At 31.3% G+C, this 144,179-nt stretch overlaps 5 protein-coding genes and 5 long non-coding RNA genes across 25 annotated transcripts; 6 read left to right on the top strand and 4 right to left on the bottom strand.

Annotated features, from left to right (window-relative positions):
• Positions 1-50,472: 50,472 nt before the first annotated feature.
• LOC139905518 (uncharacterized) lies at positions 50,473-53,752 on the bottom strand. The gene is made up of 3 exons (XR_011780359.1): positions 51,442-53,752; positions 51,249-51,388; positions 50,473-51,186 (listed from the first exon to the last, which is right to left on the bottom strand). It is a non-coding gene; the product is annotated as an uncharacterized lncRNA (long non-coding RNA).
• Positions 53,753-54,458: 706 nt separating this feature from the next.
• LOC139905519 (uncharacterized) lies at positions 54,459-56,365 on the bottom strand. The gene is made up of 2 exons (XR_011780360.1): positions 56,220-56,365; positions 54,459-56,137 (listed from the first exon to the last, which is right to left on the bottom strand). It is a non-coding gene; the product is annotated as an uncharacterized lncRNA (long non-coding RNA).
• A 215-nt stretch (positions 56,366-56,580) lies between these two features.
• LOC121119931 (solute carrier family 2, facilitated glucose transporter member 8) lies at positions 56,581-62,259 on the top strand. Of its 3 annotated transcripts, none has more exons than XM_040714782.2 (10): positions 56,581-56,819; positions 59,741-59,847; positions 59,905-60,046; positions 60,103-60,273; positions 60,352-60,519; positions 60,845-61,056; positions 61,115-61,255; positions 61,311-61,496; positions 61,551-61,763; positions 61,834-62,259. In XM_040714782.2, the coding sequence occupies exons 2-10, from the start codon at positions 59,779-59,781 to the stop codon at positions 62,059-62,061; spliced, it is 1,530 nt and encodes a 509-aa protein (XP_040570716.1). In that variant the 5' UTR covers positions 56,581-56,819; positions 59,741-59,778; the 3' UTR covers positions 62,062-62,259. The 3 variants fall into 3 exon arrangements, with proteins under 3 accessions (XP_040570716.1, XP_040570709.1, XP_040570724.1); XM_040714775.2 differs by having other exon boundaries at positions 56,604-56,819; positions 59,590-59,847; XM_040714790.2 differs by lacking the exon at positions 56,581-56,819 and adding an exon at positions 58,422-58,547.
• Positions 62,260-81,874: 19,615 nt separating this feature from the next.
• Positions 81,875-99,789, top strand: LOC121119914 (facilitated trehalose transporter Tret1). Of its 4 annotated transcripts, none has more exons than XM_071888882.1 (9): positions 81,875-81,996; positions 82,057-82,198; positions 82,257-82,427; positions 82,488-82,655; positions 82,716-82,930; positions 98,763-98,903; positions 98,961-99,146; positions 99,225-99,437; positions 99,500-99,789. In XM_071888882.1, exons 1-9 carry the CDS (start codon positions 81,925-81,927, stop codon positions 99,647-99,649), a joined length of 1,458 nt encoding a protein of 485 aa, XP_071744983.1. In that variant the 5' UTR covers positions 81,875-81,924; the 3' UTR covers positions 99,650-99,789. The 4 variants fall into 4 exon arrangements, with proteins under 4 accessions (XP_071744983.1, XP_040570688.1, XP_040570679.1 ...); XM_040714754.2 differs by lacking the exons at positions 81,875-81,996; positions 82,057-82,198; positions 82,257-82,427; positions 82,488-82,655; positions 82,716-82,930 and adding exons at positions 97,601-97,759; positions 97,817-97,953; positions 98,021-98,187; positions 98,248-98,415; positions 98,475-98,689; XM_040714745.2 differs by lacking the exons at positions 81,875-81,996; positions 82,057-82,198; positions 82,257-82,427; positions 82,488-82,655; positions 82,716-82,930 and adding exons at positions 97,601-97,759; positions 97,817-97,958; positions 98,017-98,187; positions 98,248-98,415; positions 98,475-98,689.
• Positions 82,997-84,040, top strand: LOC121131738 (putative metabolite transport protein YncC). Its single transcript, XM_071888892.1, has 4 exons — positions 82,997-83,137; positions 83,193-83,378; positions 83,457-83,669; positions 83,734-84,040. The coding sequence occupies exons 1-4, from the start codon at positions 83,120-83,122 to the stop codon at positions 83,884-83,886; spliced, it is 570 nt and encodes a 189-aa protein (XP_071744993.1). The 5' UTR covers positions 82,997-83,119; the 3' UTR covers positions 83,887-84,040.
• A 7,108-nt stretch (positions 99,790-106,897) lies between the features above and the next one.
• On the top strand, positions 106,898-110,453 carry LOC121119892 (solute carrier family 2, facilitated glucose transporter member 6). Of its 3 annotated transcripts, XM_040714716.2 has the most exons (10): positions 106,898-107,015; positions 107,720-107,819; positions 107,878-108,019; positions 108,079-108,249; positions 108,301-108,468; positions 108,526-108,743; positions 108,808-108,948; positions 109,634-109,819; positions 109,875-110,087; positions 110,188-110,453. In XM_040714716.2, exons 2-10 carry the CDS (start codon positions 107,748-107,750, stop codon positions 110,356-110,358), a joined length of 1,482 nt encoding a protein of 493 aa, XP_040570650.1. In that variant the 5' UTR covers positions 106,898-107,015; positions 107,720-107,747; the 3' UTR covers positions 110,359-110,453. The 3 variants fall into 3 exon arrangements, with proteins under 3 accessions (XP_040570650.1, XP_071744977.1, XP_040570656.1); XM_071888876.1 differs by lacking the exon at positions 106,898-107,015 and having other exon boundaries at positions 107,582-107,819; XM_040714722.2 differs by lacking the exon at positions 106,898-107,015 and having other exon boundaries at positions 107,606-107,819; positions 107,911-108,019.
• Positions 110,454-111,186: 733 nt separating this feature from the next.
• Positions 111,187-113,209, top strand: LOC121119907 (uncharacterized). Its single transcript, XR_011780335.1, has 7 exons — positions 111,187-111,296; positions 111,355-111,525; positions 111,808-111,963; positions 112,081-112,220; positions 112,278-112,463; positions 112,542-112,754; positions 112,817-113,209. It is a non-coding gene; the product is annotated as an uncharacterized lncRNA (long non-coding RNA).
• A 4,204-nt stretch (positions 113,210-117,413) lies between these two features.
• Positions 117,414-120,577, bottom strand: LOC121119885 (uncharacterized). 3 transcript variants are annotated; one of them, XR_011780329.1, is made up of 4 exons: positions 119,146-120,577; positions 119,005-119,061; positions 118,089-118,946; positions 117,414-117,938 (listed from the first exon to the last, which is right to left on the bottom strand). It is a non-coding gene; the product is annotated as an uncharacterized lncRNA (long non-coding RNA). The 3 variants fall into 3 exon arrangements; XR_011780328.1 differs by having other exon boundaries at positions 117,414-118,946; positions 119,146-119,478; positions 119,550-120,577; XR_011780327.1 differs by having other exon boundaries at positions 117,414-118,946.
• A 50-nt stretch (positions 120,578-120,627) lies between these two features.
• LOC121119879 (uncharacterized) lies at positions 120,628-125,352 on the bottom strand. 7 transcript variants are annotated; one of them, XR_011780325.1, is made up of 5 exons: positions 122,764-124,953; positions 122,156-122,278; positions 121,837-122,007; positions 121,036-121,125; positions 120,628-120,858 (listed from the first exon to the last, which is right to left on the bottom strand). It is a non-coding gene; the product is annotated as an uncharacterized lncRNA (long non-coding RNA). The 7 variants fall into 7 exon arrangements; XR_011780321.1 differs by lacking the exon at positions 120,628-120,858 and adding exons at positions 125,012-125,100; positions 125,232-125,352 and having other exon boundaries at positions 121,035-122,007; positions 122,764-124,923; XR_011780322.1 differs by having other exon boundaries at positions 121,036-122,007.
• Positions 125,353-125,374: 22 nt separating this feature from the next.
• LOC121119859 (trehalose transporter 1-like protein) lies at positions 125,375-128,550 on the top strand. Its single transcript, XM_040714676.2, has 8 exons — positions 125,375-125,594; positions 125,840-125,975; positions 126,033-126,203; positions 126,277-126,444; positions 127,212-127,426; positions 127,483-127,623; positions 127,679-128,077; positions 128,141-128,550. The coding sequence occupies exons 1-8, from the start codon at positions 125,532-125,534 to the stop codon at positions 128,354-128,356; spliced, it is 1,509 nt and encodes a 502-aa protein (XP_040570610.1). The 5' UTR covers positions 125,375-125,531; the 3' UTR covers positions 128,357-128,550.
• Positions 128,551-144,179: the final 15,629 nt, after the last annotated feature.

Raw genomic sequence — 144,179 nt, 5'->3', positions numbered from 1 at the left:
AGGAAAAAAATAAAACGGAGCATGCCTACGGCAAATAAAGTTAAGATTATTTCCTTTCAATCAGTTCGCTGGCATTTAGCAAGTTCAATTTACAATTTATAAATAAATAGCGGTAGTAGCCCGCATTTCCCGGAGTAATTAAGCTTAGGCTAAATGAAACATTTAGCTTTAATAATATAGAAGTTAATTAAGAAATCCTCAGTCGTACTCTCCGTTTTTCATGAGCACACTCACACGTAGCTACTCAATACTTATATCAATTCATATATGTTATCTCCTCAAGAAGGAAAGAATAACAATAAATGTTTAAGAAAAACAATTTAATATTTTGGGAGAACAGATGAATACTTTAGTCTCTAGAGCGCCCACTAACATAAACACAATGCAATATACAAAACGGCTGCGGAGAGTTAGTTAATTTTTACACAGTACGCACTTAGTTTAACAAATTTGTACCAGTGTTGTTATAGAAGATTTCTTCACTGTTACTCCTGATCCTTCTTTAACTCTTCCCTCAAACATGCCCCGTATCACCAATAACCACCGGCAACCCACAAAGAGTTGAGAGGACGTTTCCACTTTATCTTTACAGAAACTACTTTTTCTTTCTTCTTTCTTAGGGTGTTTTGGGAATTCGTATAAGAGAGCCTGTCGCCAATCGGTATTGAAACAGCTTCTGATTGGAGTTTTTGAACGTGTTATTCAAAATGTGTTTTGCATTGTTCTGAATGGAGTCGTCAAGGACGCCCTGACTATGAAGCAGCTGTTTCTTCATCAATCCTCTGTCGTTGTTATGCCTTAAACTCCTTGCTATTAAAATTTTGACTATTCTGCTGGGAACATTTCCAAAGAACAAGAGACAAGGAATATTGGTTTTAGAAAAGCTTTCCTTATATTTGGAGCTCTGCCAAAGCACCAAAACGTGACCTCTTACCAGGAAGATAGTACTATAGTACGCCTATAGTACGAGGTGAGAGCTGGTTTTTGTTGTTTTCTAAGTTGGTCGAAATAGGTCAGTCCCTCCGACTTGAGTAGTTTGTCTTGGTTTAATACTCTATTGTTGTAATTACGGGGCTCGTGTGGACCAAGTAATGTGAAAACTATTGGAAGAATCGGGTTCCAAGAGTAGGTCATTCTCTGCCAGAAATTACTACTGATTTGGTAACTTTGCATAACTCCTGTGGACCTATATGGAATCGTTCTTTTAGATGGTAGCCCAACTACTCGTAGTTTTTTTAATTCAAAGTGCCTGGAAGTCCTTTTTCATTTATCATTTTATTCCATAAGAAGTCCTCTCGAATCGTATACCATTTTTTGAAAATATCCTCTCTGAAAGGAGTGTACTTCATACGGTGAATTACTTTTGGGAGTCCCATCAGATTGAAAATGTTAATGATAGTGACTTAGAGTCAATGTGGTGTCTGTTCTCACCACATTGCTAGCCTCTCGACTATGATATCTGGAGTGGCATCGAAAAAAAATTATGGGTCACCTTCCATATCAATGTAAATGCCCCAAAAACCGCTGTGGTGAAGGAGTTGGCTTTTTTGGAAAAAAAAGGGGAAAAAAATTCACAAAATTCACTGGTTTACAAAAAAAAAAAAATTTTTGTAAAAAAATTTCAAGTATTAAATTTTTCCGAGAAAAATTTCAGAAATCTGGAGGTGTTTACAAAAATGACATTTTTCCAAAAAAATTTAATATTAAATTTTTGAAATAAAAAAACATTTCTAAAATTAAAATCCGTAGCTATTCACAGGCAAATAAATGGTTGAGAAAAGAATTTGAAAAATTTAATAAATTTTCAAATATTTTATTCTCTAGTAAGAATAAAAAATTTCTTAATTTTTGTGTTTTAAGGGGAGACTACAGCCCCTCCAGCCTCCCCTTGGGGATGCTCCTGGATCTTGGTCATGGTGGAGGCCAACTGTGGCCACCATGCAATTTAATTTAAAAAATTAAAATCAATATAGAAATTATCATTGTCTCTCCTCTTTTAATTTTTGAGAATGTTGATAAAGTTCAGCTTGGGAAAATTATTTCACGATTCACAGGGACAAACTGTAGATATGTCCCTACGAATTGTGAACTAATTTTACCCAGCTGAACTTTATTTCACGATTTGCAGGTACACACTGTAGATATGTAGACATTTTTGAACGATAACATAATTATCTGTAGTTATCCGAACAACAATCTATTTGTATATCTAATGAATACTTAAACAACATTATTATAAGGACGATATTGTGTCAATCACCTCAAAGTTCTTAATGCCATTTAAAAAAAAATTATAAGAGTTGGAATTGATTTAGAATTTTAGAGAGGAAAATTTCGAAACTGGGATGGAATTGCATTTTTTTATAGATGTTTCTGTCTCTGTTAGGATCTTTACGGCGAATTTTTTTAGTATCCTCATATTCAAGTTTATAATCAGAGGAGATAAAATGAAGTTCACAAAGGGAGAATATTTTGAGGGTTCCAAATTATGATTGAATAAGGCTTGAATCCAAAGTTTTCTTAGTGACTCGTCCTTAGGAAAACATATGAAAATGTGGTTTTATTATGTTTCCAGGGCCAGTTTCGATACTTTTGGACTTAGTTGCTCTGTAGCTACTACAATAATTTAATATTAATATATTGTTACATGTATTTGGAATATCATTGAGTCATTGAGTGAGAAGAGGTTGAGAGAACCTTCATAGCGTTAGTTGTTCTGATATACTTGGTACATCATTTATAGATGAGGAAAACTCCATTAAGTCCTGACAAAGTATATCTGAATAAGAGAAACACATTCCTACAAAATTAATTTTAATTTTTTTATATTGAAGAACAAAACTAGGTAGGTAATTGATATGAACTTATATAAGTTTTCAAACAAATTCATTTTCATAAATCTGCAAATCAGTATTTTCTAACAAGGTTTAAATAAAAAAAAAAGTGTGAATCATCGAAATAAATTGAAAATCCAGTTAATTGAAGCGGCTATAAATGTATGCATTCTTAATTTTCTATCTTTGTAAAATAATTTTCCCATTAACTAATTAAAGTATGATGGATCTACTGAGTAGCATTATCTACCAAATCATTAACCAATTGCTAAAATAGAACATTGGACTGTTGCAGCTCAAACAAAGTTGGGTATGATTAACAAACTACATAAAGTTTAATTGATAATAATTAATGATGAAATGTATAAATAGTAACCTTGAGACAAGACCCATTTTATTTGTAGGTATAATTATAGTTAAGCATGTGTGTATATATATATTCTATCAAAAAGTATGCATTAATGACGAATGATGCCTATTTTCAAGTTGTTTGTTGTAGTAGTTAAAAAGGTTCAAATTGTATAATTAACTTTGCACCTAATTAAAAGTACGTCTTCCCAAAAATGGACAATTGTACAAAATAGTCAAAGATTCGCACGAACCAAAAAACATAGATGCATCGAATTATTATTTTTATTATTTTTTATCTATAAATTATTTGACTTCTAACGTCCTTGAGACGACTTAACGATATTTTCTGAGGCAGTTGTATTCTTTACGAGAAAAAGTGTGAAAGATGAAGAGCTATGGATTTTTGAAATTTTTCTATGCAAATTTAATATTCTCTCTGGAAAATTATTTTTGAAATTTTTTTCCGAAAAAATTTATATTTGAAATTTAGTTTAATAAAAAAATTCATTGTTTGCTAACTAATCTGGATTCCGGAATTTTTTTCCCGAAAATTTCATTTCTCGTGAATAGCTGTGGATTTTCTTTCAAAAAATTAATATTCGATTTTTTAAAAAAAAAATCTTATATTTGAAAATTAATTTTAAAAATTTTCCTCTACAAAATTTCAGTTTTTCTAGACAACTCTAGATTTGTGATTTTTTTTTTGGGTAATTCCTGGGTATGTTCTTACAAGATACAGAATGGGATTTGTTTTTATTTTCTTCATTTCATAAATGGTTGCGTCTAATATAATTGAACGGCAAGGTCCCCATCTCGATTTTCGGGTTCTTTTATTTTTATATAGAAGCGGGTCATAATTTAACCAACTCTACCGATAGTGATTGATTTAAATTTCTGCTGAAAGAAAAAAACAACAACATATTAATGACCTGACCTGTAGGTTTTTATTCGTGGTACAAATGGTGTATATGTGCATTGTTCATATCGGGGATTTTTTTTACAATCTATAATTTATATATAATAGATAATTTTTTCACTTGACATTTTATATTTTACTTCATAAATATATCTTTAATATACAGATTTTATTTTAGAACGCAATGACATATTGCTAGAGGTCTGTAGTTTATTGAAAAATTTGGGAAATATTTGACATCTAGGGATTTCACCGATGAAAGTTCGCCATCACTTTTTAGTATCTACTAAATACATACATACCTATAAAAATAGGTTATGGAAAAAGTAATTTTGTATTTCTCCCATTTTTTTAAACTAGTTATATCTTGTTCATTATTGGTCACATCGGATCATACGATAAGGTGTTGTAAATGTGTGTACTACAAACACTTTTGGAAAGTATTGTGCCTGACGGGTTAAGTCGTAAATGATCATGCGTCGAGTATGGAGGTATCGAAGGAAGAAATTCACCTTATTTTACATTTTTACTAGCTGAAAGTGAAAAACAACCAAGAACATTTGCAATGTATACGGGCATATACTCTTTCGCTTTGTGTTATACAATAGTGGTTCGAGCGATTTCTTTCTGGTTTAGTGGAGGTGAATGATGCACCGCGCACTGGCAGGTCTGTCGTCGAAAATGTGGAAAAAATTATGAAAAATATCGAGATAGCCTGTCATTTTTGCACCCGTAGCATCACACAGGAGCAAAAAATTTATCAGAAGCCCGTTTTGAACCATTTGCAGAAGACTGGATACAAAAAAAAAAAAAAAAAAACTTGAATAGGAGATGAATCGTGGTTCATCAGGACAACATCAGGCCACACACATCTTTGATGACGCCCTAAAAGCTCCGGGGGCTCTTATGGGTCCAACCTAAAGTCGGGATCTAGCACAAAGTGATTATTATCTGTTCCTGTCTATGACTAACGCGCCGAGGGGTAAAAATTTGAGCTCAATCGAAGCCTGTGAAAATTGCTTGTCCGATTTTTACAATAGGGACAAAGGCTTCAACGAAAAGGTCATTATGAAGTTGGAGCCTCTTCAGCAACAAGTTATCAAACAGAACAAGGCATACTTGGTATAAATCGAATGGTTATAACACCATAAATATATATTTATATATATTATAATACCATTATTATAAAGTATTAAAATAAGCAAAAATAAGAAATTCCTTTTCCCAACCAAATATTAAATCTAGATCTAATAAATGACCAATTAGTGATGTGCCGCAAGGTGAATTTTGCTATTCTAGTATTTTCGAGTTTAAAAAACAAACAAATAAAAACTACCTAATAAGTAATAATAAGATTCCCATTACTATTATCATGAAGTTCTCAAGATTTTTCTCTAGAATCTTATCCCTATATTCATCAACATTCTTAACCATCTAGGATGAAGCAGATTTCTTTTTCCTGTTAACGCAAAACTTTTTGAATTTGAATAAAAGATAATGTGCAAATGTGCTCGAAAAAGAAAATAAAAAAAGGGGGGGGGAATCACCAGTTTTGACAAGTTACGAGTAAATACTCGCCTTTCAGATCCATTAGCCGAGTTTTTGGTGTATTTTTTATTACCTTCTTAAAACTCCAGTACCCATAAACGAGCTTTGCTCGTATAACTATGAATAATATATCACTTAGCAAGGTTGTAAATGTTCTAAACTGATCTGTAATATATACATAAATAGTGATGAAATAGTCGCCCGTATTTTTGGAATTGGTAATTTGAAGAATGAACTTTCTTTCCCTCATCTGTAGTCAATATTATTTAATTATTGTGAATTGTAAACTTCATTTTCTACTACATTCAATTATATTCCAAACTTGATTAAACGTTCTTGTTGCTCATAAAAGATAGAGAGTAACAATGAGACTTTTTTGCAGAGTTATAATTGTAAGGACTTGTAAAATATTGCTTAAGTAATATAGAGTAAACATAAATTTTTACTTTTTAAATTTATGTCTTCCCGGTGACGTCACTATAAATAGAAAGAGAGAGATTTATTTAATAAATCTGCTGTGCTTGCCCAGCCATTTTCTTGTTGACTAACCTTGTTCTAGTAACATTGCATTGAATATGCCAATGCACATGAGGATTTGTTGTGGGCTATAAAAAGTCCTTGTTGCACTTAAGGTCGAATTGAGGATCGACATCGGAGTAATTCTTACCAAAGTCCTTGTGTATTTCCTTCTCTCTATCCTACTTTGTTCAAGTTGCTTCTAACTTATCTAACTAAATGTCATCACAGCTCAGCGGCTCTCCTCCGAAAAATTATTCAATGTGTCAGTGTTATTTTTTTTTATATGCCCAAAATACACATTACCATGAATAAAATATTACTTAGTAAGATTATAAATTTTCTATATTATCTGTAATAAGTATATATATATACATAAATATACTGCTATGCTTGAAGTGACTAGAATGATAATTCTTTTTTGATTAGTGGTGCAGACTCAAAATGGAGTCTCTTTTATAAATAAATATCTGATTAGATTACCCTCACTTTTTGAAAAATGGAAATTGATAATACAATACTTAATCAGGAATTCGTATTTATGTAGTTGTAGGCATATAAAGGGCGTTGTCTCACAGAACGGTGTGATCCACATGTGTATGTTTTTTTTCATCATATTGTCCCATAAGTAGTAGCATATCTCCAAAATAATTTGCTAATTCATAAATATATAACATATTTATAAAGGCCTTCTGAAAAAATCAAATTATATATCTATGTACATATGATTTATCTGCGTAGACAATGAACACCCAGTAACACTTTGCAATCTTTCTAAAGCAAAAAAGAAAAGAAAAATATTCCACTTGATTCCAAGGACTACAGAAGGAACAATGGGGGACGGCCCTTGAAAAAATTAAAGGAATAAATATTACATATTATATCGAATGAAAATAATTGTCTCGTTACTGAGCTGCGGTTGCAGCTTTAATTTGCTTCTTGTTTCCAATTTCATACAAAGAAGGAAATTATTTAGAAACTAAACAACTCACTATGAAATAGTGTCATGGTTTTATCATTTAACCTCCTCCCTGGTTTTCTCTAAATATTAATTTCACGTCTATGGTTAGTATAATAAATCACGATCTGTTTGCTTAATGACTATAAATTGTAATAACTAATTCAATTTCAATACCAAAACCTCTTCTCCCTTCTCTCTTTATGTATATATATCTCTGTCTCTTCTTTCTTCTCTTTCCACATCCCTCTCTCTGTCTGTTTCTACATCCATCTCTCTGTCTCTTTTATTTTACCTTCATTTTTTGCTTCTATTCCCCCCCATTCATTCCTGCGCTCGGATACTCTCTGCTAGAATCTATGTACATATTATAAATCTATTTATATAACTGTGTTGATAATTTTTGGGGATAAGCCCCTTCCCCCCAAAACATATACCGAAAAAAATTCCTTTAACATCAACTTGTTCCAAGAAACAGTTTTTTAGATCATAGATGCATAAAATATGACCTGCACGAAGTGTTGTGTCAGTCCTTATTTATTCGATCCAGTCTGGTCTTAGGACTGGTCCTTAAGACCTTCGGTCCTGAGGACTATGTGTACTAGAACGTGTACTAAAGTTGAGTGAAATCATCAAGGACCGAACGCTTTAAGTTTTTAGCGTTGATATGCAGTACAGAACTGGACGACACCGAGGCTGAAATAGGAAGAAAGGAGATTACCTACCATAACTTTTTATGAAATCAGCTGGAAGCAGCCGTAATAGGAAGAAAATATAAGTACAGTAATCCAAGGAGTGGAGGCAGGCCATACAAAATTTGTTATTATTTCTTAGGACATGGACTCGCACTCAAACTCATCCAAATTTAATGCGAATCCAGAGTCCTTCCTTCTTTTTTTATATTATTAAAAAAAATTATTTTATGATAAATTGATAAAAGTTTCTGTCAGTCTGGGGCCGAATATTCAGTTTTTAATTACAATTTATGTAGGTTTGGAAACTAAAGGGTAGTTGCATGGATAGGTTACTTTAATTCTTTTATTTTCACATTAATTAGCCGTGTAAGCCACTGAAAGTATCTTATCCAATCGGAGTTCTTAAAAACAAAAAAGCCATAGCAAAAAAAATACTATAAAAAGGGACTTCGTTTTCACTTTAAACTTTAATTTTGTACATCCAACCTATTGCATTGCAATTTTGTCCTAAATTCATCGATCGTCACTTTTCCCAGAATCAACTAAAATAGTACTTTGTAAATATACTTTAAGTTTATATTAAGCTCTATTTCATGCTGGATAGTCGCATTAAGCTAAGAGGAATTGTGTATGATTTACCAGCGGGGTTCAAGGATTTTTACATGTCAGAATCTATCTGGACTTGAATTACTGAATTGAATTATTTCCTTGAACTTCCATATTTAATTACAGTAAAAATCCAAACAGAAAATTTGGGTCAAGGATGTTCTTTAAAGAAATCGGAGTCATTGAAACAGAAGTTTTGTTCCTCAAAAGGTATATGTGCAGACGAGATTCTAAAGTACATTATAAAACAAAAAGAATAACTTTTGTGAAATTCAATATTCTTGGCATAAGTTTAGCTTGATGCTAAATATCGTCTTCAACTAAAAGAATCTCATAAGGTGTTGGCCAGAAAAGCTATCATGGAAACAGTGATAACGTATAAACGTTTAAAATTAACGGGGAAGAAGGCCATTAGACATAATTGTACTCTAGAATAAGTGACAAGGAAGAAGAAGACGGGGTGGAGAGGAAATTAAAAAGTCTTGCAACACATTCCAAGAGAACTAGTCAAAAATTGAACGCCAGGACAAGAAAAATATCATCGAAGGATGCAATCATCAATGTCTAAAATGGACCTGGACTTCGAGGAAAAACAGCCTTTGACGCAATAGACAACGATGTATTCCTCAGACGTTCGTTCCATTACGTACACATTAGTTTCAATGTCATCATCACAAGTGAGTGTCGAATGATTGTTCCCTGCAATGAAATTCATTATAAGTGGGCAAAGGTCATCAATGAAGGAGGATCTACTAAATGAAATCATTTTTTCAAGAGCAAACTGCGATGTGTAAATACATGTTAATTGTATTTTTAATATATAATTTGTAAATCGAAAGGAAAATGTTTGTTTTAAAGTTTTTTTTATGTTCTTTATGAATAACAAAACTATATTACTTAGATTTCTATTGTTCATATACTATTTTTTATGTGATAATATGAGAGTATTTTTTATGTTTTAATAGTAGTGTTCATGAAGATTGATAAAAATATGCATATCTATCCAAGTTTTTGACTTACCCAATTCGGAACTCAGGCTTGAAATTTTCTTTAGACTCGGGACTCAGCCTTTAAGTTCAAATAGGAATCGGGAGTAGGTCTTAAAGTTCAAGCCGGACTCGAAGCTCGATATTAAAGTTCAAGCCGGACTTGGGACTTGGACTCGCCCTGAAATTAAAACCAGTTCACAGCACTGATTTTGTCAGCATTAATTCATTTTATGATAGCAAGTATTGTCATATAGACAAAATATTAAACAAAGATTTAATCGTAGTAGTCGCTGACCTATGTGAAATAAATATGGAATATTTATTTTCAATAGAGTGAATATGATCAAATTAATTACATTTTTGAATAGCAAAAACGTCATTAGGTGGAATTAGAATGAACATAATAGACTCAAAAGGATTCTAAAGTTTGAATGAGTTTTTATTTATCGAGCTCAAAATTTTTTAGTCAAAAGCCATAACATATTTGGTTTTTTTTTTATAGATTCAAAGCTTTTTTAAGCACTTTTGTTATAAATAGAATCAAATCCTATGAAGATATTTCGAAGGCTAATTTTAAAGATAACAAAATCACTTTTGTAACGTCTATACAAGTTTAAATATAGACCCCCGTCAAAAATGCTTTATCTTGGATTAATAATAGGGCATGAGTAAGCAATAAAAAGTATTATCCGTAAGGTGGTGTGACAGTCTATAGCTTAGGAGTACAATATTATTATTTGAAAGCCCCCTGTCATTCAGTGGTATTATTTTCCCACAAAGTGAACAATAATTTGCATGTTTGAGATCCTATCCCAACAAAAAATTAGTTTTACTTGAAACATCGTATCTCGTCTCGAGTCTTTTTCGCAGAAGCGCTCTTCAAGGACGACCTGGCAATCTGCAAGGAGTGTAATAAAAAACAAAAAAATATGACATAATTTCAGGGAGCAGCAGCTCCCTGAAGTACATAATATAAGAAATTAGCCAGGATGTTGAGTTGAAATGGTCTAGGAAGCCATCAAACCACGAACTCGTGTATTGTTTTGGGGGAGCTGGTGATCTCGCCCGATCGACCTCGAAGGTTAAGCGTTGGATTAAAAAACTGGATCATCTCATCTCCCCTTCTTCGTTCTCTCCTGGCTATAATGAGAAGTTATTGACACAAAATGTTTTATCAAATTTAGGTTTTATTTTTTTAATAGTTTAAGAAATTCATGTTTTATTTCAATAATTATTATATAAAAAAAGTAGTATTATCCTCAAAGTGGTATGACAGTCTGTATCTTGGGAGTGCAACATTACTTTTTCAAAGTACCCTCTATATACATAAGTGACATGTCTATATTTTATATTAAATAATATTATCATTCAGCTCTATTATTTTGCAACAAGACGGCGCCACAAACTGCCGCTTTGATAACAAACTAATTTAAGTAAGCAAAGCTCATAGGCCATTGTGAAAGGTTGATAATAAATACAAAATCTAGGGAGTTAATTGAAACTTGATTATTTCATGAATTGGCAAGAACTGATTGGAAATGTTTGGGAAGCATAAGCCTATAATAATTTGCCTTATAAAAAATATTTTAAAATACTAGGAAATAATGAATGTTGAATTATGGAAGGGTATTGATTGTATCAAATTATCAACACCCGATAAAATATGGACTAATTATACTTGACTAATACTTGATATCTATAATTATTTTCTAAGAAATATGATAATGTGATAGAAAAATATTTCTTGCTGTAAATTGATATATATCGCATACATATTGAAAGTAAACTGATTGTACATATCTTTAAAATTTAATTGTTGTTATTTTTTTCCATATATTTAATATTTGAAATTTTTTTTAACAGCTGTGAATTTTTGCACTTTTTATCCAAAAGTATTTCTGTGAATAGCTTAAGATTTTTGAAATTTTAATATTTGAAATTTTTTTCAAAAATTTAATAATGGGAATGAAATTTTGAGACGTTCCTGATTTGCTAGTGAGGGACCAAACTATATAAAAACGATTTCATCAGAAGCACCTCTAGACCTTTCTGACCAAATTTGACAAACAAAAATTAAGAAATATCCACTATATGAGAAAAATAAACATTTTCGAAAAACTTTTGACTAATTTGAAAGAATAATAAGAAAATAAATAAATTCTGGAAAATCTTGACATTTAAAATTATATAGGCTAGACAGATTTTTTTATTGTTTTTTAATTTTACCACTGGCCTCTCTTCTCAGAGAATTTAATTTGAAATTGTGGTTGATTATAAAATCACTTAGAAACAGCGTCGCGAAGCTCAAAACATTGTGTGATGAGGTAATGTGATAGAAATTGAGCCGATTAAAAAAATATGAAGTATTTTCGAATTTTTAAAATTGAGTGCATAATTGTACGAGTTGACACAACATTAATATATATTCATACATTAAATTTTGACAACAAAATAATCAAATGAGAAATTATGATTGTCATAAAATTATGCATTATGGGTACACCTCATGTAACAATTAATCATATAATTGTTAGCAAACAATTCGGTATTCATAATACGCTTGAATGGACTTGTGGCAAGAATGCATTGAGGCTATGGTTGTGTGTATTACAAAGAGTTACTTCAACAATCGTTAAGTTCTATTTTAAATATATATGAAGATTGTACGGAAGCAAAAATGAAAAATTTATATATATACTTGTATCTTGTATTATAGTTTTTATTTACATGCATCTTTTTTATGGTATCAGCGCGTTAAGTAGTTCAAACTTGAGAATATTTCTATTTTCTATCTACATCCCAGTTCATGATGGAGTCCAAGAGGAAGCTGTCTCAGATCTTCTTTACGCACAACTCTCCATTGGACATATTTGCCATTGTGTTCAAAGCTTCTGGCTACTGTCAAAAAGTTTAAGAAGGGTGGAGAAGTCAACAACAGGTATGAGACGCCTTACTTAGGAGCTCTTAGTAGATTCTAAGACAATTTGATCCGCTGTAAAGCTATATTACACATAATCTCATTAGTCCAAAATCGGTGCATGAAAAACTTGGCAAGATTCTGGAAAAGGGAAATGTGGGCTCTTACATCCCATGATCTTCGTTTTCCAACTATGTTTTGTGAGTGTAATTGAGAGAAAGCTTATGCGATATCTCTGAAAATCAGGTAGATCTTAAATATGCAGATAAGAGGGAGTGGGCCAGTTTCTCCGAAAATTTCGTGATTTCGTCGTCCAAGGCGTTCAGGGGCTGGCAATGTTTTCTGCAGGGGGTGAAAAATTATTTTCGTATTTACAGTTAATTCCTTAAAATAAGAATTATTGATTTAACTTTTGTGGTTTATGAGAATCAGCATGTGATAGTTAATGGGAATAATTGAGATTATAATAAGTTCGGTAAGCAACGATTTTCTGTTCTACCTGAAAATTTACTATTTTAACGGATGACGTCATTGGGTCTCTTAATACAAGAAAATAACGATAGAAAATAAATAAAAGACCTAAATTTAGGGTTAATCAACAAGGAATCAATGGGAAAAACAAATTTGAAGTCACTCTTTTTTTCTTATCTTGTATTATATTCACCCAAATTAATGTGCTAATGACGTCACCAGAAAAAGAAACAAAAATAAAGTTACTTAAGAAATCTGCTCTGTTTATCCATGAATTACTTACCATCTGGATAAATTATTCACTTTTAAAATCCCGCAATCTCTCCATTATAAGTATTTCTGTTTTGATGGAATAGGTTATATAAATTTATTCTTTTATCGTCATTTAGTAATAAATAAATATTCTCTTGCATAGAATTTGATTATTCTTCCTAGACGTGAAATATGCCTTAAAATTGTGGGGTTCCATGGTGCCACACTGGGTAAACAACTGATCCAAAGTTTAATGATGATAAAATAAGAACTTTGCATAAAGTCCCAACATCAAACATGGAAATTCTAAATAAATGGAAATCAGCTATACGATAAACTAGAAACCTGGTAAAAATACTATATATTTATGTTAGTGATATTTAATGAGTGTTAATATACAATTATCATTGTTTATATAGATGGTAAATCTGTTGATGTCTCTATCAAAGTTATTTTTCTCTTCATTTTAAAGAAAAAGATCTTGAAACAGAAACTAAATGAAAAAATGAAGAACTAAAAGACGTATCTTAAGAAAAAGTACTATACTATCCTTGGGATTAAAAACAAAAATGACAATGAAACAAAGGACCACCAGTATAGTGTCAATTACTGAAGTGAGGCTTAATCGAAAAAATGATGAAATATAATGAAGTGTGCAAAAGTTTTTAATATAAAACGATATTTCAAATTTTTCTGAGCTTAAACAATATCAAGATATCAATTGTGTGCCTACAAAAATAATAATAGATTAAATGGAAGATGAAATTCAATTTCTGTATGTACATAACGAAATCAGATTCAGATTAAGGTATTTTGCACAACATACTTTTTGAGGAAATAATTAACTATCATTTTAATTTAATAATATATTTTCATTTAAGTAATGATTGGTAATTAGTTTTAATTCATTTTAGGTTGTCCAGTTATTGGATTTAGTTTAATAATTCAAAGAAACTTGAAATATCAAATGTAGAATACTGCAAATAAGATTTTAATCAATAAAACAAGTCAATGGTGGTCAAACCATTTCCGATCTTGCTCAATTAATTTCTTATGAAAAATATCATTTATTTTCGAGCAATACATGAAAAAAGAATAATAATTAAAGAACTGAACAAGAAATAAGTTGATTTATTACTTTATAGGTGAATTACCTTACATCGAGTGATCAATGTAATCATAAGTTATTCTAATTAAAGATTCATAGCATTCATATGTAAATATAATGTAATCAGAGCGTTAGTCCGCTCAAGAAATCCTGAGCGTGCTCCCGCTAAGTTACTAATTTTGTGAACACACTACCGCTTGTTTTGTAAAGCATTGAGTGCGCTCCCGCTCTCCCTCATGAGCTCATTTTTCCTTCGTATTTGAACTTGACATCTCTTTATGTATGTATGTTACAAAAAAATCCAATTCATTTTTTTCTCTTTTAAACCTGTTTTATCAAAGTTCTCAAGTTTTTTAACTTAGGCTTGCCTGAGATTTTGAGATCTGATGTCAATTTACAACATAAATATTAGAAAATCGTATTTCAGTTTGGAAAATTCCTTTCACAAGAAAAAAAAAAAAGATTTATCTTCCAACGTAAGTTCCACACACAAAAGAGATGGTGAGGTCTCTATTATCTCATAAAATGTAGAAAACTCAAAAGTAATATAAATTTACATAAATGAGCAAAAATTCGAGCAATGTTTTCGCTCTTCTAAAATGGCGAACGCGCTCCCGCTCGTTATTCAAAACAATGATCGCGGTCTCACTCGAGAATTTTGAACGGCGCATATTAATGCTTTGAATGTAATACATAAATATCTAGAAGAAAAAGTTGAGCTTGCAGTTACAATAAATTACCAAAATCAATTTAAAATGAAATAAATATCAAACCAATTAATTAGTCTTCAGTTTAAGTAGTGGTGATAATAATGATTCGTTGCATTACAATAGGCAAAGTATGGACTAATTCATGCCTAAAATGTTGAATAATCCACACTTAGGTTCTGTATCCATAATATAAGTTTAAAATTACTGAGGTTAAAGGTACATATTCAACCAGATATCGTTTTTATATATATATTTATATATATGTACAGGGGAAGATGAGGCATCGTTGATAATATACTCTTCAAAAATGAACAACAAGCATATAATCATCTGGGAAATCAAATCAGAAACATTATTTTTAACACTTTTAAGGAATAAAAAACGGAGATCAAATTTAAACACAAAAGGTAAGACAAAAATTACTTAATGAAGTCATCTATAAATGAAAACAGGCTCATTAAGAGACACTCTTCTCCAATACAAGAGAAATATGTTGAACTACGAAGGAACTGACAATCTCATAGTTATGTTATCGATATTCCTTCAAAAATGTCTTCCTTCGATGTAGATTAATAAAAGGTTCCTTCTCCATTCTCACTAATAAAGTTGATCTGCAATTAGCAGTTAGATCTGAAATAAATAAAAGGAAATCTAAACAAAATTATTTATTTCTTTAATAGAATTGAATCATACTTGAACATTGCCTTTGAAGGACTCTTTCCAATTTCACATCCACAATTCCGTAATTGATTACTTTAATCACAAATGAGGGGTTTCAATGAACGATCGGATAAGTCCCTATCCCTGCGTTCATGATTCATCACTTGTTAACAAGAATTAATTCTTCTCTTATACAATAGTTATTTAGCAGAATAATTATTATTATTCATTTTAAAAGTTCTAATAATGAGGTTGTATGGGTTGTGTCTATCAAGATGTTAAGTAATCCAAAATATCCCCTACGATTTTCTTGTTGTTTAACTTTGTTCTAATAACATTGATAGGAATAAAGGTTTCGTATTTGTTTCCCACACTATACATAAAATTTAAATCTTTATTTGTGGAAAAAAAAAAAAAATTAGTCAATAAATCATAGATTTTTTAGTAAAAGTCATTGGATAAGTAGATTGGTCTAATTAGAGCTACATTCTATTTACATTTCTTATAACTACTTACCTATGTTTAAGCAACTACATATTTTTTTAAACATTTCCGTGAGAATTTACATTTGAATGACAGAAATTCGCAAGTGCAATTATTACATGGATAAATAACAGACATTTAAGAATGAATGTATGTACGATATGTACTTCCTTTAAATCATACATAAATGTTTTTTATACAAAATATGCACATCGTCTGTTACAAAGGTACATCATAATATTTACTTATTGTTCATATGTGTTCATATAATTGTATCTAATACTGCTGATAAATTATCAGCAGTATTAGATATTATTTCATGTTCCATAATTTTTCGGGGGTAAGTCATTCGTAATCTAAATGACTTTTGCCAAGTCCTTTCATTAATAAAAACAAACAAGTTACTAAATTAGTTTATAAATTACTTAATTCAATAACTCCTTGTTATAATTTAACGTTTTTAGTAATAAAAGTCTAAGCAAATAAGTAAAATAATATAAAAGGTATACCAATCTGATTTTCAAATTGGTATTAGAAAAATTGTTCATAAATAAAAAATGGAGGTAAGTGGTAATGGAGGTATATTTCCAAAATATTAATAAATTTTGTGCAAAAAAGGCTAAATATCAGAGAAAATAGTATTGATAAACGGGAGTTTACAATTTTAGTACTGCAGTCCACGAAAATAAATGTTTCTCCTGACCGACATTTCACTGGATAATCTTGATACTTAGATAATAAAATATAAAAAAGTATTATACAAAAATGATCATATTTTAGTTTAATACCCTTTTTGATATTCAAGTGTGTGTTTTATCTAGACTATTTTTCAAAAACTACGCATAATCTAAGGCATTTTGGAAAAACTTTAAGGCTCATGAGGCAGGTTATAGGACATATTTAGATCCTTAAAAAATGATTTTCGATCTTTTCACACCTTAAAGCATAGAAAAAATGCAGAAACATAAAAAAAGTTTTGTCCCAAAAAAAAAAATTTGGTTATTTTTTTTAAACTAATCCAACCCCCAAGCAGACGTTCCTGATTGCATTCAATATTATTTGAAATTAGGAAAAAGTATCCTCTACTTCCAGATGATGTCCATTTGAATTCATAACAAAGCATTATCATCATCATAATTTCTTAAGATTAAAGACACTACCCATGCATTAGGCCTTGGTATTAGTGTTTTTAGTGCATGCCGATAAGCTTAGAATTTACTTCGAATAATCTTATAAACATGTTCTTCTAAAAATACGAATCTAGAAAAACAAAAAAAAAAAAAACACATAACTTATCATTTAACAGGATATTTCGTACTCATTTAAACATCTTATTATAAGTATTTTAAGGAGGAGAAAGAATTTATGAATGTGGCCAATCAAAAGCGTCCCCAGGAGGTGGGTTGATGGGGTTGTAGCCCCTTTTAAATTAAGGGATTTTTGCTCTTTACTAGAAAATTTAATATTTGAATTTTTTTATTTAAAAAATTTTCATTTTTCGTGAATAGCTATAGATTTTTGCAATTTTTTTCGAAAAAGTTTTCAAATTTAATTTATGAAACTTTTTTCCAAAAAAATTATTTTTCTTGTAAATAGCTATTATGTTTTTTTCGAAAATTTTCTTTAAAAATGTAAAATTTGAAATTGCTTTTCCAAAAAATTAAATTTTTTGTCAACAGAAGATTTAGAATTTTTTTTCTAAAACTCTCATTTTTCAAATTTTTTATCAAGAGTTTTGGATTTTATAAAAATGCCAAAAACCAAAAAAAGAAACATTTAAATAAATAAATATATATATAATCCTGCGGACCAATGCAGTTTTTGAAATGACTCTGGTGGAGTCCACATTTAATGGCCGATTTAACTCTTTTTTGCAAAAATGCTATATATAAATATTCAACCTATTTCAAAACAAAAAAAACATTCTCCCCATTTTGCTATATTTAACACATTAAAGGACTTTTTTCTATATGTATTAAATTAAACAATGACCTTGGGGCTGAAAGCCCAAAAAGAGGAAGTTGTAATGATTATCCTTTTTTATCTATATTCATGTGAATTGGTTAAAGTCACAATAATGACATGTAATTAATGTATTTTCTTAATTTTGAAATTTATTTATTTTTCTAATTATTTATTATCTTAAATCTTTTGATGGACGCTAGATAATTATTGCTAGTTAAGTAAATAAAAGCTTTTTTATTGAGGAGTAAATGAGTGGCTTGAGCAGCTGAATTGAACAAGTGAAGGATTTTCAGGAAAAACCCGTCAACGCCCTTAATTTAGCAGTTCATATCGTCGTTTGTTTTTATTTTTCTCCAAAGGCAAACTAGTTTAATCCCACGACCAAAGCTAAAAACAAATGGCTACATGATCAATTTTTGTCCAAATTTTATACTCTTTTTCCGGTTGGGAGTATTGAGACGGACTTTTTACGGACTACGCAACTTCTATAAATTCACAGGGTGAATCCCCCAAAAAAGCACAGATGAGGAACGAAAATGATAAAGTGACGTCATCTTTGCTATTTCAAAATTGATATTTTATAATAGGGCAAAAGTTTTTTTGCTGCAAACTAAATTTGAACAAAAATTTGATCACAGGGTCATCGTTTCGTTTAAAAAAATGAATGCTTTAGAGGAGTCCTAGTCCTTGGAAGACAAAAAAAAATATTCTCAACAATTTTTGGGCGTTAGTCAAAATTACATGATGAAAATATCTTTACGGCCTCACATTCATTCAAATTGAAGGGCCTCTTGTGAGTTCTATACATTGTGATGAAAATAATGTGTATTTTTCAGCTTATTTGGAATTGGTTATCTGAAGAAATAATTTATTTTCCTCAGCTGTTGTCATTATAATTTAACTCCTGAGTAGTGAACTTCGTTTTTTGTACATTCATTTATATTTATATTATTGTTTGACCATTATTTTATATGGCCGTATGATATGCACTTGGGGGCTGGACTTTGTTCGCAGGCCACCTGTTGTGAATACTTGACAAAAATCATATTTGCACATCGAAGTATATTTGAATTAACCTTTTATAATACATGGGCTGAAAAGTCCCGGCCTTAACAAATAAAACATGTTGAATAATTATTATTATTAATTTAATTTTGTATCACTTTTTGTATTAAATTTATTGAGCGGAGTACCCGTAACACTTTTCAAGCCATTGCTATTTTAGCCCATCAAAAGGCAGTGTAAAATTAAATCACGAAATGTATTTTGGTCCATTGTTTTGGAAATAATACAAGTAAGTTCAAACTAAACACAGCAAATAATTTACAAACTACAGAACAGATTGTCATGAAATTTTGACAGCTCTCTTTTGAATATTGGTAGTAATTGAAAATGAAGTCAACTAAAAAAATAATAGCGCCATTTATATCTTAAACCCGGGACTTTTCAGTCCAAGTGTTAAATGTATCATCACAAAAAAAAATTGCAAGCCCCTTTATGAAATCCACAACTCGACGTAAGAAAATTCAAAAGATGTAATATCAGAACTCGTACATATAACTATATCCTTGACCCTCTCCTTCATTATCCTTCAAGTTCATTGCCTTAAAATATAGGTACATATGTATATACATATAAATGTCTTCGCTCCTAAGATTCTTCCATGTCAAAGAAAGATTTATTGTGTGCAAAATATTATTAAAAATATAGGAATCTTTAATTGCATGACATCTTATTTTAGAGGATTTTAATGTTTGAATATTCAATTTATTTTAAACTTTTTCTTACATCCGCTTATATTCAATTTACGGACCCAAAGGATATAATGGAATTAATAAAACAAGATATAACAACTTTTGCAAAGCAATTTATATCAAAAATACCTGAAATACTCTCTTCAATAAAAATGTCGTTTTTTATTTATTTTTTTACTTATGCATTCCTCTACACACTTTAAAAACTTGGTCATTAGTCTATCGAATAAAATGAAGATTAAAGAATTTTTTGAAAGTGTTATATGGATCCTTACATTACATGCATTAGTCATAAATGTGTCTATCTTGGATGCAATCACCCTTGTTTGTGAACGTCCTTTTTACAACGCAGTCGGTGAACTAGGTAACAAATAAACCCCAAAAATATGACGTATTTAATTACATAATAGACGCTTGAATATTTATAATAATTACGTCCTATAAATTTTGAAACATTTTTTTACTACTCCATTCATTTTGTTCTCATAAATATCAATTATATACTAAAAACATTTGTATAAATATAAAATATCGAGAAAAAATTATTTTTCAATCAAAAATAATGAGTTCGGTGTTGAAACAACATAAAGTCTGATATTATTTTAGTAAAAACATTATTTTTTTATTAAATTTTCTATGAAATATTAATTACTTTATATCTATTTTGGGAATCAAATTAATACCTATTAGTTTTTGATGAGGTTACGTGTCTTATATAAAATAATACTAGATTATAACAATTTTGTAGCAGTCCACATTAAAAAAAAAAAAAAAAAAAAAGAATCCAAGAAATTGAATTTTTGAAAAAAATCTAACAAAGGAACGACTTTTAATCTAAACAGTTAATTAAATTTAATAATCCTAGATTAAAAATTGGTAATGTATGAGTAAATTCTTAACAAGGTATTATCAAGATAAATAAAAAATTGTATACATTCTAATATAATGTTTCAGAAGTATACTAAAAAAATTTGAAAAAAAAGTAGGTAGATTCAAAAGAATAAGAAGCTTTTTTATAAATTTTGTGAGTGTATAACATGCCAAGTCACAAGCTGAGAGATAAAAAACAAATGATCCATACAAGCTCAAAATCATTACGTGGAAATCAATGAGTCTTAAAGAACAGGGTTGATCTAATCTAATTGTATACATTTTATTATTTTCAATCCGGAATGACATTGGTGCAAAATCACGGAAGAGAACTACAAAACATTTTATCTCTGAACAGAGTAAGTAAGACAGTTGGAAAGAGCAAATAATATTCTAAATTTTCTAAAGGCCAACAAAAATTTGGTCAAAGCTTTACTCTATTCTGATGAAAATTTGTTCAGCATTGATGCCACTGTGGGTAAAGAGTACAGCTGCTACATCACAACTGATAATGTATCTGCTTCAAAAGAAAAAATCCAGTAGCCAGCACAAACGAATTCTGCCCTCCCATTTTTTTGGAGAGAAAGGAGGGGCTCAATCCACATTCTTACATCGAACTTTCGGATAAGAAAGTGCTATCTTGGGCCAGAGAAAAGTTCAGAGACAACTTTTTTTCACTCAAGGCGGAGTTCCGTGTCATCATGCTGTAAGACCCAGGCCTTCCTGAGGAAACACTTTTGGAAACTTAAAATATGACCGCCCTCCTCTCCAGGCGCAAACCCCTTGAGCTATTCTATCTAGACGTGTCTATAGGAAAGGTTGTGTGCTTGTTTAAAAAAAAAATAATGACCCATGCTGAAAATAATCTTTACGGCACTGTCTTTGTGAGTTACACACATTATATTATATTTATTTTTGTCGCTTTGTTCACTCCTATAATTAAGCAGAACTAATGCGTCAAAATTGATTATAAAACTAAAGAAACTTATTATTACAGCAGCTGTTTTTTATTTAATATGTGGAATATGATCGACAGCAGCAATAAGTCTAAGCAGAAGTTGTCTAAGTGTTATACATATCAGCTTTAAGAACTCTAATATAAGTTAATACGACGTTATCTCGCTAACACAAAAATACTCATAGTATTTTATTGTCAGCTGTCGATTCTCTCGTCTCACTTGAAACGTCATTGCTATGTCATAATTTATTATTTTTATAAATATACGAAGTAATACGATATTATTTACCTATGGTCCGTTTCCAAAAGAACATCAATTCCATTTTTTGTTTATTTATCGTCGTATATGTATACATTGGCCATTTTATTGTTTCTATGAATACATTTTGGGTATCATATATAAATGCAAATGTATGGCTGCGCTTTTAATTCTCTGTTAGTGAACTGTGATATTGTACACACCGAGATTTAAAATATGTAGTGCTTGTTTGTCATTTAAATCTACATTTTATCACCAATACTTTTCAGTATGTTATCTAATTATATATAATTCTTTCTTTATCTTGATAATAAATACCTTGTTTAGGTTTTATTCGTCTATTTAATCAAGGTTTAGTGAATTACATTGACTATTTCCTTCAAAGTCGTTCATAAGTATTTCTTTAGATTTCTTGGACTCTTTTTTTTTTATTTCAATGTGACCAAATGTAATATTATCACTATTAGTTTATTATAATACATGTTACCTCATCAAAAATGATGAGAACTAATTTGATTCCCCAAATTCGCATCCAACCAATAAATATTTCACAGAAATATTCATACTAAAACAAAAATAAAACACATATCGTGAAAGTAAAATTTAAAAAAAAGTATTTATGTTTTTTTCCGATATCTAACATTCATAAAAGTATTTTTAATTTTTTTAATTGATATTTACAGGTGTAAAAGGAATGGAGTAGTAAAAAAATGCTTTAAACTTTAAATGATATAATAATCGTTCAAATGTTTATCATGTAATATCATACGTTTTATTTTTTACTCAGTTCACCAACTGCAGTATAAAAATGATTTAATAAATATTATTTTTGTAGATAACAATAATTTTGTATACAAGTTACAACTTGTACAAAATTACAACTTCTATACTTCATATTTACATTTGAAAAATAATGACATATTTCAGGTATTTTTTCTGTTTATTGTTATGATAAAGGTTTTGTGATACAATAAAGGTATCGGCGTCGTAGTAAGAGTACACAAATTGACAGCTAAAAAAGAAAATTTACTTTTCACATTTCAATGGGATCACGCCAAGTGCTATGTAACACACGGCCTGAAAAGTCCCAGGCTTAACAAAGAAAACAACTTTTTTTCTTTAAAAATTGTGTTTTTAATTTTTATTCACTTTACAGAGCGGAGTCCCCATAACACTTATGAAGCCATTGCCTAGCTTGATCAGTATTTTTCCCCATTAAGAAGCAGTGTAAAATTAAAGCACGAAATTGTTTTTGATCCATTATTTTGGAAAAATAGCGTCACACTAAGCACAATAGATAACTCACAAACTAAATAACAGATTGTCTTGAAATTTTGAGAGCTGTTTTTTGAAGGTTGGAACTAACTAAAACATGGTGAATAATAATAAAAAACCATCTATATCTTAACCCCGGAACTTTTTAACACATGTTTTATGTACGCGAGTGTTTGCACCCCACGTAGCTCTGTACGTACATTGACCCAAAACGGAGCCCTATTTAATTGATGTGGTTGAGTGGATTTAGAAGACCTTTTTTTCAACCCTTGGAATATTTAACTCTTTTTATATAATATTAGCCCAACTTATCTTAATTTGCAAATTGCCTTTGACCCTGTTATTTCAACAGCGATTACTTCCTTATTAAGATTAATATATACACGTCTAATGTCTAATATTAAATCTCTCTTTTTTTTTCTTCTTCTAATGCATGACGTTAGTAACAAAAACGATAATCTGATTGATAATGTCAGAGATGACAGCTTACTAATGCTCTATGTATGTTGAAGTTAAAGAAGATTAAGAGTATGTAGAAGGCAAAGAGGAGTTATTATACTGGGATTCATTTTATTCCATCCATCGGTGGATTATCTACTAATATATTTACATTGGTATATTAAATATATACATATGATATCTACTAATAAAGGTATATGCATATTTCTGAGTTTCATAAGGTCATGGACAAGCATGGCTTTATTTTATTTTGTAGGGTTTGCATTCCTTGATTTAAAATATATATATATTGACTGGAGTTTTGTCTTGTAAAGAGATCCTTTAAAAAATTGAATGCATTTACTAGTATATGTATATTAGACTGTACCAAAATGATAAATGTTCAGAACTTCGTATTTGAGGATATTCAAAGTTGAACGAAGCTTATGTTTTTGGCCCAGTTTGTTTTTAGTTAGTTTTTTATACGTAAGGTTTACGGCACACGTAACAGATCGATTTTGATAAAAACTTGGTACAAAGATTAAATATAGTCATGAATTTTTGTGATGTCAAAGTCAAAGGTAAATTCAATACATAACATAAATAATGTATAAATTGACCATAATTTGGGAAAAAATTAACATACATAAATCAATTTGATTTTACGCGGAGGTATTGATTGCACTTTAGTTTATTTTGCATTTTGTTCAAGTTAAAAAGAAAATATGGTTATATAATTGTGTCTTCTTGTTATTTGTGATTTCAAAATCGACATTACATTAAGAGGGATCAAAACATAAATAATGCAGCGATATTTTATAAGTACCTTTGGGATCAATTTAAAAAGTATATTCCAGAAAATACTACTGCACAAAAACATTTCCAAAATGAAACGGAGAATAGACCTGCTTTGCTCAATTCACACATCCATCATATTAAGAATTTTATTCGTTTATAAACCTATATGCCTAGTCATTTATTTATGAATCTCAATTTTGACTCTATATTTTCGACTATTTTTCCGTTGTAATTATTACAACAGTTGGTCATTACTAGACATATTTTTTTTTTTGTAAGAGTGCGAGGAGAAGGCTAGAAACGAAACATATGGTGGACCTAAATTAAGACACTTGCTAATATCAGCTGCTTGTTGTATGATTTTTGGGGGAGAAAATGAATTATTGTTATAAAGAGGAGAACATTTAAAATAGAGTTAGTCCAGGTAAAATTTTATAATAATATTTAAGTTCATATTATATATATTAATTTTATTATACATTTTTAAATCAATTTACAGCAAAAATAGGAAGTTTATCTACATTAAAAACCCCACGACTCCTTAAATATTACAAGTCAACCAAATTAAACTTTTTTTCTCATAACGAATTTCATAGAATTTTTCTAAACACCAAGCTTTTCGTAGAATAAATCTAATCAGGTGACTGTTCATGGCAGAAGACCCCATTAATTTCACATTACAGAAATAAAAATCATCATAAGGATTTTTTGATTCCCTCTATATTATTATCACAACAAATTACATAGAAGATTTCTTTTTGTTAAGCCAATTCCATAATCCATTTGAACGACACAAACATACTTATATATGTGACGCCCATGGTTTACTTAGGTCCCCTATAGGGAACCCAAGTATAGCTAGTATATTGTCTTAATATTGGATGCAAAACTTCGTTGATGTGTGTTAGCTGTGAAGTGGCCGTATACGTAATATAGCTTGTCCGGATGATTCTTACAATATTGAGGCATGTTGACTGACCTGAGCCTGATGATGAGATGATTATATATATGAATTTTTCGTAATTCCATATCTGATTCGACTTTTTGCTTAGCACTAATGGTTTTTACATTAATACCGGATTTCAGATTTTTTAACAACGCTATTTAAACCAGTTTTAATATTTAATATATCTATGAATAAATAATTTATGTGAACTTTTGCTTTTGCTAACAATGCTCAAGATTATATGAATAATATCTAATTATATTCTTCTGTCAAAATGAAGTACATTCAGAATAAATATTGGTAGCTATATTCACAAGAGCAAGTTCAGAAAAGACGAGTCTGAAAACGTAACGACTTTTTTTTTTTGTTTGGCATATTTTTTGAAATATTATACTTTATTTTAGAAAAATAACAGGGTGAGATGTGTACAAAATTTGGGACTCGTAAAGTCATTTTTTGTTTAAAAAAGTATAAATTCAAAATTTATAAGATATAAAGATTCACCACAAATAAGTAAGAAAACTTATAAAAACTAACTCTATTTTAAAAATTGTTTGGGGTAGAAAAAATATAGAGACAAATTTGAAATTAGTGTTAAATATGATTCAAGATATAATAAAAAAATTGTGGTGATAATTTTATGTTGACCTGTGTAATGAACAAAAAGAAGAAAGACCACATGCAACAATCGTTCTTCATCTTTTAATAGTTATAATCAGTTTTTTCTTCACCTCCCACCCTCTTTAGTCATGGCATAAATAAGAGTGCGAGGAGAAGACAAGATCAAAAAATATATTAGGATGAAAATAAGACCTTTTTTAATATCAGCTACCTGTTATGAATTACTGGTATAAAGAGAAAAAACTTCTACAGTTAAAATAGCATAAGTAGAGGGCAAATATTATAATTTCATTCAAATTAATATATAATTATTTCATTATACATTTTTTATACAATTTAAAGCAAAGATTGGCAACGATACTTACTTCAGAGGTAGAAGTTAGCACCACGTCAACCGATTAAATAATGAACAAAAAAGAAGAAAAAGCACATACAACAACCATTTTTCCTTTTTTAATTTTTAAACTTAGTTTTTTCATTACAAACTACTCAGCTATGGTCATTACAGCTATAAAAGCAATAATTGTTTGATTGGTTCTTTTTCCTTTTGGATAGGTATTCCAATGCCTGGTTGGGGGTTTGTTTATTTCAAATATTGAGGAAATATATAATATTGATGAATACACGAATGGCTAAAGATTTATTTTGAACCACTAAAAAACCTTTTTCCTTTTGAAAGAGAGTTATGTTGCATTTTTCTTATATAAAAATAGAGTGAATTCAAGTTATGATGTGTGAAAAATAATAAGGTTTTGATTCCATGCACTGTTCTTTAAAGTGGAAGGGAATAAAATAATTTTTTTAAACGAATTTTTTGTATGTATATTATAATTACATATTCTCAATCAAGGAGACAGTACCTGTTGCGCTGCCCCTAATGTGGCATGAAGTAGATATATTGTAGCTTTAGGAGCTTAGCTACAGTTGATTTTAAAGGGGTGTACGCAGAGGAGGGGCTACGACTATATCCCTTTTCCTATTTTTTAAGAATAAAGATTCAAGTCAAAAATTAGTAAAGAAACTCAAAAGGAAAAAATAATAAAGCCCCACTAAAATAAAATCTGACGGGTACACCTGCTGTGCTGTGTAAGTAGGTACTAGTATTCAACCCCACATACTTAAAAGTACAATTCCATATAGAGCCAAATCCAAGTGAACCCAGAGTTTCTACAAATAACTAAAATAGACATGTCTGAGTAGTAGTATTAAGGAAATTTATAAATTTAAAACAATGAATTGTTAAATTTTATTGCACCTGGTTTATACTTGAAACAAAAGTGGATAATCGTTTGCCTATTTGATAAAAAGGATCAGATATAATTATATTCTTTATCTCTCATATGTGCTCAGTTTCAAAAATATCGTGATAGATTATTCAATTTTGGATTATATATGTCGTTTTACGTTCGCTCAGTTTCTCAAACGATCAGCATTCTATTCACAATAAACCTATCCAGCACTCTGTGGTTTTTGACAAGAGTCTGTCGAGACTAATAGGTATGTCTGTGTCTGACTTGTTTTAAGCCTTTCCGATTCAGCATGTCCTAATTGCAGGTGGTTCCGAGTCCACGTCAAGTCCGACATCATAAAAAGTTGGTTCTTGTCTAGACTCTAATACTACAACTATAAATGCTATTGTTGAACACCAGTTAGAAAAATATAAGGGATGATAGATCTGTCCATATTTTCAAATCATATAATGTAATAGTTGACGTACCATTGAATAGAAGAGCTCTAATTGGGTTGAAATATTTTCAAGGAAGGACTTTTTTATTGCTTCCAAAATATATCCTGTAACATTGTATCAAAGGTCTTACTGAAGTCAATTGCTATTATTACACCAAAGTTTCTCTTAAATTATAAAATTCCAGCTTGAATATTCATAAGTTGAATTCTTATGATATCTATATTTCTTCAGCAAAACTTTTCCTAAATTTTAATTCTAAAGTCAATCGAACATTACAACAACTATTACTAGTATTATTTTACCAACTGTTGACTTCCTATAATGAATGTTCTGAATGTTATTCTTCGAATTTCAAATTAAATTTTAGAAAGTTATAAATTTTTTTATTTTCCAAATCAGACAAAAAAAAATATGACATTAATTTATACGTCGTTTTTAAGCGCGTCGTGTTTTTGACCTTTTTTATATCTCTTAATAGATTAATTGAAATGGAACGAATATTTGTATGCTTAATCACTTCAATTTTTTCAAGCAACTACAAAAATGGGAATCAACTAGTTACATTTAGACTTAATATGTAGATTTAAAAATTTATACGTCTCGGAAAATGTCTCACGATCTTAATTTTATAGTTTTTTCACTTATTTTCGTAAGTTATACTTCTATTAATCCTTTAATTTAATAACTTATTTTTGTATCCAGACAAGTTATAACAATTATATATATAACTTTCGAAACATATTTGATTGCAACATTATTTTTATAAAATATTTTTTATTTAATAGTAAATATAAAGTATTTGAAGAACAATCATATGTTAAGTTAAAGTGGAGTATGCTTCTTCTGTTGAAATGATAATGGCTCTCACTTTATCATTTGTAACAAAGAAAAATTCTTAACCACACCGTTGAAAAACGTAGTCTTAATTTTAGTTGTATACGTATTAAGTAGAGATCCAATAATCTGATTTACTAGATATTGAAGAAGATACAACTCCTAATTTTTATCAAAAAGTAAAGATTTTAGAGCACACAAAGAAAAAGTTCAGAAATTTTTGCTCCAAAACATTTCATTTTGAGGCTTCAAACTGCACATAATCCTGATGGGGTAAATCTTGAGAAATAAGTGAGATCTCGTTTTTTTAATAAATAGAATGATTTAGCTTTATCATTATATTGACTAATAATTGTGATATACAGGGCGGAGATTTTAAATCCGAAAAGTTTAAGGATACTGTATATCACAATTAATTTACCAAAAGTAATTCAGCAATTCACAAATCTTTTTCCCTTACATGTAGGTGTGATCCATAGTGAAGTTTATCACTCAAAACAACGCCCTCCAGCTTCAATTACAGCCTCTAACCTGGTCCAAAATATTTTGCAGAACTTGATGAGGAACTCCTTGTCCATATTGACCACTGCCTCGAGAATGGAAGCCCACATGGTGTGAATAGTATTTTATACCAGTTTATTGGATTCTCTTTCCAAGACAACCCGCACATTGTTCCATTTTGGTTCTCATATGGTGAGCTATAAGACCACATGCCCATTCATTTTAATGGTCAACTCCATTAATTTATTATCAGTTATTAGCTCAAAACGATAATTAGTCTTCATTGCAGGTGTTTTACACACATCAGACTTCTTGAAAGCCTTGTCAACATCCTCAACAGTTGATTTGGGGAGCTTTATAAATTCAATAATCTACTTGGGGGTGCGCCTTCCACGAAAGCACTCAATAATGGCTGCATCGATTTAGTTTTTGTACTTATAAAAAAATTTCAGTTAAATCTGTTATGCACACTTCCATATATATTTATATGAGGGCTGCCAAGATATTGATATCTAAACTTGTTCTGGACTTAAAAAATACTGATATAAAGTACTATTCCTTGCTGGTGCTGAATGTTCCCGAGATAGTTTTAAAGGTAGTAGATTTTCCATGTTGTTTTCCTTTGTATCTTTCGGAATGGTCACTAGTCATTTGATCACATTGGTATGGTCTTATGTTGGGAATCAGCAAATCATGCGTTTTTTGACATTTTTGTCTTGGCTTTACTTGCAAACAGGAGCTGAAATCTTGTATACCATAAAAAGCTCACTTATAGCTTATAATAAATAATTATATAACTTCCAGTAACCATAAAATTTGCTCAAAACACTTATCTTATCAATACTGATATCGATATTTGATAAAAATCATCTAATGAAAAAATAGGGAGAGAGTAATTAAGATATTGCTTCTTCGGTATCCATACTGGTATCTTTATTTCAATATGGATATTTGTCCCTAATAGAACATTCATTTTCTTATATGGGCATGTATATTATGATAAATTTATCGATTAATGTGGCCCAATAACCTAATCCGCTTATAGACATGCCTACTGAAGAATAACACATTATTCATTCTTCAGTTCCAGTGCTTAAATAAATGTATGTACTGTATACAAACATTTATAAAATATGTTTATTTGTCAAATAAATTTGTTTTTTTTTCTTCAGAAAACGTGTGGGTGAGACAACAGAGTGCATAAATCTGTGCATTTGCTGTTTTTTTCTATTATTATTATTAACAAATCTATTTATTCACACACAAGCATACAGACATATTTGCTCTTCGACTCGCAGACAAAATAATATTACTCAAGATTTTTTAATTTTGTTTTTCTTTGAGTCTACGTCGTTTTTTTTTTTTGCAAAATACATACTACAGATGAATCTTAGAAACAATTAATTTTTTTTTCTACATTGGATGTGTCTCGGAGATAAGATGCAGAGTATTTTATATGATGTGAGAGACTTGCTACATAATAAACTTATTATTTTATTTTTATTTTTTTTCCTTTCCAAAACAACATTATTCATAAAATGTTTCCAGGATTAAAGCTAAATGCTGATACAAACTTTATAATTACACATAGATCAGGGACATAATAACGGGGGCCTGGGCCCCTCCTACAATTTTTTCATTATTATCATCTATAGGTCTATTAATGTTGAGTCATCCATTGTCACCACAGAGATGTCTCTCAATAACAAAACTGTGATTACGGCAATGTAGATACATACTCAGTGATACATAAAATATGTTCTCCCGGTATGTAAAAATAAAAGAAAGTGAAAATGAATTTAATCATCCTGACAATTTGAAAAATGTGTAGGAGATCAGCTCAGCTGTCGTGACGTTCATATTACATATAAATCCAGAAAGACAGCTCAAAATTTGTGATATGATTAAGCAATATAATATATGAACATATTCAATATGTCCTCCTTCACATGCAATAACGGCCTCGACACGCAGGTGAACAGATTGACAGCTCTGGACGATGAAAGCACTTTCCATAACGTTTCACTCTGTCATGATGGCAGCTTGGAGCTAATCCAGATTTGGATGAGAAATAGGGCAGACATTATTCTCCAAGGCACCCCAGAAAGTAAAGACGAGTGGGTTGAGGTCAGAGAAGGAAGTCACCCATATTGTTTAACAAGAAGTTTTGATTTTTCTGGGGCTGTAATCGACTTCATGATGAATAAAACATATTTATTTTTGTTTCGACTGTTATTTGATAATGTAATGAAACCCCGTGATTAAAAATAACAAAGATAAGATCGTAATTAAATTTTACTGTAAGTTTTGGGTCACAACTTTATAGATCAGCTGCAAGTATTTATGAAAGGAAGGAAAATACCATAAATCCCATTATGTTTAAAGCAAGGACATACATATTGATTGTAATTACTCTGATGGCGATCTTCAATTCTTCCCCGAGTCCAACAAGGACTTGCAATTGTTACTCCCAATCAAAACTTATATTTTTAATATCCGTCTTTCATGAGAACATGAACTAGGCATTACTTTATACTTCAATATTCCCCTTCCAAGAATTAAATATTAATGAAAACAGCAATAGAAGATTAAAAAATCTGTTCAGAAAGGTAGAGAGATACAATAAAGATCTTGGTGTTATTTGAATTTGAATTCAATTTCCGCGTTTATAGCACAAATACGATCAAGAGATAATAAAAACACAGTGTATATATTAGGGCATGTGGAAACTAAGAAATAAATATTATCCATAAGGTGGTGTGACAGTCTGTAGATTGTAGTTTAAAACTTAAGGACACAATCGAGCGGCAAGAGCTTTGGTTTTTATATTTTTGAGTGTTCAAATACAGCAGTTAGAACCATTACCAACGCCAGCGTCCTTCTACAGACTTCTTTAGAAACATTTATTCTTGAGCCTAAAGCAAATAATTTATGTACGAAAAATGAGAATAAAAATCCGAGTGACACCCTTCTAAAACAATCCATTAATTTAATTTTTACATTCCTCACATAGTAAAAATAGTTGATTATATTACTGGAAAAACTCTCGTGTCTTTGTTTGGAGTCCAATTAGCACGTTTGATGACATTGATTCACAACTTCCTTCTATTGATGTCTATTGGCAAGGTAAACATTTTTATAAACGAGAAGCCTGGATAAGTTCTATCCGTAGCTGATCTCTTTTATAATACACAGCACTACACATTTGACATACCCATTATGAAAAAGGTATTGCAGGCATATGCTAATTATAGCAAATTATTAAATGAAGTCCACAAAATAGTAAATAAAACGCCTCTTAGACCTTTCAAATAGATATTATGGAGGCTGACAATTTAAAGCCAATTAGGGACGAGAAGAAAAAAAAACTTGTTCTTCTTCTACTTAAACCTGTAAACCAAGCCGTAAAACGAATACCAACGTGATCAATAGTTTGAAAAATGACTTCGGGCAAAGAAACTTTATTTGGCCGCTAGAATGACTTTTTAGTTATTATTTGGAGAGATAAGTAGGAGTTATGATGTTATCGAATAGATTTTACTTTTTAAAAGATGCTCATTCAAGGTACGGAAGACAGAAATTGAATTTTGCAGCATAAAAGGAAAGATATTGTTGGTTATCTTGGACCTTTTGAGATGAATGATATCTTAACTTAATTTTTGAGGAGCTCAAGTTGAAGTATGCCTAAAAATGTTTAGCGTTTCTTTGTAAGAATGCCCCGCACTTAATTTAAATTAGTAGTAAAATACTCCCTCTAGCGGACAAGAAAAATACATTTTCAATCAGACATTTCAGTTGTTGATCACGTGGGTTCTCGTTTCGCTACTCAATTTAAAGGTTTAGTTTGAACTAAAGTAAGATTTTTTACAGGTCCTTTTATGTGAGCAACATACAACTATAAATAATATGATGATTCAGGGATTTTGCATTATTTTACAACAAGATGACACTACTTTCTATCACTTTGCTTACTAATACATAAGCAACACTCATGCCCCATTCCTAATGTAATAACAATGAAAATATCAGTAGTATTATTCTAATAGCAATTTTCAATGAGTCAATGAAAATTATGACATAGGGCAAGATTGTAAAGTTGCTCTTCAAAACTTGTTGTTCTCATACCCATATGGTATCCATTGCCTTCTTATTTTGTAGCCAAAGTTCAGGACATTATTTTTATTATTTTAAAAGTGGTTACATTTCATCTTTGACAGAAAAAAATAATTATTAATATATGTATGTATACATCCCATCCTGAATGTGATAACTTATCTAAACAATGGCTGGTTCCATCAGTTTTCACCTGAACATAAATAAATACTTTTCTTTCCGGTTAACTAAGGAAGTAATATCCTTGATTAAATGAATTCTGTTAATACAATTCGAATAAAAACGGAGGTTTATTGACAATAAAAAGTAACTACATATTTTTCTTGTCTCATTTGAAGTCGCATAAAAGGAATGCTAGTCGAAGGCGACATTTGATAAACTATTTCTAATGAAGTTTCTTTAATCTATGAGGAGATAGAATAGGCATGTAAAGTTATGCTAATTGGGAGCCTTTTGGGGATATTAAAAAAATTAGACCAAACATCAACACTGTAATCAATGTATAGACCGTTTTGAAGAAAAGAAGCTTAGCTGTCGTCCCATTTCACTTGATCATCTAAAATCAGCTGTGACGAGGAGGAAGGAGGAGAAAGAAATAAACAAAGATATAGACTAGAATTACTCCAACGTCGATCCTTAATTCTACTCTGAGTCTAATAAGGTCTTCTTAGAATTATAACTCTCCGACATATCCTCAAGGGTACTCTACGTGTTTTATGAGCACACACAAATGTTTTTTCAATCAGATTTGTATACAATTGAAGGCAGTTCACTCCTCGTGAATTAAATATTAATGACAACAGCTTCGGAAAAGAAAATTCACCCCTGATTTTCATCACTAGACATATACTTAGTGATGAAAATCGAGAATTTTTTTTAGCTCGATCATTTATGGGGAGTTGGTAAATGGAAGATTATATTTTCTTTTCCTAAGCTGTTGCCATTATTATTATATTCCGTAGGAGTGAATTTTCTTTTCTACTACGTACAAGCTGCCATTGATATACACGAAACCGGATGGAACTTTTGCGTGAGTAACCCAAAGGTTTTGTTGTAGAGTTATAATTATAAGTCCTTGTTGGACGTAGAGTAGAATGAAAGATCTGTATCTGGGTAATTCTTGCCCATGTTCTTGTTAATTTTCTTCTCCTCCTGCTCACTGCTCATTCTATGAAACATTATGACAGATAAGCTGCTCTCCTACTAAAAATTATTCAAATTGTTAGGGTTAGCATATTTATTCTCAGTTTATTTTTGTTTAACATATCCAAAATGCTACCGATTAGCATTGTTGTATATACTACAGTTTCTAACAAATTTAACGAAAAATCTACTCACATCTATTTTAAAAAATATCAAATTATTGGTGCTCAAACACGATAACAAAAATTTAGCCAAAGTAGTACAGGGATATGGAGGTAAGTAACATGGACTAGGTATTTATATAAATATAGGTGCAAAAAAAACTAGGGGGCTTTTAAATATCTATACGCTGGCCAAATACGGCCTAAATTCTTTTTTCATTTGCCTAGTTCATTATTTACAAAAATTAATAATGCATTCAGATACATATTTTTTAAGCGTCCATGATTATTTTGACTATTTTTTTTTTTTTTTTTTTGCTAATAATTTATCGACTCAATCCAATCCTTAATTACTCGATTTGAATGCACTCAAGCTCAAAGAAAACTATCCTAGACAAGAGTTTTTTATGAGTGAGATCATGCATATTAATACAAATTAAAATCTATTGAACTAAACACCTGCATGTGTTTACATTATCATTGCCATTTAATTTTTAAACTTTTCATTCGACCATTAAATCAAATTGAAAGGTGAGTAATTTAGTTATATTTTAACAAATATGTTTTCATGGCTTTTAAATTATTCAAGACAAAACATAGAAAGTAAACAACGCTTATAGTTTATTCATTCATAGAGATAAAATACATAGATTGATGATGTGAAAAAGTAGTGGAGGCTGTCAAAAAAGAAGACATATTTTACCGAAACATTTGAATTAAAATAGTTTTTCTTTAATAATATAGAAGATAACTCATAAAAAATCTTCAATGTTACTTTCTGTTTATCATGAGCTAACTCCTACGTAACTATTCAATACAATAATACTTATATCAATTCAAATGACGTGTATCCTCCTCAAGAATGAAAGAATAGTAATAAAAGTTGAAGATATTTTTTATAAATATTTTGGTATGAGTAATGAATAAAGATGGGATGCATGTTAATAGAAATACTATGTATTAGATAAGGAAAAAAGGTTTATGCGCGTGCTCTTTCTTCATTTTTATTCATTATGTAAGAGGTTGTATGATTGTTAACATCTCCCTCTAAAAGAAGAATTATCCAACAACTATTTAAAACCTACAAACATGGGGGGAATAGCGACAGCTGACAAAAGTACTTGAAAATAATTTTTTGTTATGTAATAAGTGATTTTAGGGGCTGGGTGTAAAGGATACAACCACCTAAGTCCACATGGGGTCGGGTAAAAATTATGTGAAAAAAGAACCACGTCGTTTATAAATAACCCTTTATTTAAAATTAAATAAACGAATTACATTAACATAAAAAGAGCTTATGATAAACTACAGTGTGGGAGGTAAAACTGAGGAATTATTTTAGGTTGAATAATTTAAAATACTTGGTTGCATTTTAAAAGTAGGGACTATTCCAGTTAATACACAATAAAAAACAAACTTTCAATAATCAACAGTCGTCAGCATGGAGGCGAAAAGGATTTGCTCCATTCACAAGTGAGTGTCGAAGAAATCATGAAGGACGTAAGGTGGTTCTGGAGTCTTGTTTATACAATTAAAAGTACGAGGGCTTTAAGTCAGGGCCTTGAGAGGTTCTGAGTAGGAGTAGATGTCGTAAAATTTGCGATCATGGAGGGGTCGGTTTCATAGTCATAAAGGTTTCAAATAAGTATAGGATTTTCAGTCTTCCAAGAAGAAACTTTTAGGAGTCCAAAATCAATGGTTTGTTTGCCAATTCTCTCCTAATAGCTATGTAATTTTTATTCAATAATCGTTCACGAGTTAATTATAATGGACATGAGCGTTGTTTACTTAGTATTAGTTTGTTTATATACCCAAGGATACTGGCGCCACCTTGTGTCTAATATAATTTATTTTAAATTTGTATATAATAACAACTGCACCATTTTACAGATATTTATGCTTAATTTATGATTTGCTCATCATACCTTATTTATGGAATTCTGGACACATGGAAGTCTATTGATATCATTTTTTCCTTCTTTTTTTCACTACTCGATTCCTAGATCTTTCTTTATATATATTTTCTCAATAAACTTACAATTCTTAGTACACAATTTGTATTTAAATATATTTTTCGTTGGTAGTTTTTTAGAAATAAACACTCTACGAAATCCCTTCTTATTTAAAATTTTGCCAATAAATTTTTTGTCAAAAATAAATGTTAAGATAAAAATTTGTAATCCAAATATATGAGGGGGGATTAATCTTTACTAAAATATGGGGTTTTACATTCAAAAAAATTTTGAACTAATATATTTGGGCCTTATTTTACTATGATATATTATTGTATATAATATTAAGAAAAAAAAGGATTCGTTAGGTAACGGAAAAATGCTGTCCTTATTCTAGGTAACTTGAGTTTCATGGCCTATTCAACCAGTCATTGTTCAAAAATTGATGAGGACAAAAGAAGCAGACACATTGACAGCTAACAATAAAATAAAGGGTTAATTGTTTTTTTTTTGTGAGGCAACATCATGTTTCTTATCTTTGTTCCAATTATTTCTTGTAGAAAACATAATATACCGTTTATCAAAGAGTGAGATATATTGACGTAATTGGCCAATTACCTATCAAATGATTTCATGTCTTTTTTCTTTTTTTTAATTGGAAACAAGATGAAAGATGCAATTGAAGTCCATATGTGTTGATAATGATCAATAAGAATAATGCACACTTGTTTTCAAAAACAAAATGTACATATTCTTATTACGTAAATATCTATTTAAACATTTGAAGTTTGTAAATTTCAAACTGAAACATAGTTTTTGCAAAAAAAATACCTCAAAATAAATGGAGAGATTATCTCAAGCGTTTATTTCTGTTATTTTCTTATGAAAAAGGTCAGCATTGAGCAAATTCCTTTAAAGCTTAGTAGATAAATTATAAAAGCATCACTTCGTATTTGTAAACTATAATTTTGATATTAGAATTTGCCATATCTAACTAACACTTTTAAAAAAAGTATGGGGAAAATATTGTAAATATAGAATTATGAGACTCCTTGTTGCAAAATCTTTTCCAATAAAGTAGTTACTGTTTAAAGAAAAGTATATAATCATAATATTCATTTAAATATTGAAAAAACGTCAAAATAGTTTACAAGGACAAGTCTTTTGCTACATCATATAATAATTTGAATATGACATAAACCTTAATCTCATGCACGCGTAGAAACTCAAGGATAAAATTATTGTGCCTTAGAGTCTTTAAATGCGCGTTCATTATAAATGAATAATACTATATGTATAAATAGGCATTCACATAATGAAACCGTTTCACTAGTGGCATTATATGTAAGTATTTTAGCATTATTTTAGTTAAACTACGTATATAATAAAGTTGTTATATGAACAATTTTTGTATGAAACTTTTGTAATATTATCTACGTAATTTCTAAAAGGTTAAATATGTATATAATATACTCAATTATTAATTATATTATATTTTCGAACACTTTTTAGAGTAAAGTTTCTGCAGATAGTGTTTTATTTCATATGATATTGCTGCAATCTAGGATGTGGTTCGAGAATTTCTATCTCGAACCAAGTAGACACCGGTAGTTTTGTTGCTAGCTCCTCCAAAAACTTTATTGTATATATATATACAGGGACACAAGGTATAAAAACGAAATCAAGGGCTTTTGATCTATCTATTTTGAATATAGATTGTTTTTAAGTTTTATTAAAAAAAAAAAAAAAAAAAGAACAGAGCAGAGCAGCAGATAAAATCATTGAAGATATTTTTCACTCAATTTAATATTCGTTTGGCTCAATAACGGCCCTGATTCAGGTCCTGAACCACGCAGAGACCCTGGAAACTAGAGTTGATCTAAATTCTTGCATTTGATAAGGATATACTGGAGCAAGGACTTCTTGGTGGTGTGAAGACCTCTGTTGACCTGTTGTTCACAAAAATCATCATAATTACTTACCTCTGTTCTGTCTCTAAAAATTTAATGGCCTTGAAATCTTCTGTTGTTGACTCCATGGCTGTTTTTGACAACTAAGAAAAACGTATATATGTATATTTTACCACACAAAACATTGTACAATTTCGTTATCATATATGGAGAAAAAATCCAGAATCTGCAACGCCGGATTTCTTAGTTACACCCTGTATATTATCTAAAGATATATCTTTTTATACATGTAATTATATTACGATGCTGATAATTTTTGAGGCTTTGTCTCCCTCTCCCCAAATAATGAAAGCAAGCATCACCCCCGGACACAGGTAATTGTACTTAGGATTTGGATAGAACCGTTTATTTACCCTGGTATTTTAATAACTGTGAGTAATTTGTATCTATAATTATAGTCTTAATGAAAAATAACCTATGAAAGTAACAGAATAATTCACTAATATACCTAAGGCCACTGATTAGTGGTTAGTGATGGACATAGATGACGGAATAGTGGGAGCCAATTTTTTGAACAACAATAAAATGAAAAGTTGCGTGATAATGTTTCTTTTATTTAAATGTTTATTAGTTTGTTAGGAAAAAATTGAATTCCTTTTTTTTTTACACAAAAGTCTAATTTTTATGAGCTTTTTTTAAACAATAAAAAATACACATTTTCTGTCAATTATCTTTATTTTAGTAATATGTATCGAGTGACTTTGTTTATGGGAAAAAATTGTATTTTTTAGGTTTCCTAAGCTTTAAAAAAATATTTTCAGTCAAGAGTAGGACGGGCCCTGCTATATATTTTGAATGAACCATGAATATTGATAGTTTTCACAAAATTGGGGAATGTTAATTGCACACCTCCTCTCCTTATGCCTATTAAAGATAGGGCAGATCCACATTTTCTCGGATCCGAGTCGGTTTAGACGGAAATATTCAAGTAAGTTTAGGGTAACCGAACCTTCGAGTCTAGATCCAATACCAAAAAATCATAAACATGCATAATCCCTCAGATCTTTTTTAAGATGCCTAAAAGCTCAAGTAGCCAAAGCCTGTTCGCAATCCAGATTTTGGATAACATAAGCTATACACTAAACTTTGGATTCTGTATCAAAGACCCGTCCTATCTTTATGTAGTAACAATATAATATTTTTGAGATCCGGAATATCCATTTTGTCTTTTTTCAGATCCGAAAAATATTCGAGTTACCGATTGCGATTCGGTCTTAGATGTCAAAACTTTTCTAATAATACAAGTTTACTGATACTGTTCCCGAGTATCTTGGATCCGTGTCCAAGTCCCGTCCTAGTTTTTACATTGATGTTCTAGCTACTAGTCCACGAATACCAAGTTTAACTAGACCCATCTCTTACTTCAAGCAGTATCTAGTTGCATTAGATTAGGGTATTACTTTAAATTGAAAAAAAAAAAAAAAAAGACAAAGTCGACAATTTGCTGAAACAACAAAAATTTCCCTAAATATTTTTGGTAAAATTAGACTTTGTTTCAATTCGAATAATTAAAATCAAAACTCGGTACATTCGAGTTATCCTGAGTCCAAATTTTCTAATATCACTTAAAATTCTTACTTATTAAAAGAAGACTTGATGATGTATTTATTCTCAGAAACTCTAACCCAACCAAATTTGAAGGTTAGTGTATTGTCCTAACTTGAACCTGACTCAACAAAGAACGTGTCGTTACTTATATTGTATCAGGTAACCTTTCCTCCAAAATGAAACGGAAAAAAGAACATAGATCATCTGGTAGTTAGCCAAATAAATCATTCGTAACAACTGCTCTTTATTTTGTAAGTCCTCCCAGACAATTACTATAACACTATTTATCCACAATGTTTAAAATGAATTACAAATATATCTACTATAATATAATGCTATAGTTGTATGTATGTCCGTCCGTCACCCGGGTTAGTATGTTAGTTTTACCATAACATATATAAAACGGGTACATCCTATATACTATAATATGATTATATATGTATATTAAATACGAATTAAAATAGGGAATTGGGAAGAGGATTAGCGAGTTTGTCTTACTATGTATTAATAAAATCATTCGAAATAAAATCTATAACAAGCGTACATCCTAGTATTTCATAATATTAAAGTCCTACATAGTATTTTATTCTATATATGTATATTATGTTATTTTATTAGTATTTTTATGCAGTTGTCGATGTGGTCGTTCATAAGAGGAATTCTCCAAATCATTCGCATACCTCGTCATACTCTAATCATTGACATTAAGAGCCGTGGCATGCTGCATCATCTACTTTGGTGGACTTATGGGGATCGTAATGTCCACGTCCTCCGTGATCCTGATTTTCCGGTATCTACTACTGTCATGGGGCCTCTCAAGGCCCTGACCTGTAGCCTCAATGCAATTATTTTCGTAAACAATACTTCAGGAGTATCGTACGACCTTTATTACCTCCTCGACACTCACTTGGGCGTGGAGCAAATCAGATACCCTATGCCTTTTCGCCTCTATGCTGACAACTGTTGATTTTTGAAAGTTTGTTTTTATTGTTTATGAAGAGGAATAGTCCCTACTTTAAATAATGCAGCTTAAATAATATTAACTCTACGATATTCCAGATTGATTCAAAGTAAGTCCACGATTTTATCTTAAGGACTGTAGTTTCTTAGTTTCAATAGAAACAATTTAATTCTTAAACAGAGTGTAACTACTACTTAATATAATTATCGAAAAATAGGTATGTATTGATGAAGGACCCAGTACAACAGGTATTGGACCGATGAATGCTGTCCATGCCAATATTATATATATATATATATTTATAGGGATATATTATGTATTTATACATATGTACGACTCAGTGTTGAGAGTAAGAGAAAATAAGCAAAAACTTGAATGGACTTTAGTATAAGACAAGGTAAACGAGATAATTGTATACATATATAAATATTACATTATTATAAACTCACTAGGCAACCATAGGAAATTGAAAATAGGCATAATATGCATGTGCAGATTGCATTTGTATATTTGGAATTTAACTCAAGTGAAACAATATAATATTTCAGATTCATTAAGAAGTAGGTAGTTTTGGTAGGCTTGATGAGCTAATTATTTCTATGCATAGAACTCTACTAATATTGCTATGAAGTATACTGAATTATCTTTGCTCTTTATAAGAAGCAATGTACAGAGGTGGGACCCAAAACTTGCAATAACATGACTAAATTACAGAAAACGTAATTTCTATGGATGTAATTACTCGATTATTAATCAGGGAGACAATTTTTTATTAATCTTTATTCTAAAAAAAAAAAAAACTTCTTCATTATGATTTACAAATTAATAGCAGCAGTTTTTATTCTATGATTGATAATGTGACCATTAGTATGTATCAGACGCACTAATTTTCTTTGATTTTCTTGTCTATTCTCCTAAATTTTTGAATTAGTTAAAAAAAAACATATGTGCAAAAATCGGAATTGGTCCTGGGTGACCGCCGAGCCCTTGAAGTTTTCGAGCTAAAATGCATTATAGTAAAAATTCCGTATCTCACTTTCCGTAGTATTACATTCCTCGGTATCCAGTATAATGTTTTATAGTTAATTCTTTTATAAACACGTTGATCTGATTTCCCGTTGATGCCCTTTGTTTGAAACAAAGGAGAAGAAGAAAAAGTAAACCCCTCTGATGATGTCTTTAAAGTTGAGAAAAACAAACACTTATTCACTAACATTTTTCCTATATACTTGCGATTTTTCTTTTGAAATTGTGCCCATGGGGCCTCCCAACTTGTTGGCAGGTACTTAGATGTCTGATGTGGCATGTTCAAAAAGAAATTTAGTAAAGAAAGCAAACGCAGCCATTCAAGTGGAAATCTGCTAAGATCGTCTTCATTCAGATGAAAATTTTCTCTCAATAAGGCAAATATTCCTATATCTTCGGATCATCAATGCTGTAAATTAATTCTTGATCTTCTCAGTGAAAACAGCAAATTACGTCGAATTCCAGTATCTCGTCAGGGAAATCAAAATACTTTGACAAAGCTCGATTCAAGTAAAAGCACGACTTCACAAAACATTTTTGTGTGTGGATTAGTAATGTTATGGAAAAGATTACTAATGAAGAAGATAAAGCATTTTTGGCATCTATGAAATCAGATCGGTTGGTATAATTTGGTTTTTGTAAACAGAAACAAAGCAACTATAGAGAGTAAAAACGAAAATAGAACAACATGAATCTTCAAACTCAAAGTATCTTCCAAACCCTGTAACCCTGTTTTGTGAAATCGACTCTGAGTCTTCTGGGAGATCGGATAAGATCAAGGAAATCACCAAACAAAAGAAACGTTGCCACCACAGATGAACCTATACCGTTACTTCTACATTGATTCCTCACAACATATTAAAAAGGCCATCGGTAGTCTCTGTTGCGACTCGTTTGGATATCAGTCCTGCTCAACAGGCTGCACTCACCAAAGCGGTGATTGGGGAATCGGGAGGTGATACCTCTTGCATTGCTAAAATCCTACTCAACTGTAGACAAGGCTTCAAAATCAACAACAAAAGCTACTGCCAAAGAAATTATGGAAAATTGAAATGCACCTATATTTGTAACACTACACTGGGATATCAAATAGCTAACAACACTAAAAAACTAATATATAACTGAAGAAGGATGAACCAGTTTTAATTGGAAACGCCAGTGAAATCAAATTACTTGGTGTAGCAAGATATCTCTCAAGAAGTGGAAGTTCATCAGGCGATATAATTGCAGAACAATTGCAAAAAATATAGTCCTGAATTCTTAAACGAATGGCAATGCAGGGAATCATTAGTAAATCTATGTTTCGATACAACACCTTCGAATAATTGAGATATTACAGCTGCTTGTATTTCTATACAAATTAAACTTGAACGTGCACTCTTGTGGCCAGCATGTTCTCCATCATGTTGGAGAGATAAGTTTAAATAATGTTTTTCAATGTCTTGATATTGAGTGCGCAAAGTCACCTGAATTGTCCTTATTTAAAAGACTCCAAAAGAATTGGGAACTTCTCTGTTGTGAGGAGCATAGAAAATTGTCAAAAGTTGACCTGGAAAAATACAATGTAGATGACAAAAAAAAAAAAATCTGAGAAAACTTGTGTCTTGGATCCATTGCAAACAGCGACCTCTTATTGTAGAGATAATTAGAAGAAAATTGCACGACTATGTAAAGTTGTTCCCACTGGGGAATGGATAACAGAAGAAGAGCATCTCAAACCAGGAACAATGTCTAAAATTCTCTGTTCTATAAAAATTTGTATACTTGAAGAGTAAATTTCTGTAAAGGGAAGTGTAGTAACCAGGTATCAGTAATTAAAACTCAAGAATTTTGTAGTTTTTGTTGCTAACTTTTACTGTGGTTGGTGGCTCACAACTAAATCTGCTTGTTTTGCTCCTTGGTCGGATTTGTGCTGTACAAGACTATGCTGGAATACAAAAAAGTCAATAGTCCTATTTCAATAAATACTTTAAAAGCCTTTGATAGGCATTTATGTTACTTAACCCCAGTTAGGGTTGTTATGTCATTGTTTTGCGATTTTAGAACGTCGGGCATGTGCATACACACGTTGCTCCGACATTTTACAATTAGAGAAGTGGGATATAAACAGATTTTTTTTTTTCAGCTCTCATTTGGGTGTGTAATCAAACCTCCTAATTAAGAATAACGGCTATAAAATCGTAATTAAATGTTGCCGAAAGTTTTGAGTCGCCACTCTGTATATATTACTTTATTTTTGTAAAAACATATTTGGTGTGTAAGTAAGTAAGTGAACTCAAGGATTCTCAAGGACTCAATTCGACGACATTTTTATTTATAACTGTCTAACAAATCCTTTTAAAGTATAGGCTTCAGTTTTATTGGTCCTTAATATAAAAAAAAATTGACCTCATCACGTCTTGTCTGTCTATTTTTTAAGTATTTGAAATACGATTCAAATTTTAAAGTACAATTTACAACAATATTTTCATTTTGGTCGATTACAGTGCAGCCAACTTCAGTTACAAATAGAATTCAACAATAACAAATATATAAATCTTTCATGTCAAAAAACGGTGCACTGTGTTCTTGAGTCTAGTAAACAAACGACCAAGGAAACAACATTCTTACCATAGAGATAAAATACATTGAGTGCTTTCGTTGAGCATTAGAATCTGAAATTTTTTGAAGTCGAATGTTAGTTGACCAAAACAATGAAAAATAGAGTTATTTTTACATTAACCCCTCCAGATTTTGTATGGAATCATCCTATACTAAAAAACTAAAGAGCTTCATAAAGAAAAATATATGAAAATGTAAAATACAGTGAGGCTCGAACATATAAATATTTGAAACACTTAAGGTGTGTTGTTAGCATACCTATTTACAACTAGCTTTTTTATCCACTTTTGACTGTGAAAAGCGAAAGGAACAATTTAAAAAACAACAACATGGTATCTAGTCTTCTATCCTTTACCTGTTACTAACTGTTAGTTATTATACACATTGAATTGACAATTTCATTAAAATAAGTATCAATGATAAAATATGGAATGACAATAATTCTAAACGAAGGCTTTTAATTGATATAAATTAATATCAAAATCCAAATCCTATGTAGTAACTTTTTTGTGTTCATAGTACAAAGAATCAGCTGCTTGTGCTGCAGTTCGGTTCGGTAAGTTTTTACGAGTAGTAAAGTATTTATACATAAATAATCACATAAAAAATTTTGATATTATAATTATTACTTTTTTTTTTATTAATAAATTTAGATAGTGATGTAAGATTTTAATTCATAACCTCATTATATAGGAAAAAAATTCACTATTTATTTATAGAAAAAAGAAATAATGACTTACAAAATGATAAAATACATCCCAGTTGACAAAAATCAAGTGGCATAGTGGAAGGCTAACTTAAATAAATTTTCCCAGCTTTAGCTTCACTATGCCTCACTACTACAGTATATTTATATTGAAATACGTTTTTTTTTCTCAGCAGATGGCGATATTGTGACTGCTAATCGGACTTCTTCATTACTGTAAAATGTAAAAAAAAACTCCTTTTTTTTGAAAAATGAAATATAACTTCATGAATAATAATATTATACAGGGTGTCCACGATAAATTGGAACTATCTTAAAATTCAACCTACTTGATAAAAATGGAATTTGGAGTGTATTTGTTAATATGAAAATGTTAGACATGATATTAAACAATAAATTTATTCAACATGTCCTCCCTCAGCAGCCACCATCTTCTCCATCCTACCCCTAAAGGATTTGCATGCCCTGATGACTTCTGCGGAATAGACAGCATTCCACTCCCTCGTAATGGAGCCCTTCAGGCCCGTGATGCTCGCGGTGGCTGACCTTGTACACCTCCCTCTCCAACTTCCCCTACCAGTAATAATCACACGCATTGAGGTCGGGTGAGTTGGAGGGCCAGGTGTTGCGATCCCAGAAAATGATGTCGTGGGAGTTGAAGAGGTTAGTGGTCCTCATGGCGATGTGTGCGGGCGCTGAGTCTTGTTGGAATATGAACTCCCTCCCAGCGGCCGTATCATTCATCCAGGGGATGACGAACTCCTCCATGACTTCGCAGTAACTTATCGCGTTAACCCTTTCCTTGGGATTGAAGAAGAAAGGAGGCATCACCTCACCGGTGCTGCAGATGACACCCAGAGTCATTACTGAGGCCGGGAACTTTGTGGGGAAGACTGCAGGGACCTCTTCTCTCTCCTTGGCAAGCCACCCGTCATTCTAGACGTTGTAGTTTCTGTTGACAGTCCAGTTTTTCTCGTCAGACAAGAAGTTGATTCTTCCTCCATGGATCTTCAGATCATTGAGGAGACGCTTACCGTTGGTGAGCCTGGTGGCCTTCATGGATACCGTGAGGATGTGTTATTTGGCCATTCGGTATGACCTATACCCGAGGTCCTCATTCACAGCCTTGGAGACCAGCTGCTTGCTCAATCCACGGTTCTTGGCCAACCTGGACAAGGAAGTCCTCGGCGAAGCCTTGATTGACTTCTGGAGGCCTTCAAGGAAGCAGGGAATGCGGATTCGGTCACTTCTCATATTGTGGGCCTTACGACAGACCTTCCTCTCAACCTCCCAGGCATTGAACACCCAGTACATCGTGGTGTTGGGGTAGTTAAGAAGCTTGTAGATAGCACCGTGCGAGCCAAGTAGAGGATGGCGTCTCTCCTTGCTTGTTCCATGATGACTATTGTTTGTTGTCAAAACAATTGTGGGGGAAGTTATAGTGTATTGTTCACGCAACCTTTTATATTAGTATGATTTAACCCCTAATATCCACATTATGGATCTGGATGAAGTTTAAAGTAGTTCCAATTTATCGTGGAACCGTATAACCGAATAAAATATCTCAAAACTTGAAAAGCTACATTAATTCAATTTAAAAAAAACAACAAAAAACATTTACAATTATACTCTACCGAACCGCGCATCATGAAGACTGTACTAAGGTGGTTTTAGCGTACCGTCCCAGCCCTAGTTCGTCCCCATATAGAACTGTTAAAGTGCTCAGGTTGTGAGAACGCAGGTGTAAAAAATGCACTCTTGCATCAGTTGTAGGTGGTAATATTAAAACAACAAAAATTGTACATATACATATTAGTGGATAGAAAACTATTCAATTTAATACAAAATTAATTATAAAACTTATTAGATCAAAAGAAATCCTAACATTTTCAATTAAATATGATTAAAACCACTTTTTTCATACATCTAGCAGCTTTTTCTTTTGAATATGCAAAATACCTGCGTCAACAGCGCTCTAAATCAGTCCAAGTAGAATATGTCTAGGCTTATGTTCTAATAGTTAGAACATTAACCAACCAACAAAATATTACCAACTGCAAGATAGTGAAAAGATTCTCTGTCTTTTGAGCGAACAACCAATTATTTACAATGTTCATACCGTATTCGTTCAGTAAAACTATTATAATCATAATTATATCATATCATAGATTATTTGTTATTTTTATAAATACTGAATGCTTATCACGCCATTAGCTTTAGTGTGTCACGCAACCTTCCTTCCGAAAAGGGGAAAAAAACGAAAATAAAATCAGTTTGAAGTTGGTCGCCAATTCTTGCTATATTAAATCATTGTTTAAAAGTATTCCCAGTTTAACTAGAGTTACTTATAATTAAACACGAATCAATTTTTCAGAACGCTAATTAGGAGAATAAAAGTATAAAATTCGACACTTGACAAGAAAACACTGTGTAATTTTTTATATTAGTGAGGTAAAATCGTGCAATACTTAGAGATGTATAAAATATAGAAAGCAGGAGCACCTTTTTCTAGTTGGAGAGTAACAATGAAGAGTTATAAGAATAACTCACTGTTTGAATTGGAGTAAAATTGATGATAGACATCGGAGTAATTCGAGCAAATATGTCCTTTCTATATACGGAGTGGGATTTGTAATTTATTTCCTTCTTTTCAAGATCTTTGCAATGTATCATATACAACCTCATGACGGCTAAGCTGATCTCCTCCCAAACATTCCCAAATTGTCAGGATTACCACCTTCATTTCTGTCTTCTTACATTTTTACATACCAGTAAAAAATGCCTTACTGGTCATACCTGAAGGATATAGATTGATGATAACGTCACAGGGTGATATATTATATATAATGTCATAAAACAAAATTTGTTCCATGCGACAATTTTGAGTCCTATTCGAAGACTTCAAAATTTTGGCATCGATACATCCCTAGTATGAACCATCAAATAATAAGAACACTTGTTATAGGATTGTTATAAGAATTTAGAAGAATTCAATGATAAAGGTGATCGACTATTTATGTTCATTTTGTATATTAGTACTTTTATAATAGCCTAGAGCAAAATCCATATTGATATATATATATATATATGTTTTTTAAGGGGTTGGTTTCATCAGCTTTTTACGCTATTATTTATTAATAAAAAGAGTAATTCATATCACAAGACTTGTGATTACATATACTTCAACATACAGAAATATAAGTAGAAATTCTAATTATGGTGAAAATACAATGCCGATACAATCCCCCTGACAATGCGTTTATGCATATTTGGATAGAATGAAGGTCTTTGAAATACAATCACCTAATGCTCTCTTCCAACTTTTTCAGGGTTAGTAACATATACATTTACATAAAAGAAAAACATCAATTACACCATGCAAGAGTATTTTAGCCTGCAGGCTGAAACCCACATTTATTATTGTTATTTAAGCCGTAGAATACTAAAATGATCATTAAAACTTTCAACCACGACAAGTTTAGCCTTTAAAGCCTTCTTTAAGATCAAGTTATTTATGGTATAACTAGAAATATTTCGACATGAATTAACTATATAGATGAAAATCAAAGAAAATAACAAATTGATACAAACATTTCAGTATTTCATAAATAAACTATTTATTACTCTACCTTGATTACATTTAATAAAAAATGTACATAACCACCAAAAAATCGAGTAAAGTTTACTTTAAAGCACATATCTTTTTTATTTTTTTATTCAAGTTCTTTATATCATAGCTGAAGTTATAGAGTATACCTTAAATTTAAATTTGAAAAAATTCCATAAAAAACGTGGATTTTGATTGATTTTTTTTCAATTTAGTTTCTAATATTTATTAAAAAGTTTAATAAAATAAGCTGCTTAGGTTGTGTTGAATATAGATTACAATAATATTCCGCGGAAAAAAATGAATTCTTTATGAGTTTATAACTAACAATATAATTCAGATGTAAGGGTATTAAAACAAGTTTATAGATACTTTTCATATTCAAAATAATTGATTAGTATGCACCCACTTATTACTTACATATTTAGTTATTAACTCAAAAGCGATTTCATTTTTGCCCCCGTAGTATTATGATAATCTATATTCAACGCAACCTTACCAGCTTATATTGAATTTCTTAATACATATTTAATTTTTCTAGTATTGTGTTGGTCCTTATGTATTAGGTTCCCTCCAGTCTGGTATTAGGATCGATCTGATCGTTCCTTAGGACTGTCTATCATTGAGGTCGGTCCTTATGACGGTTGGTCCTTGGGACCGGTTCTTAACTGTCGGTACTTGTAATTTTTCATATAAATATCGATGGATTATTAAGCCAAATAAGATATAGGAAATATGTATCAAGATTATTATTGCACATATCTTGCAAAAAAATATGATTTTTTCAATATAGTACGAAGATATTATATTGTCACTTTGTTATATAATTTATTCTATTATATTACGGAATAATTAAAAGAAGGCAAAATACCCTCCTTGACGTCACGAGAAATCGATTTTACCTTCTTTAAGGACCGACAAGTGGGATTAGACTGGACCACAGTCCTAAATAAGGACCGACACAACACTACCTTTAACCTTGTCCTAGGTCCAGTTCACTCGAAAACCGGTCCTGATTGGTTGATCCTCCATTGTTCATACTTAAGGAAGGCATTTTTATAATGAAAAAGCTAAGTTTAGCTATTAGAAAAGGTGAAAGGGATGTTTTATGTTCTCTTTTTTTTCTATACTCATCATTTAATAGGTCTTGGAAGTCTTCAATTCTTCCTTCGAAGTAACCATTTTCACCTATTTTTGGAGTAAATTATTTAAAAAATGCATGATTAAATAAATATTGATGTGATTAAACATAATAATGCTGTTTTAAAAGTAGAAGGCTCTCTTTTTTATAGCAGTACTTCATTTGCTCCACTCCCCAAATCATATAACAGGCTGCTGATAGTAACAAGGGCACAGTAGCACCATACGTCTCGTTCCCACCCTTTATTCGCGCTCAGTTTTTCTGAGTTGTCATCCTTAGTTATGTTACAGCAAATGCGTATTCATTTGGAAACGCATTCGCAGTAACATAACTATAGTTGATAATATTGTTGAGAAAAACGCGTGCAAGGAGGAGGGGGGAAAAAAGACATATGGTGTCATTGTTTAAAATACTAATGTGATTATCAGCCGCCTGCTTTTCTATAATTTTTGAGGGTATAACGAAAGTATTTATTTGCAAAATGTTTACTGAAGATATACTACGTATAATTGACTTCGACGTTTTTTATCCGTTACAATAGATTTGAAAACGTCACACTCCATGAAATCGTAATTCATTATGAACCTTATTCTCAGAATAATAGCTAATGAAACGACAAAGTAGAGTATTTGAAATATATTTGAAGCTCAAAGTTTAAAAAGAAGGCTTTAATTAAATATAATCTACATACTAAAAAATAAACCATTAAACATTTAAGTTAAATATACAAAATTAAACAATTAAAATCATATAACTATTAATAATAATAAATTATAAATACAGAATATTGAAATAATAGATTGATCCAGATAATTTTTTCTTGTTTTAACATCGGAATTCAGTTAAATATGTCATAACTTTAGGTTGCAATACACAAGCGAGACGTGGAGTTTAATTAAAAAGATAATCACCCCTCTTCTTCATGTGGAAGTTGCTATATACAATTGTGCACAGGATAGATATATCTCTACCAATGAGATCTAACTAATTATTAATAATAAAGTAAATGTCAAAATCATAAAATTAGACAATAAATATACTAATAAAAAAATTTTATAAATAAATTCATCGTAAAGATTTAGAGCAAAAGCTAATTATGTAGTAATGTCCGGCGATATTACTCCCTATTAAGAGCATCAAAAAGGATTTCCCCCCCCCGTTATTTAGGTATGCTTATATAACAACATACTATTATCATGATGGATGTACACAATTGTTAATTATAATGCAACACCCAATGTAACTACCCTCGTTGTTGTGACCATTTAAACAGTTGTTTTTGCCTTTTATGAGTTTTCTGAACACCATTTCTTGGAGCCCATCAACCATAGCTAAGCCTTTAGTGATAAAAAAGTAATATTTATTGACTATGTAATATTGGAAAACCTAATTATCATACCCAAGTCTTAAAGCGAAGTAAGTAGTCTCAGACAAACTAGTTGCAAACCATCCAAAGCTACTACCCCCGTTGTTGTGACCATTTAAGCAGTTGTTTTTGCCCTTTACTGAGTTGTGTATCAAAATTCTTGATACGTTTAGCTAAAATAGAATCATATTTTATGGTTAGATTTAAAAAAAAATTGAATACTTACTGTGAGATAGTACAAAATTCAGAGTTCCATTTCGATATTCGTAAATACTTTTTACTGATAACTTGATTATCATTTGGTGTGGATGACTCAAAACATTTTTATATGTATTTCTATATATGACATCAGTACCAACATCCTCCATTAATTTAATGATGGTTCCTCGGGAACCAATATGTTTACCCTTGTATTTTTCCATAAATTTTTTGAACGTAGATGATTAGCAATGGATAAGGTTATATTACATGCAATAAGCATCTTTGTGAGATCAAAGTTAAAGTCTGACTTGATGTATTCATCGTCAAATTGATTTTATAGATGAATATCCATACTCTTGTTATGAGATGAGGATAATGAGTGGCGTGTAATTCTAGACAGGGGACTAAAGGCACATTTATATCGACAAATCCGACAAACCATCTGTTTCTCATCCGGTAAGTATTTTCCAAATTCCTGGGCCTCCATTTTCATAAATCCAGACAGAAGGCGACGTCATTTTGGGGATTTTATTCAGTTCTCTATCGACTATCACCATCTCATATTATATTAATATTGAATAATAAAGGCGGGAATGATAACGTTCATGATTGATAGAAGAAGATGAATATTATTTAATCAATGATGCCATAAGTAATTCTTCTTTTCTCCTCGCACGCTTTTCTATTCTTACCAAAATTATCACCCTTAAACATAACTAAGTATGACAGCAAATGTGTTTCCAAGTGAATACAATTGGTTTAAAAAAGAAAAACATAATTAAAATTGAAAAAATAGATACTCCAAATGAGTTATTTCAAATTAAACTCTCCAAATACAAAATTTCCATTTTTTTCAAAATGCTATATGCTATGAAATAAAAAATGCATTTGATTGTAAAATAAAAAGGTACAAAATTATCATAAAATGTATATTACTACGTAACAGGTTTAGTCTCTACTGATAGAGAGAAGGGAAACTCCTAAATGGCAATGGACCTTAATAATATAATTATGCCCCATTAACCCAAAAGCAAGCTGGAATAATTTTTCTCTAATAATTAGCAAAGTAGTCAATTTGATTAAAATTGACAGTAGTCTGAAATGTATCATTGAATGTGTGTAAAAGGTGGTTTAGGTGTGGTGCACTACTCATTCTAATTTCTAGTAACATTTTTTTTTTGCAATATTGTCGCAAAATCATTAAAACGCGCAGAGCGCTCATAATGCTCAGAAACATTGAAAAATATTTGAAGGTATCTCGTATTTTCTGAGACTCTAATAGGGTTGCAAAGTTAGCTTTTAAATAAGTTTGAGCTTGAAGAATTAGATTTTTTTATTTGGTCGAAAATTGAAATATATTTTAGATATTGAGGTAGGACATTGCGTCATAATCGAAGCTCCTGTATTAACAGTGGAAAAACAGATCCCACCACGTCTTGTGATCCATGTAGCAAAGAACGGATATTATAAATTAGGGACAATAATGATGTCTTAAAACAGCTCAATGTAAAAAGGCAGTTTGAACCTTTCAAGGAGTAATTCCTCAATATTGATGAAGTTCCCAGAGTGAAGCAAGTTAGTGGTGCAATTGCACATACTTTAAACAAATAAGTTAATCTGCAAAAAAAAAGGGAGACCTTTGTAATAGCAAATGTCATAATGACACAACATGCTGCAAAAGTAGTTTATGAGGTGAATGTGTTTATGTTTAAGATATATTAAGTAAAAAATTCGGCAATATTAAGTATGTTCAAAAGGATGATTTTTTGAAATTATTTTTAACAATTTTTTATCATAAAATAGTTGGATTGTATTAATGCAATATAAATTTCAATGAAAATAAACTAGAGTATCAAATTGCTTGCAATGAAATTGTATCGTAATCAAATCCTTAATCATCAATAGCCTAGCAATGAATTGTTTAATGATCAAATTACCCACAATCATTTCACCTGGCAATGTAAATGAAGTTAAAATTACCATTTACCACTCTATTTGAAATTTTGCACATTGCCAGTAACGTTTATAAATTTTAGGAAATTAATTGTTATCATAAAAAGGGTAGCTATAGATCGTCTTCGTTGATTTATGTATGGTCGTGCTTGGGAAAAACTCAATAAACCTGTCAAGGAGAGGAAGGAAACGCGCTTATTATCCATTGACTGAAAGAAAATAGATTAATGGACCATTTCACATATAACTGTGAATCCGAACATAATATTGGGAAATGTAAATAGTAAATGTGACTTCATTGACTTTATTAGGCGCAAAATTATTGGCTATTCTCAATAGTGTAATAGACCAATAAAAGTGTCCGTTTTATGGATTTTACAATCTTTTTCGTATACAATTAAACTTTCTATAAAGAAGGTAGGAAGTTTTAGTTTTTTTAAATTACAGAATTATTTTAATTTTACCCAATATTAGATTAGGGATAGCTTTAGTAGTTTGTAATTTATACTCCTCAGAAATAAGCAATTGGCAACTTATATTTATTTTTATATTGGAGGAGTGCGAGGGGTATCTCAGGTAATCTCTGAAGAAGTTGTATTTACAAATTCGGTGTTTGTGCCCATAATATTAAATTGTAGATTAAGCTTAGTGGGGAAAATATATTTTAGAGGGTATTGCTATATATAATTTATAAGCTAATTTTTTTCATTTTTGTTCGAGATTGCTTTTCTTTTGAGATAACAATTGTTTTAATTTATCTTACACAAAAACTAGGAAATATTCGTAAATTTTAACATGACTAATGTTGATTAATTAGAGACCCTATAACTAATTTAATAAATTCATTTAACTATATCTTACATTTTTCTAAATATTATGTCTATAATTTAAAATAAACATTTATTTATATATGTTCTGTACAAGCCGCAAATCGCATTTTTGTTCAAAAAGTAACTTGTATAAGCAAATTGTATAAGTTGCAACAAAAAATGTGATGGAGGATTTACAACACTTGGGATGAGGATAATGCAATAATTGAATTAGTGGTGTAATTTTTGCAATTATAATCCAAATTTATAAATTTTAAAGTTCTAATGGCATTGTTTATATTAAACAAAATAACCATGTAATTTGAATAGATCAAAATGAAATGATAGTATCAATAAATAGTTTGTAATGGGAATGACCATTGTTATAATAAATAGTGTATTTTACGAAATTTGTACAATTTCCTCATACGAGTTGTACCTTGTACAAACATCTCAACTTGAACACCACATATTATAATATATGTGACGACTGAAGAATGTGCATTATTGAACATACATTCAAGGTCATGTTGCTGAAATATTTATAAAAAAATAACAGTACAAAACATTAGCAGCAGATGCGATGTTGGAATGAAAAAACTTATACATATTAAATAATATGTATGCACTTAGTTACAGATCTAAAAAGATCATCCTTCAAAGAAGAACATTACTTAACATAAGTTTATGTATTGGTCTATTTTTTTTTAAGAGCTTACTTGTGTTAATACCTATGCGTAGAGTTGTAAAAAGGTAGACCTGCAGATATGTATAAAAAAATAAACAGAAAATAACCCTAACAAATTTAGAATGTTTTGAAGGAGAGCAGATTAGCGTTAAATGTTTTAATTAGCTGTCATGAAATTTAAAACGGAACAATAGTGCCAACTCTTTTTACTTTTCATATCACAAATATGTAATTTTTCGATTTCAATTTAGAGGGGTAATTATTCTTCACAAAATATTATTATCAATATATCTTATTTCATGGTTGTATATGATTAGTTGTTTCAATAAGCAGAAACGGACAATTTTGTAGTTTTTTACTGAATAAATCCAGTTTCAACTAATTGATTAGAACAAACTGTACCAATTTTTATTTTTTGAAAAGAATTGGATCTGATGTCAGTAATTTCAGCCCCTTAAAATCCTTATTTTTAGAGATATCCCAAAGAATTTCCGAAATTTCAAATTATGAAAGTGAATGGAAAAAATCGTTTTCTGTTTATTAGAAATTGAAGCAATGTTCTGATTTTAATATACCATACCAAAAAAAAGCTCAAGAGCTTAGTTTGATTTTATGAATATTATGTCAAATCCTTTTTTGGCAATATTTATATTCGACAACAAACGCATGTTCCCCACAACTCCCACGCATGATAGCGAATGAGAGTATTTTCAAGAAAACTTTAGAATTTCACCACTAGAATGAAAAGACAACTACTCCATTACTAATTTTATAGCCTGATTGCCAAACATTATAAAAAAGGAAATTATCTTGTCGATGGATCACTGGGATCCTGTATAAAATAGTACATTTCATTTCTAACTAAAATCGAAATATATCCAATTCAAACAATTTTATCACCTTCATATTATTCAAGTGAAATTCAGGGCTAAAAAATTAATTCAATTTGGCTAAGATACATTTGATCAGCGAGGGAAAGTTGAAAGTCATGACCACAAAACTCACTAATTTATAAACCAGTTGCAAATAAAACTTATTTTTGCCTTTCACAAATACTTTTGTTTGTTAAAATTGAACAATATTACAGCGTACTATATAGTACTCGGAGTAGATCCGTGCCCTGAGAAATGAGATAGGAGGAAATCACATCTCATTAAGTAAGGCACTACGACTTTTTCTTGTATCTACTATTAACCATTACAGTATAATTACAGGATGAACGTAATATTTATCATCAAAATGAAATTCTATGTCATCAAATCCATTAAGTCCTGAAACAAAAAATTAGTAATTACTATAAACATACATAAATAGAAATATATACTGCAAACTCCAATTTTTGTCTAATCTTACGTGGAAACTTATTCAAGCAATTTTGATCGATTAAGTCGAGATCCCTCTCCTCTTACCTCCAAAAATATATTCATCGTATTGCTAACCGTCGCTTCGTTTAACTTAGTGAAGTGATTTCCTTATTATTAGTAGTGTTTTATTAATTACTAAAATTATAACTTGAAATAAATTGTAAAACTGTTATATAAATAAATGGAGATATTAATAATATACAGTTAAGTATGTCTTAATACCGCTCGGACACTTTTTGAAGCAGCAATAACTTCTTGATTCTTTCATTTTCTTAGAATAAAAAATTTAAAGATGTTTTGTTGACTCAAGAGGTTAAATAATTTCGTTATTTATTATTATGTCAATAAACATCTAAGTTATTTTTATATGTATATCCAACGGAAGAAAGTGAATGAGCCGATTATTTATTTTTTATTTAGAATATTTACTGTTTGTGCTATTCCTGGTAACCATCCCCAGGAACCCAAAGGATGTGTCCCGAGTGTTAGATGTACTGGAAGATCAAAATATTATGAATCAGCATTGATGTTAGAAGTTATTGAATGTGATGGAAAAGCCTGTTGCTGGAAAGAGAATCTTTTTTGAAAAGTAATACCACCACTTTATATACCTATTTAACATAATATTAAAATAATTTACGTGTATTTGTTGTGATGTAAATACGCCCCACTTAGAAAAACAATGATAAAAACGCATTTATTTCAAAAACAGAGATAGATACAGACTTTAGACATAAAAATTAAAGTTGTTTAGAATTATGAGTTACATACGCAAGGCCATATTTATTCTGATCAGACGAGATTTCTGTGCTCTGGAGGGCAAGTTTGATTTTCTCATTAAACAAGATCGATTCCCCGTGTCTCAGTTTTTTTAAAGTATGGGTTGTCAATTCGAAAATGCACCATAAAAAATTAAAAATCTAGAACGTATATTAAACACGAATTTAAAAAGGGAAATAGGAGGAGGATGAGCGAGTTAATCTTAGTATGTATCTTCATTATGGTTGAAGAAGGAACAGTGCAGGTTAGCAATGGTTGTGACAATAAATATATCACATAAAAAAAAATTAGAAAAAATATATATTTACCAAAATCAATATTTTCAATGGTTCCAATGGTTTTTTATGTTACCTTTTCAAGAGTATCAAAAGGGGGTACAGGTTTGATTATATTTACATAAAATGGACTGAAACAACTAAAAAATTTCTATACAAAGAGGTTTTACAATAGAAATTTACCTATTATATAATTATAGTTAATAGTAAATCGTTTTAGTTTAGAATTTAAAAATAAATAAGCTAATTGTAAATTAAATATTTTTAATTTTCATTACCTACCTTTAAGATTCGTTCTAGTAGTTTATTAAAAAATAGATGTGCAAAATTATTAAAACAAAAGTTATTAACTTTATATAATAAAAGTGTTCGAGCGATATTGAGACATACTTTACTTTTTAATAAAATTACTGAGTATTGAAGATCAATTAAGAAATTGGGAAATCCTTTAACTTAAGAGTTAAATAACTTTATAGATTTATAACTATCTAAAAAGTTGGTTGAATAAATTCGATTATTTTTTGTTCATAAATTCAAAATGGTTTATTTAACGTTTGGAAGTCAGAGAAAAAATTGTGTATAGTCATGGTACTGTTCAGTGTTCACTAATAGCATTGCATTTCAATTTTCTATAATAAATGGTTATATGTCATAATTTAATCCATGTTTGATTATCTAATTTTATATTATTTTTGAGTATTTTAGGTATATTTCTTGAATAATAAGTAGTTGCTAAAACCTAGTTATATTGAACATCTATACTCCAATTACACCAAATCTCACATATTGCATTAGCGTACATAAAATATATTAATATGGATTATATCTTAGTATGATAACAAATCGTTAAATATTCTAGATTTTATTTACATACGAGTATATACATGTTTGTAGCATGAGTTAATTATTATCACAGACACGTTTCAAATTCATTTCCACAGCTGATAACAAAGGAAGGGTAACTTTATAGCCAGAATGCTCATTTTCTACCTGGAGAAATCTAGTAAATCAGTAATACCTGCAATAAATATCCTGATATTAAGACCCATAACTATGTGTTAAAGATGGAAAAGGCGTCAATATGTAGTCGAGTTTGATCAAAGGAAGATCAATATCAGTTGTTTATTATTAACCTATCCTCTAACATCCCCATGTACTCGATAATTTAATGTTGACGCGCCTTTTTGTTTCTTCTTAAATATTTATTTTAAACAAGGGGACCATACGGATATCGCGGCCTACAAGATTCCTATATCTATTATGTATAGTATTAATTAATTATATTATGTTTTATAATTTGTCCCTCAATAGATTTGGAGGTTTGGGAGTACACCTTTGAGGGAATCCTTTCTACTGGAAATGGATAATTGATATTGATATTTTTAAATTAAGCCACTTTGTGTCCATATTTACCGTGTGTGAACACTTTGCTGAATGCCATTTTTCCGAACTAACACATAGCCCAAAAAAACATTTAATCTTTTTAAATTAGAGTAACATGAATGTAATTATGATTTCCATTCATGTTACTCTAATTTAAAAAGATTAAATGTTTAATTATTTGCCACAGATTGCCATCCTTAAATGCTCCATAACTAATAATAAGTTGATTTATTTCATAATGAAGATATTTGGCTCGAACTGCAATTAGAACCGCAGTAACAAAATTCATGACAATCCCCTAATAAATCACTGCTTTACCTGGCTAATATGAAAATATACAATTCACTTTGATGTCCGTTGAACGTCGATGTTTGGAATTCTTGAGTGAATACTGTCTATTGCTTTTTCTAGGAACTTATGATCCTTGTGTAGTGTATTTTTTTTTTTCAAATCCAATAACAAAACCGTCTTGAGAATAATAAAATCAGAGACTTTAAGAGAAATCAATTAATGAACGCTTAATCATTGCAAATGCGTGGCATATAGTTGAACATTTTATCTTTTAAAATTGGAGTAACAATAATGGAAATAGTAATTACTTAGTATTGGACCATGAATCATCATCAAGTATATTTTTTTTTCTGCAATATGGTCATTCAGCCAACTTTCTGTTCGACAATGTGGTCATTTGGCAAAAATTTATGTTCGGCAAGGATGCTTTCGTCAGAAAGTTTTCCCCCCAAGGTGCCCTGGAACCCTTATTTACATATTAAAGTGCGGCGGTGGAAATGTTTTTATTTTGAAAATAACAATATAAATATTGTTATTATTATCTGCATAGACATTATCATAACATTATTAATAGCGTAACATCTTGGAGCTGTCGTATTTTTTTTATTATCCTGTTTTTCCTTTTACTAGACGCTCCACATGAGTTTATTCATTAACTAATACTTGGTGATATGACTTGAAAGAGTTGTACAAAAGATTTCATAGTGATATACAATAACTGCAGGAGCTACGTTTTCATACTTAAAATATATCATGCCTTTCTATTTTTCTCTGTATAAAGTCGATAGAAATTCTACGCACACTAACAACTATTCAGTCATGGAGGAAGAAGAAGGTCGAGAAGATTCCTTAAAGTTCAAAATACACTCCAAATTTGCGTATAGACAGGTACTACTTAAAATATATTTAAAAGGTGATCTCAGCAGCAAGGATATTTGTTTTCAGATATGGACATCATTTATAGCAAATTTATTACAAGTCATGCAAGGTAGTGTATTGGCTCTATCCTCCATCATTCTACCTCAGGTCATAAATAATAAGGATTCATCAGACATATCTTTTACTGATGAAGAAGGTTCCTGGTTTGGTAAGGTATTATTGTCAAATAATTTAATTAATATATATTTTTTTCTCTATTTTTAGCAAGTATATATTGTATCGGATATGTCTATGGTTCGTTACTTGGAGGTCTACAAAGTGACTTTTTTGGTAGAAAAATATCACTTCTAATTGACTGCCTCGTTGCTACTACCGGGATTTTTCTCATTGCATTTTCTCAGGACTTTTACCTCCTCATAATCGGAAGACTTTTGTGTAATAATATCATTATCAATAAATATTAAATATACAAATGGATGATAGATATGATTAATCCATTTCTTATTTCATTAGGTGGTCAAGCATCTGGATCAGGAACGGTGTCTATTTCTATCTATATTTGTGAAATAAGTCATCCAAATGTTCGTAGTATTACGGGTACTTTTTTAGCTAATTTTTATTTATCGGGATATAGTTTGACCACAATTCTTGGAAGCTTTATTCATTGGAGAATTGTCGCAGGTAAGCCTATAATGTTCACTTTGAATAAACTACAAATGTAGAATACGTAAACTTATTATTTATTTATTGAATAGCATTTTAATGCTACATAAAAATCATTGCAGACAAAACTGCAGTTTATTGTCTGTCTATTATACTCTTATGCAATATTTTTTGTTTGTATCAATGTAATGTGTTTTTTTTTGTGTCACGCTTTACAAATTTCTTTACATATTTGCAAATGTGAATCATTGAGTCCGTTCTTTCAAGATATAAAATGAACATTCAAATAATTTATAAATATTTAAATGCCAATGTTTTTCTCTATTCACTATTTTGACTATAGGTATTATTGCAACATGCCCAATCCTTGGAAGCCTTCTTCTGCTTACTTGCTATGAATCTCCTATTTGGCTTCTACGAAATGGTAAAGATGAGGCCGCAATGGAGAGTCTTGTATATTTTCATGGTGTTTTACATGCTGAAGGAGAAAGGGTATCCATAGTTTCTAAGCTAAATAAATTAAAACATCGCGAAGAGGATGATTTAAGTGTGATGGTAAGATACATAAACGTTGATTAGACTATTTTTTCAAACATTATCTGATATATTATAGAAAAAGCTTGGAAATAAAATCACGCGACTCCGGGATTCATCATTTTGGAAACCCTTTTCTATTCTTTTTATGATTGTTCCTGTTTTTTGTCAGTGGAATGGTGTTAGTATCATTGCATTTTATCTAGTATTATTTGCGGAGGTAAATATCAAAATAGGCAGTTATTTGAATGAACTTTTCATTGATACTATTTCAGAAAATACAAGTGGCTGTTAATCCTTATTATGCAGCATCGATTATAACAATTATACGAGCCATTTTCGGCAACTTATCTATGTTGTTCATTAGGAAACAACCAATAAGGAAGATTTACATTATAAGTGTGATTTTTATTGGCTTGGGAACATCAATAATATCAGTATATCATTATCTATTGAACAATGTAAGGCTCTTCATATTTATTCTTGTGATTAATATTGAGTATTCTTTCTTCTAGCATTTCTTTGAATCACTAGATGCAAATGAAATGAATGTACTCCAATGGACTCCCGCTATAGGGCTACTTATTTATTCAATTGCTGCATGCTCTGGCTACTTTCAAGTCACTTATATGATTCAAGGGGAAATATTTCCACACGAAGTAAGATCCTTTGGATGCGGACTCCTTGGGTTTATTGATGGTATATCATCATTTTTAGCTGCTAAAGTCGTAAGTGTTATGTACATAAATGTTTTATTGATAGATATTTACAACTTCATGATTATTTTGTTCAATTTAGGCTCCCTCTATGCTCCATGACTATGGAACAAGTATTTACTTTGCCTACGCAACTATTATGTGTGTCATTATGTGTATATTTGCATATTTCTTTCTACCGGAAACGCATGGAAAGAGACTGGATGAAATTGAAGATAATTTTTTGAAAAGTGATGTATTGAATAGCCAAGAAATAAACGTTGAAGAGGAAGAAATATTGAAATTGAGATGGACCGTACCAGAAATATAATGATATATTTTATTAGTACATTTCGAGATTGAGGTACTTACCTCTTTACCTAAAGGAGGTTTTTTTTTCTTAAGTTGGATTATTTCTTTTTAAAAAAAGGACATTTTTATGTTATTTTTTTAAACCGTTTTTGTTCATATACTTGTATAAATTTAAGATTACATAGCTACTAAAAATATACAAAATATATTTTTAAAACTTGTGAATTAGGTTTATTTATAGATATGAAAATTGCAGGAATCCTGGTGAACGTATATTTAAAAAAAAGTGTATATGTGTATGATATTATAAATAATGGAACACATATACAGTGCACCTGGTGACTCGTTTTCATTTATACAGATATTCATACTTTTCACTATTAATATAGATTTTTTACTTCAATGAGGATTCGCATTGAACGTGTCCACTTTATAAAGGATAATAGCAAGGAGATAATTAAGTATTAAAATATAGCATGAATTGCTCATGAATAAAGTAACGTAACGCGACCGTAAGTTTTAAGAGATACAATGGTGCATCGTTTTAACAGTTTTTTTTGCAAGATGAAGCTTTTCATATGTTTTTCTTACTGTCGTAGACTGATTGGCAGTGATGAATATTATATTAATGTCCCGCCGGTATGTGAAAAAAAAGAAACCGAGAATTAACGTGGTAACCCTGATAATTTGAAGAATGTTGGGAGGAGAACCTTAAAACATTAAGGCTTAATATTTTAAGGTTTAATGCTTAAGATTCTATTGTAAGGCTCTGGATCAAACTTTTTCATCACGTCACAACTGAACTAAGTTCAGTTCTACCCACTACTGATAAGTGTTACTCCATAATTATTATTAAAGACAAATACTAGAAGCCGAAGTAGGATAAAAAAGTTGAGAACTACATGGAAATACATTTAATTCATAATGATTAAGATGGATCCTTCGTACGAAATTATTCATCCGCATCTACTCCTCTTTTCTGTTCCTAGGAATTCCTATTTTTTCCATTTGTATATAAATACGTCTTCTGATCCTCTCTTCAACTTCATGTTAAAGGGATCTTGTCTCTTAGTCTTTGTGCCTCACTCGGTGGATATCCTCTAATTTAATAGAAACATCCTGCGTTTTACGAATGTTCTTCACATCAAGGTCTATGATAGTGTCTTCTGACCTCTTTAATCATTGCCTCTATGCTCGCGATAAATTCTTCCAGATCTTTTACGAAATCATCGTATACTTCTACATACAAGAACAATGGGGCTCCATAAAACGACAGAATAATCGACTGAAAGATCTAGTGAGGAACATGGACAGTTCTCATCTCATCCTCAACTTCTTAATGGAAGTTCTTGAGTCATTTTTTCCTTAAGTCAACTCTGTTTCGTCTTCTACTCTAAGAAAATGATTTCTTTCATATGTGTCCTTGATGCATATAATGCAGAAATGTATGGTTTATATGGATAATGATATAACCTGGACACTTAAAGCCTGACCCCTGATTAGTGATTTCACTTGTGAGTCCCTTTTGTGATTAGAAAATAAGCGGAAGAGTATTCTAGACTTAAAAGATAATGTGCCTCTCTTTTCTTTGATTATTTTGTCTGCAAGGCATATTCTATTCTGTTATTGCTTATAAATAGTTATTGGTAACTATTAAGTGATTATTTGTTCAAAATATAAGTGACTTCTTAACTTTTGTAATTTTATTAAAATTATTTGGATGTCGTTGCTATTTCCAAACTTATTGAATCAGGAATCCTCTTATAAGCAGATAAATTGCTTGTTGACATATTGGAATGTTATTCTCTTGAAAGTCTGAGATCTTTACAAAAATAAACAAAGTACTAAGTGGGTGTCATACGAGCTAATTATAAGTTGTTTGATTGAAGACAATATTTAAAACGTAATCAAAATGATGTTAGGACTATTTGATTCATATAATATTCGGGATATCCACATTATGGAACTGGATGAAGTTTAAAGTAGTTCCAATTTATCGTGGACACCCTGTATTGTTAAGAAAGATTTCATTATGATATTAAGTATTAACCCTTTATCTTACTTTGTCCTTATCAAGGATGAAAAGCTTGTCAAATGTTCAAATAAGATGAAAACAACCCAGATTGTGTTTTGATATTTTTTCCTATAATGGTAATGCTCTGAACAAAGGCCTGGAGAGAGTTGCTTCTATTAATCAACGAGCAGCTGTTTACCTATCGGATCCTAAGTCAATAAATATGATTTTATTAAATAATTTTCGTTCATATCATTAATAATACAAGGGTTAATTGCTAGATCGTAAAATTGCTAAACATTATAAAATATTTCTTTTTAATTGAAATATTTTTATTGCAAGGAATCGGATTCAATATTATGATCGATTAACTTAATCGACATCATCTAGCCAACAAAATTCTAAACACATTATTCAAATTTATATTCATGTCACATATTTACTAGAGTTTGATAATAACATAAATTATTTTTTTTACTGTACAAGAAAAAATAGATCTTATGTTTATTTGATAGTTTATAATCTTCCTTCATACATGTTTAAAAAAAAAATAGTTTCCATATAATAACACTTAATACATTTATTTTTAAACAAATTTTTTGAATTGTGTGTAATCAGAGACACTTCTCATTGTACCTACAAGCTCAACATTCGTCATTTAAAAATAATAATCCATGTAAAAAGAATATTATTAATTATTTTATTTCAAAATTCATTAATATTTTATTTTTATAAAATATCTTTGTAAATTGACTATATATTCTTTAATCGCTCATAAATTAAGTAAAAGTATATTGAATTCACAAGATTTTCCAAGACAAGACATGACGTTTTCGTAATCATGGGTTCAAATCTTTAAATAAATTTAAAGTAAAAAATCACATTAAATAACGAATTCCACTTTATTTCGAGAATCATCCAAATTTTATTAAGTTCATAGACCTTTACACTAGAAAAGGGATTCACTCTCGCTTCTCCATTACCATGTCAATGAAGTCTCCAACTAAAAAAGTGTTATCCATGATCCATTATCTCATTAATTTGGGAAGTAGACAAAATTACAAGTGTTGCTGTAATAAGTATAAACAACGTTATTGCCTCCGATTTCAGTGACAAACGAGTGAATGTTTTCATTACCAATGGAACAAGGTACTCCATTGAAGCAGCCAAAAACCTTAAACATATTCCAATTATATTGCATGTCACTTATATAGCTTATGGATTGAATAGAATAGCAACTCTCTGTCCTGATTACTTCTAAAATACAAACACCATCATCTCTGAAGTGAATAATTTTTTTAGAATTCAGGTGATTATAACAATTCACTATCACACCGAGGACATCACTTCAGTCAAAGAGTATATTAATTATAGTTATAGTTGAAAACAAAGATGCAATCTAAAAAGAGAAATATATTTTGAAGAATTATCTACTTTTGTCTCTAATAATATTAATTCAACAAGATTTGAATCTAATCCAGATAACTATTAAGGCATTGAAATAGAGATTGCCGAAACTCCCAAGTGTAACTTTCTTTAAAAATCTATACCAAGATATTGCCTTTGAACCTTTCAAAACTAAATTTCAGGAGGGGATAGAGAAAAACAAGGGATACATCAAATTGAGAGAATGATAACTGAAACCATTAATCACGATAGTGAGTTTTTTAGATAGAAAAACGCTCCTATATTTGATTCCAAAAGGGTTTTCAGTGGAGTGTCGTACATAAATGTACCAAGTAAGTCCGAGCTGACGGAAATTCACGTCTAGAGTATGATAATGTGACGAAACATTGGGATTTACCTTGAAGATAGTTGATTGACCCCAATTCCCCCCCATAAGTTCTAAATGTAGGAATATTAATAAATAATTATAAATTTAACTTTAATTTTAAAAATGAAATACCTATTACAGCAGTCAACGTCTATAATGACTAAACTTTCGTCCATCATCGTAGACAATGGTTCCAATAGCAAAATTTAAGTACCTAAAAAATTAAATAATTATAATAATACTTATATGATTTATTAGACCATTTAACTATATTCATAAGTTTAATAATTGAATGTTCAATTTCATTATCATACATGATTCTCCGTCAAATTATGTACACAAATGTGAGACATCACTTTCAAAACTATATTTTACTCACAGTTAACGATAGGAGTGTTTTTGTTATTAAAAAATTCGCTAACGTGATTGATGGTTTTAGGAGCCAATTCTCTCAATTTGTTGTATTGATATTAATACTACTCATATTGTTACTCTTGATATTCTGTTCAGATCATAACCTAGACAAGTGACATTAAAAAATGTATTTTAAGAGTTTCGGCTACTTAAATTCATTAAAATGCTCGATTGTTAATGAAAAACCTTAGTCTTTCGCCATTGAAATCGGAGCCAAGAACATTTCTGATACTTTTCACAAGAATATTTGTTATCATTTTATTGTCGACTTTTGTAACATCTTCCAAATTAAGGATATAATAAAAACCCAAAAAATAACAATCTATGGGACAAATCAACACTGCAGTTACGCATTGCTATCAAGTGAGTGTAGTATCGTCAAATGCAAGAAATATACCCTTTCCTTTCAAGTTCTTTCTTTATCTTGGAGAACATTAATTTTTCTTTGATACTCTATTGACTTGGTGATGGAGAAGCGAGAGGGAATTACTTTTCAAGTGTAAATTTCCATAAACTTAACAAAATTTGGATGAGTCACGATATGGAGAGGAACATTGCAGGATATAAGGATCTTGTTATATCAGTGAAAAAAAAAATGAAATTAATTAGGTGATGTGCATTCAATAAAAAATTCCTTTCATGAATTTGTGTTATACTGTGTTATTTTATCTCAAACTTCATCACAACATAATTCAACAAGTTTCTAAAAACTATTGAAATAATAAATATGTATTTAGTAGTTAAAGGATATTTTTTTTATGTGATTAATTGTTATGAATTATGATATGTTTTCTCCTCAAGAATGAAAAATAATGATGACATCTTCTATTACTAGTTTCTAGTATTATGAATTGCCAATTGCAAAAAGCCACTCCCGATTCTTAGGACATATAATATAAATGTCTGCTGATTGGATATAATTAATGACAACCCTGACAATTTGAATAATGTTTTGGAAGAGATAAATGATAATGCTCATTAGCTTTCATTAAATCAGCTACAATCAGCCGAAGGAAGGGGAAAAGGATGTAAATAAGAACATCTGCTAAAATTACTTTGATTTCGATCCTCAATTTTAATCTGAGTCCAATAAGTACTTACGATTATAACTCTGCAACTAATCCTCAGGGTTACACTTCGTCTTTTATGATCAGTAAAGCTGGGCACGTTTGGTCAAATAAATTACTGGTTTGAGACTAGAAAAGGAAAACGGTTGTTCCGTGTCCTCTTTCTTTTTTGTTATTTTTTATTTATTTATTAATAGCTCTTGTACAACATCTCCCTCTAATAAAGACTATAGTTTGCCGCTTACCTTAATACATTATTGAATATAATTAATTTTCTTAGGCAAATGCCTTAAAAAAGTTCCTCCTACGCCTGGATTGCAAATTAATGTATATTTTTCCATTTGGATACCCTAACCACACGTCTTCTGATCCTCTCTTTGTGATCTCGTCTCTGTGCCCCTCACTCGGTGGATATCATTCTCTTTGATGGAAGAATAGTTCATTGTGTAGATGCCCCTTCCCATAAAGGTCTGTGATAGTGACTTCTGATCTCGTAAATCATTGTCTCTATGCTCAAAAATACGTAAATTCCTCCAAATCGTCTATGGAATAATCATATACTGCCATAAGAACTAATAAGTTCCATAAAAAGACTGAACACCCAAGTGAGGAACAAAAAGAGTTATCATCCTCCATCCACTGCTCTTTCATTGGAATTCTGAAGTCATGTTCATCTTATGTCAACTCTGCTTCGTCTCTTACTCTATGAAAAATATTTCATTTGATAAGAATCCTTCAGTTACTTTCATGAATATAACGCAGAAATAACTTATCTCAATCACAGTTCCATTTATAAGGTAGAATTTGGGATTTATTATCAATATGGATAATTATATAACCTGGACCCTTGATTTCTTTATTACTTTTGTGCCTTTTTTGTCATTGAAAAACGAGTGGAAGATAATTCTATGCACTTTAAGATATATGCTGCCTATCTTGTCCAGCAGTTGGTACGATACATCAAATTGAAAATTCTAGCAAGCCCCATTGCATTATGGTTTAAACTTGTATTTCTATTAACCTTGTTTTAAGTGGTTAGTTAGTGTGCTTACTACATTTAATTTCCGAATTGCACAAAATTGACAGACGTGTTGCCATTATCCAGAGCATTGGAAATCTCCATCAGCCACGCCAAAGAAATGGGATCGAGTGAAACTGTAATGGCATCCGAGTATAAGGGGCCAAAAGGTCGACACAAAAGGCGAATCCAAAGATGGACAGGGGGAACTGCAAGTTTTGTGGAAGAAGCCATGTCTTCCAGAAGTCAAAATGCCCTGCGTTTGGCAAGGAGTGTTCCCGGTGTGAGAAGATGGGCCATTTTAGAGTATGCTGTCCGTCATCTGCACCGTCTAGTTCTTCCATCCCTTACCAGTTGAATGATGGAGTAGGGGATAGGGTCTATGCCTTCCTGAGGATAAATGGGAGAAGAGCTAAACTGTTACTCGACCTTGGATCGAACGTGAATATCTTATCGAAACATCTGGTTGATATGTGAAAGGTGATCAAGAATACGGGTCCAATAGAGGTTTTTGGTGGGGGAAAGGTCAAGACTCTGAGCTCTATCAGGTTGTTGGTTGCATTAAATGGTTCTGACCCGGTGTTTCGTAAGTTTATTGTATCTCCTATTGGGCAGCCAATCCTTGGTTTTCGTGATTGCCTAGATTTCGGGTTGGTGAAGCTGAGCAATTCCACCAACACATGTACACTTTTACGGAATCCCGTCTGGAAATTCTAAAGAAGAAGCATAACATTATATTCGACGGTTCCAAAGGAAGCACAATGAAACATACACCAACAATGATCCACCTGCAAGATAATGCTCGTCCCCGTTACATCAGAGCACGTTCAGTGCCACTCGGACTCCGTGAGAAGGTCGCTGTGGAGATCCGAGAGATGGAGAAGCGTGGTACCATTTCTAAGATTGATTCGTCAGAATGGGCCTCTCCAATCGTTTCAGTCCTCAAACCAGATGGAAGTGTTCGGGTTTGTGCCGACTTTACTCAAACCATCTTTCCAGTATTGGACAAGATGTTGCACCCAGTCGCTCATCTAGATGAATTGTTTGAGGAACTTACTCAGGCCCGGTTCTTCTCCAAATTGGATTTCTCGAGGTGTTATGAACAATATGAATTGGAAGAAAAATCAAAATAGTTTTTGGTTATAAATACACAGTTAGGACTTTATAGATATAACGTCTTACCTTATGGTCTGCCTCGGCTCCTGCTATTGTGCAGGCAGCTGAAGAGAGGCTATTGAGTGGTATTCGGGGTGACAAGGTTTATATAGATGATGTCCTCATATTCTCCAGAAGTAAGGAGGAACACTTTCGTATTTTAGAGGAAGTGTTCAGTCGAATCTCGAATGCTGGAGGTCGGCTGAAGCCCAGCCAGTGTATCCTGATGGGTGAGGAGTTTCGTTCTTGGGACTTGTACAATACTATGGTCATTTTATACCACATCTATCAGAGGAAGCTTCTTCCCTCCACGAACATTGAACAAGGACATTGTCTTCTCATGGTCTGAAAAAAGACATTTGAGTTTTCAAAATATAAAGCCTGCTATAGCTAACTCACCGGTTATCATTCATTATGACCCGTCTCTGCCGTTGGTGTTGTCGTGTGATGCCTCCCCCTATTGGTCTCGGGATCGTTCTAGCACAGTTGGAAAATGGTATGGAGCGCCCGGTGGCGTTTGCTTCAAGAAAGCTATCAAAGAGCTAAGCTAACTACTTGCAAATTGACAAAGAAGCAACGGGAATTATTTATGGGTTGAAGAAGTTTGAAAGATATTTGATTGGTCGTCATTTCAAGATCAAGACAGACCACAAACCACTCCAATATGTTCTCAACTCATGTAAAGACTTGGCAAGTGTCGTCTCCGCTCGTCTCGCTAGATTTTCAATATTGTTGTTGACGTTTGATCACTCAATCGAACATGTGAGAGGCATCCACCATTCCCACGCGGATGCTTTTCCGTGTCTGGATGATCCCACATAATTATTACAATGTAGAGCTATTTCTAGCTCATGCTCTTCTGAATCGTCCCTCCTGTCCGCGTTACAGGAGGATCAAGAGCTTTGCAGCACTGTGGGGGCTGCTAGAACGGGGTTATGAGACAGTAACACCCTCAGGGCCTACTCCCAAAGGAAGAATTGTTTGTCCCTCAAGAATGGCTTGTTTTTTGGGCAGTCCGCCTCATTGTCCCTTTTCCTTTGAGAAGAAAGTTTAAAGTTTATGGAAGAGTTGCATTTGACGCATCGAGGCGTTGTAAAGATGAAGTCTGTGGCTGGAAGTGTCATTTGGTGGCCCGGCTTCGATAATGATGTTGAGAATTTTGTATCAGTGTGCCACACATGTCGGGAGAGTGCCCCGGCCACGGCGTCACAATTCACTCCCTTCTCGCCTGTGAATGTATGGGAGAGAGTCCATGTGGATGATGGAAAGATAAAGTACAAAGATTTTTTAATACTTTTGGATGTCGGGTCAGATCGGGTCGTCAGATGCTACGCTTAGGCAACTTTTTTCGCGTTTTGGATTCTCGAAGAAAATACATTCGGACAAATGGCTCACAATTTACAAGTGATTTTTTCAATGCAAAGATGTCCAAATGGGGGGGCAGTCCATTCCTTCTCTCCCCCATATGGGTCCAATGGGCAAGCTGAAAGAGGAGTAAGGATTATTAAAAATGGGATAAAGAAAAATTTAAGAGCTGGACTTATACAAGGGAAGATTGGGGATGTGCTGTGGTTAGTTCAGACCCCACAAGGAATGGTTAAAAGACAGATTAATCAAATTCGTCCTCGAGGACAAGTTGAATGAGGGGTGGTGTTATGTATTGTCTTTTTTTATACTTTTAGATCATGACGTAGGGATTTGTTTTAAATAGATGGTAATGTACCTTCAGTTTTACGTGTTAATATATTTTAATTGTTATGTCTATGTACATCCTTTTTAAGTGTAATCCCTTATAGAATATATTGTTAGTGTATGATTGTACCCCCAATAAAAATGTCTTCTTATTGGCTTTACTCCGGTCCGTTACTTCCGTCTGTTGGTGGTGTTCTACAATTAATATAAGTTGAAGTTTAATTTTGGGGTAAGTCAACCAACATTTATCCTAGTTGGACATAGGAGAAAAAATACAATAATTTCAGTTTATACAGATAAATTAATATTAATATTGTATTTTAATCGTATTCATAGCAATTATTACAAAATCTCCTATACCTCTATTTATATAGTGACGGGTGATAGAGTCCCGCAATGAATCTTAGATCACTGCAGTTGCCATTTGTGGCTACCTAAATATAGGGGTTGCCAGATTTTCCTAAGGATTACTCAAGGAGAAAGATTCGGTTCGGACTGCGGCCACTAGAAGTTGTCGACGTTTTCCTGCTTAAGAAAGTCAAGGGTCTTCTTGGCCTCGTGGGCGGGGGGTAAGTACTGCTAAACCTGTTGCCCCTATCATTGGCTTTCATCCACGTGATGCCTTTGTCCTTCCTGACCTCGCAGTACTTGTCAAAACTGACCCTCTTTTTTCGGTTAAAGCGGCATCACAGTCCTGTTGGATCCGATCACACCCAACGTCATGACCAAAACTGGAAACTTGGCTGTGTAGACCATGGGGACCTTCCCCTTCTTTTCACCTTAGAAGATGTCATTTTGGTTATTGGATACCATGTGTACGGTCCACTTTTTCTCGTTGCTTAAGAAAGTTACAGGACGACGCTTATCCTTGAGGAAGTTCTATAAGTTGCGGCTCCTAGTCAACTGGACTTCCGTCATCTTCCATTTCGAGATGTGCCTCTTTGAGTGCTTGTAGGAGGTCAACTTCAAGGTGGTCTTTACCGCCCTCTAAACTGTCTGCGTGCTTACTCTGTGGTTTTTTGCAAGCATAGTAATCGGGATCGATCAATCAATTGTTTGAGGACACCAGACACGTGGGATTCCTCTGATTGTCACTTCTTGGAGTGTAGGACTTCCGTTCAGACTGGTCAGTTAGCTTCCACTTGTCATACATTCTGTAGACCCACGAACTAGGGTACAATAAAGTCTTGGCTATTGCGGGAGGCTTGAGTCTTGCGCGAATCATTTCAATAATGGCTGACCCTTTCCCTTGCTCCATGTTTGTTTGGTCACCTATTTGAATGAAACTTTTTGTGCTTCAACTACACAGCCAATCTCACATTTCTTGTAAAAAAGTGATAGCGCTTTAAAAAAACCCTCCAATTTACCTGCTTATCCCTGTATCATTATCAAAAATTGTGTAAGAACAATTTAAATCAAAAATAATTTCTAAGTAGTAGCCATTTGATTTCATATAAATTATCACTATAATTAAGTGTTTGTTAATGAAATTTTGGCATCAAATATTTAAATTAAATATGATGGGACTTGCAACAATAATCATATATTTTCATACTTTTTAGTCATTATATCTTGAGACAGATAACCACAAAAAGTCGACCTTAGTCCTGATATCTAAAAAGCTATTGTATAAATTGGAAAACGGTAGATAATCTTTTTTTAGTATTCCACAAGTTAATTTATATAGTAATGTATGGTCATGCCCGGATCAATGTCTTGCTTATATTTTCATAACGATGTCAACCGATAGGAAATTCCATTTTACAACTCTTGGGATTCATAATGCATCAGCGTGATAAAATCCTCAAGTTTTCTACTTCTGAGTATCTCTGGTTGATCTGAGGATTATTTGAACATATCTGAGTTAAATTATTGTCATTTATCTATTAAGTAGAAAAATTTTATCAAGCTTAACTGAGTTGCAGTATTTATAATTTCAACTGCAACATAAAATATTTACTATTAATAAGTTTACGTTGTTATTTTTATCATGACGTTGAAATTTGATGCACCATCTTGTAGAAAAAACAAACAAATACTCATAAAAAGTCTGAAGACTACAGGTGATAAAAGGATTTTATTTTTCCTCCAAGAAAAATTGCAATTACTCCTTCCATATACAACCAAGTTAGGCAATTTTTACATCATTCTATTTTTCAGCTAAAATTAAATATTAGTTATTATATAAAAAATACAAATTATGATTTTATGCTTTTTGTCAAAATACCTACATGTTATTTTTTGTTAAATAATACTATAATTCATGAAATAAATAAATATAAAATTATATTTCAGAACTTTTACGTATCAAATTGTTATCAAAATGCATAAAATGATCCTTGCAGAAGCAAAGAAGAACTTTTAACATGCTTATCTGAATTGTAGTAATCATAATTTCAACTGCCAAAAAATAATTAAGTATTAATAAGTACACGTAGTTATACCTATTTATACGATGTTTTGAAATTCGATGCGTCATCTAGTGTTCAAATAGACTAAACAAACAAATAATCATAAAAAGTTGTGAGTTAATGGTTCCAAAATGGAACTAAAAAAAATACATACTTCGATACATCCTTCAGTATGACAACAACCAAGGTGAAAGGCAGAGTAGGCACCCGAATTTTTTGTAGCTAAATGCAAAAATAAAGTAGTGGTTCTAACAATTATGTTCCTGTAATATGGACGTCGAAGATTAGAAAAGCTCTTGCAGGCAAATCATCCAAAATGTCGATAAAGCAATGGAAATCGAGTAAGACCGGCATGTGAGTACTTGCTCTACTGCCGAGGAGCTGAAAATTAGCCAGAAACCCGTTTGGAACTATTTGTATTAGGCTGGCCTTATGAAGAAGCTCGATGTATGGATGCCACACGACTTGACGCATCATAACCTTTTGGATCTAATTGATACTTGCGACTGTTTGCTCAAGTGTAACAAAATCGATCCATTTTTCAAGTTTATTGCGACTGGCGATGGAAAATAGGTCAGATATGAGAACATCAACTGAAAAAGATTGTGATCAAAACACGATAAAGTGGCTCAAACGATTGGCATGCTAGATTAACGGCTAAGAAGGTGACACTTTGTGTTGGATGAGATTGAATAATCTAGTATAAGCTGCACTTAAAGGCAAAATACTCAATTCCAATTTATATTATTAACAATTGACCGGAGTGAAGCAGATGATCGACGAGAAGCGCACATCATTGGTCAATGGAAAGGGTGTTGTATTCCATCAAGACAACGCCTGGCCAAACACATCTTTAACAACACGCCAGAAGCTCTGAGAGCTAGGATGGGAAGTTCTATCGCACCTAACGTATAGTCCATTCCTGGTACCAAGTCCTTATTACCTTTTCAAGAATTTGCAAAATTTTCTTGATGGTAACAAACTGGCTTCAAGGGGACTGGGGGATTCTGACATGAGTAAATCTAAGACAAGTCCTGAAGTCTCTCACGTAGTAGTGTAATTTATGAATGCCCCTTTTGGCCGGGCATGCCCCAATCATGGTTCCGGCGCCTTAAAGCGGAACTCAATTATTGTCGTGTCACGGAGGAGTCTGAAAGGGATAATCAACTACCATCGGCGATTGACGAAGGAGTCCTTGATTTCTTTGATTATGAAGGTGAAGGTTAACGAACCAGCACGTCCTATTCGTATATAAATTTGGAAATCCAGGATGAATATAAAACTTTTTCATCTTATCAAAGAGCATTAAAATCATTCTGGCCACGAAATTGTGAGCCGTCTGAGAAGTTACCTCTTCAACATCCCAGACATCCATAGGAGGATCATAAAACATATCCGTGTAATGAGTCGTCCGGAGGACCATAGAGTTGGATTGTTTGTGACGTTTACTAATAATAATTGGTCGGCCTTCAAGGGATTGTTAATAACAATGTAAATGCACCAAAGAAACACAATATGCTTAGTACCATCAAGAACTGTTCTGGTTTTTCGGTTTGCCCTACTTGTAAATGGTTGGAATGATTGTACCATAGGAAATGTGGTAAAAAAAAACAAAGCGCGAAACACCTCACATTTGACCAAGAATTATAAGTTCAAAAAACGAATCAGTCGTCGTGTGTCCAACCCTACATCAAAAAGTCAAGTTAAACAAGTATAGACAATGCCTAATAACCTTTTATTTGTCAGTAGTAATGAAAAACTGCTCCTCATCGATACTGGACCGCCGTAGTACATATTTTCGAATACATCTCATTCTAGCTATATTGATCGAGTTCCTCAAGCTGATTGCGGCCTAAGGAGCTCCTGTCTAAACATATGTTTTCAAGAAATTAGGGATCGAATTATAGGTTGAATAGGATTTTGTTGTAACAAATTTAGAATACTCTGTCGTTGGTGCCAATTTCCTAAGCCATTTTAAATTGTCTGTTGATATGGAATGTAAGATATTACGACGTAACAATGTGTTGACAACAATAGAAGAGCGCTGTAATATCGACAATAAATTATTTTTGAGTTTGCTACCCCTCCGTCAGAAAAGATATTATAATCTGAGCCTTGTCATGGTGTCCCACACAAGATTTTCCTAAAAGGCATTCCTTGTTACTTACCTACTGGTCAATAACTCCAGACAATTAAGCTATACTTAAAGTGGAGATATCCAAACTTATCTCAACGGGAATTTTGCAAGGGTCAAAATCCCAATGGTCATCCGTAATAAATGAGGTGGAAAAACAAGCTGGTTCCTGGCTTATTGTATGAGTCTATATACAATTGAAAAAACTTACGCTCCAAGATTGTACCCAATGCCTCATATCAACGACTTCTCACAAAATATTGATGGTTGCAATAATTCACCAAATTTGATCTCAAGCGTGACTATTATCAGTTTCTTATGTCGAGCAAACACATTTGATGAATTTGTTATTTGGACAGATGAAGTTTGTATTTGCTTACATTGACGATATAATGGTGACTTCACTGTCATAAAGAGAACGTCACAATCACATCAATCATGTACTTCACGTTCTGACGGACTCTGATTTGCTTATAGTATGGAGAAAATAGAATTTTGAAAGAAGATTTGTTCGCAACCTAGGCACACTAATAGCTCAATCGTATAAATTGTTAAATAAGTTCAAAGGTTCGTCCGTGGAGAAGGCAACTCCTCGTTCCTCAAATTACGGGATACTCTTTCCAGTGTTGCTACCCTTGCGCATTATTCCCCTAAGAGGGACCCTATTCTCACTGTTGATGCGTCGGACAATGCTATTGATAGTGTACTGCAACAGCAAGATGATCGATGGAATTTCGTCCCATTGGGATTCTTTAGTGAGGCTTCAAATGCAACGTAGACTCGATATTTTACGTTTAAGATGGAGCTCTTTGGTTAGAAAAACCCTTCGACATTATAGATTTTTCATTGCAGAACTGTATTTACAGACCATCGGCCCCTAGTTGACGCTATTAAATCTAAGAATCCTACATGGTCAAGCAAAGTTTATCGTTATTTTGGTAAATTTTTTGAATATGGAACTAAATTGCAGAACATATATGGTAAAGATAATGTTCCAGCAAATTTATTTTCTAGACTAAACAACATTCTAATCGGCCTGGTGGACAGGGAGGAATTCTCAACGGTTCAGAGGCAGGAAGGTGCACAACTGGATGATAATCACAAACATCAAGATGTGAATTGATTCAAAATAATATGTGACATACACACTCCAGTCCCCCGAGTAGTAGTCCTATCATCACTAGTGGTGAATTTTTTGGAAAGTTCTTAATGAAAGCCATAGAGGGGTCCAAGCCACAACAAAAAAAATTGTATCCTCTCTTTTTTTTTGGGAAAGCCTTAAGGATGACGTGAGGACTTTCATTGGTAGTTGCAATACATATGCTAAGGCAAAAATCGCAACTCAAGTTAACAAGAAGCCTCCGAATGTGGATGTACCTGATAAAAAGTTTCATCAAATTAACATAGATTAGTTGGTCCTTTCGCCCTCGTTAATAAAACAAGTTATTTACTGACAATAATCGATAGAAGAACACGATGGTCAGAAACAGTGCCTCTGAAAAATACTACAGCTCCGTTGCTGAGGCAATTCAAGTGGGATATATATTGAGATTTGATCCTCAATTCCTTAGATCTAGGCAGATAGTTCATCTCCGACGTATGTGCAGGAATTTCAAAAAATGACAACAAATACACCATCCCCTTCCACCCAAAGGCCAATGGATTGGTCGAAAGGGCACCTAGGACGCTAAAAGAGGCATTGAGATCCAGGCTTTCTGAATATGACAAAAATTGGATCACGGCTCTAGGGTGTTGAGGTCAATTTCTCGACGTGACTCTGGGAATTACTCCTGCACTGGAGGTGTATGGTGAGGATATTCGGTCTACTTCTCTCCCTGACTTATTTTGAAAGGGAGAAAATAGTTAATCATGATATAAAAGCTAATCATCACTCGGCCATTCGGCGAGGTGTCTCATTAGAGGAGAAAAAGTTACGCATTGCAAAGAGTGCCTTTATCATGAACGGTCCTATGAGGGAACCCTTGATATTCCGTATGAAGTACCCTTAAAAATTACGTAAAAATATGAAGACTACTTCGTTCTGGATAGACAAGGGAAACCTACAAAGCAGTGAATTAATCGACTAAAAACTGCATGTGTAGCTAATTAGTTAATTTATTTTTAAATTTATTGTTATGTTTTATAAGTATGATTATTATTGAAATAAAAAAAAAAATGTTATTAAGAAAATAATTATGGTTTGCTGTTTTGAACAGGGACGGGAATAGTGTAGTGTTCACCTGCACGAGTTGATCTCCTTTGAGGGACTGTAGCTCTCAGTTTTTTTTCTTCTATTACACGCCTTAAGGGTATATAAACGGGATAGCTACCTTCCCCGAAAGCTAAGGAAACCCTTTAAATTAAATGTGGCAACCGGCAATACTAAATTCACAACTTTTACACTATTAATTTATAAGAACAAAACAAGGCCCTAAGACTATCTATAAAAATAAGAACATCAATTTAAAAACGCCATTAAAATAGTCAGTCTCCTTAATGGCTTCAATGTAGTGCAAAATTTATTTTTTATTTGGCTGAGTCTTCCATATTTCCCTCCATATACTCTCAAGGGCATCCAAAGTCATATGAAGTAAAATAGTTTCTTTAACATTCTGTAGCATAATAAAATAGATTTAAATTTGATAACAATTACCGCAACCCCGACCTCTTTTGCACTTTGTGGTACGTTTCTTTACTATCGGGGGATAATCCTGTATCAGGAAATAATCTCGTTGAAACAAACCCAGCTTTAGGTCTTAACGTCAACATATAATCACTTATGTTTGCGTCTTTTGTTTTTTGTTTGGTTTCTTCAACTTTTCTAAGGCACCTTCCTGTTTTTCAGTAGCTGTAGCCCCCACAACCAGTTTTTTCAAATCAATGCCTGAAACTCCGATTCGATTTTCAATGGGTGTGTCAGATTTATGTTTAGTATCCTGGTTTTCATCCGGTAATATGTCTTCGTCTGGAATTTTCATAATTTCCTCTGACTTTTTTTTTTCTTTATTTTTTTCCGTCCATTACTTTCCTTCCCCCACAGTTTCCTCATCCATTTGAGAGTTACATTCTTTTTTGATCCTATTTTCTTCCCTAGCAATTATCTTGTTTGATTCATTAGTCGGAGTCTCTGTTGTTTAGTTGTCTGCAGGATTATTTATTTGAACTCATTGACTCGTAACTTCCTTTTCTCTTTCAATCTCCTTGTGTTTATTTGTAGATTCCTCAAGTGTTTCATTAACATTATCTTGTCCCTCAAAACTTGGAGAGTTTTTTAATTGACCTCTTCTGTGAAGATGATTGTTTGTCCGTTTGCATTTGGCCTTGACATGTCTAGATTCAATTAATTTAGAACATTGCTTGGTTGCCCTATCAAACTCTAGTTGATAAATAGCTCCATTTATAGGTAAAAAAGAAGCCGCACTTTTGGGGGTTTCTTTTGCCATAATGTTTAAGGAGAAACTGGGCTGCTTTAAAAGATGGGGAAATTGTTGAAATAACAAGGTGTTTTTTTATGTCCTGGGGATCCATGGCATCGGTTGCGCCACTTTAATGCCTTCTACTTTTATGAATTGGGATAAATGGTCAGCCACCTCATCATAGGTCACTGACATTCAACTCATGTCTTGAAATAATTATTTTTCTTATCCTTCAGATCAATAAAAAAAGAAAGTGTGACTTTTTTCCCTAGTGAATTCATCTGTTGAGGCTTCATGAAAATTATTTCAGGTCTATGCAGTGTCTCATATGTGACATATCTTACTTCCATTAAATTAAGCCCTAATGCATCCTTAGCTATGCAGGTAACATTATCTAGAATAATTTGTTTGAATGAGGTCCTTCTACCATTACTCGTTTCACAGACGAATAATGAGAATTTCAATCAATTTTTTTTTCTGAATTTTGCATGTCCTTTCCATCATGTTTAAATGAATGAATGACCTATTTTTTCTTTCAGTTTTGTCCAACAACCTCTGAATATAAGGAGGTCGTCTCAATCTTTTTCTCTTTACTTTTAGTCATAACGTTGTTGATTTATGTTATTTCATTTTGAAACTCATGGAATGAGTCGTGACAATCCTCATGACAGGTTTTTTCCTGCTCAATTTTATCTTTTTTCAGCTCTAGACCCATAATCTTATCAACCTGATAAGTGAGGCTTCTGGATCCTTCTTCCCCTGTGGGGGTATCCATTCCCTTTTATATGTATTTAGCTAAAGCACCAAAATATGTACCAAAGATAAATAAATATATTAAAAAAAACAAAAAAACAAAAAACGGGAGCAAACTTGGCTCCCTTTCACACTATATGTCAAATAGAACCAATACACAACGTTTTGACATCTTATTTTGTTAAAATAGTAAAATATTAATCAAAAAAACTGTTTTCTAATTTATGTTTATTCCGAGTGCGATGAGCGAAGAGAAATGAAGAGTAGTTGCATAAACAGATATCGACGATCTTAACTAGACGATATGTCAAAAAGGATTCCTAATAGTACAAATCCTATCAAAGGAATAAACACCTCGTTTAAAAGGCATCAAATAACACTATACGCTACTTGTTCAATTATAAAAACAACTATAGCTTCACTTTTCAGATTTAATTATGCAACATGAAAGACTAGCACGTCTTCACTCGACAAATAATAGATAACTTTTCGGTTTTATTCGGATAAAATAAAGAAGGGCTAGCTTTCAATTACCGAGTTTGAATTTAATTTATGAAAATGTTATAAACTTCAAATAACATACCAATACATATTCTTGAATTTTTTTTTTTGATGAAAAATCCAAGGAAAAATATTTGCCAAATCGAAATTCGCAAAAACATTTGCAAAACTTTATTACACTTTTTCTTGCAAAAAAAATAATAAATATAATTTATTAACATTTTGAAAAGAATCACAAACTGACATATATTTAAACTTACTTGCAAAAACATAAAAGTTTTGAAGAATAATGTCATTGAAAAAATAACCATTGGTTTATTTTTGTAAATATTGCAAAAATTATGTAATAAAATATTTCCAAAGTTAAAAATAACAGATATTTCAGTTAAATATTAATTTTTATGCATCAAATATATATGCAAACAAATTTCCAGTCACAGTAATGTCTTGATTAGAAAGCTAAAAAATGAACCAAAAGAATCATCAACAGTATTTTGTCATTGAACATTCTATTTTATTTGATATCTTGTAGTAATTGAAAATAAACCTGATAGCTCCTTATTTGTTTGAGGTCTTGCAAATAAAATTACAAGGGCACTCTTGCGATTATGTTTGACATAGCAGGTTGGACAAGATTTATTTTTCTCTGAGTTGGAAAAAAACCTCTATAAATTGCCTAACTGATCGATTTTCTTCTTGCTTTACTAATAATTTCTAGACATCTTGTTTACTGTAACAGATGAAATTTTATTCAAATTTCCAATAATCACCTTGTCAGAAAGTAAACTTCTGCAGCAAGGTTATGGTTGACTTCTGATCTACCTACATGGAGCACTCCTCTAGGTCTGACCTCAAATCCCTAGACTTTGCAATTTAGAGCATTTTGGAGTATAATTACTTCTGTATTTCCTATTTAAATTTAGATTCGCTCCAAGCTGTCATTATGACAGCATGATACACCATGGGCATGACATTTATCACAAAGTTGTTAATCTGTTCGCCGGTGTGAGGGGGGCTGTTATTGCTTGTGAAAGAGGACATATTGAATAAAATATCTAGTTAAGTATAGTATTTAAACAATTCACAAATCGGTTTTGAGTTGACTTCTTTGAATTCATAGAAATCACGTTTTTTATCATTCAGTCATGCTACTGCAAGTTTTGGGTCCCCACTCCGAATTACTTAAATGCAATTAAGTTTCGTACAGCTTTAATTAAATAACATATAGAGAATACATAAGCAACAATAAATCAGAAATATTAATTCAGAAAAGAAAAAGTAACATAAGTATGTGTGAGTAAACAGAAATTCCAATTAACGTACATCAAAACGTTTTCCAATGTTTTGATGTCCAAATTTATTCAACTCTTACTTTTTAATGAAGTTCAGTTGATGAGTTTTGTATTTAAAAGGGTATGAACAAAAAAAAATGCCCATGAATTCATGTCAAAAATAAATGTTCCATACAGACTATATATAAATGTGTTAATTTTAGAAGATTTAATCAATTAGAGAATTGAGTTCAAAGCAAACATGACTGATATAATCAAAATAGAGCCCAAAATCTCAATATCTTTCTTCAAACAAACGCATGTGATACGTCAAGTAGGATATATTTTTAATACTACTAAGGATAGCCATCTATAAGATATAATTTACCTTTAGATATGGGTCTCAGCTCAAGCTAATTTACTTCAAAGTATGCAAGGATGTGTAATTGCAATGTCATCGATCATGGTTCCACAGTTATTCAACTCAGTGGATGAAAATAAATTATCACTCACAGAAGACGAAGCTACATGGTTTGGTAAATCTTATAATTTAATTGCTTAATTTTAGACCTTTAAGAATCTTCGTAATTCAAGTGAGCTTGTACTGTATTGGATATCTGTCTGGTTCATTCCTTGGAGCATGTCAAGGTAATTACTTTGGTCAAAGAGTATCATTGATCATTGATAGTGTAACAGCATCCATTGGATTATTGATGGTTGGATTAGCACCCTCATTTCCCTATCTTTTAATTGGACGCTTATTATGTGAGTAAATATACTTAATTCCAGTGAATGACCAACTGACCAATGGAATTTATTCACTAGGTGGTCATGCATCAGGCTCAGGAACTGTAACTATACCAATATATACCAGCGAAATAAGTCTCCCAAAAGTCCGAGGTATGACCGGAAGTTTTATGTCTAGTTTCTTGCTTAGTGGGTATTGCATTGCTATCCTCCTGGGATCTTCTTTTCATTGGAGAACTACAATCCGTATTTAACTATATTATTTATAACTTAACCAAACTTAATTGTCATTTTTTATTTATATAGTTTTGCTTATTGCTCTTCCTGTTCTATCTGGAATATTTCTATTCATGGCTCCTGATTCTCCAGTATGGCTTCTTCAAAAAGGAAGAGAAGAAGAAGCTTTCAAAAGTCTTTCATACTTTAGAAATGATATTTTTGAAGTTAGAGAAGAAATGGAATTAATTAAAATGAGTATAGTTGTTCATCAATGCGATAAATCTGAGTCAAAAGGATTTATGGTAATATTTAATTCAACATGCTCTTTGAGATTCAAATCAAAATAATTATTATTTAAAACTTTTTAGGACGAATTCCAAACAAAATTGAAACGTTTCAAATCTACTGAATTTATTAAACCTTTATTAATATGTATTTTCTTAACTGCCGGGTTTGTGGAATGGAATGGAATTGGTGCGATATCATTTTATATGGTTAACTTTATTGAAGTAATTCAGTAATTATTATTTTTGAATCATTACTAATTTATACTTCCATTATTAGAAAGTGAAAATTCCTGTTGATCCATACTTTGGGGCATCTTTTAATACAGTTGGTCGAGCCATTTTTGGAATAATATCTACTGTATGGATTGGAAAGTTTCCTAGAAGAAAAGTTATCATGACATGTATAATTCTAATGGCAACAGGATCGCTAATTATATCCACCTATCATATTTTATTAAGCAATGTAAGTATCAACCGTATAGAAATAGCTTTCCTAAGATCATTCTTCTTTAAAATTGATCCTTATTGCTTTTCAAAATAGGATTACTTTGTTCACTTTGGAATTGAGGATAATTCTTTCATCCCTTGGATTCCTGCCATTGGCTTTTTAATAATTTCATTTAGCTATACTTCTGGTTACATTCAAATATCATACATGTGTCAAAGTGAACTTCTTCCCTCTGATCTAAAATCCTTCGGGTGTGGTATTATTGGATTTGTTGATGGATGTTCCATGTTTGTTTCTAGTAAAATGGTAAATTATTTAAATTGATTCAGTTTAATCTAACTATAATTTATTTTAACAATATTTTTTTTAGGCTTTGACTTTATTAGAAAATTGTGGTGTTATTTTTTACTTTGCATACTCTACAGGGATGTTAATTCTCTCTTATGTATTCGTATTTTTTGTATTGCCAGAGACGAGTGGAAAGACTTTGCAAGAAATTGAAAATGAATTTCGAAAAAAATGAGCTACTTGGGTAAAAAAGTTGTCGATTCTCAATACTTGTCTGTGATTTTTACATCTTTATAATTGTATTAAAGGAAATTTATAATTTAGTGTACCTATATAGGTAATTTACTTGCAAAAATTTATAGTAATAAAGCAAAGTTTATTTATATGTATGCATGTACTCCGTATAATCATTTTTTGGTGTATCTTAGGTTTAGGTAGATACTGTATCTTATAATTAACACTGCAATCCAGCTTGCACATTATAATACCTTTATAAGATATAATTGGAGATCTCACTTTTAATAAGGAGCGCTTGAAATTATAATTCATGTTAAAAAAAGAAAGGGAAGTAGTTATTCCGAAGCATTTTGAAGCCTCAGATGTTGGCAACCTGAACAAGTGACTGAACAAGGTTTTTTGTTCAGTCACCTGTTATTATTTGTTTTTCATTCTTAAGGAGAAAATATCTCAGTATTGAGTAATTACGGGTGAATGTACTTATAAAAAAACATAAAAGTACACATATTATTTTTTGGAGAGTCATATACTATATTAAAAAAGGACATATTGAGGATAATATTGTTTTTAAAAATACAGGAAATATAAATCGTGCAAGAGGGCGCACCAATGCCAAAAGTATTCTATATTTGTATGTTTCTAAAGAAATTCCTTCTGATGGTTTTATTTTGCTTATAAATTATGTAATGTTTGTCTATATATCTATGTGGTTTACAATGAAGCATAATTTATTTGTAAAGATGGAGCAATGTTTATATTTCAATAAATATATTGGTTAAGGAGCAAGATATATGAGTTAAAAAATTATTTTCACAGTTATACCAGAAAAATTGCAAATTTTTTGTACTCTGAGTCTCAAAAAATTTCGCGGCCAATTACGGTTTTAAAATTGGCAACTCAAATACAGTAAATATTCAAGCCGCAAATAGAACAAGACTCATTTGCTCTGGCTCAACGGATCTCAAAGTATCCTTAAAGAGTAGTATTAAAAATGTAATTTAAATTACTATTTTTCGTTACTCTAGATTCACAAGAAGAACTATTTTTTGTCATCATTTGGCGTCACTTGGCGTGATTCCTTAAGATCTCCAAATTCGTGCCATGAAGAAATTCTTCAGAAACTTAATCACTCTCACCAAGGCATTCGTTATACGACTAAGCATAAAAAACGTATATTAATGACCTGGAATTGAAAATAACATTTAATTTACAATAAACTAATTTGCAATGAGTATGAACCATTACTAACATCCGAACCTTTGACATCTTCTTCAGTATCCTGTAAAAAAAAAAGAAGAAACTCCTGCGTCGTGGACAATAATGACATAGAAATTATACGTGAACTATATCCCTAGTTATTTATATTTATAGAAATTATATCATTTCCTTTTTGTCAAGTAGGATTGGCAAAATGGTTAATTAATTCGGTGAAAAGGTTGGATAATGGTGAATAAGCTTATTTATAGAAGATTCTACACGCACTGACTCTAACTGCCCGTTGTTAATATATCTTAACCCTTTCTTTCTCAAATTAATTTGTGATTGAAAAAAAAATAAGTTTAACAAGGAAATCTTATTGAAATGGCATCATAAAACACATATATACACATTTCGAAATTAAATTTTGAGTTTAAAGCACAAAACGAGAATGATTCCGTATGACCTCATTAGCAACGTATCAAAGGAAATGGTAGTGATTCCATATGACATCATTGCGAAGATGCTATGGCATAATTGAAAGGCAAAAAAACAATATTTTTTTTTAGTTCCTAATAATATAGTTCAAATAATACAAAAGTAAAACAGTAAATTCCTTTGAATTCCCTTTCGCAAAGTGTTATATTGATGTACCATATACATATTGAAAGATACTTTTTGTTAAATGTTATTAAGTACAGTAGCTAAGAATTGACTCTTACAGTATCCACGAAATTAAATAATATTCCGAGATATAATCTTTTCACACATATTTTTATTCTGTACAGTGCCACAAGCATTTAATTTAGGTCAACACCACCCAAGTTTGTGCTGTATTCTTTCACAATTGTAGGGATAGGAGCATCACTATACTTTTTTCAGCTACAGACCATCGTTTCATAGTACATACTGAATTCTTATCCACATGAGTAGATGTAACATTTACAGGCTTATTATCATCTGACGACGGTATGTTGTTTTTTGTTTCGGTTCGAATATCACAGCTTCATCTACCATCATTTCTTAGCATAGCATCACTTTTCAAACTACAGCCAGGACATCTATTACTTCTTTCTGACTCTGTACCATAAATTTCAATCTCCTTGAGAGCAAAGAGTAGACTCTGAGATTTGAACCAATTATCAGTGTAAAGCTTGAAGTTTCGATTCTTTGGAAGTTTACTAACCAGCCTTATGACAATATCTCCACTTATCCCCAACTGCTTACTATGAGATGCTGTGGTTCCTTTTCCTACAAATCATATCAAAGTTATATAAGATACCACTTGTACTACATCTAGCAAAAAATTTGAATTTATGAGGTTTATTTCTCATGTTTTGCTTCAATGAGTTACGTTCCTAGAAGGATATCATAATTTCGTCCACTGAATTGCATTCTTCTGCCTCAATTTTACCAAAGTGATTGTTGAGAGCGTCAATGAATGGTCCAACTTTGAAAAGCTTATCATACAGGTAATCTTCTATGGGTTTTATATTGGCATTATTGTTTAGATAAAGAAAACTTATCAGTTGTTCAAATCGATTACGTGGTAAAAATACAAGGAATCAGTGATGAAAGCAAATTTATGAAGATTTATAACTAGTTTTAAAAGAATTCCCATAACTAATGTACAAATAGGATTTTACTGAAAATCATTATAATATCCCATTGATGCCATATGGAGTCATGCTATATTAAAAAAATCTAGACCACAGAATATTGATATTCTGAGCAAACTTGAAAATTCTAGTATCATCTATGTTATGTTTACATTCAATTATAATTAATAAATATATCAATATTATGTATACCTTGTAAGTTATCTGCGGTGTAAGCAGAGCAGTGTTGAGAAACTTCCTCAAGAACACTTCATGTGCAACTGATCAGCTATGACAGAAGTATAGCACACACCTAACAACAAAACTGATGCAAAATGTTACTATTGAAATGTCATCTACCTATGGGAATGCTAACTAGACCCATGCAACTATTAAATACGCCAGGAATCGAATTTGAAGTTGATGATGCCATATGCCATCATTGGGAAAGAAAGGGTTAAATACGTACAGTATTTATATGTTAATGCAGATACACAACATCACTCCCTAATTAATTAATCAATTAATTATTCGCCTTATTCACTCGTATTTGATTTAGATGTCTTTTTAAAAATCCCCCCTGCACGACTCTATTTCCTCCAATGGTACTCATAAGCTCAACAATAAGACCTTGTGTCCTTTTCGGTCTCCTATGTGAGTAAGAACACGTCCATACCTGGGTTTTAGTCTGAAATAAGTTTCCATAGACACTCTAACTAGTTCACTATCTGGTGAAGATTTTCCTCCCTGTAGTGGTAATGCTCTATAAGAAAACATGAGTTTATCCAAACTAGGATCTGAAGTCATGGCACACATATGCTATAATATTATGACAGCGCATTGTGTCAATCTGTTGCAATGAGGATAGGAGATTTTGATTTCCCAGTCTGTCATCTTCTCTTGGAATAATTCACTACCGAATTGTGTGCCTTTATTCAAATGGACGTGTTGAGGAAGTCCGAGACCCGAACAACATAAGAATAGTTGTTGAACAATGGCGTAGCCTCAATCTATTTGGACCATGCCCCAATCACCCTTAATACTTTATTTTTGCAAATTGAATGTGGACTCTCCTTCATTGCGGGGGAAAATGACGCAACGCATTGACATTGGTTTTTACTTTTGTAGGACTAAGATGGGGGCATTTTAGGCCCTTGACAGAACCCAAGCCATCATTGTTACAGATTAATATATTATGCCCTTTTATTGCATATCCTAAGACTCCGATTCTAGAGGAAGAATTGTGCACTCTAGTGTTTAAGTTATCAAAACATTACAGGAGATGTTTCCACACGAACTGAGGAATATCTAAATATTTGCCATTTTTGCACGAAGGAAATGTGGCTCCTAAATCTACTGAACGGAAATGTCTGCAGCGCCATATATAAGAAGTTCTTTGGATTTTGTAACTTCTCTGTCTTGACTTTGAAAGCCGTAGTGAACGACATGAGGTCTGTCATGACGGATAAAATCTCTGGGCCCGTCTACATTGCAAAGAAAAAAGATCATTTGGGAACGTATACTTGTTTGTAAGAGTGCTTTGTATGTAGTTTTATTTCTTTCACTGATATACAATTGGGCTCTTGCTGACTATTAAATCCACATATTTTATAATTTACGATTCACTAAATGTAATTTTCTAACACTTTGAGGGCCAAAATTATCAACTTTTACTATTTAATAAAGCTGTGTTTTTGAAACAGATATCACTGTTCACCAGAAAAATGATAAAAAAAAATAGTATATGCTTAATTTAATAGAGTTTGATCCCCTGATTCTAAATATGGCCTAATATTTTGTGTATTACTTTAGTAGCTATAAGAAAAAGGCCATACATTGTATATTTTTTTGGCTATTTTTAAGATTCAACGCTTTTGTAAGCGCTTGGTGTTTAAAATAGGGATAACTTATGTGAATATATTTTAAAGCCTAATTTCGAAAATTCTAAACTATTTTTGAAATGTATGTATTATGCTTATCCGTATGTCAACAATTTAAATGACTAGGATTTTCGTTTGTATTTTTGGCTGGGAAGATCCCTGTTCAGCCCCCAACAATAATCCCCCCACGTTACAGTGTTACACTTTCTTTAAACTTTTCTTTCTTTATTTTTTCCATAAAAATATCTTGGTAAAACCTCTCACTGTGCTGATCACAAACGTATCTAGGTATTTTTTTGTGAAGAAATCTAAGTGAGAACTTAGGAAATGTATTTTTAGACTCATGTTACTAAACATGGCCTTGTAAGATGCCAAAAGATCCTTAACACTTTTTTTGTAGTTGTAGGAGTTTACATTTCCTAAGAACTGCATACACACTTTCGTTAATGACAGCCATGCTGCACGCTCTAAGATTGATAATTTGTCTTCAAATTTTCCAGTTGTCATTAATTTTCTTATCAGTGGCCACACGGAAATACCTTTTTTTATTTTTATATTTCTAATTTTTTATGTTTATATGATGTTCCTTGATTACAATGTTCTTATTATAATCTGATGATTAAATACATATGTCGTCCAGTACAAATATAAGTGGATGTCAAAGTTACTTGGCAATTTATAATATTCATGTCAGATTGAATTAGATAAGTTATCTTTGGTAATCTATCGTATAACTATCGTATTTGATATAATTCAAGCTCTCATTGATTCGAATATTAACAAAAAAAAAAAAAAATAGAATAACTTTTTTAAGACAAACACAATATTTTACTCTTTAAAACACTGGCCAATTAAGCAACATTAAGTTAATTAATTTTATGGAAGTAGGTGCTAACTAGGATATATATTTAGACCTAACGAATTCACACCTTCTGAATGAAGATGCATCGTAAAAGAATTGCCAAGAAATTAAGGATAACGAAATAAACTCTCAAAGAAAAGCAGATTATGATCGACACAATTCATACGTTAGGTATAAAAATCACACTGTTGATGAAATTGATTTAAAAATATGAAATTAATCTATATGCGCAATGTTATAATGAATAAATATGCTTTAAAATCAATAATATATTTACTTATTACACAAAATACAATTTAATAGAAATTTACATTATGTTAATATTCCGAACTACGGTTTTGCATTTAATTACTTGTCTTCTTTTTTATGTTAATTTTAATTCCGTTCGATGGAAATTCCTTTATCCGTGATCCAGAAGGTTTTTGAGGTGCAAAAAGGTCAAAATACTTACGATATACGGAAATGAAGTCTTGCCAGAAGAGTAATTTTAAGACATATGTCACGGCGGTTTCTCGTAAACACAAAAATACCCTATGTATTTTGTTGTCCGCTGTCGATTCCCTCTTCTCCCCTGATACATCATGGCTATTTCATAATTTTTTTCATAAATAAACAAAATAATAAGTTATTCTATACTTATGCTCCGTTACCAAAAGAACAGGAATACAATTTCTTGTTTGATCCTTCGTCGTTTATATAATATATATATTGGCCATTTTATTATTTCTAGGGAAAATTTATAATAACTAATTAAAACTACTGTTTAAATCAAATATTACTAAGCAATATCATAATACAGTATCGAATATTGTACTATGTAGATTTTAATAATATGTAATTTATTTTAAAAATGAGGAAGAAATAATATGACAGTGATAGTCTGCCAGTATATATAATATAAATAGGGGTTGGTACTACTGACTTATTTGGCTAACTACCAGATGATTTTGAGCATTTTTTCTGTTTCTTTCCAGAGGAAAGGTTACGTGATAGAATAAAGATAACGACGTGATGTATGTATAGAACCGCTACATGATATACCTAAACAATATATAGTTATTGATCTAGTTTGGCATCAACTATTTAATCCAAATAACGTGATACAGCAACCAATGAGCTTGTTGTTTTGTTTTGTCTTGAAATCCAAGATGCTTCAATAAGTCAAATGCAGGTCAAGTATTAACCCAACAAAAAGCTGGGATGACCACCGACATATTTCAACGCTGGTTGAACTCCCTAAACAACAAAATGGTCTTCCAAAATATTTTGTTATTTATGGATAACTTTAGAGCTTGTCCACCGATAGCACTCTCAAATGTAAATGCGTTGTTCTTAACCCCAAACCACCACTACCAACCTGTAACCTATGATGACGAAATCATTCAAAATGTCAAATTAGTATATAGAAAGTAATACTTGAAGCATACTTGTGCGTATGGATGATTGTAACACAACTGGGGAACGAACAAAGAAAATAACGATTTTAGATGTCATCCATTGGCTGGAATATGCTTGGATGAAGTTGAAAGATGTAAAAATATCTAAATGATTCGCAAAGATTGGATTTACATTTATCGACGATAGAATCTAGTCAAGGGAAGATGTGGAATGGGATTATAGTGAGTGGATACCACTCCGCCAGGGCGTCCCGGACCTATCATATCAAGATATCATAAATGTGGATTCAGACTTAGCGGTGACAATGCAATTTACAATGGAATATATTAATGCAGCACAAGAGTTAGGCCCAAGCGCAGCATCAGAAGATGAATCAGATGAAGATCTTACTAATGAGAAGCCAGTGAAGTCCCCATATCCATCAAGGAAAGTAATAACATCAAAGATATTACAATATGCCAATGAGTAATACAATTCCTAAGGATTAAAGAGATGACTTCCTTCATATAGCTAACTAACTGCATGACACCCAGACATCCCTCATTATAAACCAAATGTTTAAATCTATACATACCCATATATGTTCTTATTTTTCCTAGTCTTAGAAACTGATAAATAGTTCTCCATGCCCAATTTATGGCAACTATTTGTACTATGATTACAATTTAAAAACATTTATCATTTTTTTTAATAAATAAAATATAACAAAATCGGTACATTTGTTTGCCAAAATATATTCGGTCTAGCAACCTCGAATTCCCACAAGCGGAAATTCTCTATTCCGGAAAGTTCTTACATGCAAATATGAAAGCGGTATAAAGAATACTTACTACATAATAAACACATGTCAAATTTTATGTCTTGAATATTACACAATCATCATCACATTTGTCATAGGTAAACATATATTCATCAATATTAGAAGCTATGATAAGTGGTGATGCATCCAGATAATCAAAGTAATTTCAGCAAATCATAGAATTAAGATTCAAAACAAAAATTAACTTTTCCTGAGGACTACTATCATCCCTCATCTAGACATTCATTCCTTATGTCTTGATTTCATATATCCATACACTCATGCATCCTTATTTCAAACATAGACACAAGATGACACCTTACATACCCGTGGTGAGTGACGGATTCTAAGAGACAGACTTCCGACAGAGTCTTTGGAGAAAACCCTCAAAAAATACAATCCTAGCGGCTTAAGGACTAATCTCATACTAAACTCAAGTGGGATTTTATTTTAACTTTTCAAGTTCCTCCGCCTAGTTGCTCTCTCTTTCTTTTCTGCTAGGGCATGTAAATATATGGACTTTTCTTAGGAGATCAATTCAAGGATGAGTTTTATCCTTAAAATATTATCGTAGCCTGAACTCAAATTGACAACGATATAGCGCGTTTTTGGGGAGGTTATTTAAAAAAATTAAAGTTCATACTTTCAGCTATTAAATAAGATATTTTTAAACTTTTTCAATATATTCGTCTTGAAGCTATCAGCCTCATGATTAAAAAGTAACTATTTTCAACTTTAAAATTTCAACAACAATGATACGCTGAGTTATAAGCATGGCATATACATTTCAAAAATACTTTCAGAATTTTTCAACATCGGGTTTTAACATTATATTCACAAAAAGTATCCTTATCTTCAACAACAAGTCCTTAAGAAAGCTTTGAACTTCACAAAAAGCAAAAAAAAAAAAAAAAAAAAAAAATGGATGGCCTTTTTCTGAAGGACACGAGGAAATAAGAGAAAAAATAAGGCCATATTTGGAATGGGGGGGATCAAACTCAATTAAATTGAGGGTATTTTGTTGTAGTGCTTAAAATAGTTTGTTTTTGTTGAATAGTGTAATGTAAAACAGTTTTGATGGGTTGAACAAAAATAATGTCATAAATTGGGTGCGTGGACAAAATGATGAACGACTGCACGTCGAATGGACAAAACCTTGACTATAGAATATACCAAATAAAGGGGTCCTCCAAATGATGTTGCAATATATACCATTCTAACATTTCCCGTCTGAAACATACCAAACCCAAAACCCCCACCACCACTCCTATATAAACTACTAGTAAGGGCCCCTCCCAACTATGTCCCAAAATGTGATGAACCCCACCCCGATATTACAGCAACAAGCTTCTTACAACACCTATGTACCCCCCCCAATGATGGGCTGTTTTCGGGCACCGATACCACATAAATTTATCCCCCATTCACATCCCGAAGGGCCCCGAAAATTTGAAGCCGTTTCCGATTATATCTCGTTTAGTGAACCAGCGGTTCCACAAAGCTGTCCAAACTTCTGGAATATATAGGGAGGTGTTGGGAATGACCTTAAAAGGTAACTTATCTGACGGTGGTGGGGTTCATTCCTTTTTGAGATCCGGTGATACATGAAAACATACACACTTTCGGGGTAAAAATGGGGGGGCTGAGGGTCCATTACTGTTGTTTATGTAGGGGGGGGGGGGAAATGACTACTTTATTTTTATAAGAAAATAATAGAACAAATAAGAATATTTAATATGTATTAACGTTGTAACTATTAATTTTCGTGGAATAAATTGTGGTATTGAGAGGGATTCTTTAAAGTAATTTAATTAACAACGGTGGGTTTCTTCTCATTTTGGGACCTGGCGGTACCCGTAATAGCCCAAATTTCGAGATATAAATTGGGGTTTGTGAGGGTTCTTTACTGTTAGTTTATGTAGGGGTGGTGCGGTAAATATCATGGGTAAGGAAATGTCTGGTGTTAAATGAACTGTTTTTCATATTTTGAAATGTAATATTTTTCCGGTAGACGTTTGTCCATATGACATTTTGTCATTCGACATGCGATGAGTATATAATTACATATAATATATCCTATATTTTATACTTTAACTCCCAAAGAATGCATCTTTGACCTTGAAATCACGAGATCAAATCTTTAACCATAAAAATTTTAAACATTTTACACAAAAAAAAAATTTTCATTATATTTTAATGAAAAAGCTAACAAAATATTAATATTACATATCAAATTTGGGTCAACATTATATGTGAAATACAAAAAATGGGATGTAAAAAACTTGGGTTCACTATTAGAAAAGAGATATGTTTTAATTTTGGTAAGACAAATTTACACTCATTATATATATATATATATATATTTAGTTCCAAGTTACATAGATTTAGTATTCTTAAGGGCTTATAAATATATAGAGTATTATATGCCTTAACTGTTACAAATTTTAGAGGCTAGTTAAAAAAAAAAGCTTTTGATACAAATTTATAATTTCAATAAAATATATACTAATGAAAAGATCATGAGATAAATTTTTTAGTTTATTTTTTTTTCATCAAATAATTTATAATGTCACACATTACATCATCAAATACAATCATCAAACAATCGACATTTTTGGCTTTCTGGAAGGCTTCATTGAAAAGATCTCTGCTATAATTAGAAACTCCAAAAATAATAGTTGATATTCCGTGATCCTCGGATAAATTTTCTATCCTTAGTGTTAATAAAATAACTTATGGAAAAAAATGATTGCAAAATTATAAGTCATTCATAAATCCAATATCAAAAGTCGAAGTTGAAGTAGTGAAATAAAGTGTTCTGCATAAAAGTGAAAAGATTATATCTAAATTTAAATTTTTCAATTGAAAATCAATCCAGGGTGAAATGAAGAACAAAAGGAAGAAGTCTCGAAAAAACAAGCATCACTTCTTATAGCCTATTTTCATGTAAAAGTGCATTAACTTTAGATAAATTTGTTATAAAAACTGTAGCTAATCAAAAAATTGCAAGGATGATATTTTGCTATGAGTTTATCTTTTTACCTTATTGAACACAACAAGTTTTGCAAAATAGTTAAACCCCTCAGACTAAGATATAATCATCCTTCTAGAAAATATATTATTGCTAAGTATTTCGAGTGTATCTATGAAAAGAAGCATAAAAGATTTACAGATATTTTGAATAATTAAACAATATGTTTTTCCATTGATGGTTGGTCAAAAATCAATGAAGAACTTATAATATACGTCACTCCAACAAAACTAAATGGTATTTTTTATCTTACTAGAGACGATAGACACATCAAGAAAACAAGTTCAAAATTCAATAACAGAGGCTATACATGATTTCAATTGTTTTTAGAAAGTGTTGCAATGGGCAATGCAGCTAATATAAATAAAATTATACATTTGGCAAGAAAATCAAAAGAGACTGAGAGCTTTGTTCTTAAAAATGGATGCACAGCTAAATTATTAAATCTTTTAGCTCATGAACTCTAAATAGAAGATGTGAAAAGTAAGATAGTCCATGTTTTTAAATATTTCCGGAATAATCACTTTGCCAGAGAAAAATATCGATAGGAAAGCTATGATTAAAATTTATCAAAAAAATAAAGTGTATATTTTAAATAATTAACGATAAATTGCATTACAGTTGATATTATATTTAAAGTTGAATTAAATCAATTATAAAAAAAAATCGAATAATCTAAATCATGAATCAAATCAACTTGATATAAATCAGCCAACTCTGGTTGAAAGTATGTTGGATTTTCTTTGTGGGCCATATATTAAAATGAGTTAAGACATTTTTTTTGTTTTGAGTTATTAAATTCATCTCGTAAATTTTTGATCAGTTGATCCAACTCTGGAGCTTTTAATACGTTTGTAGTTTTTTTAAAACATTTATATCGGTAACTAAATCCATCCCTTCATAAATATCTATTAATTTGTTTTGAATGACTTTTGTTGTTTTTTGTGCATTTTCTTGGATATATTTTGAAGTCATATAGCTTAACCTTTTTTTTTGAGGACTTTCTCCTTATACTGATTCACTTTTTCGTTGAAGTGGAGAACAGCAAGTTTGGGATTGCTAAGTTTGGCCAAATCACATTCACTCGAAGAATTTAAGTCCATTGTATCGTTTTCAACGACAGTAGGGAGGTTTTTCGTGGTTTAGTTTCTCATCGCATGAGCAGACAATATTTCTTTATGTTAACGACCATTTTTCGACAAGGTCCCCAGGAACTAATCGAATAGTTTTCTGTTGTTTGTGTTTAATGCTTATTAAACTTATCACTACACACTTTTAGTTCATATATATAGCTGCAACGGTGATGTTCCATTTTGAAAATGAGTTGCTATGTTGCAAACTAAATAAGTAACTGTCCAGTTGTTTGCTAATACGCAATTAAAGTATTCCTATTCATAAGTTGTAATTACGTACTTGCTCGTTCCTTTATACACGTGAATCTATATTTTGTGTATTCATCAAAGCACTTTTTTTGCTGGACATAGTAAGAAGGGATTGAAAGATTATCCATTAAGACCGAATTGAAGATTTTTCTAAATAGCTATTTATAAAAATTTGAATATATAATATCTCCATGAAAATTTAATTTATTTGAAATTTTGCTATTGCCGACCCACATATGCTTTTGACGCAGTATATGATGTTGCATTTCATAAGTATCCTTTTTTTATATGAACAGTTGGATGGATTGTAGTAATGTGTGTCGTATTGTGATTTCACAATCAATTATACAATCTGCAGCTCTGTCAAAAATTCATTCCTTCATCACTCACAATTAAAGCTTTTGGCTGCGCGATACGGAATTCAAAGAAACAAGACTCATATGAAGTCTTGTGAATAGAGTGTGTTGTTTACCTCCCTTTAAAAAAAAAAAAAAATGGCGAACTGTGGGGTTATTTTTATTTTCCTGGTACTTATTATACTGATTATTATTACTTACTCCTGAGGAGTGAAATTTATTTTTTATTACATTCAATTGTATTCCAAGCCTGACTGAACATTTGTGTGAACTCATAAAAGACACAAACTTACATTAAAGTTATAATTGTAAGCCCATTTTGGACTTGGAGTAAAATGAAAGTTTGACATATGAGTCCTTCTTGCCTTTGTCCTTGTTTATTTCATTTTCTCCTTCCTTTCTCGTCAGAGCTGATTGTAGCTCATCTAATGAAACGTCATGACAGCTAAGCTGCTTTCCTCCAAAACAGTAAGGTTATCATGTTGATTTTTGACATTAACAGCATGCCCAAAACATAGACCATTTTTAGAAGTATAAAGGAAAGTTATGACTGAAACGTTTCAAATATACTTCCCAATCAACCTTTCCTCTGTCATATGGCTCAAATTTTAGTATTCAGTGATTAATCGCTTTGATTTTCAGTTTTTTTATTTAACCATGTTTAAACTACTCCCACTTGGCATAACTACTCTGGGGTTGTATCTCAAAAAAATAAACAATCCGCACACAATTATTGATAATGTTAATAATGAAAACCAGCTGAGAATTTATTATTTCTTGTTAAACTATTAAAAGAAATACTCACTCGAATTACCTACATAGAACTTATTATTTTCTAACAAGATTCTGATATTTCCTAGGATCCCGCAATTTTAAATTTATTTCCAATGATCTCACATAAAGGCAATTTCCCTTTATATTTTTATAATTAATTATTATAAATGATCTGCCTTATCAAAAAAATAATTCAAAAATCAAAGTTTATTCAATAGAGGTACAAAAATTACAGATTAACTTTTTAGCCTGGTTTACGGAAAACTTTATTAATAATACTCTGATCTAACATAATCGAAGGTAGTAATGTTTTAAAATATATACTACATATTACAATAAAAAAAAAGAAGAAATTAAAACATTCGTCCTTGACAGTTCTTTTGTACTTTTTCTAAATCACTTATTTTTTGGAACATCTGTAGCTCGTCTACGTTTAATGATGTGTACAATTTCTCATCAATTCAATTCTAAAGAGCCTATTCATTGGTATCCTGTTCAGTTTTTTTAGTTTTAAATATTAACATGACTGATGTTATCGAAACAAGGCCTAAGAGCTCAATATCAATTTTTCGACAGAAGCATGTGATACGTCAGGTAGGATATATTCTTAATACAAAAGATAACAAGCTATTAGATACAATTCACCTTCAGGTTTGGGTCTCATCTCAAGCAAATATTCTTCACTGTATGCAAGGATGTGTAATAGCAATGTCATCAATCATGGTTCCACAGTTACTCAATCCAGTGAAGGAAAATGTATTGTCCCTCACACATGACGAAGCTACTTGGTTCGGTAAATCTTATAATTTAATTGCTTAATTTTAGACCTTTAAGAATCTTCATAATTCAAGTTAGCTTGTACTCCATTGGATATCTCTCTGGTTCATTCCTTGGAGCATGCCAAGGCAATTACTTCGGTGCAAGAGTATCATTGATCATTGATAGTGTAACATCATCTATTGGGTTATTAATGGTTGGACTTGCACCATCATTTCCCTATCTTTTAATTGGACGCTTATTATGTGAGTAAATATACTTAATTCCAGTGAATGACCAACTGACCAATGGAATATATTCACTAGGTGGTCATGCATCAGGCTCAGGAACTGTAACTATACCAATATATACCAGCGAAATAAGTCTCCCAAAAGTCCGAGGTATGACCGGAAGTTTTATGTCTAGTTTCTTGCTTAGTGGGTATTGCATTGCTATCCTCCTGGGATCTTCTTTTCATTGGAGAACTACAATCCGTATTTAACTATATTATTTATAAATTAACCAAACTTAATTGTCATTTTTTTGTATATAGTTTTGCTAATTGCTCTTCCTGTTCTATCTGGAATATTTCTATTCATGGCTCCTGATTCTCCAGTATGGCTTCTTCAAAAAGGAAGAGAAGAAGAAGCTTTCAAAAGTCTTTCATACTTTAGAAATGATATTTTTGAAGTTGAGAAAGAAATGGAATTGATTAAAATGAGTTTTTTGGCTACTCAATTCAATAAATCTGAATCAAAAGGTTTTATGGTAAAATTTTGTTCTAACAGTTATGTCAGATTTAAGAAATAATAATAATTATTTTTATTTTTAACTTGATTAGGAGGAATCCCAAAGGAAATTGAAACGATTCAAATCTCCTGAATTTATTAAACCTTTATTAATATGTATTACCCTAACCGCAGTGTTTGTAGAATGGAATGGAATTGGTGCAATATCATTTTATATGGTTAACTTCATTGAAGTAAATCAGTCGCCATTAGTTTCCTTAATCAGTATTAATTCATATTTCTAATATTAGCGAGTTAAAATTCCTATGGATCCATACTTTGCAGCATCTTTTATTGCAGTTGGTAGAGCCATTTTTGGAATAATATCTACTATATGGATTGGAAAGTTTCCTAGAAGACACGTTATTATGACTTGTATAATTTTAATGATAGCAGGATCGCTAATTATATCCATCTATCACTTTTTATTAACCAATGTAAGTTTCAATCATATAAATGTAACTTTCCTAAGATCATGCATCTTTAAAATTGCTCCTTATTGCTTTTCAAAATAGAATTACTTTGTTCACTTTGAAATGGAAAATAACTCCTTTATCTCTTGGATTCCTGCCGTTGGCTTTTTAATCGTTTCCTTTAGCTACATTTCTGGCTACGCTCAAATATCTTACTTATTTCAAAGTGAAATCCTTCCCTCTGATGTAAAATCCTTTGGCTGTGGGATTATTGGGTTTGCTGATGGATGTTCCATGTTTGTTGCTAGTAAAATAGTAAATAATTTCAAATTATTATGTTTATCATAACTATAATTTTTTAATAATATTTATTTTAGGCTTTGACTTTATTAGATAAGTGTGGTGTTACTTTTTACTTTGCATACTCTACTGGGATATTACTTATCTCTTTCTTTTTTGTACTTTTTGTATTACCAGAGACAAGTGGAAAGACTTTACAGGAAATAGAAAATGAATTTCGAAAATAAAATGCTATCAGGGTGGTCAAAAGTTGTTATTGAAAAAACCATTGACTTTAAATATTTTTCCGTGATTTTAACATCTTTATAGTTGCACTATATGTACCAAAGTTTATGATTTAATGTACTTATATAGGCAATTTAGTGCCATACATATGCTATATAAACTCCCGATTCCTAAATTTTTTAAATTCTTAAGTTTTGTTAATATTTGCAATTGTTACTCTGTCTAGAAAAAAATATAATTAATATATTTTTAAATATAACATTTTAGTATTTCTTTATTAAGAACTTAAATGACATTGGTTCTTAATAATATTACTTGCGACTGCTTATCAGAAAAAGTAAGGTGAGTTTTGATATCATTTACTTTCAAATATGAGTTATAACGAATCTCTTTCACAGTATGCAATGTTTAAGGTATAATGAATTGTCCAGTTACTCTATCTAGTGGATAAAAATGATTTGAACCTCACATATGACGAATCCACTTAATTTGGTAAATCTTATAAGTCAATTAATTACAATTAAATACTTAATGATAGACCTTTAATTATCTTTATAGTTCAAGTAAGCTTGTACTACTCCATCACTCTCTGGTGCATTCATTTGAGCTTTTTAAAGTAATTACTTTGGCCAAAGAGTATTATTGATGTAATAACAACATTTGTGTGATAATGGATGGTTAAATTTGCATTGTCATTTCTCTATCTTCTAATTGGACATTTATTATCTGAAAAATTATACTTAATTTGATTCCATGAGCAATTGTTGAATGAAATAAATTTAGTAGGTACTCACGCATTAGGATTAGGGATTGTAAATATATTACATGTCAGTGAAATAAGTCTGCCAAACGTCAGAGGTATATCATTATTGTATTAGATCCGTCCATACCTCACCAGGAGTTTCTTTGATTGCTAAAACATATATATATATATTTAAATTATGTCTAAAAATAACTTTAGGCAATTTTCTTATAAGTAGTTCATTCGACTATCATATTATATCTTTATTTCTCTTATATAAAGATTGATTCCCATCAAACTACTAATCTTGTAGCGGGTTGAGATATAGGATAAAAAATAACATTCAATTTTTCATTTATCTAAAATTTATGTACATCCTATCCTTTCTTTAACAATTTTTTTGTCAACTTCCAGTAGTATTTTTGTATTAAAAATTATCTTATCGAAAAAATTTTTACCATGAATATTAACTATATAACTTATTTCAATGTTATGCCAATTTTACGAATAATAACTATAGACACAAAATAAAGTTTAATATGTTTGTACTACTCAAAACAATATATTAATTCAAAATCAGGTTAATTCAGATTACTTATCCAAGACACTGATAGGAGCTATGACGTTTCAAACGAAGTCACTTAATTACTTATAGTTAGGTTCGGTTCAAAAACATACCAATTAAAAAAATCCAATATAAATATGTACTCACTAAAAAAAAAACAAGAAAGACCGGTTATGAAGTTGAAGCTGTTGCTAGCAAAAAGAAACTTTATTTATCGTTAGTTCGTACAATTTAAGTTTGCTTCCCAATTTATGTAGGATATTTACTTTTTCAAATCTCTTCCGATTGCAACTATTGACTAAATTTATGATTAATGTTTCTTTTTTTCATATTCTAAATCATTAGTTAATAACCTTATAAAATGTCTCCGTAGATTATCTACTATCTAGATTAAAGTCCAAGATGCTCACAAGTCTTAATCCTTGAATATTTTGCGTCGAGTCCCGTTTGAGTCTTTAAATTTTTTAATTGAGTCTAGTTTGAGTTTTTTAATACCTTTATTGAGTCCAGTTTGTGTTCTTTGATATATTTTGAGTATGTTTTATTCTATAATTAAAATATAAAATGTAATTGAAATTAATTAAAATTTAGTACATGACACATTAATGATTTCTTTAGTATTTTGGAACCCAACTCTTAGACTAATAAAAATGAGAATTTGCAATACGAATAATTCATATTAAATTCAGCAAAAAAAAAATTATATTTATAATAACCATAACTTAAGTAATCTTTTTATGACCGTTTTACGGAAAGTGACTATTTTAATTCAATTTTACACATAATACCAGGAATAAAAATCTCGGTCATTTAGTCTAAGATGGTATCAACAAAAAAATATATCATTTGGATACATTTTTGCTCTTTTTCCTTGATGTATCACATAACTTTTGGATGAGTTTTAAGTAACACAAATTATACATACATTAGTAAAAACAAAACATTGTATTTTCAAATACTTTTACAATTGAGTCAGTTTCAAACGATAATAATAGCTACCTCTAAACTATCCCAGTACAGTTTTTATATCTGGAAAATCAGTTCTAATGCCTTTAGACCTCTTTTTTACATCATCATATTAGTCTGAAACGACAATAAGGGAATCTGCAAATTTTTCTAATTGAAGAAATAGTTGATTTTTTCGGAATAATGATATACTTTCTTTAAGAACCACCAAAATAGTCGAAGTAACCTTGAACAATTTTTTGAATAATGGAGGCTCCTTATGAAGAACACATTGAGGTAATTAACGACACAACTTGAAATGAAAAAAAGATTTTGCTTCCCATTTTGACGATATCTTGGATATTGCTCATGCTGATGCAATTACTTCAATTTCCGTATTACAAGTAGACAAAGAATTCAACTTAGCCCAGCGAGAAAAAGGACACAGAGGGCCCATTGTTGAAGTTGCAGCAAAATAATAGCGATTTTTTTTTAAAGGGAAAAGAGGAAGCAAGACGAAACTTAATCATTTTTCATTAATCTCTGAAGATTATATTTTTTTGATGAGTAAACTAATGAAATTATAGAAGACGAAAGTGAAGATGAAATACCAAATTCTACTCCAAAAGATAGCAGAAGATAAAAAACAGTTATTATTAATTCAAATCTATCTTTCAGCTGCCCTTGATCAAATAAAGCTTCCCACAAAAAATCTGTTTTAATATTATCTGAAGCAGCTAAAAGTTTTGGCTACAATGTGATAGAACTTTCACATAATAGAGAAATAATTCGTCAAAACAGGGCAAAGTACAGAATCAAAAAAAATTATGATATCAAAGCAAATTTTAGTTCTGAAGTTTCTCTTCTCATACAGTGGGACAGAAAAAAATGATCCCAAATCTTAATAGGCCAGAAAAAAATCGTCGAATACCTGTGTCAGTTTCAGGAAAAGGAATTTCTATACCATTATTGGGGGACAAACTTTCATCTGGGATAGGAGAAAAACAAGCCAATGCTGTATTAAAGCAATTAAATAATTGGTTTTTTGGAGACAAAATCAAAGCAATGTGTTTTGACACTATCAGTTCAAATACAGCCAATAATAATGGAACTTGTTTTCTACTTGAAAAATTAGTAGGCAAAAATATAATACTGTTTGCTTGTATACACTATAAAATGGTGTTAGTTATTGGAATGGTTTTCCAAGGGTTTACATATAGGTGATACATTTTCACCAGATGTTCTTTTGTTCAAAAGATTCAAATAAAATTGGTCATGAGTCAACTTACTAGTACTAGATAGTACTATTGAATTTACAAAAGATAATATTGAAAAAAACATTCAAGAGACGAAAATAGAGAATAATTATGAAAATTACTTATATTTCTTGGCGATGCCCCTGAGATTACATGATGTTTTTATTTTCATTGTACAAGTATAAACAAAACTGGGATAAATACATCTTAAGCCTCTAATACTTCTTTGTAGGAGAAGTCGTGGGAAGACCATCGAAGGATCTGCCCCAATACAAGCAAGAAAATACTTATCAAAATTTTTTAGCATTTGTCTAAAACTTACAATAAGAAATCAAAAATTATTTAAATTTATGATATTATAAGAAAATACAAAATTACAGATTTGAAAATAAATTTACTTAAAAAATACAATAATTTGAACTGAATACATTCTACGTCTAAATATGTAAATATAAATAAAATGAATACTTGCTCATTTATTCTATCTATCATAAAAAAAAAGAACAAAAATGAATGCAAATTCTATATTTTTTGTAAGTACCATTTTTGACTAAATGACCAACATTTTTATTGATGGTTTTATGTGTTAAAATTGAATTAAACTATTATTGAATGCTTTTGTACAAAGAGGATCGATATTGCAGCCCTCCTCCGAGCAGGAGTGCCTCATAACAACATTAAGGAACAGGGTGGGGCCTCGTTGAAGACAATTTACAACGTTTCCAAGCGCTTGGAGGCCACTGTCTCAACAAGTCAAGTAAAGGCAGTGTTCAAGAGGACTCCCAACAGGTCCATTGCCGACATGGCCAGAAAGCTGGGAACGTCGAGATCAACTGTTTCAAGGGTATTGAAAAGGGTTGGAGGAAAGTCCCTGAGGCGTACTGAACGCCCTTTGCTAACTGAACGTCAGCGAGAAGTCAGACTTGAGCGTGCCAGAAAATCTTGAATGATATCAAGAGCTCATCTGGACGCCTCATCATTTTTTCACATGAGAAAACTTTTACGGTCGATCCTGTTTTCAACAGGCAAAATGACCGTGTTATGAGCTTTGGAGATGTGCAAAATAAGCACCGCTATGTGGCAACAACAAAGCACCCTGCTTCGGTGATGATGTTGGGTCTCGTGGCCTCCAACGGGAAGGCCATGAAGCCAAGGTCCTTCCGTGGATCAAATCCATAGTTGGCAACTCTCCCTGAGTTTTTCAACAAGATGGAGCACCCGCCCACGCTTACAAGAAAGCTCAGGAGTGGCTCAGACAACATGAACTTTTGGCCCAAGGACTACTGGCCCCCTCAGAGCCCAGATCTGAACCCACTAGACTTCTCTATCTAGGCGCACGTGGAGACCAATGCCTGCAAAAACGACACAAGAACATAAATGCCTAAAGGCTGCTGTCAACAAGGCCTGGGCCTCCATGGACGCCGATTACATCCAGCAAGTCTGTGGCAGCTTCAGACATCGCCTGACCAGTGTCATTGAGTCAAATGGTGGCTACATTGATTAAATTTGATCACAAACTATTTTATTATTCTAAAAATGTATGAATAATTGTTTCTCAAGTCATTCGAAATGTCATTATTGTCCGCGATATGTTCTGAACAAAAATCGGTAAATAATTCTGCACGGCCCAGTAAATTTCATCTTATACTCAGTAGACTACATAGACTAAATACTTATACTTTAGTTAAAAACGTGGAATTACATAAAAGTAAGATCCATAAACTAAAACCAAATTATGTACCTTAAAACCTTAAGCAAGTACTAAGAGGACGTCCAGTAATTATAACACACAATTATGATATTTTTGCATCAATAATTTTTCATTTCTGTAACTATTTGAACCAAAAGTGCTTGAGAGTCATGAAACCTGTTTGTCTGCTGCTTTGAGAAATAGTCAAGGCACTATTGTAAATATGGTTTGTGTGCTTCTTACAACATATCTTTGCTGATTGCTGGATGTGGTCAGGCTGAACGAATTATGCACACAGTTGTACATAAGTCACCAGACATAATTAGGAAGTCTATACCTATCATTAATAACTCAGTTATAGGAAGAATTAATGAAAATATAGAAGATAAACTGTGCAATATTCTTGCTGTAACAAAATTTAGCTTGCAGTTAGATGAGTCCATTTTACTAGGAAATGAATATTTACTTCTCACTTATGTTTATTTTTGTCAAAGATTAAAACTTGGTTCAATAAATGATTTTTGTAGGAAATCTTATAACAAATACAAAAGGAGAGTGAGTATTTAATATTATTTATAATTTTTTCCAACAGAAAAAACATGGCACTTTCTAACATTCTTGCAGTCCAATAGATGGTGCATCATCCATGATAGGTCGTCATAGTTGCTTCATCATTTTCTTGAAAATTCGTACTTGGTGTACTCGCAGTGATTTGTATAATCCACAGGGAAGCATCTGGTAGCATAAAAATCTTAATGGTCGACTTAACAAATCAATTAATACTGTTATCAGTTTTCGAGGAAGTGTATCTTACATGAGGACGGTATCGGTGAGGATGTATGTTGGAATCCCTTTTCTTATGATATACTCATGATCACTGGTCCCAAAAAGCAGGAGGCTATCGAGAATAAATAGTATACTTATTTTGTGTATCTGCTCTCTTTTATACTAACCCAAAGTATTTAGCACCATAAAATATTTCCATGCAAAAATATGTATAAACAAAAGTATAAATAAAATATTGTAAAAAACCTTCCTATCTAAGTGTAAGTTATCCAAATTAAATTTAGCCCACTATGAACTTTATCAGTTTCTAAGCCACTGTGAATTAAATATAGAAAATAACATATGAGATTATCACCTTGAAGATAATAGAACTCTCCTGGAAGAGAGACAAAGATATTATCTGAACGATATCAGGATCTTTTATAGCTAATCGTACCAAACTGGGTTATCAATCCATTCTTAGAAGTCAGCAGTGAGGAAACAAAGGAGGTTGAGTTACTTTTATAGAAGAACAACAGCTACATTGTATAAGTTTGCCTGCCCGTCATACTTTCTCTTTCTGTCTTAAAATTGGAGACAACGACAATGGATAGTTGAAACTCAATTATTGCAACCTTTTATAACATAGGAAATAACTTTGCAAAGTGAAGAATATATAATTTGATTAGGAGGAGAGGGATCTCGATTTTTTCGAGATATTCAGACAATTAGGACTTTGTGGGATGATGAAAGTAAATGGAATGTCCCACTATGTTTCTGGAGGAGATCACATCTATTTGAGTAAATCACAACAACTTTTTCTCATATCTACCATTATAGTATAAGTATCATGAAGAAGAACTTCTATGTTATCAAATCCAATAATGCCTGCCTGTAACAGAAAAGTAATATAAACATACATTAATAGAAATATACAGTACACACTCTAATGATTATCTAGTAATACGTGTTAATTTATTCCATCAATTATGATTGATTGACTCAAATCACTCTCCTCCTTTCTCCAATAACATTTTCTTCGTTTTGAAGTTATTTCAAAGTTATTAAAAGGTTGCAATAACTGATTTTACACTATCTGCTGTCGTTGTCTCCAATTTTGAGATAGAAAGAGAATGTATGACGGGCGGGCGGGCGGGCAAACGTGTACCCAAAAACTACATTGAGCTAAGTCCAAAGTTCAAGATATCGTAGTAAGATATTTGGCTTCAAAAAAAAAAAAAAAAAGAAGGTAGCTTACCTTTATTAGGTGAGGGGAAATATACTCTATGATATTTTTCCAACATCATATTTGGTAGAACGGAACTTCAGTGTAAATGCCTTGCTTTTTTTCAATCAAATGAAAAGCTTAGAATTACCTAACGCGTGGATCTACGTCTTATATCTAGTAAGTTTAAACCTGATATGGATGAACTTATATTACTATCCTTACACCAAACACACCCATCCCATTATTTTCATTTTGAAAGAAAAACTTTTATATGGTTATGGTTGTAGAGGAGCCAGCCTCAAAAAGTTTGGGAAACCCTCATCTAGACCAAAGATTCCTTTTATAAAACAAATATGTATAAAAAAATTCATTTGTAATATGTGAAACCAATCAAGATCAAATTTGATTGCAAAACCGGTTTAGACGTAACTAAGACCGAATTATTCTATCTGTTAAAAATTATTACTGTCTCAACCCGCTCTAAGATTTCCAGAACATAAACTATCATTATATTATATGTACCTAATTATGCACTGGCATCAATTAAGATTATTATGTTAAATAAGAATTTGAACTATTTAAATTAAAAACTCAAAATGCATAGTCATAAATCCTGAGTCGAAATAGTGTGTGTAATAATAGATGACTAACAAACGTGCTGTTCAATCAAAAATCTTTACCCACTGTCATTATCGAAAATAGTGATAAGTATTTACTCATGAGCTTCTCTATTATTTATTTCCAAAATACATGAGTTAAGATAGTAAGTGTTAAGTATGTTCTTTTCTGAGTAGTTGATTAACTCATTTCTAAATAAGCCTGTTTTTTTTCGATATCGTTCTCCACTTCAACGTGTTACATTCGATATAAAATCCTTTCAGTCTTATTTTGTAATAACGGTGAGAAAGAATGTTTGGTTCTAGAATTGAAGAATTGGAGCACGTAGAGACATGCTTGTTCAAAGGAAAAGTAGGCCGACAAGTAAGTCATAAAATGCAATGTTCATAGTTACAAAAAATAAAACAAATAAATAACATAGATTTGTGTATCATTTATTGCAAATTTAATGCAGTCCATGGAAGGGGTTGTGGTTGCTATGTCATCTATTATGGTTCCACAGTTGATGAACTCAACCGACGAAAATGAGATTTCTCTAACTGAAAGTCAAGCCACTTGGTTTGGTAATGATTATATTTATGATTGTAGATACATAATCTTAGATTATTGATGAAATTTGTAGCTAGTATTTACACTATTGGTTTCTTATCTGGATCATTTATTGGAGCATTTCAAGGGCATTACTTTGGTCAAAGGGTTTCACTTATTTTGGATTCCGTTGTGTCTACCATTGGACTACTTCTTATAGGTTTATCACCATCATATGAACTACTTTTAGTAGGACGACTCCTCAGTAAGTGAAATCGTGGGTGACGATATTTTAGTTAATATGTGCATATATTAGGTGGGCATGCCTCTGCATCCGGAACTGTGACCATTCCCATTTACACGAGTGAAATCAGTCATCCCCTGGTGAGAGGAATCACTGGAAGTTTTCTTCTTACCTTTTATTTTATTGGATATAGCGTCACTACATTCCTTGGGAGCATTTTTCCATGGCGAACAACGATACGTACTTAGAAAAAGTTCATACAAATTCATCGTCCTAAAGTTATTTAATTTATTTCAGTTTCGTTGTCTACTATACCTTTGTTTACGGGTGTGTTTCTATTTATGAGCCCAGACTCGCCAGTTTGGCTTCTTAGGAAAGGGAAAGAAAATAAGGCATTTAAAAGTCTTATGTATTTCCTCGGAGATGAAAGTAAAGTATTAGAAGAGATGAAAAATATTCAAGATAATTTTTTAAAGCAAAAAATTGAGCACCCGAGTCAAACAGTAAAATTTAAGGTGTTGTGTATGACTTTTTGATATTTAAAAAAAATTACCTGCATTTATGTAGTTTTAATTTCAGGATAAGCTCATGGGAAAAGTAAAAAGATTCAAGAGTCCTGAATTTTATAAGCCACTGATTATATGTATACTCTTAACTTCTGTTTTTATTGAATGGAATGGAATTGGAGCGATTTCTGTCTACATGGTCACATTTGTTGAAGTAAGTATGCCCTTTCCAAGCAGTGATTTGACGAAATGTATTAGTCAACAATCGTTTTTAGCATAATGATTACGCAACGTAAATAAATGATTATAAGAATATTCTGTCTCATTAAAAATGAAATAAAGACGAGACTGAAAGTGGCGGAGGTAGAACAAAATGTAATAAAACAAATTGAGACAAAATTAACACTTTTTCTAAGCTCGATAGAATTGAAAAATAATCTTAATTTACATTTACTGATATTTGAATGTTCTTTTGGGTCATTGTATAAGTTTGCCCGCACTTCATACTTTCTCTTTCTATCATCCTTCGAATAATAGGAAACTAACTGTGACAGGTGAAACAAGGCGAAGTCGTAGTCGTAGTCAAATTGGGATGATGGAGGACGTCTGAAAATAATCAAATTAGACCCACAAATTTCCCTCTTATCATATTATTATATTTTATTTCCATGTAAAAAATAGCTCAAAGGACTTGAAATTTTTGTAGATAGTGTTTTATTTATACCTTCTAGTAGGAAAAAACACTATAGGACAATAAAAATACTTTACCCAAAAAAACGGTACTCTCTAATATGCATGTATACTCTAATTCATGGAATATGCAAGGCCTCTGTTTCATAATCTCTATTAATTCCAAATTTGCATTAATCTATTTAAAATCTAAATTTTTATTGTTATAGAGTCTCAAAATCCCAATGGATCCATATCTAATTGCAACTATCTCCTCAATCATCATAACTCTTTGTAGTGTCTTATCAGCCGGAGTTATTGCCAAGTTTCCAAGACGAAAAGTGTATTTATTATCAGGAATAGGTATGGCTATAGGAACATCAATTGTATCTCTGTATCATTACTTATTGGAAAATGTGAGTCCTATTTACCAAGGAATAATGCTCTAGAATCATTTTTTTGGTCGTTTAGAATTATATTAATGAGTGGGGCCTTGAAAATAGTACATCGGTCCGATGGATACCTTTGATTGGCTATCTTATCTTCTCAATTTGTTATTCAACTGGATATATACAAATTTCATACATGGCTCAAGGAGAAATGTTTCCTTCTGATCTAAGATCTTTTGGAAGTGGTCTTGTTGGATTCATTGATGGACTTTCCTTATTTGGGGCTGCCAAGAATGTAAGATTTTACATTTACAACCGTATTCAATGTTTTAAAAAAAGATTTTATATTACAATTTTCAAAATTCATAATCTTACTTTTAAATTTTAATTTTTAGGCACTGTTTATATTGGAAAGCATGGGTGTGCCACTTTATTTTGCTTATTCCACGTTAATTATCCTTATTAGCATTGTCGTTTCGTATTTTTTCCTACCTGAAACCCATGGAAGAAGTCTTACCGAAATTGAGAATAACTTTCGTTGTTCATCTAAGAAAGATGAGCAGTAATAGTCATTTAATAAGTCGCCGTTTATCCAATGTAGCCCTGCTGTATTTAAAAAAAATATATTCATAATTTCATATATATATATATATTCAACTTATATTTCCTAGAATCATTTCAAAATTGCTTATATGAAAGTGAATTGCTCATTATATGTTAATTTATGATGCTACTCTATTAAAAGTGTTGATAGGGATAATCGTAATCGACCATGACAAGATTTCTTCATAGTATATAATATACATAGAAAATAGTGACAGTGTATATACATGGTTCCACCGCTGTTTAACTACGAAATTTGGGAGCCTGCCACAGCTATGCATGGAAAGACAGGAGATTTTGGTGGCTAGTAAGAAATGTTTGACGTTTGTTAAAGTAATGTCATCGATTAACGAAGTCTTTTTTCGACAATCGTGGAAATCCTTGCCCGGATCCATGCTGGACAAGATAATGCTGAGATTGCAAACTTTTAAAGTATGCACAGGTCCTTTTTCTAGAGAGTCAGGAAGAGTCTGATAGAGTTTGGAGGTGATTACGACTCTAATCTATGGCGCACGGCAAAGAAAACGTTGACCAGGTTGTCATAATTTTATTGTTGACTTTGTTAAATATTAGAAACTTTTGATAACTTTATTAACAACACTTTAAATATACGTTGCTCTAACTTAATTGCGGATAGTAAAGTGTTTTATATACTCTTACAATTTAAAAAACAAATATTAATAAATTCGTCGTTGAAAGCTCTTTTGTACTTTTTCTAAATTACTTATTTTATGGAACACCTGTAGCTCATCGACGTTTAATGATGAGTACGATTGCCTATCAATTCAATTCTAAAGAACCTCTTCATTGGTATCCTGTTCATTTTTTGTAGTTACACAGTTACTCAATCCAGTGAATGAAAATGCATTGTCCCTCACACATGACGAAGCTACTTGGTTCGGTAAATCTTATAATTCAATTGCTTAATTTTAGACCTTTAAGAATCTTCATAATTCAAGTTAGCGTGTACTCCATTGGATATCTCTCTGATTCATTCCTTGGAGCATGTCAAGGCAATTACTTTGGTGCAAGAGCATCATTGATCATTGATAGTGTAACATCATCTATTGGATTATTGATGGTTAGATTAGCACCCTCATTTCCCTATCTTTTACTTGGACGCTTATTATGTGAGTAAATATACTTAATTCCAGTGAATGACCAACTGACCAATGGAATATATCTACTAGGTGGTCATGCATCAGACTCAGTATTTGTACCAATGTATACCAGTAAAATAAGTCTTTAAAAAGTCAGAGGTATGACAGAATCTAATTTCTTGCTTATTGTGTATTGTATTTACTATTTTACTCGGATCTTCTTTTCATTGGAGAACTACAATCTGTATTTAACCAATTATGTTTATAACTTCAGCAAACTTAATTGGCTATTATTTTTTTTTTTCGAAATAGTATTATTAATGGCTCTACCAATTATATCTGGAATATTTCTGTTAATGGCTGCCGATTCTCCAGTTTGTTTTTTTCGAAAAGGAAGAAAAGAAGAAGCTCTCAAAAGTCCTTCAAAAGGATATTTTTGAAGTTGAGAAAGAAATTGAATTGATTAAAGTTAGTTTTGTGGATACTCATTGCAATAAATCTGAATCAAAAGGATTTATGGCAATATTTTGTTTTTTAGCTATTTGAGATTCATATAAAAATAACAACAATTGTTATCTTGATTAGGACAAATTTCGAAGGAAATTGAAACGAGTCAAATCTCCTGAATTTAGTAAACCTCTATTTATATGTATTATCCTAACTGCGGTGTTTTAGAATGGAATGGAATTAGAACGGTATCATTTTATATGGTTAACTTCATTGAAGTAAATCAGTCGCCATTAGTTTCCTTAATCACTATTAATTCATATTTCTAATATTAGCGAGTTAAAATTCCTATGGATCCATACTTTGCAGCATCTTCTATTGAAGTTGGTAGATCAATTTTTGGAATAATATCAACTGTATGGATTGGAAAGTTTCCTAAAAGACACGTTATTATGACTTGTATAATTTTAATGATAGCAGGATCGCTAATTATATCCATCTATCACTTTTTATTAACCAATGTAAGTTTCAATCATATAAATGTAACTTTCCTAAGATCATGCATCTTTAAAATTGCTCCTTATTGCTTTTCAAAATAGAATTACTTTGTTCACTTTGGAATGGAAAATAACTCCTTTATCTCTTGGATTCCTGCCGTTGGCTTTTTAATCGTTTCCTTTAGCTACACTTTTGGCTACGCTCAAATATCTTACTTATTTCAAAGTGGAATCATTCCCTCTGATGTAAAATCCTTTGGCTGTGAGATTATTGGGTTTGCTGATGGATGTTCCATGTTTGTTGCTAGTAAAATAGTAAATAATTTCAAATTATTATGTTTATCAAAACTATAATTTTTTAATAATATTTATTTTAGGCTTTGACTTTATTAAATAAGTGTGGTGTTATTTTTTACTTTGCATACTCTACTGGGATATTACTTATCTCTTTCTTTTTTGCACTTTTTGTATTGCCAGAGACAAGTGGAAAGACTTTACAGGAAATTAATTTCGAAAATAAAATGCTATCAAGGTGGTCAAAAGTTGTTATTGAGAAAACCATTGACTTTAAATATTTTTTCGTGATTTTAACATCTTTATCATTGTATTATTACGAAAAATTACAATTTAGTATACTTATATACGTAGTTTACTGCCTTAAATTTGTAATGTATACTTACCATGGCTCAAATCATTAAATTATCAATCTTTGTTAATATTTCAAATCGTAACTGCGTCTACAAAAAATAAAATCAATATCATTTTTACCATAATATATATTTTTTTTTATAAATAACTAAAATGATAATGTTTCTTAACAATAAGACTGCCGACAATTTAGTACAAAAAGTATGAATGAAATAAGTTTAGTAGGTGGTCATGCATTAAGCTTAGGAGAAAATTATTAAAACTTTTCCGAATTTTTTTCTTAAATTAGGAACCATTTTTTAACCTAAGCCATCTACTTTTCCAAAAAAAAATAAATATATATTTTGAAGAAGTCGGACTTGACTCATCCAATTATATAAAACAAAGATGTTTAAATGGTCTTTAATATTTATTAACTTTTGTTTCCATTGGCGATCTCTTCAGAAATAATAATATAACAAAATTATTAAATTACCAAGCTTCCACAAAAAATTAAAACATCAAAATTTAAAGCTAGGAATATTTAAAATAATGCCAATAATATATACGAGTACATTAATAGTAATATAATATCGAAATATTGTCCGTGTACAGGATTGTAACCTCACATAAATGCATTGTTAAATTACACAAAAGATCTTTTTTTGAACTATACTGTTTTACTGCAAATTTAACAAACGTCCAATTCAATATCTATTCATTCCAGTGGGTGGTTTGGACTAAAATTGATTGATCCACCATTTTTCTCGAACCAAAAGTATCTGTATCATACCCACATCGGATCTTATAGGCCGGAGTTGTTGTAACAAATGTTATTTTATATCAGATTTCTTATGTTCTCTCGAATTCAATTCTTCTCCAGTAGCTTCCAAACATGTATCAACATTTCGATCAATTATACAATCTTTCAATCTTCTTTTGGTTTTGCCGCCATATTACTTTGAGCACTTCGTAAAACCGATCACATCAACCAAATGTGTAGAATTGCATGTAATCACATGAGACAGTTCCTGAGTAACAGCTGATGCCGATGATTTGATAATTGAACTGGTTCAACATATTTACAGATGCTATCCATTTTTTGAGCACTTTTTCAAACACCTTCATTGACACTTCCTGATGCCCTACTCGGAGTCTTTGGAAAAACTTTTACACAGCAAAGTATATCCCTTATATTTTATTTTTACTTGTAGGTAATCATAACTGGATTTGGAAACATTCTTGGATCCAGCGTTAATGCTCTTCAATGACGGTGAATTACGGATGGAATTTGCTTAAGCTGCATAAAATAAGTTATGGCAAACACTTTGCAATAATTAGACTTGGATTCCGTTTTCTGGAGTGCTTCATTCCTTCCCATTAGCATTGCTTTCTCAATCGAAACATTAATAGCTTTTTGTGGAGGGGAGATGATATTGAATTTTGACAGGTTTTTTTTGGTACAAATCCGAATGGATTTTCCCGTCTCTTATGTAAACCGATGTTGCCAAAAATATGGTATATTTTGTCACAATGTTGTATGATGCCGTGAACTTTATTGTGGAAGGAATTGAATTCAGTTCTGACATGAAATGTTTGAGTTTTTTTCTCTGTTCCAGTCCTAATTCCAAACAAATCATGGATGCATCTACGTAGAAAATTGGAAACATTTTTATTCGAAGATTGTACTGTCATCTGTTTGATGATTGGGTTTATATTGCCGATGAAAAATATTGGCAAACAGTGGTGCCAATTTGGTTCCTAATGCAGTGCTCCAAAACTGGATGAAGAGTCTGGAATCAAATTCAAATATGTTCAGACAGAGAATAAGAGTGAACAATAATATAAGAAACGATATTTGAATTGATTTGTTGGGTCGAGTTTCAAGAGCTTATTAAATGTGTCGATTCCCTCGATAATTTAATAATAGGCACTAGTGTCATAGTAAAACCTTTTTTTTTTTTGTTGGAAAAGTAAATAACATAAGTTAAAAAATATTTCATAATTGTACAAAAACATTAAATAAAAGTTGGAACAGTTCTGAAAAATATTTAGAGGTAGCTCAACGTCCCTAAAGTTTTAAAAATTTATATTTTATAAAAAAAAGCTTAGTATTTGCTTAAAAACTGTCCATGTATCTCAGATTAAAGCTTTTTTTTGTAAAAATAATAAAATTAGTTACTAAATTTACAATAAAATATATCTCATAATTATTTCCCAAAAAATAATATATATATGATCAAAATAACGTCAATTGTAGTTGATTAAAATTTACCTTATGAACCCTTTTTTAAATTATTTAGCATATTGCAACCCAAGTATTGGAATAATAAGGTAAAAAAATTTGCAATTACGTTAAGTTCACATTAAATTCAACAACACAAATGAAATTTTAAATAACCAAGACCTTAGTTAGCATTTAATGACCTTTTTATGGAAATTGACAATTTTAATTCAATTTTAACAGATAATACCTGGAATAAAAATCTCGGTCATGTAGTCGAAGAGAATACCTACAAGAAATATGACATTCGGATAAATTTTTGCTCTTTTTCACCCAGTACTTATGTAAATATATCTTCGAATGCCCCTTTAAAAATTTATTTGCATGTAAAACGAAATTTATCCACTCTTTGTTTTCGTAGCAGTTGACATTTATAATGGTCAAAACGTAAAAAATTTCCTATTCATCCACCAATTCATTTATCACATATAAAAAAAATTTATATGTCACTTGTGGAATCATCTAAGGGTCATTTGTCACTCCCTACTAGAGGTGAAAAAAGGTGACTTATTTACAAGTCTCTTGTTTTTTATGCTCAAGTCGAAACCAAGTCTCATGTAAATTGAGACAAGTTCAAAGATAAGTCATAAGTTACTCTTAATATATCTAATCTTAAAATTTAAAGCTACTTAATATAAAAATCTACAGTTTAATTATAGGTTCTTGCTTTGAAAAAATTGGCTTCACAGTAGGATCAAAAATACCTATTTAAAATTATTTTCAGAGGATTTTAGTTGATTGGAAATTTTTAATTCAAGTATTTATTCATTTATTTTTTATTTGCAAATGCAAGGTTGTTTCTCTTAATATGAAATATTTGTCCAGAGAATATTTTAACTTCTTTGTATAATTTTTTTCAATCATCCCTTGAATCATGTTTCATCTTCAGTTCATCTCCCACACAGTGTGTCCCCTTGCTCCTGTTCCCTTGACAATTCGGTGACGAGTCTACAATACAACCAACGTTTTCAGGGCTATTTATCTACACATCAAGTGGCGACAAGTATACAATCTAATTATAGTAATTCATCAATACACAGCAAAGTTGATGACATTAGCCAGTCTGACGCTAAGAAACTTAAAGAGGGATGGATGGGAGGAGAATACCACAAATAAAAAAATCAGAGCTTATAAAGCTTATAAAACTTTATCACCCGTTTAAAAAAACGACGTGTTTGTATGTTTAATTGCAATAGCTGTGAGGTAGTTGTATGAGGATGAAATGATACTTGGTACGCTTTAATAAAATACGTTGTTAAATAAGCTTCGTCGTTCAATGTTCGAGAAAGCTCTTTGGAAACTGGATAAATTATTGTGTTTGAGTCGTTCAATAGAAAATATAATATCCACCACGGGGAAAAATGATTTGGAGTCGTTGTCTGAGTACTATGGTGCAAAAGGTTTTCGTCTAATAAATAAATATTAGACATCTCTGCGGGTCGATACATCCTTTTGAACGAGGTACTTGTCCGGCATTAGGAAAGGTCTTTTCGAAAATGTAAAAAGCATCTATTTTGGATTTTGTAGTTACAAGCACATTCCATCTACTGTTTCTACGATATTCAAGCTGTCAAAAGAGCATAAATGGAATGATCGAGTCTATATTTCGTTGGTCGTATGTGGGAAATGAGTAAAATTTATTTGAGTCTCAGGCGCTAACCCTAACCTTATCCTAGATTACATTGTTTTGAGTGAACCTTTTCTCAAACATCATTCTTATGTAGAGATTTTGTTTGGTAGGAAAGTTCCTCAAATAGATTTGGCGTATCTCCATGGAGATCAGTGGTTTGAATTAAAATTTATCTATACTAATAATGCTCAACCTTTCTTAAGACTTTTGTTTTTGTTTAGATCTAAATCTTGTAAGACTAAACAATTCGCCTCTGTGCTAATTTTACTCAGACTGTCTCTCCTATAACTGTATCATTTGCCTCACCCGGAGGAGTTATTCATTTTTTTTGCCTGGAGATTGTTATTTCTCCAAATTTGACCTCACACAATGTTATGAATAGTATATTTTGGTTAAAAACTACTAAAAAGTTACGAGTAATTAATATCACATGAAACTTATTTATTTTTTATTTTATTGGTTTCGACTAGTGGCTAAAAAAAAACAAATATTGTCGACTCATGATAAAATATAATAAAACATTATGATAAAATGAAATTGTATAATGTGGTGTGGAATTAAAGTAGATGTTGATTATTTTTTAAAAGTCTCTTAAAACGGCAAAGTGAAGACGTTCTTCTCACTTCTTCGGAGAGGTTGTTCCATATCTGCATAGTTCGATTAAAAAAAAACTATGTTGAAGGCAATTAGTATTTACCGATGGCTGAACGAAGTAAAAATCGGAAGACAACCTAGTGTTGTACACCGTATTGCATACTTTGGGCTTGATATTACAATGAGTCATTCCATTAATAACTTTAAACATCGTAACCACATCCTGAAGTTTCCTCCGCTTTTGAAGCGACAACAGCCCGACTAGATGTAAACCAACCTCATAGTATATATCGCTGCATACCATCTTAATAAAGCGTTTCTGTACATTTTCAAGAGCTCTGATTTATTTTCTATACATTGGATTCTACAAGTGAGAAGCGTAGTTTAAAATAGGCATAACATAAAGCTTCTTCATCAGCTTCATATTACTGGTTTTAAAACTCTTTTTAACAAACTCAAGACTAAGACATTGAGTGTTTTGTTTATGCATGTATGATGTGTCAAAAACACATACCTGCTCTACCATTAGAATTAGTCCTCTTCTTCCCGACAAGTAAATGGAATCATATTCACATGGACTGTGCCAAGGTCTATAGGAAGGAAGTCCTGATTATACTGCACGGAAATGGATGGATGCAGTGAGCATGTCTAATACTAACATGTTTGCCACTCTAGAACATATGTTTGCGTAGTTTTCCAAAATTTCTTTAAAAAAGGGTCTTCAATTCTCCAGTAACTTATTTTTTGGGTGTTTGTGTGTTGGGGGGGGTATCTCTTTCATATCCCCCACCGTACTATCCTTAATCAAATGGCTTGGCAGAACAGGCTGTTCGGTCTGTCAAGGATAGGGCGAAGAAAGAACTTGATCTTTCTCTCAATGAGTCTTTGTTCTAATGGTTTGTAAAAAATCTACAGTGCAATTGTTGTTTTTGTAGTTTCATAGGATGAGGCTGGACGGAATATTGTCTGACTAACCTGTAAAGCGAAAAGAAAAATTTACAAAGGAAATAGAGATGTGGTAACTTAGCTGGGAAATAAGATTCCGAAAGGGCTCTTGGATATTATTTTCTTTGAAATTGGGTCGACGTGATACAATATTGGAAAGTAAGCATCATGGGACTCAACTACATTCTCAATGGTCGAGTTGATTAAAAAAGGGGTGGATAGTGTTATAAATGTAAGTAGAACTGATTATTTTTACGTGCAAAGTAGTTTGTTTTGATGTTAATCATTTGCAACTTATAATATTGTAACTCTTTAACTGCGTATATCTTAGTATATTTATTTCCTTTCATTCCTTCCCCAGTTCAAATTCTTCTCGTTGCGTCTCCGTGCTTCTGCAAACTTGACAATTCATCGACGAGTATACAATCTAATAATCGTTATTAAGGTATTTTCAAATACACAAAAATTTTGTATAAGAATATTACTGGCTTGTTGATAATAATTTTATTGCTTTTATTGAAGGCCGATTAGATCCTTACAGACTGTAGGGAAACATAAATTATAATATATGATCTATAAAACATAATTTTCCAACGTTTTGATGTCCAAATTTATTCCATTCATACTTTTTTTTGAAGCAGTGTTTCTGACATGGATTATGTCATACATTTTTGTAGATTTTAATAAAAAACGAAGGCATTGAGTTCCAAGCTAATGTAGTACGTCTGGATAGTAGAATGCCACTCCCGGGAGTCGAATTATTTGTTAACGGTTCCATATCAGCACAAATTTTCTATAATTGGAATAAGATGCTGCTTAGAAAAGTTTCTGCTAGTCACATCTATTTAGCATCTTTGACGGTTACTTACTAATATTTCAGCCATTTTGGACGTGCAGTTGTTATGTAACAGTTGTTTATGGGAGTGATTTTGTGAAAATGGACAAAATCGAGTATCGAGCTGTTATTAAATATTTGTTATCGAAATTCTAACCTATAACTAAGATACTACCCTCAGTTGAAACATATTACCTGCGTGGTGCATGAGCTCTATAACGTTGCTGAACTTGCTCGTAAAGAGTTTCCTAGAACAAATGAATTAATATCCGAAATCAAAAAAATATTTTTGAACGCTGGACTAAGAAAACGTTTCGCAATTATTCAACATCCTGCTCAATTACAATTTTAAGCTTTGTGATGGACATAACAGAATTTAAAGAAAATGGGACCCAAGAGTTTCATGCATAAAGATAACAGCCTACACACTACTGGTAATAATGAAGAGACTGAAAGATGTATGGGTAAGACTAGCGAAAAATGTATTATTTCTTTTTTTAAATATACTTAAAAAAAAGATATATAATATTAGAAAGAAATTAAGAGTACAAATGTCTAGTTCATTCAAACCTCATTTTATTCTTTGTTCTTCTTATATGAAGATTGATTCAAGTAGACGTACTTATCTTTAAACAGATTAAGAAGTAGGAAAAAATTGATAAAGCGGTCCTTTCTTTATCATATTTTTCGTAGCATTTTTTATACTAAGAATTATTCTTAATTGAAGAAGATTGATTCCACAACTTACCTCTATCTTTAGACAATTTCACAAAATGATTACTTGACACAATCAATTTTATATGTTTTTACTGCTCAGAACTATTGTATCCATGTAATTCAGATTATTTATCTAAGAGATAGGTAGAAGCTAAGACTTTTTAAAAGAAGGAACTATTCAAAAATGGGTAAAGAAGGTAACTGTGTTAAGAAAAAACGAAGTTTCGCGATTAGAAAATGAAAAAAGGTTGTTGCTTGTGCTCTCCCTTCTTTTTTGTCATTATTTAATGGATCGTCATGGAGTTAACACATCCTTCTGAAGTAAGCATTCTCACCTATATTTGGTATTAATATTTTTAAAATGCATAATAAAATGAGTGGTGGTTGGAAAGAATGCTAGGGGAAAAAAAGAAAAAGTGACACAGTGGAAAAAATGGAAAAATTCTTTGAAACTCATATTAGTACATATCACCGCTATAATATACATATATTAAGATAAAAGAAAAAAAAACAAAAAAAAGAAACGACACCAAATCAATTATAATTATTCATGGATTATTCATACTTGACAAGACTCATGCCTTACGAACAAGCATTAGTATAATATATTGAGAAATATAAAAGCAACTGACATTTTCAAGTAGCTGAAACCTTCCCATATAGTTGGTATAGATATTATGGTAATGTTTGTTCCTTAATCTATCAGTTTTGTCCAATTTAAATAATCTATTACATTTTTTATTCCTTCCATTTTTTCCTTAGCCTTGTTTTCCTCTGCTATTTTTTCCTAAAATAAAATAAATAAATACATATTAATTCAAATATAATTATAATATTTTGCAACCACTAAAGCTATTTATATATATATAGAAGATTCTCCTCTTTATAGTAGTAATTCATTTTCTCCCACCAAAAACCATATAATAGGTAGCTGATATTAACAAGTGTCTTAATTCAGTAATACCATATGTCTTGCTCACGCCTTCTCCGCACACTTTAAAATGCATATTGTTCACTTCAATTCCATGTGAATAGGTTCGATTCTCGCTCACTCCTAGATAATAAAATATGTTAGGAATAGATAGGGACTTTAAAGACAATTCCTAAGTCAGATGAAGTAATTGTAATACAATATTATTTACTTATACTTAGTCAGTGCAACAGCATTTGACCTATTAAAGGAAAATATAAAAACTTTGCACACTCTACTGGTATTCCACTTCTTACAAATATTAATTACACTTTCAATTTCTTTTTATATTACCAGTGACGAGTAAAAGACTTTAATAAAAATTGTAAATTAATTTCAAAAATTAAATGCTACGAGGGTAACACAGTTACGTTTGACAAAACCATTCATTTGAAATACTTGATTTTAACATTCTTTGACTACATTTCATATACTTAAATTTATGATTTTGTGTACTTATATAGGTAATTTGCTGCCTTACATACATATGTAATATATTAACCTTGCTCAAATGATTCTATTCCTAAGTTATGTTAATATTTCGAATTGTTTCTGCGTATAGAAAACAAACAATTGAAATCAATTTACTTTATCAATGTCTATTTTCCTATTTGTATAAAATTTACCTAAAGGAAAGATATGCTTAAAATAATGTGGACAACCGTTTAATATAAAAAGAAAGGCCCTCTCTGCCCGTTTTTATCACACCAGGAGCTATTTTGTTACGAAAAAAAGCTTTATGTTTTAATTAAAAAAATATATTTTTTCTATAGACACTTAAAACAATCGTCCTACATTTTTTTCATTCGACTATCAAGTTTAGTCGACAAACTGTACTGTTATGAAAAATGTTTGGAATTTCGTATCGCAGGATATTTTTTATTTTCCATTTTATTCTTCTAAACAAGAAAATAATCATCAAACTTCCGAATAAAGTTCTTCATAAACGTGTTTTGATTTGAAAATCTGTAAAATGTCGAAAAAAATGAAATTTTTATGTTATTTCATTAAAATTTTAGATTTGGATAAAGTTACAGACGATATTAATGTTATTAAGTATTATAGATAAAATCTATTACTTAAAAAAATATTTTATACTTTTTCTCTAGCTTACCTCATGGTTTGAGTATTTTGGTTCGAAACATTCTGCCTATTAATGAATATTCTCTTTTGGTACTGCCTATTATTCCCATTTATTTTGATATTTCTCTTCATTTTTACAACTCCCATCTTTAACCTTTTATAACAAAAAAAAAAAAAAAAATCAATATAGGTTAAGTTATGCATCGTTCGACGTTTCAAATTGTCAGGGACTTAACAGTTAAGTCACAACAATTATTTATTACTTCAACCAAGGATATCAAAAGAGATTGTTATGTATTCTTTAGACATTTCTAAATAATCGAATTGATTGATGTTATAGTTTTTTGAGAAACAAAAGTTTAAAGTTTGAGGTTCTAATTATGTGTAGATAAAATGAAACACTTTTATTTTTTATGGTGTGTGATAATATGAATATATTTCGTCTCCATTTAGTTAAATTAGAACAAAATTGCTATGTTCGAGTTCAATAGGAGTTTTGACATTAGTTTTTTATTTATTTGCTGCATTTTTGTCATATTATTTACGAAATAATCGCTGTCTGATAATATGAACCAAATAATTGGCAAATATTTAATATCGGGCATTGTTTTAAATTGAATAAAATAACAAATAGCTCACTAAATAGGCTAGATACCGTAGAGAAAATCATTCAAGTAGCTTTTGATCAGGATAAAGAATTGGAGGAACAGACGTACGATACATTCAACACCACCATCAATCCTATCAATAATTAATAAGAGGGCCCACATTTATATCCGTGAATCCAACTTCAGTCTTGAAAAGGAATATAACGGATGCACTTCAGCAAGATAATGCCATTTATTCCATGGATAACTCCAATACATATTTAATTGACGTTTAAATCTCTCTTCAAATTAAAAATATCCAAGTATCGTTTAGAGTCTATCAGATATGCGAAGACGGCCGAAGAATTTTAAGCCTATATGATGGTCCACCTCTACGAATGGTTTATTACCTAAACGAACTGATTAATCAATTAAGAACTCAAATTAATTCCTTTATGAATTGTATACTATAATATTAGATTAATTGGTTAATAGAACAATATTTAATAATTGAATCAACGAAAAACTGAATTTAGCAATAACAGATTTGCAAATTATAATTTATTAGTTCCTGAATCCTGTAGGAGCTCAACGCCGTTTGTATTCTTAAATACATTAGATTTATCGATAGTCCATTGACTTCATTGATAAATCGAACCAGATCGAACATGTATCTTTTAAGTTAGTGAACTACAAAGAGGATAACTTGGATTTTGTAGAACGGTAATGCATAGATGTCTAAAGGAGATAGTGGTGTAGTAATTAATTATATTATTGATAATTGAATTCAAAGAATGTAAAAGGCTAGAACATCAACATCATCTATAGTTAATAAATGAAGTTTTTAAAGTTGGAGACAATTCCTTTTGATAATACATCCAACATATCATCATTATAATATAAATTTGGATATCGAAGAGTCTCAATAAAATAAAGGATCGTATTGGAAATAACGATTAAATTTTCTAGAGTTGACGATATTAGCAAACAAGAGAGGAGAATTATATCACATCTTTGCAAAGTTAATCATTTCCCGAGGTTCTATGAGTTGAAGTGAAGCGTCTTGGACTCCAAAAGACTCCATACATACTTGGCTAGAATTATAATCCCAGAGAAGAACTACGCACCATATGATTAATTTTATTAAAATTTATTTGTCATCAATATTTTTTTGACTACTAGGGCGCGCTGAAGATGCCATGGATGATTTCATAACTGATTAATCAACCTCCATGAATCTATTTTTTTTATTAAATCTGGAATGGAATTTAGAGATTGTATGCAATGAATGTTGCTCTTTATCGGGGTAGCGGTTCAAACAGTTTCAATTCATGAACTTCTAGAAGCGGAACCGACAAAGTCGAACCGAGACTGCAATATTTAGCTTATCAGTCTTGGTTCTTTTGCTTTTGTTCTTATATAGAATATATCAAGAAAATACAATATATATAATAAAAAATATCTGTATCTTTAGTCAATAAGTAAACTTTCTGAGTTTTTTTGTGTGCAATCCTAGCGTTTTCCAATGATTTTTACATTTCCAGGGTCATACAGTTCTATTTGAGTTCCAAAAAGCTAAAGGCATTTTATGGTTTTTTTTAAGCACCAGACTTTGTAAATAAAAGGGGGAAGAAGTGGGGTATATTATGGATCCAGATCTACTATTAAGCTTGTCGTAGTTCTAAAATCGCTATAATATTTCTTAAGCTAGGGTTTCCCAAACTTTACTATACCAAGGCCCCCTACTTTAAAAGATTGTTAGCTGAGGCCCACTTTATACGAAACGTGTATATTATGTATATGTAATCTGAATGCAATTATCAATTCTCAATCTTCCTGGACCCCCCTCCTTCTCGGCCCACTTTGAGAATATTGTCTTAAGCAACCTTAGTTTTTGGGGCCCCTGCTGGAACTTGGGGTACTCTGCGTATAAGATAGCTGCAGCCCTATTTGTATCTGATATAATTTCCTTGGCCAATTTTTTTTAGCGATGCCCCTTGTTTTAAGTGCCTGTTAAAAACCGAGCCTGTATAAAAAAAGACATATATAACTGCTGAACCAGAACTGGGCAAACCTTGTATGCAACGCAAGGAAAAATGATGAAGGTAATCTTGTAGTCATGGAAATTATTCAAGTTAACAATCCCCATTGGCAAATTTGTTTCATGGCTTTGGCCTGTAGGAACATTTTGCTTGGAGTAAGGGGACAGTTCCTAAATTTGAAATCAGTCTTATAAGTCCTTGTTGGACTCATATTGGGATTGAAGGTTGACATCGTCTATATTCATGTTAGATACAGACTGAGACTTGTGTGTATTTCCTTCCATTCCCAGCTCCTTGCAGCAGCACAACAGCTAAGCTGCTCTTCTTGCAAAGATTTTTCAAATTATCTAGAATTAACCATCATGTTTAACATATCATTTAACAGGACATTTAATTTACAGCTGTAACTATTAACAAGTAATTTTTAGTAATTACGTCTCTGAGTTTGACTTTGAAAAATTCATCTTGTTTAATTTACCTGATGATTTTGACTTGTTATTCATCGTCACGACTATTCTTGAGTAATTTGAAATACATATAACACCGTGATGTTGAATATCATATTGAATGATAGCTAATTATATATGTTTAAATTTTCTCTGCAATATGGGCAGACTTAGTAAATGCAGCTATGCCTATCTAAAAGAGTGTAAGGAAGAGAGAGAGAGAGACGAAATGAAGAGAGAATAAAAGTAAAAGAAATTATTAGACTTTTTGACAAAAAAACATTTTTGTTATTCGAAACGCTTCATAGTAAGCACAATAGAAAGGAATAGCAATGCCGGATGATGCAATGCTTTCTGTAGGCTCCGTTCATGGTAGAGGAAATGTTTACAAACAAGTAAGAAAGAGTTAGTAACATAAAAGTAACAGTCTATTTTTCATGCATTTTCACTAATTTATGTTTTTCTTCCTTGCTTTTAAACTCATACTTGCTATAAGTTTTCCTTACATTATTTTTAAACATGACATATATAGAAAGCAAACTACAAAAAAGGGTTTTAATGGACTTTGTGACTTTTAAGGACAGACTATTCTCATTTAAAGAAACTAGTAGTAACTATAATCATTCTATGGTTTATCTAGATCTATTGTTCTGGAGTTGCAAGTCTTCTTCAGCTGATGCAGGGATGTGTTATTCCTATATCATCCATCATTCTACCACAAATTCAGAGTTCAAACAGTGAGTTTTCCATCACAAAGGATCAAGGATCATGGTTTGGTAGGGTTTAAGTAAATGAGTATATTGATTTTCAATTTTCTGTCTCCAATGTTTTAGCGAGTTTTTTATGCCTTGGTTTTTTGACTGGTGCAGTCGTAGGATGGATTCAGAGTGAATATTTTGGAAGGAAAAAGTCACTCATGATTGATGGATTTATTGCTACTGGAGGGATTCTCATCATTTCCTTCACTCGTTCCTATCCACTCTTAATTTTTGCTAGATTTTTATGTATGAATATTTGAGCCATTAATGGTATAGTCTTAAATTTTTATCATAAATCATTCTTTTTCCCGCAATGCAGGCGGGCATGCTTCTGGTTCTGGCACAGTCTCTATTCCTATCTATTGCAGCGAAGTGAGTCATCCAGAGATACGTGGAGTCACTGCGAGTTTCATTGCCACATTCTATTATTTAGGATACTCTATTACCACAGTTCTTGGAGCATCTCTTCCTTGGAGACTGGCTACAGGTAATGAGACAATTTTGAAAAATAAAACCAAATTAACAATAAGTGTTTTTTTTTTAAGATCAAGCTTATTCAATTGATACAAAAATACTATTTTGTATTTTTATATTTTTTTATTGAATGAGTTTTCATATAGAAACGGCATTTAAATAATGCAAGGAATATCTTATATAATGAACGAAAACTCTTCTTCTCCTTTACTTTTTTTTTTTGACCAACTAAAGTCTCTTTTTCCATCCAATTATTAGTAAAATAGAATAGAATTGAAAGATATCATGAAACAAAATGAATCATGTAATTCCTTTTTAAGGAACTATATTAGTGAAATATGATATTATACACTCTGAGATTTATAAAAATGCTTCTTTTTGCCTTACATTTATATTTTATTATACTCCTAAAACATTCAATCTGATTATATGCAATTGATTATTTGTCTAAATAATGACCTCTTAGGATTTGTTTGTATATTTAACCATTTTTAATAGAGATTTCGTGAATATGTATAACAGCTTTCCTTTAAAAATTGTTATTTAGCTTTTCTTTTTTCACTTTTAAATAACATTTAAATTTTTTACTCTGTTCACTAACTGTGTTATAAAAAGTACGATCCCGAACGGAGGGTTAAGGCCTCTATTGCACGACTGTTTTTGTTCAATTCATTCAATGGCTCATAGGTCATAGTTATCATAGTTTTTCCAAAGGGGCTAAAGAAGTGAAATCCTATATTCAGAGTTTTCCTTCAATAATGATTAATTTATATTATTTAGCCTTGGTTGCAATTTTTCCAACTGTATCCGTCATTCTACTATGCTTTTGCCCAGAGTCTCCAGTTTGGTTACTTCGTAAAGGCAAGGACGTTGAGGCAATGAAGAGTTTATTATTCTTCAGAGGGAGTGAATCAGCTGCAGAAGAAGAAAAACAAACAATTATGGCTAGTTTACTTTGGCAGAATAAAGATAACCAAGCATGTGGAACTCGATCCGTTAGTCATTCACCTACATAATGCGATTTCATTGAAAGTCATTTGACTATTTTCAGGCTAAAATCCAACAATGCATCAAAAGAATTCAGAGTCCGTCCTTTTGGAAACCATTTCTCATAATATTTTTTATGCTTGTGGTACTTACGGAATGGTCTGGATTACCTTTAATTGCATTCTATATGATTGATATCCTTGGAGTAAGTGGATCATTTTGTAAAAATGAATTTTTAAATTATTCTTTATCCATAACAGCAAGTTGGACTTCCCTGTGATCCCTATAAGTTTGCTTCCTTCTTAGCTATTGCCCGATTAATTATTAGTAAGGTTTCTCTCGCATTTTTATACAAATGTCGAAAAAGACCATTATATTTCACATCTATTTCCTTCATGATACTCGGAAATATAATAATTTCAACTTATGACTACCTACATAAAAATGGCTACTTTGAGGAATGGGGAATAAGCCACATAGAAATTATTAAATGGATTCCAGCATTTGGACTAGCGATGCTTTATTGTTCTGCCAGTGCCGGCTATGTCCAAATTACGTATAGTATTCAGGGAGAGCTCTTTCCGTCTGATACAAGAGCATTAGGTGGAGGAGCTATCGGAATCTGTGATGGAATTTCTTTATTCTTATCTACTAAAGCTGTAGGTTTTTACTATTTTTATGCTATACACTGAATAATTTTTTTAATCAATATTTTCATAAAGGGACCGTCAATCCTTGAAATTTTGGATATATCTGCTTTTTTTGCACTGAACGCCTTTGTTCTTTTATCATGTCTCATTTTCACTTTCTTTTTCTTACCCGAGACTTATGGTTTACATCTTGAGGAAATTGAAAGTATTTTCTTAGGCAAAGACGATACGAAAAAGAATGAAATTAAAGGAGAAAATGAAAAACAAGAAAAAATTATGGTACCCTGAATGACCATCTACAAATGTCTTCTCTAGTCAACTATTGAAGCAATAAATACATATATAAATATTTAGATTTATAGTTGTTTGTTGCTGTTAAATATTTTATGTAAAAGTATTTAAGTGTTGAAGAGTAAAAAATATATAAATAGTAATGTTTTTTTAAGACATGTGCTAAAAAGTCCTGGGCTTCACAAAGAAAACTTTTTTTTCTGTTTAAAATTGGCCGTTTTTAAATGATTATTATTTAGATTTTATTTTTTTATTTGCTTTATGGGAGTGAAGTCTCCAGAACACTCTTAAAAACATTGTTGAGGTTGAACGGTATTTTTCCCCATCAACATGCAGTGTACAGGATCGTTTAGGTAAATCCAGACCGAACAATTAGAAAAAAATTTAACTCAGTTATTTCAATTTTAATGTGAGAGATGGAGCCTTAGTTTTACGTTAGTTATCAGAACTTGTAAATAAAATTTCAAACCTCTACTTGCTTCCCTTATTGATCAGAATACAGTTAAAGGTAGTTCTAATTTACTTGAACGACCATATAAAATTATAACACGAAATTGTTTTTGATGATCCACTGTTTTGGAAATAAAAAAAGTAGCGTCACACTTAGCACAATAACTATTTATTCCACCATTTTGGAAAATGTCTTTGACTTTTCAAAGATAGTGTAATAAATAATGTGCCAGTTGACATCCTCGCCAGACGAGACAATATTCAGGTTGCAAACTTCCTCAACCTTAAAGGAAAGGTCCTTTATCTATAGAGTCAGGAAGGAACCAGAAGAGTATGGAGGTAAATATGACTCTGTTCTATCTACTCTGCAAAGTGAACGTTGACCTGGCTATCAAATTTTGTTTTTTACTTTGTTGGAGCCAGTGCTTCGTCTCCAAATTCACCAGATCTCAACCCCATGGACTTATTTGTATGGGTGTGCACTTGAGCGACACACAAAAAGTATTTTCTGCAACATAAAATATGCTGAAGTACAGGATCAGGGATGAATTCCAAATCTGCAGATGAGACTGTCATGAAGACCTGCTCTTGCTTCTGAGGTCGAGTATAGGCCTTTATTGAGGCCAAAAATGATTTTATTGAATGATGATTTTTTTTTTTTTTTGCAAATTTCAGCTTTCGTTTAGCATTGAATTTTATTAAAATCGCATGATTAGCTTAGGAGAATGTCCATTTAAAAAAACCTCATATTGGTTGTTAAACAGAGCTTGCGCACTGTACATACAGGATGTGGAGTCAAGACCTCGAACTTAATATAAATTTTATTGTTCTGAAAAATTTGGTCTATTTAAACAATTTACTGACAACTGACTTTAATAAAACAACTAGAGGAATGCTCATCTTTAAATTTTATTCAATATGTCTACCTTATGCTACAATGACATCCTCGATACGAGATCTGAAGTTCAAGTAGTTGTTGGTCTGAAAAGTTGATGTAATCCATAGTGATAGCGGACTGAGAAGTCTTTTTAGTCTTGGACTCAAAAACGCCTCACTCAGTACAATCCAATTGATTAATATCAGGCACTTAGAGAGCCATAATTTATATAAAATAGTGGACTACAAAATTACTTGAGTTTATGGAGAAAAATGTAACTCTTATCAATAAATGTCGTCTGGAAATTTGTATAAATACATGGATTGAACTAAGGGGTTACATTCCATGAAGAGCAGATTTGAGTAAGCTAAGATTAGACTTACATTTTTTTTCTGAATAAGAAGACCTGTACCAAAAAAAAAAAAAAAAAAAAAATATGTGGTGGTCTGGAGGCGGCAATGCCCTTATCTATTTGAGTTTACATGTATTGAGTCGTAAACGAATTCTTTTGGTTGTTAATTCTAAGTATATCTTAGTATAAAGTGTAATCACATGCGTGTCTTAATGAATGGTGAAGAGTAGAGCTGATAATTTTTTGGGGAGTTATGAAAAAATTAAGCATACCGATTAGAAAAGGAAGAACAGTTTTGGAGCCTCTTTGTTCTTTTTTGTTCATTATTTAATATGTAGTCGTGTTGTTAACTTTGCCCTCTGATGTAAGAATTCTCGTATATATATGGTTCAAATTTTTTTTTAAATGAATAATAAAATAAGTATATATATATATGTATGTATTTTGTTTTTATTATAATATTTTCCCTTAAGTAATGTTATTTTAAATGAATAAGGTTATACTCCATATTTCTTACTCCCGTCTAATCCTCACGCTCATACAAAAATCCAATCTCGAGATATAAGATTAAGTCCATGTAGAATTGAAATTATAGTTGAGGATTGAAAACAGAGAAATTCCTGGATATCGCCTGGGTTTTTACAGAGTAGGAAGTGTGTTTATTTACTTAATCTTCCAGCAAATTTAGTAATCTTGACAGCTAAGGTTCTCAAGCCTCATATATTATTAGAGAGTGCATAGGTTACTGATTTTCGTTGTTTTTTTACATACCAAAAAATGCTTACAATTTACCAATTGTCTTACATGCAAATAATCAGAAGCATCATTCTTCCTAAGTCATAGATACTATAGGTGGGTTCACTGAAGTGCTTACGCACAATTTAGCATGCATGCATTTCTTCTTCCATTTTTTATTATTATTACTTATTTAGTAACTTTTTATTTTTCCAATATATCAATAAAAAGAGAAAAATTATGCGTGATTAATGAGTGCTTAAGCACTTCAGTGGACCCACTTTAAGACTACTTTCCTGTTATTTATAGTTCATCGACAATAAAGGAAATAAGTATAGATAATCTTGTAGAATTATTGTAATTTTTCTAAACTCGTATTACAAGGTGCGGCAACATTACTACCTTTTCCCACAAGGCAATAAAACAAGTTTTATAAATCAAAAATGTTTTATTTTTGTTCCATAATGTTATTGAACATTAAAAGTGGTGTTTTCAATAGTTTTTAAAAATATATATTATAGATGACATCTACATTGTCCTTACAATGAATAAACCGAACTTTTTTATGTTCATTCCCGGTGATTTTTTCATTTTAGGATGGTTCTTTTGTATAAAAAGATGCAAATTCCCTTGATAAGATTTTATTTAATATTTAGTTATTTCCAATTGTGAAACAATCATAAAAAGTGTTGGTTTGTACTGAATAAATCCTATTCCACAAATAAATCCCATACTTGGATAAATTGTATCCATATATATGTAATTCCTGGGTAACTCTAAATCTGATGATATCAATTTTAGCACTCTACCATAACTGTCCATAGAGTTATTTGTGTTCTAATAAGTTTGCAAATTTCAAATTATGAAAATGAATTGAAAAATTAGTTTTTTGCATATTAGAAATTGAAACAATTAACTGACTTAAAAAATAAAAACATACAAATAAAAACTCAGGAGCTAAACTGCAATTAATTAAATTTTATAGGATATTTATATGTCAGTCCATTTTTTTGGCAATATTAATTTTCGACGTCTAACTACTGTTTCTCACTTCTTCAACGCATGATAGGAAGTGACTGTATTTTCAAGAAACATTTAGAGTCTCACCTTTAAAGTGAAACCAACCACTTCTACTTCTACAACCTGATTACCACTCATTATAAAAAAGGACGTTATGTTCCTGCACTCTGTATAATATAAAATACTTTGCTAACAAACATGTTTAAGGATTTCCTTCTATTTTACAACAAATGTATAGTTAAATAGCAATTTTAATTTTTTGACAAAAATTGTTAATTAAATATTTATTTGTACATACTTACAATTAAGTATACAACTTAATTTGCATATATATTAGTTATGATGTATTTATGTTAATTAAAAGTAAATTGATGGAAAAATAAAGATAATGAGGTCATTTAAATTGATATTAACGTACCATTTTTTTTGTTTTCTTACTGAAAGGAAATATAATTTAAAGCAGGGATTCTCAACAGGTGACCTATTGCTGCTAGTATCATTAAGCTAAACAAATTTGATTTTGTTTTCATTTCCGTTACATTTAATTTAATTTTTTGCTTTATTGTAAAATGAGACTAATTCAAAATCATAATTTCAATCATTAATTTTCTTGATCAACTAATTTCTTAATACAAGTTCCTATTTGATTCTTTATTTTTTGTGATGATTAAACTCGTTAATGAATGTAATAATCTATATGAAATTGATTGAGTGGGGTGACTGCATAGATAACACTATTGATCATATAAAAATCATAAATGAGTTGGCCTTTCAAGTAAGTGTGAAATCCAAGTCCTTCATAGTAAAGTTATGTATTGGGTCAATAAGTTTTGGCTTTTTCTATTATTTGTAATTTGAAACAACGGACATTATTTTTCTAGAATATTAACAAACTTGTGCCTAGAGTTGGACTCTATTTCATATTTTGAAAACTTGCAACTCGACTAGATCACACAGTTAAATATTCAAGACTTTACTTTGACTCGAAAGTCATTTTAACTTTAGCATAGGATATAAAGGGCTCTTTAAAACAGGGTTCTAAACAGACAACCTGTGGCCCAAGTCCAGCCCAGGAGTGCTTTTTATTTACCCTGTAAAATTATTTGCAAACAATAATAAAAATATTTTTAAGTTTTTATAATTAGCCTAAATTATGTTTTTGTGGCAAGAGTGACATAGACTACCAAATAATCTAAGAAGGTGGCAAATCGATTGCCACCCTTTGTTTATACTGTTCCTATATAATATCCTCTTTTCTTAGAACATAAATTTATTCTATAGTAAGATTGATCCAACGACTCATTTCCTCGTTCCCTGGTTTGATCCTATACTTATATTTATTATAGATGCAACTGGAAATGGGTGTGGTGAAAAATTTATATCCCACTAAACTTAGTTATGATTAGAGTTGATATATTTGTAAGAAAAAAAGATTACGAGGAGAAAGCAGGAGCGAGACATATGGTACACCTGAAATAAGACCTTTACTAATATCTGTTGCCTGATATATGATTTTGGGGAGATAAAGTGAATTTTTGCTGTAAAGAGGAGAATCCTCTGCATCAGCGGTCGGGAAGCAGGGGTAAATTACCCCAGAAGGAGATATTTAGAAAAATTTGAAGGTAATGTGGGTTGATTTTTTAAGTGAGGGAAACGAAAATAAATTAGACACCTTGACATTAGTTTGGGGTAAATTAATTTTACTACAAGTTTTTTTTAGAGTTCTTCTAAAAAAAGTTGACACACCCCTGTTTTACATTTAAATTAGGATAAGTGACGGAATAATATTATAACTATAATTAAATTCATAAAAATATATTTTATAATTCATTTTGAAAACAATTGACACCAAATATAGGTGAGAATGCTTACTTCAGAGGAAAAGTTAACACCACGACAACCTATTGAATAATGTGGAAAAAAGAAGAAAGAACACAAACAACCCCCATTTTTCTTTTTCTAATTTTTGATTTAGTTTTTTCAGTACAAACTACTTAACTCTACAGTCATGAGCCCTTCAATCAGACAATGACAATTCCAACAACTAGTCTGAATTCGAACTTTAAAAAGATAGCTCAGAATTCACGGGCCAATTATTTTCATTAATAGATTTATAATGTACTTTTATCTTATTTACTATGCAATGAAGGCCAATGTTTCATAATTTGTAGGCCGGGAAATTATCTCTATATCTCATTTTGGCTAATACTCAAAAATTGTTGAGAGCCCTTGATTTAAAGTATCATCATTATGATCAATTTTTTCAAAAGTTTGATGCAATATTCCCATCTCTTTCTATATTTACTTCTTATATGAAAATCTCCAACGGCAAAGTTTTTTATACAAAATAAATCCATAATAGATATTATTGAATTTTTTTTATAGATGACCTTGTAAGGAATTCGTTATATTTTTTGTTTAATTTTAAGATCTAATTGTTTCATTGGCAATCAATTTATTTTATGTAAAAAAAAAGTAGATAATTATATCAAAAAACTACTTTGTAAATGAAACATTTCACTCCAAAAAATTAATGGAATCTAATGAGAATATATATTTAACCTTTTCAATCAGGAAAAGATTCATATTCAATCATGTTATGAGAGAAGTAAAAAAAAATATAAAAAAAAAGTCTGATCAAAAACAAGTGAAAATGACAGTTCTATCATCTGGGTTATCCAAATTTGTAGTTTGACTTCTTGCAGACATATTTTATTGTCATGTGTATATTATGATAGAGTGTTTTATTCATGCAAATGCATTATATGCCTAGGAAAATGTCATGATTGTACAAAGATACAAAATGAGGCTTTATGTCATAAAGCAATTCTATAATAATATTTATTTAATATGAATATATACAGTGAACTCAGTTCTAAATGAATAGTAATTGGATTTTACAAAGTGAGGGCCTTCATAAAATTTCACAACCTTTTTTTCAAAAAGGGAAAGAAAGAAAAAAACAACTCGGAATCCATTTGTATTAGGGATGTATCGGTTTCAAAAATTTGACATCCCAGCAGGAAACCATTTCATATCAAATATTTTTCTTCGAATTGGGCATAAAAGCTATCCCATACAAAAATCTGTGATAAATGACAACATCATAAAGGGATGAATTTTTATAGGGATAAAATAATTATTATGAATTATTATAGAATAACAATTGTTGCATTGTTCTTTAAAAAATTATATTCAGTACTTGTTAATCCATTGTGGTTAAAACATATCCCAATAAAATGAGAAATATGCATAGTAAAATTGGATTCTAAACATTAGTCGGAGGCGTGTTGATATATGAAAATGAGCAAATTCAATTTTACCCCATCTTATCTAGTCATTACATATCTTAGTATATTTTGCTCAAAATAAAAATAAAATCAACTGCGAAACCCTCTATTCTGCCCCAAAAATTACTTTTTCAACCATAAATGCGTCTTTTTTGAGTATGTTTTCAAAAAAATAAGAAGAAAATCGTAGATGTCTTGATCATTAAAGCCCTTTTATTCTTAGAACAAAAGTTATATAATATTTTCAGTTAATAAAGCAGAGATGAAGGTCGTATTTAAAGATCAAATTTGTCTAAATTATTAATATTGTGTGTGTAATATGGATTTCCATTTTTAAAGTGACTTGTTATTTTAATTTTCCAGTGATTTTTGATTAAAAAGTTATATTTTTAAAGTTTAAATCTTCAATGGGACTTTTTTTTGACCACTATAACCTTTTGAAAATGACTTTTTTTAACGACATTCAAACGATATATTGAAAAAAGTTAGTGTAATATCAAACTGCCAAATGTGTTTCCATGAATTTAATTCATGCAAAACTTATGGATTGTAGAAAATCTGTGAAACTGAAGGATTTGTGTTATTGATAATTATACAACAAAGTATCTGAAAAATATAATTAACTTCCAAGTATATTTTTGTCAATTCTATACTTTATTTGTCTTAACTCTTTTGAACTAAGAATTGAGGAGCTCGAATTAAAAATTGTTTACCCTCCGTCACTTATTTTCATAAGACGAGTACTTCCCTGTGGTGTTTAACCACCACAACATTTAAATATAAATTTTAGTAATTTTTTTATTTTTGTATACATAGTAGCTGTAATAGGTAAATGAAGGAAATATAATCTGCAATGTAATAAAGATTACTATGTCGTTGATCGAGAGGGAAAATATAATATCAAAGTGAGGTATAACCATTATGAAGGTAACCATATACGAAGTTTCTATATGATCTACAAAAAATAATAATAAATAAAGGCAAATGTCAATATTTATCTTAATTTTATCTTTTTCAGAAGCAAATATGTTATAATTTTAATGTACTTTCAATAGTTTCATTGTAAAACTATGTGGGGTTAACAATCCTATTTGCTATGCTGTGTTCTTAGATTTGGGAGAGGGGTTCCAGTTTTTTGATATTTTTAGAAAATTTGCAATTTCTACAGACATATTTCTTTTATTATAAAGTTCAATAACAGCGTGTCTTTCATCTTAATCCTGACTGATTATTTATATTAAAAAATCAGGATTTAATCCAGCTTTTCCTGCAAATTAAGAGTTGAGGATATTTTATGCGTTGAAAAGAAGAGTTGGTGACAACAAAAGGGTTGACTATGGAAACAATTGTGGTGTAAATAAGTGTAAGCTTCGCTGCTAAAGAAATATCTAGAAAAAGTAGCTGGATGCAATATGTAGAAAGTTTTTGGGTCTTGGAGACGAAGAAAAACAAAACACATTACCACGGTAAAACCATTAATTTTACAATACTGAAGAAAACCACTAATCATATTATAAGATAATAAAGACATTTGTTTGGATTTATGAATTCATCTTTCCTTATGAAATCCTTATTTCTCATCAGATTAATACGGAAAATAATATACAAGGAGAAACCCTTTTGTTTCTTTACAAAATTGCAAATTATGCAGTTTCAAAGCACATAGCATAGCCTTCATTTCCTTTTTATTAAAAAAAAAACAAAAAAAAACTAACTATTCTTGATGATGATGATAGGATAACCCCAAATTGTCGACTTTTATTGCAGTATTTGCACGAAAAAAGGCATAATACTTTATTTAAGAACAATGAGCTTGAGTCACTATTGTTCTTTAGTAGATACCTACTTCTTCTTTTTTTTAAAAGATGTGTGCTTCATTTCCTTGAAAGAAAAATATACATATATACATACTGTTGATATATACTTTACATTTTACAAATTAATGCGTGAGTATAAATACTCGTAATTATTATTTATCGAAAAGGGACTCTTAATTAATGTTAATTTTCTTATTAATATAGGAGAATTTTGGTTCAACCATTCTTAATGTATAAACAAACTTTAATAAACATTTTGTCATCTCGTCCTCATGAGTAAGAAAGAGACAAAAGGGATCTCATCTCAGACCTTCTAAATGCTGAAGTTAAGGTGACGAGAATTGTGGAATTATGAAGTGTTCTAGGAGCCTGGTTTTCAAGGTGGCCAAGATGAATAATGTTGGAGAAAACCTTTCCACGAAAATAGTTAGTAAAGTGGGCAATTTAAAGAAGGATTTGGAGTTCCTACACAACTTGGAGAGGAAGGTCAAGAAGGACTCGCCAAACTGATGAATCACCTCACCAACGACTTCTCCGTGGCTGCTAAGACCATCAAAAGGGCTACAAAGGGGGAGTTGGATTTGTTATCATACAAAAGGGCCCTCTCGAGTCCATGTTTTGCTGATCAAACCTTTACATTTAGAGGAGAAGAATTTGTGGAACATTTGGCTGAAAAATTATATTTAATATATTGAAACATACTATTTTATATTTTTATTATATAAAATATAATATTGCGATAAATAAGTATTGTTGAAATGCTATATGAAGGTACATTAATTATTTTTATTTTGCAGTAGAATATGATTTTGTTAATTATATTCATTAATGATCATTAAATAAATACAATAACGTTTGGGTGGAATTTAGTTTGAATATTTACCGATGTAGTAACTTAAATAACAAATATACACAACAGCAATTCGAATGGAAGAAGTGCTAATCACTACTCACATAACAATTAATTATAATTCGACATAATGGATTATATATATTGGAAAATACTCATGTATTTACTAACAATTATATTATCAGGAAAAGCAGGCAACTCCGTCACTCTTTAGAGTCACTTCAAAAGTCATTGTTCTTTACAGATATTATGGTTGTTCGTCAATCCATGCGTAGATACTACTGTGTTGTGTTTATACAAGTATAATAAACATTCATTAATATCATTGATGAAAAAATACTATCACATACATTTACAATTTAATAATTTATCATCATAAATAGTCTAGTTATCAGTTCCTCAAAAAATATTCTTTAATCCGTCCCTGACTACGGACACATTTGCAACATTTGACAATTTGCATTCAAATCCAACTTTCCCAAAAAAATATTGACTAGTTTAAACTTTAAATAGATTCAAACAATAGCAGACATATCTAGTTGAGTATGATTTATTTTGTTTTTCTTTTTATTGTGGCGAGTCTAAATGAAAAGCAGAGTGAAGTAATTAAGCCATAACACATGGGATGAAAAGTATACATAAACATTGGTTTGGAATTGACTTTTTTTAAATAATTAATTTTGTTATTTTTTTTTTTTAATTTGCTTTATGGACCGGAGTCTCCATAACACTTTTCAAGCCATAGTTTAGCCTAAACCGGGGGGTTTCCCATCAAGACGGAATGTAAAATTAAAACAAGATGTTGTTTTTGATCCATAATTTTGGAAATAATCAAAGTAGTGTCACACTTAAGACAATAACTCACAAACTAAATAACTGATTATCATGAAATTTTGACAGCTGTCCTTTGAATGTTGGTACTAACTGAAAATGAGGTGAATTAAAAAAATATAGTGCCATCTACTGTTGAAGCCCAGGACAAAGCAAAAAGTGTAGCAATTGTTCCCAATTTATATCATATGGCTTCTAAAGAAATATACTAGAGTAAATGAGTTTGTTCAACAAAGATTTAGTTTAAATAGTTCTATATTTAGCTTATTTAATTTTTGTAGATAATGAATTAGATTTTATATGAACATTTACAACAGATGTATTTTTATCAACTTTTAATCCGTCTACTCTTCTAACAGCACGCTATAATCAAGTAATGCAAACTTAATATATCAGATGTCGATCTTTTTTTTCTCTACCTCTAGGGGGTTTAACGTTTATTGGGTGAGCTCGAATGAAATATTGTTAGCCTGTTATCTCTTATCTATTGTTAAATGAAAAATGAACGAAAAATTGTAAAAAAATGGTAAACTATCAAAGGACTTTTGACCTAATTTATATCTCTTTTAAGTTAAAGTTAGGTCATAATAGTAAATATAATACAACTGCCCAATGAAAATAATAATACGTTAATTTGGCAAAAACTAAAAAAAACACCTTATAAAAAGACTCCTAGTTATGTTAGGCCTAGTTATTCTATCTATATATCAAAATAAACATACAAAATTAAATCAACTCGTTACTCAAAATTCGGGAAAGTAAAGCCCCCTAAAAGTTTGAAATTTTTTAATTTACTTAAATAAATATACTTTAAATATTTCCAATCATAACCTTTTTTAAGTAATTAACTTGGATAGTCTTAGTTTAAATAAGTGAAAAAATAATAATATAAATGCTTGATTGCTATAACTCAAAAATTTGTAAATAAATGTTTGGTTTCAAAGATAATATGAAACCTCTTATAAATGACTTTTAAACAAAGTATAAGAATGTCACAACTTTCGCATGAGGGCATAACCCTCCTTTCCTTCGTTCAGAATGAAAAAGTCCTGAAATGTTGAGTGTTAATATTCCTTTAATGAAATAAAACAAATATCCGGGAAATTCACATAATTTGCTAACTTTTGGAAGAAAGGTTGAAAGGTTGAATTGCTATATTGTGATATCATCAATAATTCTAAACATTTGGAAATTTGAAATAAATCATCCAACAAATATAATATTTTTTATGTTTATACCCTGGTACAAATGTCAAAATGTTTTTTTTTTAGAAATACTAATGCTAGAGAAGGGTTGAAAAGTACTAGGGGCTAGCTGTAGTACCCGGCATTTCCTGGTAAATTAGGAGTCGAATAACAGGCAAACTTTGTTTTTATAATATAAAAGTCAATTCCTAAAAGAATCATTAGTGTTACTATCCGTGTTACACTCAGACGTAGCTACTCAATAAATAGATGTTTACTCCTCAAAAATGAAAGAATAATAGTAACACAATGATACCCACTACCTGTGCTTTGGCTAGGCACTTTACAAACAACCATCATTCCGGATCTGTAATGCGTAATATCTTCCTAACAAATGGTCTGAGTTGTTACTCTCCATCTTTCATAAGCACACACACTCTAGTGATAATTTAATACATGAGATGAAAAGCCCCAGGCTTAACACATAGATGGTGCTATATCTTTTTAATCCACCTCATTTTCCTTCAATTCCACCCTACAAAATACAGCTGTCAAAATTTGTTCAAGCTAAACAATAGCTTGAAAATGTTATGGGGACTCTGGTTCATATAGCTAATTATAAAATAACAATAATATTTATATATAAATCCCAATTTTGAACGACAAAATATGTGACTTCCCAGCACATTTGTTATTCTGATCTGTTATTGCTTCAAAAACGCTTTGGAAAAAAAAAATTGTTCTGGTTGCAACTACAAAAAGTATTCTACCCATTTTAGATCATATTTTATACAGCTCTATACATACCTATAAATTACAAATAAAAACTGAAGTTCATTTTCTTAATTAAACTTAATGAGCCTTAATACCAGAGTACTCACATAGGTATACCAATAGTATGCATACATACCTTAGTGTATGTGAAGACTCACGTCATAAATATATTTACATACATATGTTAGTTACAATACATTTCCCTACTACTATGAATAAACATTATCCAATTATACACTTTTTAGTCACGATAGCACGATAAAAAACAAATACAAATTCTCATCAAAAATGTTCTTGACCTCCCTTTTAGTTCTTTCTGGAAATGAAACACCATCCCTTCTTTATTTTCCTTTATTATTTTTCTTTAACAGACTAAAGTTAAACATAATTGTGGTCATTAAGGATGCGTTAATACATGTAAAGGGTGGCTCAGTATGACGTATCTAAAATGATTGGCTAACTTGATTATGGATCACTGCTGCATACATGTTCAGGGAACAAAAAAAATTTGCCCCATTTAATGTCATTTTAGTGCATTTTTTGACTAAGATGTTGTGGGATTTATTAATCATGTGATTGTGTCAACAATAAACTTTCTTTTTAATCGGCCACCAAATGAGTGAACAAAGACAAAATGCATTATATATTATTCTTTCCTGATGCACATATAGCCCAAACATACATAGTTGTCATCGTCAGAATCAATATACGAACTGTCCACAATATCCAGCACCCCAAGAACGTTGGCACAGGGACTTAATGAGCCCAGATAGTGGAGTACTGCGACCAAAACTTTACTGATTTCTGGCCCTAAGACATGTGGCCTCCGTCATACCCCGACTTGAAATCCTGTGATGATTTTCGTTGGGGCATCATCTAGGACATCGCCAATACTGCCCTACGCCCCAACGTGGATGACTTGAAGTCCTTCATCTCCAAGATCTGGGACAACTGATGATAAAATTGTCAAAGCCTGTACCAGCTTCAGGTACCGTATTGAACCGGTTATTGTTTCTAATAGAGCAGTATTTTATTTGATGTAGCCTTTGTGATTTGCCAATATTTTTTTTTAATATATATATATTTTATATCAATTAATAAATCTTAATTTTTTTTTTCAATGCCCTGTATATTAAACTTGACAAGAGGAAGACTAACTTTATTGCTGAGAATTCGAAATCAATCAAGTTAATATGATGATGCATTGGCAGTGTACTTGTATTGAATATTTTTTTTTTGCTGAACGATCCCAAGATCTCAGGAATTGTTGAAAGCTTAGGGGTTTTATTATGTGTAAAGTATTTTAAGTTCAAACATCTACTGATTATATTCTAGATTAATAATAATGTCGGACACAGTGATGTCAAGTACTCCAAATCTTGATATCCATCTGTCCAAGAAAGCTTCAGCCACTGTACTAGAGGTGATATTTAGATTTGGGATCACTTCCATCCACCTCGTATACCGATCCATTATACCCAGTAGTATAATATTCCTGAAACATGCTCAATCCTGCAATTAAACTCTGCTACATATGCAAATGTACGGAATTAAGAGTGTCTATCGCCGACACTAAAGGTATATGATCTGTGGATACTCTAAAATTTTGTTCATCCAATGCCCACAGAAAATGTTTAATGCTTTCCTTAATATTAAGTAATTCCCTATCAAATGTTGAATATTTTGGATAAGCCTTTACACCAAAAGGCTAGTGCTTGCCAGTGCCCATACACTTTTTGTTCCAGAACAGCTGCCAGTCCAGTACCAGACGAATCTGTGGTAAGTGCTAAAGTTAACGAGTTGTCCCGGAATGAAAGTTGAGTACTTGATGATAAACTGTGTTTTATACCTTGAAAAACTCTTTCACATTCATCATTCCATATGAAATTATATTTTTTTCTTTATAACTGTATATAACATTACTGTCCATGTTGACAAATTTTTGATGAATTGTGAATAGAATTGAGCCATGCCTAAAAATCTCTTTAAATCGGAGATAAAATTCTTGCAGTAGCTTCAACTTTCGATTTAAGAGGTTTAAAACCCTCCTGTGAAATAGAATATCTAAGGACTATAACAGAGTCCCTGAAGAAGTCGCATTTTTCAAGAGAATGTACCAAGCCGGAAGTTTTAAGCTGCAATAAAACTGCGTTTATGGACTGCCAATATTCATCCATTGTCCGAGAATCAATCAATATATCATCAAGATACACAAAAACATTTTTAATCCCTTCAAAACAGAATCGATGAGTCGTTGGAATGTCTGGGCAGCGTTTTTAAGCCAAACGGCATTCTCAAGTACTCATACAACCTATATGGCATAATGTTTGTTGTTTTACTGATGGAGTCTTCACAAATGGGTATTTTGATTGTAGGCTATGTGCAAGTCCATTTTACTCAAACAATTCATCCCTCTTAGGTTGGCCACGAAATCCCTTAAATTTGGAAGAGGATATCGATCTAGATCTGTCCTGTTATTTAATTGACGGTAATCGCCACACATTCGGCATCCTCCTTTGACTCTAGTTACTACATGATTCGCTGATGAAAAGTTTGATAAAGATGGAGGAATTTTTCCCTTCTCCAGAAGTCCAGCAATTTAGTTTCCAACAAAATTGAGTTTCACACCATACAGCTTGCGTGATTTTGCAGAGCAGGGAAAACCCTTAGTTTCGATGTGATGTTTCAACTCCATGACCTGGGAAAGATTTAGCAAATTTCCTATCATCTAAAACTTCAGGGTATTGAGATTGAATCCATTGGGCTACTGATAATTCTGAAATGACGCATGGATCATTAAAATACATTTTCTTGTTGAATAGGTCAATATTAATCTTGTAAAATTAAGAATATCTGCCCCTAAAATAGGACGACCTCTGGATACGACGATAAATTTCCATTGGAAAGTTCCTAGATTTTCTATTTGTAACCTGAGAGTTTTAGTACCGATAACATCTACTGGATTCCCTCCATAACAAAAGATAGGTGGCATTTTCACATGAATGAAATCGTTATAATTCGTCGGGGATATAACAGATATCTAGGCACCCGTATCTACAAGAAAATTAGTTAAATTTCTATTGTCTTTCATTAATAAGAAATTTTAAAGTTTATTTAATGCTGCAGTCCCGTGCAACCGAGTACAATTTAGTTTTTTTTTATCAATGAATTGAAATGGCAATCAGGACCAGAGCACTCAATTGCATTCCATCCAAATTTTGAATGATAATAACATTCTTTTTTAAATTTTACAGATGTTGAGGACTTCGACAAAGCTCCACTAGTTCTCTTCTTAATCAAAAGTGCGACAGTGGGAGAAGAAGATAGATCATGGACAGTAGAAATTGAAGTTTTTGTGACTTCCATCGCAGTCGTACACATATCTGCTAAATTCTTAGTCGTAAGTGATGATTGTGCTCTCAAATATCCATGTTGTTCCTTTCGAGCATTTCTTAATAGTGCCTCTTTAATCAAACCTTCACGTAAATCCTTTAGGTATTCCTTGTCCAGAATACGTTCAAAATCTTCTTGACCTCCATGTTCGAGAGCCCGGAAGTATCAACCATCATGTCGACTATTCTTTTTATCCTTGAGATGATGCATACATATCGGACTAATATGGATTTCTTCGCTCCCTCAT

Source organism: Lepeophtheirus salmonis, chromosome 1, assembly GCF_016086655.4.
Source record: "Lepeophtheirus salmonis chromosome 1, UVic_Lsal_1.4, whole genome shotgun sequence".
NCBI lineage: Eukaryota > Metazoa > Arthropoda > Copepoda > Siphonostomatoida > Caligidae > Lepeophtheirus > Lepeophtheirus salmonis.
Note: the sequence above shows the minus strand (reverse complement) of the source record. Positions and strands in the feature narration are given on the sequence as shown.

What these genes read in the sequence shown, in the direction of transcription:
- LOC121119914 (XM_071888882.1), top strand. Translation starts at nt 81,925, where the DNA reads ATGACTGATATAATCAAAATAGAGCCCAAAATCTCAATATCTTTCTTC. An exon ending in TCATTGGAGAACTACAATCC is followed by an intron (nt 82,656 to 82,715) that starts GTATTTAACTAT and finishes TTATTTATATAG; the next exon opens with TTTTGCTTATTGCTCTTCCT. An exon ending in TGTTTGTTGCTAGTAAAATA is followed by an intron (nt 99,438 to 99,499) that starts GTAAATAATTTC and finishes TATTTATTTTAG; the next exon opens with GCTTTGACTTTATTAGATAA.
- LOC121119931 (XM_040714775.2), top strand. Translation starts at nt 59,713, where the DNA reads ATGCCTTTCTATTTTTCTCTGTATAAAGTCGATAGAAATTCTACGCAC. An exon ending in CCAAATTTGCGTATAGACAG is followed by an intron (nt 59,848 to 59,904) that starts GTACTACTTAAA and finishes ATTTGTTTTCAG; the next exon opens with ATATGGACATCATTTATAGC. An exon ending in CATTTTTAGCTGCTAAAGTC is followed by an intron (nt 61,764 to 61,833) that starts GTAAGTGTTATG and finishes TGTTCAATTTAG; the next exon opens with GCTCCCTCTATGCTCCATGA.
- LOC121131738 (XM_071888892.1), top strand. An exon ending in ATCATATTTTATTAAGCAAT is followed by an intron (nt 83,379 to 83,456) that starts GTAAGTATCAAC and finishes TTTTCAAAATAG; the next exon opens with GATTACTTTGTTCACTTTGG. An exon ending in TGTTTGTTTCTAGTAAAATG is followed by an intron (nt 83,670 to 83,733) that starts GTAAATTATTTA and finishes TATTTTTTTTAG; the next exon opens with GCTTTGACTTTATTAGAAAA.
- LOC121119892 (XM_040714716.2), top strand. Translation starts at nt 107,748, where the DNA reads ATGTTTGGTTCTAGAATTGAAGAATTGGAGCACGTAGAGACATGCTTG. An exon ending in AAGGAAAAGTAGGCCGACAA is followed by an intron (nt 107,820 to 107,877) that starts GTAAGTCATAAA and finishes TAAATAACATAG; the next exon opens with ATTTGTGTATCATTTATTGC. An exon ending in GTCAAACAGTAAAATTTAAG is followed by an intron (nt 108,744 to 108,807) that starts GTGTTGTGTATG and finishes TTTTAATTTCAG; the next exon opens with GATAAGCTCATGGGAAAAGT.
- LOC121119859 (XM_040714676.2), top strand. Translation starts at nt 125,532, where the DNA reads ATGCCGGATGATGCAATGCTTTCTGTAGGCTCCGTTCATGGTAGAGGA. An exon ending in GGATCAAGGATCATGGTTTG is followed by an intron (nt 125,976 to 126,032) that starts GTAGGGTTTAAG and finishes CCAATGTTTTAG; the next exon opens with CGAGTTTTTTATGCCTTGGT. An exon ending in TCCTTGGAGACTGGCTACAG is followed by an intron (nt 126,445 to 127,211) that starts GTAATGAGACAA and finishes TATATTATTTAG; the next exon opens with CCTTGGTTGCAATTTTTCCA.